Raw genomic sequence first — 144,179 nt, 5'->3', positions numbered from 1 at the left:
CTTCTAACACACCCAAGCCTCGTATCTTCTCAGCACAGAAATTAATAGTTGAAACAGTAATATACTTCCACTGAAATAATAGAAGGTCAAATCAGCCGTACACACAACAAAAGACACAGGACTACGTTGTAGAAGTTACTGTAATACACAGTTATTATTTAACTGTTATCAGCTCCCATGTTCTGCTCATCACGTCCCCTGTATATGGATTTACTGGTTTATTTTACGCAAGTTTGCATAATATTTTTCGTTTTAAATATTTTATTTCTATTAGTGACTTAATTCTAAGAATATGAAGGAGAACACAAATATATATACCCTGGCAATATTCTCCACACGCTAATAATATGCATTCAGGAAACTCACCGGGACAAGAATCTTTGCCGTCCAAAAATCAAGGGCATGCGCTTAGTGGGTGAACACCCTCGGTGCTATCCAACATCCAGATCCTCTCCCGTGATGACATTGGAACTGTAGTAGAGCTCAATTAATAAGCCATCAGGTACAGTATTTAGATTTGCAGAGCCTTCCAGCATCAATATGTGAAGTCTATGGTTGGTGATTTCAACAGTCATAATAACATGGGTACCAACAAAAGCGGGGAGGCCAGGGTAGAACGGGCTGATTCGTGCGATCTAATTCTACTGCATGATAACAAACTTCCAGCATCATTCAACACTGTGAGATGGAAGCATGGATGTAATCCAGGTATTAACTTACAGTATGTGAGACATATCTCAGTTACTAGTGGGGCAAGAAATCCCTCATCGTCCTGTTATATGCCAGATATATCCGACCGCGGACAGTTTATTTTCATACGTACATCTTCATTAGAGACTGTTATGCCTTTCAGCGTTCAGTCTGCAAGCCTCTCTGAATTTACTAAACGCCACCACAATTTTCTAATTGCAACTAGTTCTGTGGCATCGTCTCAGTTCTATACGTCGTATCTTTAAATCTTTAGAATTTGAGTTCCTTTTTGAAAAAGATGTCATTTTAAGAAGACTGATTAGGAGAAATGTACCATTTCACTGGACGAGAACACTCTGAATATAGAGCCTTTTCCTGAATCATGTGATGATTTTGTAAATATCGTGAAGCATTGTTCCCTGAGGCTGCACACTATATGCAGAAACTGTGAAAGTATTGAGAAAATATCGCGATCTGTTTGGCAACGCTACTTTAAGCTCAGATACCGTCCAAGCAGGAGAAAATTTCTTAAAAACTATATCTAATAGGAGGAGCGTTGGAAGAGACTGATCTAAGAAAGAGTAGCCAGAAAGCCTGGAGATTTCGTAAGCGTGTGAGTCGTGAACCGACAGCTAGAGAGGGTCATGCGAATGTAACAACTAAACTGATTTCCCGCCAGCTCGTGGAAAATGGTAAACCTTACCATCAGATTAAAAAAATTTACGGTCAGAAGTTAGGGTCTAGTCATCTTATGCGGCTCTTCTGCATGGCAGCCATTGACAGTTGTAAGAGCGGTAAGCCAGGATGGATAGACGATATCAGATAACAGCAGATTAACCACGAACCCACTACGCTGTCGTGTCAGGGGGTGAAGTGATACACCCACGTGCTGCATCCCAGGTGGCGGGTAGGCGTTCCACCCGGTTTGCTGACCGACTTGAACGAAATAGAATATCTCGCGGACCTATCACACAAACCGCTGTGGGTGGGGACGAGACCAAAGGATGCTGAATTTTGAACCAAATTTCCTGTGTTTATTAACATTATCCTTGTGATAAGTACCACAAACTGAGGAATACCATGGGTCTGTTCGAGGATCACTATGGTTTTACTGTACCCGAGTATAGTACCCGCCACTATGACGGAGGCTAATCCTTTGCCCAGATTCGGTTGGAAAAATCCCAAGGAGATAAAAAGAGGCTAACCACGCTCGGGTGTTTCAGCATCTGGTTGTGGACATCATGGGTCTGCGTTCCGAGGAACACTACGGGGTAGTGTGGGTCCCTGTGATTAGTACCACTATGTGAGGAATACCACGGGATAGTACGGGTCCTTGTGATTAGTACCTACTATGTTAGTAACACCACGGTTTTGCGTTGCCTATGAGTGGCGCCCTCTTGTGAGAAACACCATAGGTCTGCGTTACCTGTGCGTAGTACGGCAATGTGAGGAACATCGTGAGTCTATGTTACATGTGATTAGTACCGCTACATGAGAAATACCGTGGTTCTGCTTTACTAGCGATACGTACCTTTATGAGGGGCCGTTGACTCGGATTTTGGACCCCTTTGGACAAAAAGCATCATCGATTCGAGCATTTGCTTTGGAAGCAGCCCCTTGGTCAGTATATAGCTTCCAAGAAGGTGGATCATTGCGGATCGGATGCACTGATTGTTTCAAGTTTCATTATTCATCGTCGTGTTTTTGAATTCTAGTCGGAAGATTGATTTGTAAATGTTAATACTGTGAGCTGGATCTGCTGACAATTTTACATGGTCGGTGGATGAATTTTTGGACTTTAAAATTGTTATTACATTTCGTAACATTAGCGCCGATAAGGTAGATGCTATGCCGCTTTAAACAAAATCATCATCATCATCACGTCACGAAGGGATGGAGTAGACTTGGCTTTGTTACACACGTTGTAGTTCCGTCATGAGGAAGGTAATCACTATACAGCTCAAGAGATTTCTGGGTGTGGCTGTTGTATGTTGAGTGCAGTTTGAAATATCTGCACATGGTCGAGTTGTAAACAGTCCTTCCTCTGTTTTACATAACGGACAGGCGAGGTAGGCTGATCCTAGCTTGTAGGAACACGTCCGATCCACACGTCGGCCACAAGCGTTTCCCAATCCTCACTTTTATGGCAGTTTCAGTCTGCTACGTCTTCGGAGCTACACCAAAAGAGTGCTTTTATGTTTCCTTTCAGAGAAATTGTTTGCCACTTCGGGCTACTCTTCCATTTACTGTATACCACACCTTGAGTACACTACTGACCTTCATACAGGAGGGGTTCCTGAGAATACTGCGCTCAGTTTACGGCGAAACATAGGCAGCTACTAACGCAAATCGACCACGGCATACAGCGAAGACACCGGCCGTGAAAGATTAAACCGACAATGCCAAAGAGTTCAGGAAGCTCTCGAGAATCAGAAGCGGGCACTGGTAAAATGGCGACCCGCATCACCAAAGACATCTTAAAAATATCTTCCTTACAACACATTTATTCAGAACTCTACATTCTCTTGGTCTCTTGCCTGTAGCTCCACATCTCCTTTGCTAGTGTTCTCTGTCATTCGACCATCCAAAAGGTGCCTTAGATGGTGACATCCAAGTGCTGGCCCATTTCGACCAAGTCAGATGTTTCCATCATAAGGTTCTTGCTGACCTAATCTGAGGATAAGATCGAGGGCATGATAGCCTAGTATCGTTGTCGCTGATCTGGCTGTGGTTGGAGTTCCGGCCACAAAATGTGGGAGTTATGAAATGAAGAAGACATCCTTCTGGCTCGGATTCCACATTAAAATAGAAACCCTTGGTCATGATCAAGGTATCTACGTTCCTGAAAGACAGCATGTTTCCTTGCAGAAAAGACAAATTCATCTTGATGTTGCTTTATTCCCAGTTGTCCAGAGACTTTTTTTGCTACATAATAAATTGACCAAACTATATGATATTTGTCTGGATAGAAAAGACATACGAACCGTTGCCCACCTGTATTAAAATCAGTCCGCATCAGTTAAGGTTGATAACACCAACACCTGTGCTGTAGAGCAAGCGATGAGGCAAGACTCTGTCATAACTCCACTCCTCTTCAGTATCTTCTGGTGAAAGGGTGTTTTTATCAAGCACTGCAAGGAAAGCAGGCTATCATCATTGTTAATTAAATCGTAAGAAATAATCTGCAATGTGCAGATGATGCTTTTCTGTTTGCAATAAGTGCTGAAGATCCACAGATATTAGCAAACTGTGTGGTCAAACACAGTTTTGCGTTTAAACACGAAAAATACTAACTTAGTGACCGTAAGAAAACATCATTCAACCTATAAACTTGACAGTACCTGGCACATCACTGGAGCAAGTCCAGTGCTTTAAGTCTCTGTCTCCTGCATACTTGATCACAGTATGAGCAGTCCTGTTGAAACTAGGTCCCAAGGACTGCTTTCAAGAGAATGATTTAAATCCTCTGTCCCAGGGACTTCATTTTCACCATTCCTGTTTACTTCGCTGTTGTGTATGTCCTGTCTTACTTTATGTTGCTGAGGCCTGAACACCATCCTTCGAGATATAGGGCTACAGTACTCCCAGCTGGAAGTCACGCACAATATCAAAAAGTAGAGTACTTTGGTCATATCATTTGTAGTAAAGTGGTTTATAAAGAAAATAGTTTCAAACGAAATCCATCAAAAAAGCAGACGTATGCGTTTCACGTGGGGAAAAAGGGCATCATGAAAGTTGCAGTTGAAGTGAATGGGAAAAGTACTGGCACACAGTGATACGTCTAAGTATCTGAGATTACTCTTTGCACGTGTCACTGCGCCAACACCAAGGGAAATGTCCTCTCACAATGCTTTGACATTATCAGGTTGGGTTGCTCATCCAAGAACAGTGACAACTGCCACAGCTGTATGGTATAAATCTGTACATGCTAAGAAGTCCTACATTGCATTCATCGTGACGTGAAGTAGCCCCAAATGTGGAGAAGTATAGCTCGCCCTCTCCGTAGACATCACCTGCTCTAGTTGCAGACCCAAAGGAAACCATGTTTGAGCCAGGAACCGTAAATTCGCAGATCGCTTGGAACTTGAGAAACTTGAATAGAAGCTGCTCTGTGACTACGAAGAGTCCTGGACGACATGAAAGTCTTTAAACTGACTGCGAGTTGGGAGGTCCAATTACCACATAAAGAAGAACATCCACCTGATATTGCTGCCAGTACCGGGCGAGTTGGTCGTGCGGTGAGCTTGCCACGGGAGATAGTGGGTTCGAATACCACTGTCAGCATCCCTGAAGATGTTTCTCCGTGGTTTCCCATTTTCACACCTTAATTAAGGCCACGTCCCCTTCCTTACGACTCCTAGGCCTTTCCTATCCCATCGTCGCCATAAGACCTATCTGTGCTGGTGCGACGTAAAACCACTAGTAAAGAAAACTACTGCCAGTATCTGGAACTAGGCAACACCATTGTATTATGTATCATCGTTCTTGTTATTTTTACTGTATTGTGGGACTGGCTCAAATAAATAAGTGAGCTCCTTCAGTTCATCTTATAGATGGCATTTAAGGAAAGAGGAGTAGGGCAAAGAGGAGAAAATCTTGCACACGTAATATACGACTATTGAATGGACTAGGTTCCCCCACACTTTTCCGACTTCCTGAGAACAAGAGTCATCGTCCTGATGACAGCCGTAATGCGATAAGTATATTGTAGAAGAAGAAGAATTATTGCTAGTTTTATAACACGATTTTTTCTGTACAACCTAGAATGCGATAAGCCTGAATTATTCCGCCTCGTGTACAGTTTCAAAAGTAGATATGGGCAGACTGTTTCGAGACTTTCGATGTGGCACTGCGCACTGCAGGGGAACATGAAGCTAAGTCCAGTTCACTGAATAAAATGTTGGTCGTTCTGAAAACGATAACATACGGAGTTCATGAAATATTTAACTAGGAAATGTACAATAAACAGTACCGTACTGTGCCATTTCACTGTGTACAAAGGTTTATCCGGAGCAAAAATGGCGTCTATGCCATACGAACGCCAGACATGGATCGTCAACGTGTGCTTGAATGATAAGAAAATGATACCCCCGTCAGGTAAAAGAAGGGAAGAAATTACAGAAGGCGGTGAAAAAAGATGAAATCGATATATTGTTAAAATATATTTATTGAAAAAAATTCGTTGAGGAATACACAGAGCTTCTGGAGGAAGACTGGTTGAGAACAGGAAAATAGATGAGTTGGAGACAAATAATAACAAACATCTTCACAAGCAACAGAAGTCACCGGCGAAATAGAATTTGTAACATTTCTTAATATAAAGCTACACAAATTAATTGGCAGAGTACCGTAGTACTACATCACGGGAGACCAGCAAGAACTTGTATACGACGAAAGGAATTCAATATTAAGAAGTCGCAGAAGAATAATAATTGTTGCGCAAGAAATAGAAAGAATTATATTGCGGTTTAAATGAAGCTTCAGCAGACGTAGAGAATCTAAAATATCATAAGCCACATAAGAAGCTACAATCAGACTAATAAGTAGCCCAGCAGATTACGAAATTGACCATGTTGATCTATTTTTCCATGTTCACCACGCAAGAAACCGGCTACGTCATGTGCCAGACGTACAGAGGCAGAGGCTACCTAGATGATGATGTCACGATCGATAAGTCCAGCCCATGAGAGCCGAAGACGAGCGAAGACCATCCCAAACGTTCCCGACAGGCTAATTTGTTGCCGTGAACCCGGAGACCACATGTCCTAATCAATTGGACATGTGACAGCAGCAACGAGAGCGGGAGGAAAAGATAAGTTTTGTCAATTCTTTTAGTAAGTAGTTTAGACATTTGTTGTTTGGAAGGTGCCATTTATATTTGCATTCCTTACTCGAAACTGTCCTATAAGAGTGATGTTACGTGAATGGTTATCTGAATTCACAGTATCAGAGGTTAGTAGGTAGTCTTCTAACATGCAAGGCAAATCCATTCATATAGGAAGTGATTTTCCAGTGATAACTTATTTTCTTTTTGCGTTCGTAATGTTGCCCTTGGTGAAGGAAAGGAGGTTAGTTCATGTAAATGCGATATTAAGCCATATTGTGTTTGACACTAGGTCTATGATAATGCATGTACAATCAAGCTGAGGTAAGATATGATCATGGAAAGGTTATTATAACATCGTTGCAAGACATAACGAGATAATTTATGGAATTCGAAGAAAGTTTGAGAATAAAATAGGATATTTGATGGACGAATAACGGCGAAGATGGAATGTGCGTCATGTTAAGGTGAACTGTGATGTTGTTACAGCATTAAGATGAGACATGAGGCATGTTATATGAAATAAATGAATTGTATAGGAAGAATAGTAATATGGTAGGAGTAATGATGATGACGATGATTATTATTACATCGCGAATGATGAGATAGATAGTTTCTGGAAATGAAATGAGGTCAATTGACGCTATTCGAGATAAATAATAATAATAATAATAATAATAATAATAATAATAATAATAATAATAATAATAATAATAATAATAATAATAATAATAATTGGTTCTCAAACATATGTTAATCTTTCAGGAAGCTTTATACAATGTCAATTACAATCTAAATATCGTATCTAACTTAGCAACTACTTATATGATCATCTAAAATGATTCCTCACAAAGATGATATTAGGAATGCAACTTACGTCTGTAGAATTTCCTAGCCATAGGTACTTTTACTCTGGTAAAGTAAGCTCAGAAGTTTATTTACTTACATCATATGATATCAGTGGTAACATTCATATTTAAAGGTTGATGATAACAGTTAGTCTTCTCACAAACCCGATTGCCTAGTATTTAATTGAAATGGTTTAGATGCTTGTTAGATGTGAGTGATTGTTTGAAGATAGGGACACATATAACGTCTGACCTGGAACTTAAAGATATATATATATTTCTTTTGAAATTAGTACTTCTCTAATGAGCAGCTTAATAAATAATTATAATAATATTTTGGTTATTTATGTTAAATAGAAGAATTACGTAGAGAGTTATCTTTTCCTCAATGCCTACAAGATACTGTATCGAAAACTCGGGAAAGTTAGACAGGTGTAAAGCTTGGGGCACTTGGAAAGAATGTTTTCTCTGATAATTGATACCCCTGATAACTGAATGCGATAATTACCAGCAAAATGAGTTTACCATACCGCGAATTAAGTTGGGAAATGATTAATTAAATCGAGTGAAAGTTTGTAGGAACAGATTATGTAATATTGGAGGAATGTTGTAAACGTGATCATGTTTTTTTTTAAATGTAAATATCTTGCTTCAGACATTTTTAAACTACTTCCAATCAAAGGTGTAATGTTTGAGTTCTCTTTCTTGTTAATTACTTGGAGGCCTCCAAATTTAAAATACTTCGAAAACATTTGATGAGATGCGACATTGATGAATTATTGTTCATTACTTTAATGGTATTTCAACGCACTTAAAATTGTTTTTCAAGATTTCATTCATTCTTTTAAATAAATGGTATTGTTTAAAACTGCTAATTCTTTCAATGACTTACTATATTATGGACTTAGTTTGTAAGTAAACATAGATTAAGAATTGTGCTACTTTATTTGGATACGAACCGGTTTCGCGATTTGGAGACGTCCGTTTGCGTAGGTTTGTTCATCCGATAGTTTACCACGATGGTGTTTTCTCTAGTTTCGGGACTCATAGCCCAGAATTTTACGTTATATTTTGGAAATTGACATTGTCTTCAAGCTAGCCTGGATCTCACACGACCCTACCTGGACGCGGGATGGCGCAGTACCTAGTAGTCTAAGTAAGTGAACTACCTTGAATACTTATAAAATACGTGCAGTCACAACACTTCGTCGTCATCCTGATAAGGAGAGATGAAGAGGGTCAGTTTTGAGATCGCACCAACTGCGCGCGACGCATGTTACATAGTCGTGTATTCTCTGCACAATTTTCAGAGGCTGCTGATGCTTCTTGTTGATGAGTTAAAATAACACGGCACAGATCTGTTATATTCTACCGCTTTTCCCACACCAGTGGATGCGAGATGTGCCGCACTCCGTTTTACGATCTGATCCTCTTCCTGACCGCAAGCCTACGTGATGTGATGTAAACACTGTTGCGTGTTTGTTATGTTGCGTAAATATGAAGAGGAGAGTGTTGGTACAAACACAAATACTCAGTTCCCGAGCCAAAAGCAACGGAAATCGTGACCCTGCCGGGATTGGAACCCTGGACCCCCCGAACAGAAATCCTCAACGCTGACCATTCAGCCTTGGAGTCGGAAGGATCTGTTATATTTATTATGTTGCTCCTTATCATAGAAATAAGAAACACTTTTCAAGAACTTAAATCGTGCAATATTTCTACGTCTGTATGCGCACCACCCGGCCTTCTTCACGTTGTCGGCCATGTCAAACAAAACAAACTTTGACGTCTTTGACTTATCGTATGTTGGAAAGGATTGTCGATTTCTCTCAACGTATGAACCAAGACCAACTACAATATTATCAGACCTGAATGCATATATAGATATGTGAAAAAGTGGCTGTTACATTGGGCCACGTGTATTCAGCGTGTGGGGCCATATTTACATTCACTTCGGTTTACACCGCTCACGTGTGCGGTTCGTTGTGGTTATCAAGCTACTGGAATTCGCGACTTAATTTTCCACCGAATATATTTGTGTGTTAAATAGTGTTTCAGTGTCCTTTTTTTGGCTATATAGATATTTATAATATATTATGAAGATTTTAGTATTTAGACATCATTTCAATAAGTGGTGTGGAAGTAACAAAATTACAGATTTTACCTCCTTCATCTGTGAAGTTCAGAAGAAATTCGTCAACCCATTCACTGTAATAGTGAGGGAAGATTATGTGTTGTTTGAGAAGGTGGAGGATGAGTGATTTTTAACGTTCCATCAGTGAGTTTTAAAGTTTCAATTTCATTTGAAGTTGAAATGTTTTACAAAAATGTGTGTTTGCCTTCAGAGCATTTTAGTTTTATATTGGAATCTGATGCTTGTGAAGACCTGAAATATGACAGATGGACGAAGTTAGACACCTTGGTAAGTCATCTCATAAGTTATTCTGAAGATAATATTGGCTCACTGATAAAATTTCTCTTTTTGTGAACCTTCACTTGAGGTAGACTGTGAGTTCAATGCAGAGAGAACATTTAGAGCTCTTGTTGTTTTCATTTGTTTTACGTCGCACCGACACAGATAGGCCTTACGTCGACGATGGGACAGGAAAGGGTTAGGAGTGGGAAGGAAGCGGCCGTGCCCTTAGGTACAGCCCCAGCATGTGCTTGGTGTGAAAATGGGAAACCACGGAAAACCATCTTCAGGGCTGCCGACAGTGGGGTTCGAACCCACTATCTCCCGAATACTGAATACTGAGCGCACTTAAGCGACTGCAGGTTTCGAGCTCGGTATTTAGAGCTCATTGTAACTGATCAAATATGATACTCTCCAGAACTAGTGATATGGACAGTGACATATACAAAACGTTGATAAGACATTTGCTGTTTCAGGTGAAGTGGTCAGTGTTGATTTGGCACAGAGTCAATCTGTAAATTTACAACTGCTAGGGACATATTTTCAGACCTTAAATAGTTGTTTCAATCCAAGAAGGGATTGTTACTAAAATTGCTCCAAATTTATCTAGGAAGGTTCTATAACCATCAACAATAGGGACAGGATATATCATTAGCAGTAATGTCTATGATCATAAGAATATTGCTGGTTTTTAATTGTTTAAAAGTCATGGAGTGGATGTTTCTGATGGCCTAATCCAACTTCTAAAATTAATTCAAAAGTTATGGTCAGTCTGTAATATACAACATCCCATGAAAGGTACATATACCATAAACGAAGATGCTAGTCCAATTAATGGTCCTGATAGCATGAACCTTTCATCACTTACTTGTTTAAAACATATATAGGCTTAGGCACATGTCATAAACAGAAGAAAGATTGACAAGTGAATCATGCACTGCTTTGATGCACACACATACCACAGTGATAGAACTGTGTAAATACATGTTCAATGAGTACCACTGGCCTTATGTTCGTATTACAAAATTGCAGACAGACAGTTCAGAGGGAAAGTGTCTACAGCAGATTGAGTGGTTGCACTTATAATGCTTCTGTGGAACGAGTCCCTCAGTCTGAAAAAAGACCAAAATTTTAGGTTTATTGAAGATGAGGTCTGCAAAACTTGGTGAATTTTCTTTTAAAGACTTTGCTCATAATGTCTATATCAATAGCCACGATGCAATTATTGATAATTTAGATGTGTTAGAGCCTGCATTAGAAGAAGTAGTTCACATCACATTTCCCCTTGAAACACTGTGGATTGTGGTCTGCATTGCCAGCTACACCAGTTTGCAAGCGATGTCTCCGTAAAAATGTTGCAGGCTGAAAAGTAATTGCTTGTGGATAGTGACAGGGAAATGATGATGTATTTTAATCTAGTGAAGAGAGTTGGTTTGAAGTGTCCATCATTGATGGCCATGTCCTTGTGTTGTAACGTGTTCGGACTTTTCTAGGTGTTAATTAGTGACCATTACATTACATCTTTAATACCCCACCATAGTTACGAACCGCCGGTATCAGGAAATAAAGAAAATAGTACGTGACTAGACTATCTACACTCATGCTTATAAATTAAGGATAAGTGCATATTGTGGCACTACACAAAACTGGCGCTAATAGCATAGGCACATAGTGAACACAAACGAACCATATCTGTAAGTCCACAGTATTGGTGATAAGTTGAGAAAACCGTCCCAAAACACATGTGCTACAAAACGCCACTGTTTCCTGCGCATGTACCCCGACATCAGTATGGGATATGACCACCAGGCACACTTACACAGGCCACACAACGGGTTGGCATACTCTGGATCAGGTGGTCGAGCAGCTGCTGGGGTATAGCCTCCCAGTCTTGCACCATTGCCTGTCGGAGCTCCTGAAGTGTCTTGGGGGTTTGAAGACGTACAGCGATACGTCGACCAAGAGCAACCCAGACGTTCTTGATGGGGTTTAGGTATGGAGAACAGGCAGGCCACTCCATTCGCCGGATATGTTCTGTTTCACGGTACTTCTCCACAACGGCAGCTCGGTGGGGCCGTGCGTTATCATCCATCAGGAGGAAGGTGGGACCCACCGCACCCCTGAAAAGGCGGACATTCTGGTGCAAAATGGCGTCCCGATACACCTGACCTGTTACAGTTCCTCTGTCAAAGGCATGCAGGGGTGTATGTGCACCAATCATAATCCCACCCCACACCATCAAACCACTACCTCCATACAGGTACCTTTCAAGGACATTACGGGGTTGGTATATTGTTCCTGGTTCACGCCAGATCAGAACCCACCGAGAATCACTGTTCAGACTATACCTGGACTCGTCCGTGAACATAACCTGGGACCACTGTTCCAATGACCATATACTGTGTTCTTGACACCAGGTTTTACGGGCTCTTCTGTGAACAGGGATCAGTGGAATGCACCTTGCAGGTTTTCGGGCGAATAAACCATGTCTGTTCAGTCGTCTGTAGACTGCGGGTCTGGAGACAAGTGTTCCAGTGGCTGTGGCATGGTCCCGAGCAAGGCTACCTGCAGTACTCCGTGGCAGTCTGCGGGCACTGATGGTGAGATATCGGTCTTCTTCTGGTGTTGTACACTGCGGATGTCCCGTACTGTAGCGCCTGGACACGTTTCCTGTCTGCTGGAATCGTTGCCGTAATCTTGAGATCACACTTTGCGGAACACGGAGGGCCCGTGCTACGACCTGCTGTGTTTGACCAGCCTCCAGTCGCCCTATTATCCCACCCCTCATAACGTCATCAATATATGTTCGTTGAGCTATTTTCACCACACAGTCACCATTAACACGTCTGAAAACATCTGCACACTTACATGCTGCACCGTACTCTGACATGCACCTACACACCCCTGCATGTTTGGACTGTTGCCAGCGCCACCGTGCGACGCACGCAGGTCAAATGCACCACATGGTCATACCCCGAGGTGATTTAAAACCGCAAACCGCCCACCATAGCGATGTTTCACCATGTATCAGCATTATCATTAATTTCTTAGCATGAGTGTAGTTAACTACAACTAAATCTATAACTAATTTAATATAAATCTTCTATGTCTAAATTACAATCTATTAATATACTCTGCAGCATCCCACACATGCGCGGATCTCCAGCACCACATGTGAAATGCTATCTCAACTATAATCTACACTAACGTCCTAACTAGGTTTTCTACTGCCTAAAACTAAATTAAGAGAACTGGGCTGGTCGTGGTATCTCGCCTGGTAAGGAAAACTGCCCGTCCAGCCCGTGACACCAATCCCCGCCCCTCCACGTGGGTCAGATATCCTCCCCACCGACAACTAGCTGACAATGTGGTTTCCTCCCATTCTTTGCGTGGCAGATCACATGAGGCGGAAGCCAATCCGTCATGTGACCCATCACCTTCTTATCTAATGTCCAGCCTGTTGTATACGAGTCACCTTTTCACATTGCCAGCACTCATCCTTGCTTCTCCTGTTTCCCCACGTGCGGTCATTCTTAATCTTTTTAACCTTGGGGTGGGTCATACACTTGTTCTACATTATTTACATCTTGTCCTCTACAATCCACACACTAATCGTTCATTTTCTTAAACTATGCAATAAATTGAATATTTATGCTCCTTTTTACATTTACTGCCTCAGCCTCCCTTCTCCTTTCTACTTTTACAAAGTCTTTCACATCTCCCTGCTCAAAATATTACCGCTAGACTCTTAATCCGTTCCATTACCAATATTACAAATCTTTTCTTATAATATCTAACTTATATATAATATAACACTCATTCTAATTACTATCATCTTGCTCAGGGCGTATCACCATTCCTCTGGGCAAGATACTCTTCCTCCTTTACCAAAGTCTTACTCATTCTATCCTTCTAGTCGACTACTCTAGATACACATCCAACACTCCTCGTCCTCTCTCCACAGTTCACAACACCGACTTTACAAACATACCAATAGTTTCCTTACATCTCTACTAATTTACACCACCTGCATACAGTTCTTCCCCCTATTTACACCTTATACTACAATCCACTCACTAATTGCACATTTCCTTAAACGGCATCATAAACTAAATATTTATAAAACCTCTTTACAGTTACTCTCTCAGCCTTCGTTATCCTACCTAATTCCTATTTAAAACGAGGTTTTCCATCCTCACACCTATCTAGATGTTAGCTACTCGTCTCTTAACACATTCTTTTACTAATATACACAAATCTCTTTTTATTGTGTCTACATTACGTATAATATAACACATTCATCTAAATCATATTACCTCTTTCACTGAAGACTTCATTTCCATTCACAACACAGCCCTTATAAACATACCAACAGTTTTCTTACATCTCTACTAATTTACACCACCTGCATACAGTTCTTCCCCCTATTTACACCTTATACTACAATCCACTCACTAATTGCACATTTCCTTAAAGAGCACCATAAACTAAATGTTTATACAACCTCTTTACAGTTACTCTCTCAACTTACTTTAACCTATTTAATTTCTTATAACAAGGTTTTCCTTCCCCACCCCTATCTATATATTACCTACTCGTCCCCTAACTCAATCTTTTACAAATATACGCTGTGATAGTTTCGATAGGCGGGATGGATCGAATATATGAACTGAGTGGTATATCTTCGAGTTAGTACTCTTTGGATTCACAATGACTTCACCTGTGGATGTAATACACTTCGAATTAATTGTTTAAGCCATAACACTTTATCCGGGTGTCAGCTATTAGGAGTGAACCCGTCTAGGAAAGAAAAAAGAAAGAAGAAAGAAAGAAAAAAAGAAAGCAAGAAAGAAAGAAAGAGAGCGCGCCTCGCTAGCGTACGATAAGCTTGTAGAACACCGGTTGTAACCAAACATGTCAATGACTTGTGATACTATCAAATAGCGTGCTAGAAAGGCAATGTGTGTTCCAATAATAACAACTATAATAATGAAATTAATGACAACATTTCTGAACATTATCTTACGACTAAAACCAATGTGGGAAATTATTACAGTTGTTAATTTGACGACTTTTCCGGTCGGAGCGCACGTGCGCAGAGCTTCAAGGACTCCAGCTTGCCAGCTGAGAAGGGAGAAGTAGGTTACTATGTCAGTGTGTGAATCGCAGTAAGTGAGTCGTGTTCGACGCGCCATTTAAACAAGTACTTGGTTCGAGAGCGAACGGCTATACTTGAGGATTGATTTGAGGAAGTTGAACTGTGTTTTGAATATAGCCGGATATCCCACAAATATATCATATGGAATATTATGCTTGTCAACACACGTAACACAACAGACGTCAAATTAATTTGAGCTGTCTACAGTGTTAATTATTTGAACAATATTTCCAGGAATTGTTGTGTAAGAAATTTATTAATCTGTATTGTACCCGTTTCAGCCTGAAATTCAAGAAGAGGATAGTTATGAATAACATCATGGTGATGTCACATACCGCTATGTGTGTGGGTGCTGAAATGGAGGCCTAAAACTATGTGACCATAGCTGACAGCGATGGTTTAAGAGAAAGGCACCTATGATTGTATTATTGAGGACGACCAGCCGTTCAGCATCATGAAGACAGCGTAAAGCTAAGTCGACGCAATTGTATCATACAATCTGTTCAATAGTGGATAGTTATGTAGATGTAGTTGGTAAATGGTCTTGCAGTCTGTTTCAGTTGTGTAGTTGTAGTACTTTGCCATATTTTAGTGACAATAGATAATCCTCACATATTTATCTCCGTTAGGTAGGCGTAATGTGATATTGTATGGTGTACATGATTTATAAATTATGCTAGGTGTATCAAGCAGTAATAATTCTCACGGTTTCATCTTATAAATTTATTATAGCTACGTTTGGTGGAGAATGATGTTAGAACATTCGAGTACGTAGATTAGATTTTACTGGATGTACAGTCGTCGCACGGAAGCGATATATTCTCGTATATGGTATCCGTTGGAATATAACTGTGTGATATTTGAACTTAAGTCTTAAGAAAAATGATTCCTTCATTTTGAATCAGAACCCGTGTATGTAGGTACGGAACAGAGATAGTTAAATCAAGACTTGAGAACCGGTAGGTGGATTGAATCTTCGAGAATTACATACGCGTAGGACTTATTGCGTGATGTTATTGGAATGAATTTGTGATATCCTGGGGTGGACCACAAAGGTATCGTTGTATCATATTGGTCATTATTAGAGGTTTCATTATTATTAATGTAATAATTTTGTCTTCGAGATAAATTAAATTGTAATGAATAATTGATATAGTTCTTCGAGAATAGAGTCACGCCATGATTAGAGAAGATGGTTATTGAGGCAAGTGATAATGTGGTAGTGTAATATGGTGAATATTTGCGTGATTTAGGATGATGAACCTACGTATGTTTGGATTTGAATACGTCTTCGAGGAGTTATGCTTAATTAGTTTTATCCCGAGTTCTCTGTAATTTATAACTGTAATGTTCACGTTAACTCACGATGGTTCTGGAACAATATTCGTGACTTTGCCCGGATTCGAGATTTTCCCGAAGGTTCGGAGACTATCATCCAGGTCATCTGATTGAATACTAGAAACTTTAAGGTTCATTCAGCTATTCTAGAATTATTCGATGATATCCTGACTCTATGATCATCTTTTGAGTAGCCAAATGTGTAGATACTGTAAAATGTTCTGTAAATATTGATGTAATTTAGTATTATAATATGGTTATGGTATTTTTGAATTTACTTTTTTATATTTTGTCTCAGATTTTGTTATACGATGTGGACAGTGTTACTTTTTACGATATCCGTATCCCGGATTTGTGATAGTGCATTTCAGAAGTTAAATTTTGAGTTAGGCAGACCATTTCAAATGTATATTACGACATTTCCAGACTGAAATTATTTATTTAATTTCTCTAATCCAGTAAGCGACTGGTAATTGCACAGATGATTATTTCATTGGGTCGATTCAGTTTTAAAGAGAAATTATAGCATCAAAATATGTAATGTTAAAAGGTAAACTTAAGATAGATAATTGTAAACTTAATGTGATTATAGTACAAAATTTCTTTTTTCTTTTTAATATTTCAGAGTGGATAATCTGAATCCAGAGCTTTCAGTAAAGCAAAGGAAATCTGTTAACATGAACAAAATTATTGAAATTAATATGTAATTGTGATTTGTTATGGCAAGATAGGGCGATAAATTATATACCACCCCATTTGATTATTTCGTTTGTACATCAAGAGCTACATTTTTTAAATTTTGTTAGCGATCATTTCCACTATCACATTTCTGAAGGATGACAACTTGAGATTATTTTTTGTTAATAAACCATGCCATATATTAATTTTATTCCGTATTTTCTTTATTATATGCCACAATTTAAGATCATTTCCCTATGCATGCCACATCTTTGGGATATTTTATTTGTGTGTCCTATCTGCGAACTGAGCACCCCTGAGGTGTCTCAGTGTTCTCCGGCTGCTGACTAGTTATATTGGGTCATTAATGGCGCCCTACGTGGGGCTCGATGATAGCTTTCCCATGCACAGTATGTTAGATAAGCCTGATTTAGCCGGATTTTAGATGGTTTAATTTGATTTCGTTTAACTGTGGCATTATGTAGCATGCTCAGGCATGAATTTATATATATTTGTGACCGTGTCGTCCTGGGTAGGTAGGGCCCTAATGAATATCGCGTATTTTTGCAATTAGTTTAATATTTAACCGATTTTTGAGGCTTACAATAGTGAATGATCTGGTTTAGGTACATAATTAATGCTTTAATCTCAATAGTACAATCATAGGTGGTGGACTCGAAACCTTGACGTCTGTTAGCGTAAGTCAGTTGACAAGTGATAGGATTATCATGGATGTAGAAGTATGGCGAGCGATGTTAGAGGACATGCGGGAGGAGTCCAGGAGAGGACGAAGTGATTTTATTTTGGCATTGGAAGATAATAATAAAGCATTGCAAGAGCAGGCGAGGAACTTGGAGCAGTTAGGACAAAGGATTAATGAAGAAAGTAAGAAAACTGTGGAGCATTTAGAACAAAGAATCAATGAAGAAAGTAGGCAATTAGGAAAAACAATTGATGAAGAAAATAAGAGAACGTTAGAACAGATAAATGAAGAAAATAAGAGAATGTTAGAACAGATAAATGAAGAAAAGAAGAGAATGTTAGAACAGATAAATGAAGAAAGTAAGAGAACGTTAGAACAGATAAATGAAGAAAGTAAGAGAACGTTAGAACAGATAAATGAAGAAAGTAAGAGAACGTTAGAACAGATAAATGAAGAAAGTAAGAGAACGTTAGAACAGATAAATGAAGAAAATAAGAGAATGTTAGAACAGATAAATGAAGAAAGTAAGAGAACGTTAGAACAGATAAATGAAGAAAATAAGAGAATGTTAGAACAGATAAATGAAGAAAATAAGAGAATGTTAGAACAGATAAATGAAGAAAGTAAGAGAACGTTAGAACAGATAAATGAAGAAAGTAAGAGAACTTTGGAACAGATAAATGAAGAAAGTAAGAGAAATCGGGAGCAGTTAGAGCAAAGAATAACTATAGTAGAAACAATACTTCGGCAAGAATCCAAGAAGGGACGAGATGAATTAACAGCTAGAATTGCGGAAACGCAGTGTAGGATTGAAAATATCGCTTTGGAATATCGAGAGAACCAAAAGAAAACCCTAGAAAAGGTTGGAAACTTGACCACACAGTTGCAGGAAGAAAATAAGATACTTACACGAAAAGTAACAGCCTTGCTCAGAGAAGTGGCGATAGTTAAAACTACTATGGAATCTGTGAGGAATGAAATGGATTCTATGAAGAAGGACATGGCCGAGAAAATTCAGGAAGTTAAACAAGAGTTGGAAGTTGACCTTAAAGAAGTTCAAACACAAATAGAAGCGGACATTAGTGGCATAGAAAAGATGTGCATGGAAATCAAGCTGACATCGTGGAGTTAACTCAGTTAAAATAAGGGGAGAAAACGATAAAACCGATATTTTAGAAGATTATTAATTTAGGTGAAGACATTAAAATTAGTAATCAGAAAGTCGAAGAAAATGCAGACGTTATTAAGAAGCTAGAGAAGGAAGTTAGCATGATTAAACTTCAGGATCGCAGTACTCGAGCTGTGGTACAATCCCTACAGGATAGGCAGAATCACGTAGAAGATGTTATTCAGGAAGGAATGGTCGGTTCGGAGGTAATTGTTAATAAGTGTCAGCATGTGCAACCCAATTCAGGTAACACTACAGACGTTAAACATATCTGATACGTCAACACAGGCAAATCAGCAGGTTATAAGTATTATCCGAATGAGTGAGGATAAGCCCAGAAAATTTGATGGCCGCCAAGAAATTTCTCCTAAAATTTTTATTCATAACTTGGAGGAATATATTAAAGATAAAAATATTTCGCCCGAAAGACACATAAGAACGGTAGAAAAATTCGTAGAGGGTGATGTTCTTAACTGGTTTTATGCATTCCGTTATCTGTTTGAAGAATTTGATGGCTTCAAACGTTTATTTTTACAACGGTACTGGGGAGCTGAATTTCAGCAGAACTTACAGCTTGATCTATATTCGAGGAAGTATACAAGTTCTGGACCTACCAGATACGCTGACTATTTTTCCTTACAATTGCGACGCATGTAGGAATTAGATCAACCATTGGAAGAAACTGCGTTACTGCAAGCACTTGCTAAACAATTTCCCCCAGATGTTCAGCGTATTTTAATTGCTGCCAACGTTAATACCGCAGTTCAAGCAGAGGCTATTGTTAGGCAGCTGGATTATACGACTAATAGTCAAATGGTACCCAGACTACCCAGAAACAATAATCCACAAATGAATGTTACGAATGCCGCTGGTGAACAACGCGTTGACTCACAGGATACAAAGAAAGAAAGAGATTATCAACCCCAGGAAGTTCGTGATCGTCAGAGACAATTTCAAGATAGAAGAGATGATCGCAGAAGAAGATTTCGAGATGGGGGAAGAGAAGATGGTAGAACAATAGATACAGGAATAATAACAGAATACCTAGTCAACGATGGGAAAATCGGGGAACTAGACCTTACGATCGACCCAGATATTTTCGACAAGGATCGCGGAATTTTAGAGAAAAAATTGAAAACCGTCATCAAGAGAGTAGGAAATATTGGGACGAACTACGAAAGGAGAGGGAAGAAAAAGAGAAATGGAGGCAATCAATTACCAATAAAGATGTGAATCCTGATAGAGTCGAAGGCACAGAGGGATTTGAATATCAGAAGTATCGGAAAACTGTAATGGAAGGCAAACCGCCAGACACTTAAAATAGTGCTACCTCAGGAGAGGATAAAGGTGCAAAAAAGCGATTTGGTAACAGGGTTTGAGATTTCCGGACAAAATCCTAGGCTACCCGAGGGATGGACGATCGTTCAAATAAACTCCTGTACATCAAATCGGAAATCCTTACTAGGACTGTCAACCAGCTACCACACACAAATATACCAGACTGCCTATAATTGACACACGTGTTTTTGGATTTAAGGTGTATTCTCTCTTGGATACAGGAGCTTCTATAAGTGTTATTTCTAGACCATTTTTTGAAGAATTACAAAGGAGATGGGATATTCCTATTTTAGCTGTTTCGAATGTAGAAGTGAGAGGGGTTATCCCGGACAAGACCGTAACATATAAAGAACAGCTTTATCTCGATATTATGCTGGGTAATTCTACATTTTCACATGCATTTCTGGTGATGTCTAAAGTTAATTTCAATCTTATACTGGGAGCCGACTTCGTTAGTGAACACAACATCATCATTAACCTGCCTGAGAAGGAAATATATTTCCATACAATGTCAGATATGGAACGAAGACGGGAATCCCAATGCTGAATACTTGCAAGGCATAGAAAATATATTTACTTGTATGGAGACGACACCGTCTGAAGTCGAAGAAGAAAGTTTTGAGAAACTGGTGAGCGAGAAACTCAAGAGGCCAACTGTATGGATCAGGATCGGAGGAGATTGTTTTCTTTATTAATGGAATACAGAGATATTTTTGATGATAAACCTGGAATCATCCCTAAGTTTAAATACACGCTGTTGGTGAATGATTTGTCCACGTATCGTCTTAAACCCTATCCTATACCAGAGAAACACCATGAGGTCGCAGATATTATACGGGCCATGGAAGCACAGGGTATCATCGCCAAAACAACTACACCATTTCTAAATTCTATCACCGTCGTGCGTAAACCAAATGGGTCTCTTCGACTGTGTTTGGATGCCAGACAGTTGAATGCCACGCATATTCCAGAATATGACCAGATAGCACCAATTAAGGAGCTAATTAGGAAGTTTAGGGGAATGTCATATTTCTCCGGTATCGATTTTATTTCTTCCTATCTCCATATCTTATTGGATGAAAAATCGAGACTGTTCACGGGTTTCCTATTTGACCAACAAACCTATGTCTTCTTCAGACTTCCTTTCGGCGTTAAGACATCAGGATCTGCATTAATCAGGGCGTTAGACAGGAACCTTACAGAAGAGCTTAAGAGTAAGATTCTCAGGTATGTGGATGACGTCATACTGCATAGCCAAACTATTGAAGAACACTTGGACAGTCTGGTGAAACTGCTCAAGAACGTCAGAGGCACTGTATTTAAGATTAATCTGCAAAAATCCAAATTCTGCCAGTTGGAAATCTTATTCTTGGGACATATTTTGGATGGAAATGGAATTAGACCGAACCCTGTAAAGTTACAAGCTATTCAGAACTTCCCTAAGCCACGAAGAATCAAACATGTGAGACAATTTCTTGGTTTATGTCAGTTCTTCTCTGAACATTGCCCGGCTTATACCCAAACCTTAGCTCCTTTGCTGAACCTCTTGCGGAAGAACAATCGTTGTTGGAATGAAGAATGTACCGAAGCGTTCCAGAAAACCAAGCAGATGCTCAGTAAGGCTACCCCGACTTTAAGGAGAAATTCATTATTCAGGCTGATGCTTCTATCGTGGGGACAGGTGCTGTACTATATCAAGAAGATCCGAATGACAGTACAAAGAGAACCTACTTTGCCTTTTACAGTAGGAAATTGAGAGGTCATGAAACTCACAATAACACCACGGAGTTGGAATTGTTATCGATAGTTAACGCCCTGCAACATTGGCGGAAAATCATCTATGGCCACCCCATCGTTTTGAGAACAGACCATCAAGCCTTGACGTTCATGATGAGAACTTCGTTTACTAGTGAGAGGATAACGCGTTGGTCATTATTCATTCAACAGTTTGACATCGAAATTGAGTACTGCAGTTGTCGAGACACTATCATTGCAGATGTATTAAGTCGAAACCCGAATGAGGATACGGGTCAAATATGTCAATTAGAGTTAGTTGATGAAGACAAAAGAGGTTCTTCGTATGCTTAGATATTTACGTCAGTCTCAGCGACGAGATGAGTTTACCTAGAAATTGATTAATTATTTCAACCATAACATCACAGCTGGCGATCCAGATTCTATGGAAGTGCACAGGTCGGCCCATAATTATATGCTCAGAGACGATATTTTGCTTAAATTTGTGGACAAAGAACACTGTAAATTAAGGATAGTAGTTCCAACCAAGTTGCAGAAAGGGATCATTTGGTTAGCGCATAGAACTACAGGACATGCTGGTATTGACAAGGTTGTAGCCACGTTACAGGAAACATTTACGTGGGCAAAAAATGTGAGAATCCGTTAGGACAACTCCTAAGACATGTGACCTTTGTCAAAGAGTAAAAACAAATACCCACCTACTCAAGCAACAACTTATAACATTGTTGCCTAGTAAGCCTAAAGAACTATCCGCAATCGACCTATTCGGACCTTTGCCCAGGTCGGCTAAAAGCAAGAAACACGTTGTAGTAACGGTCGATGTATTTTCCAAATGTGTATCTTTGTGCTCTATGCAGAAGCCCAATGCCAAATCTGTGTTGAGACGTATTACCAGGACTGTAATACCTCAAATGGGCAAACATGAATTTGTTTTGTCAGATCATGGGTCACAGTTCACATCTGACGAATTTTGGAATTCTATGCAACAACTTGAGATTAAGCATGTGTTTAACTCAATTCGTTATCCATCTGGAAACACCGCAGAGCGAATTATGGCGGAGATAGCCAAGTTTTGCAGACTATATTGTAAAGGTCGCCATTGGGAATGGATAAAAGTCTTGCCCATCTTAATGGAATGTCACAATAATACAATTCATGATTCTACGGGCCAAATTCCGGCAATTACTCATCATGATCGCTACCCGGTTCGACCATGGAGTAATATACTTCCGTGTCCAAATGATGCCAGACCGTCACATTACAGATGTATCGAACTAACAGCAGACCACTTAAGGAATCCGGCTAACATTCGCCTTAAGAGGGTAGAAAAGAAGAGATTCCACCGACCACTAAGAGTATCTGAACTCGTGTTGGTCCGCAAACCAATTATGTCTAATCCTGCGGTGCGAATATATGGCAAGTTCGCTAAACTTTAATCAATAGAGCACTGTGCTGCTATCATGCGGGCAATTTCGTTAGCTGTCATCCGCCATCTTTAATCCAGAGAGAACAGTGCTGCCCTCTATGTGGTGGCGGCAAATTGAAAAATTCCACGTGCTCTTGTTTGAAAACATACTCACGTGCTTTTTTGACAGCTGTCATCCGCCATCTTTAATCCAGAGAGAACAGTGCAGCCCTCTATGTGGTGGCGGCAAATTGAAAAATTCCACGTGCTCTTGTTTGAAAACATACTCACGTGCTTTTTTGACAGCTGTCATCCGCCATCTTTAATCCAGAGAGAACAGTGCTGCACTCTATGTGGTGGCGGTAAATTCCATGTGCTTTACAAACCTATGTGCTTTTCTGACAGCTGTCATCCGCCATCTTTAATCTAGAGAGAACAGTGCTGCACTCTATGTGGTGGCGGCAAATTCCACGTGCTTTACAAACCTATGCGCTTTTCTGTCATCCACCATCTTTAATCTAGAGAGAACAGTGCTGCACTCTATGCGGTGGCGGCAAATTCTACGTGCTTTACAAACCTATGCGCTTTTCTGTCATCCACCATCTTTAATCTAGAGAGAACAGTGCTGCACTCTATGTGGTGGCGGCAAATTCTACGTGCTCTTATTTGGAAACAAATTCTACTCGCTCTTCAGCTGTCATCTACCATCTTTAATCAAGAGAGCACCGTGCTGCCCTCTTTGTGGTGGCGGATAATTTGAAAAAATTCTTTTCGACAAGCAGCCATCTTTAATCCAGAGAGAACAGTGCTGCCCTCTTTAGCTACTTACCTTTGAGGCGGTTAATTTGAAAAATTCTTTTCGACAAGCTGCCATCTTTAATCCAGAGAGAACAGTGCTGCCCTCTTTAGCTACTTACCTTTGAGGCGGTTAATTTGAAAAATTCTTTTCGACAAGCTGTCATCAACCATCATGCATTGCTAACCTTAGTGCTGCCCTCTTTAGCTACTTACCTTTGACAAGCTGTCACCCGCCATATTGCATCGCAAACCTCAGTGCTGCACTCTATGTGGTGGCGGATAACTTGAAAGAATCTTTTTGACAAGCAGCCATCTTTAATCAACAGAGCACCGTGCTGCCATCTTTAGCTACCACCATCTTACATCGCTTACCTCGCTGCTGCACTCTATGTGATGGCGGTTAATTCGAACAAGTTTAATCACGCATCGGGTAAGCTAGAGTAAGCACGTGCTGCAGTGATGACGTTATCATGCATGTTTAAACCCGTTCGTTGACTAAAAGCTTTAGTCTTCGGGAAACAGTGATAGAGTGTGGAGTGCAAACATGACGAAAACATTAATAGTTGATGTGCAAGGCTTTAAAGTAAACGGAAACAAGTTTGTGTTTAAAGGGGTGGCTGTGTTAGATTGCTGTGTGTTGTGGGCACCAAAACTTGTTAGTTTAGTATTTAGTCCACCGTTCCCTTACTGTTTGCAAACAGATGAAGATAAAAAGCAGACTCAGTGGATTGAAAACAATTTAGGTTTGAAGTGGGAAGAAAAAGGAATACCTTATCGTTTTCTACCTTTAATGATGAATGCACATTTGTCAAGAGCAGATCTTGTTCTTTTAAAGGGTTGTGAAAAGAAAGAATGGTTGCGTGATTTTCTACCATCATCATGTGAAGTTATCGACATGCATGAATTGGGGTGCCCATCATTTAAAACTCTTCCGAAAGAGCATAGTAGAGAAACAACTAAACAGTCTTTACAACATGTATGCATGCTCTTTGATTGATTGTGTCGCAGTGCATGTCGGGAAGTGAACAACATATGTAAAGTGCAGTGTCGAAATAACCTTAGTGTAAAAGAAACATTTGTAGAGTAAAGACATCATGTCATTTCTAACAGATACTAAGTGTAACGCAGTTGAAAAGGCGATCGTAAAGTTTTATGCATGCAAAAAGAAACTAAACACTTTTACTGAAGAAGAGTTAAATGCATTACTAAAGGCATTTTTGGTCAATGTAGCTGCGAATGCTGTAAAGAAGATTTGGGATAAGGTGCCTCGTGAGTGGACTCAAGATCCTGTTTTGTCAGAGCTTCAAACGTGTAGTTTACATCATGAACACGTGAGTTTAGCTAGAAGACCTTCTGTGAGACAGTGCCGTACATGTCAACTAATTAAACTGTATCACGGACCTAAAACTAACGAGTTGTCTTCGCTTATAAACACTTATCATGGCTGTGGAGAGAGTAAACAAGGAAAAGGTGAAGAAACGTGCTGGGAAAAAGATGAGGAAGCATGTTGGGCGTGGACTCATCAATAGAGTGATTGATCTCCTTTTCTTCGTGCTTCATCTCCCCTGCGGCCCTAGAACACGTTCGCCTGATACGTAGTTACATGCTGCCTGCATAGAGTGTAGCTGTTAAAATCTGCTTCGTAAAGTTATGCTGTGTGTGTGTGTGTATGTGTTATTACCTAGTGCTTTAGCTGCTCAGAAGAATATAGCAGCACTTGTCGTTGTTGGTGCAATAAAACGAAAAACTGAGTGACAAAGACCGTAACATGAACAAAGGATAAAAATGTATGTATATAGTCTAAAATAAATATGAATTGTCAAAACATATTACAGGTGTTGTTTAATCCTACAGCATGTCCTAGTGACTTAGAAGAAAGGAAACGTAGAGGATTAAAAGAAAACACACATAAGATTTAAAGTACATCCTCTTTATTAATCCATGAATTAAAGCTGTTATTAAAACCAAGCCATTTAACATACAGTTTATTACCACGACGTCGAATAACACGTTCAACTAAATAGTGATCAGGATATTTTGTTTTCTGCAGTTCTTCGATGTAGAATCCTCCTTCAATAGGCTGTCCTCTGAGATCGCGAAGTAAATACGTAACTGGATTAGTAAGCTTAACACTTCTGATTTGAAAAATTTCAGTGCTCCAGTTAGGTGTGTATCCTTTTGCAAAGATAGACTTGTGTTTGCTGATGCGAACGAAATCACCTTCTTTAAAGCGATAGCGACGTGGATCAGCTGTTTTGATTACAAGATGAATAGCATCTAGACGAGGTGTATTCTTTGTAACAAGACGTGGCTTTGTTCCGATAGTGCGATGAGGTGTATCGTTGTAGGTAGATAAAAGTCTAGGTAGCAGATCAATCCAACGATATGAACCTTGCGCTGTAAATTCTCGCCACATCATTGTTTTGAGTGTACGATTAAAGCGTTCTACAACACTTGCCTTGAGATTCCTGAACGTAGAGTAGTGTTGAATGCCAAGTAACTTGAGGTAAGAAGAAAAATCCTTGTTGTAAAACTCTTTACCTTGATCAGTTTGAAGAAGCCTTGGGCAGCGTTTCGATTCTTCAACAATATGTTTAAATGCTTCTTTAACTTGAGCTGCTGTTTTATAACGCACGGGTTGTGCAAAAGCAAACTTTGAGTACACATCGATAACAGTAAGTAGATACTTATAGCCCTTATTACTAGAAGCATATGGAATCATTTCTACTAAGTCTGCTTGCCAGAGATCATCTTTTCCTCGTGTAATAACGCGTCTGCGACAGTAGGTGCGACGTGCTGGTTTATGTAACTCATGTGCGATGTTTACCTTTACAGGTGAGATCTTCTCTTGACGAGCCATTATAAAATAATACCGGCATAACGTAGTTCTCTTTCTATTTCTAGAATTTCTGATCCGTGACCAGTGTGACCAGCCTCTTGCGATGCTCTTAAAAGTTGTAATCGTTCAACGAGTAAGTTTGGGTCATTCCAGTATCTTACATCCACATACGGCAACAAAGGCTTGTAGATAACGTCTAGACTACGTGCAGTCGGAAACAGCTTAGAAATAAACTCACGATACTTGTAACTCTTATTCGCATTTACAGCTTCTGTTCTCTTGTAATTACGTCGTGTTGCATCGGTAGCAAAAAGTATTGCTTTATACTTTTTAAGATCATCTTGTAAAATTATATCCTTGTCAGGTATTCGTGAGAAAAGAAGTTCTAAGAGTCCTTTCGTAGGTTTATAGGTAACACCTTTTACAATGAGTTTGTTGCTATTAATCTTAACATTTGAATTTCCTATCCGGAAACAGTCATCTTCGTAGCGAATACCATAGGTAGTGTCAGTTTGTCCTGTAAAAAGTTTTTCTATATAAGGTGCAAAGAGAGATCCATAGGTATCATGAATAAAAGTTCTAAACTGATTGCGATATTCTGGTGTAATCATAACCTCAGACAAAGATGGTAGATTTTGCGTCGATGTAGTAGGTGTTTCTGCAATAACATCTGTAGTTAAAAACTCAACACGCTTAGATGGTGATGCATCATTAAGTTCTTCTTCTTCTTCTTCTTCTTCCTTATCTTCCTCTTCTTGATCTACATCCTGCTTCTTCTCTTCCGTATCTTCTTCATGCTTTTCTTCTTCATGCTTCTCTTTATGATATGATGTTTGCATAGAAGCAAAACTTGAAGTAGACTGCGGTAATGAAGTAGAATTAAAAATTTCTTTGAGTGGTGTGCTTAGTTGTGTTTTTAAAAATAAATCCGTGTCTGCTTGAATACGTTTAAGCTCTTTAAATTTCCGTCGAATATTGTTTCGAGCTTGGATGATATGTTTTGTGATCTCCTTGCTAGATGTTAACATGATGGTGGTTTTTAATCAAGTAGTTACTGTAATTCTTTGTTAATGCATATAAAATGATCGAAACCCATGCGATATCGTCCATGCTGTACATCACTTTCTTTATCAATAACTAAAAACTGTAACGGTGTAATGACCAACATTTAGCACACATACGTTTAAAGTCATCGAATGTCATATCAGTGTTAACATGATCGTTATACACATGTCGCATGTTGCGCTCATCTTGCCGAAAAAGCACAATAACATTTGCGTTGTCGCGTATCAACTGCTTGGGCACACGAGAATAGGTTTGGCACAAATAGATGCAATCAACATATTTATGTCGACCCATACTAAAGAATGCACGAATAACGTTTTGCTGTTCTGTTGCGACATCATCAAAGATCATTAGAGAATTAGGAAGCACATCGTCTGGTGATGGTACTTGCTCATGTGAATTAAATTTAAAATATCTTATTCCATCTTTAACTAGATCGTGCATTACAGTTTGTAGAATAGTATATAGCGGCTGATAGAGTGACTTTGCGAAAACGTAAATATTCTCGAAGCGTATACCATTTACAGAAGTAATAAGTGTGAGTAAAAGATTTGTTTTACCGCATCCCGACGGACCTGATATAATACATCGCACAGTAAAAGGAAACAACGTTCCATGACGTTTTCTTGTAGTTGTACTAGAACTAGGTAAGAGATGTGGTACAATGTCGGTAACAGGTAGCGTGTCTTGCTGCTTTATAATCTTCATGATAACTGAATCATAAAGTACGTAATAGTAATATATATATTAAACGAAACAAGAGGCAACGGTTAGTTTATGATTTGCTCTTGACTAGTAAAGTCGTGTCCAGCATGGTGAAACAACGATATCCAAACGACATGAAGAAGAAGAAGAAAGTAAAAACTGTTGGATGGAAAGATGTTATAAAGGCTGCGCAAAAAGCTATTCGAGGGGAATACAATCCTCGTGTAGCTATTACTAAGGCGTTACGCGCAGCAAGAGCGAGAATTTCTCCAAAGTGCAGAGCAATATTTAGTAAACGTGCGCGAATTATTCCTGTACCAAAACGAGGAGGATTTCTTCCTGTGCTGTTTGCTGGCTTAGCAGCTTTAGGGTCATTGCTAGGTGGTGCTAGTGCTGTAGCGAGAACTGTCAAAGCTGTAGAAGAAGCGAAACAACAGTTGAAAGAGAGTGAACGTCATAACAAGACGATGGAGGCAATTGCGTTACGAGGCAAAGGTGTGAACATGAAGCTAGCGCCATACAAGAAAGGGCTTGGTATCTACATTTCTCCAAAAAACGTCTACTGAATGCACTGCCATATCGAGCTCTAACGCATGATGAAGTTTTTACGTTTGCTAAACAACTAGGAATTCATTATTTTCGAGGAGTGTATATGCGTGATCAACTACCAGCACGTCCACGTGAACGTGAAAGTGCCGTAATTAACTTGGACGACAGTCGTGGACCTGGAACTCATTACGTTGCTTATGTAAAACGTAAATCTAAAGTATGGTATTTTGATAGCTATGGAGATTTACCTCCTCCTTTTGAGCTCATACGTTATTTCGGAAGCAGTGCAGACATTGTTTACAATAAAAACCGTGTGCAAAACTTTAATACACGCATGTGCGGACGATTATGTCTTATGTTCTTATATCAAACCCAGACAGTAGAGAAAGTGTATTAGTGTCTACGTGATGACGAACAGTGAAAGAACGTTTGCTGTACGTGGAGAAGGACCTGAAACAACCATCTATTTTAATCCGCCAATCGAACTTGGTTATCAGCCGCATAGTCTTGGACTAGTATCGTTTGAAAGCTACAATAAAATCTATAATGTGCGTGATGGTTTAAACAAGTTCTATTACGATGAGTATGTGCTAACACTACCCTCAGGTAGTTATACAGTAGATGATATTCACGACTATATTGAAAGTACGTTAATTGATCAGTTTGGGGAAGATAGTTTTAGTAATCATAATTACAAGTTCTCAATCACTATAAGCAACATTACGCACAAATGTGTTATTGAATCATCATTTAAGATTGACTTCAAATCACAACCTGATTCGATTGGTCCACTGCTTGGATTTTCATCGAGGGGGCTCCTACCGAACGTACGTTACGAGTCTGATCAACCTATAAAACTCTTCGATGATTATAATGTGAACATTACTTGTAATATTATTACAGACTTGAATAGTAATCTACAACCTTCGCACGTCCTGCACGACTTTATTGTTACAGAGGAACGTGGATATACTATTTGTGAGAAACCAGCAGTAGTTCTTTATCATCCTGTGTCTGTAAAACACATTAGCAACATTACTCTTAGACTTGTAAATAAACATAATCAGCTTATTCATTTAGATCAGCACGCGTACGTAGCTTACAAACTACATCTTAAACCAGTATGAAAACCATCTATAAAACACGGTGTACATTCCGAAGGCATACTACATGTGTGCAGAGACTCATCGAGTTAACAGATACCCATAAGCAGATACTCCAAGATTTAGGATATACACTACTACAACAGAATGGAAGAAATGCTAGACATTACGAATACAGTAGAAAGTCGTGAAGGTGTAGTACGAAGTGAGCTTCATTCTTATCAACCTTTTACGTTTGGATTAAATAACAATGATGAAATTCATTTTATTATTAATCAACAAGATGTTTACACCTTACCACACGAAAGCTACCTCTATATTGAAGGACGATTAGAAAAGTCTGATGGAAGTGGACCAAGCACTTCACAACTAAACAACCATGCTCTAGCTTTTCTCTTTTCTGAAGCGCGATATGAAGTAAATAATGTTGAAATAGATCGAACGAAGAATGTTGGTATTACAAGCGCAATGAAACTCTACCCTTCTTTCTGTGATGAAGAAAGTAATCTTTTGCGGATGGCTGGATGGTGTCCAAAATCTACTAACAACTGGATGATTAATGAGGATGGAACTTTTACGGGTATGTTATCACTGAAACATATTTTTGGATTCGCAGAAGACTTTACACGTATTATAATCAACGTAAAACAAGAGCTTATTCTAATCCGTGATCGAAGTGATTACAATTCTCTTAAAGCAGTAGAAACACCTGTAGAATCGAAAATAACACTGCATCGTATACTGTGGCGGATCCCACATGTAACCTTATCTGATCGTGAAAAACTTCGATTGCTCAAGATTGTAGAAAATGATACACCATTACCTATACGTCTTAGAAGTTGGGAGCTGCATGAATATCCTGTGTTACCACCTACAAACAAGCATAGCTGGGCAGTTAAAACATCACGTTTTACTGAGAAGCCCTTGTACATTATTTTTGGATTTCAAACTAATCGTAAATTCAATCACGAAAAAGATAGCTCACTGTTTGATCACTGCAAATTAAGACACGTTAGACTATATCTCAATGGAATTACGTATCCCTACGAAAACATCGACATTAACTTTGAGAAAAATAAGTTTGGGATGCTCTATGACATGTTTTGTAAATTTCAATCATCGTATTATCAGAAAGAAGATCGTCCGCTATTTACACCTCAAGAATTTAAAAATAAAGCACCGATTGTAGTTATAGACTGCTCTTATCATGAAGAATCTATAAAAGAATCTCCAGTTGATATTCGTTTAGAATTTGAAACATCTGAAAACATTCCTGCTAACACAGCAGCCTATTATCTTATTATTCATATGAGTGATGTTACTTACCATCCGCTAACGAATATTGTTACGAGACTATAAATAAGAATAGATCTTTATCATTTTCATTAGTGTGTGCTTCGACATCGTACGCTATGGAACAAAACTGTAAATGTTCATGCTGTTTGCATGCTCATACGCAACATCTTATTTATGTTTCACGAGTGAGTGAGGCTATTAAGATGTTCTATAAACGTAGATCATCGATGCCGAAACATCTTATTCAATACTTACCACCAGGATTTTTATATACGTACGCTGCCTCTTACGTACATAATTTTTGGGACATCCTTCCTCTACACAGTAAGATGTCAATCGAAGTAGCTTTATGCAGAACTTGTGAGCGACATTACAAGCATCGAGGAGAAAATGGTGATGATGATTGGGATGGACCAAATCCGAGGATTGAACACTGTACACAGTGTATGAATGAACTTTCTCTAGTACTTCATGATGATGATGATGATTCCGAAAAGGAATAACAGCAAGGTAAGAAGTACATGATCTTCTCTGTAAAGCATAACATACTTAGTATAATATATTTCTAAATGCTTTGTTTAATTTGAATGTTGCAGGAGGCATTTCGGAAGCATACGTTGTTAAGAAGCACACCAACCTTGTCAGCAGCAAAAACGAACACTGTTGTAGTACATTTGTAAATAAATATTTGATCGCATTCAAAAAATGTTGTACTTATTGCATTGCTTTACACCGACTTACTCTTAAGAAAAACGATCAGGTCTAAACATGCACAATGACGTCATCACAACAGCACTTGCTTACTCTAGCTTTCCCGATGCATGTTTAAACTCGTTCGAATTTACCGCTACCACATTCCTTTACATCGACTTACTCTTAAGAAAACGGACAAGTCTAAACATGTATGATGATGTCATCACAACAGCACGTGCTTACTCTAGCTTACCCGATGCGTGATTAAACTTGTTCGAATTAACCGCCACCACATAGAGTGCAGCAGTGAGGTAAGCGATGTAAGATGGCGGTAGCTAAAGATGTCAGCACGGTGCTCTGTTGATTAAAGATGGCTGCTCGTCAAAAAGATTTTTTCAAGTTATCCGCCACCACATAGAGTGCAGCACTGAGGTTTGCGATGCAATATGGCGGGTGACAGCTTGTCAAAGGTAAGTAGCTAAAGAGGGCAGCACTAAGGTTAGCAATGCAAGATGGTGGATGACAGCTGTGACGTAAAATATTACCCGCAAGATAGCACCACGATGCCCTTTTCATTAAAGATGGCAGCTAGAATTTTTCAAATTAACCGCCTCAAAGGTAAGTAGCTAAAGAGGGCAGCACTGTTCTCTCTGGATTAAAGATGGCAGCTTGTCGAAAAGAATTTTTCAAATTAACCGCCTCAAAGGTAAGTAGCTAAAGAGGGCAGCACTGTTCTCTCTGGATTAAAGATGGCTGCTTGTCGAAAAGAATTTTTTCAAATTATCCGCCACCACAAAGAGGGCAGCACGGTGCTCTCTTGATTAAAGATGGTAGATGACAGCTGAAGAGCGAGTAGAATTTGTTTCCAAATAAGAGCACGTAGAATTTGCCGCCACCACATAGAGTGCAGCACTGTTCTCTCTAGATTAAAGATGGTGGATGACAGAAAAGCGCATAGGTTTGTAAAGCACGTAGAATTTGCCGCCACCGCATAGAGTGCAGCACTGTTCTCTCTAGATTAAAGATGGTGGATGACAGAAAAGCGCATAGGTTTGTAAAGCACGTGGAATTTGCCGCCACCACATAGAGTGCAGCACTGTTCTCTCTAGATTAAAGATGGCGGATGACAGCTGTCAGAAAAGCACATAGGTTTGTAAAGCACATGGAATTTACCGCCACCACATAGAGTGCAGCACTGTTCTCTCTGGATTAAAGATGGCGGATGACAGCTGTCAAAAAAGCACGTGAGTATGTTTTCAAACAAGAGCACGTGGAATTTTTCAATTTGCCGCCACCACATAGAGGGCAGCACTGTTCTCTCTGGATTAAAGATGGCAGATGACAGCTGTCAAAAAAGCACGTGAGTATGTTTTCAAACAAGAGCACGTGGAATTTTTCAATTTGCCGCCACCACATAGAGGGCAGCACTGTTCTCTCTGGATTAAAGATGGCGGATGACAGCTAACGAAATTGCCCGCATGATAGCAGCACAGTGCTCTATTGATTAAAGATGGCGGATGACAGCTGTCAAAAAAAAAGCACGTAGCTTTGTTTCCCAACAAGAGCACATAGAATTTTTCAAATTGCCGCCACCACATTTCAAAGGTATCTAGCTAAAGAGTACAGCACTGTGCTCTGTTGATTAAAGATGGTGGATGGTAGCTGTCAAAAAAGCACGTGAGTTTGTTTCCAAACAAGAGCACGTGGAATTTTTCAATTTGCCGCCACCACATAGAGGGCAGCACGGTGCTCTCTTGATTAAAGATGGCTGCTGTCACGTGGAATTGTCTGCTACCACAGGTATCTAGCTAAAGAGGGCAGCACTGAGGTTTGCGATGCAATATGGCTGCTGTCAAAAAGCATTTTTCAAATTATCCGCCACCACATTTCAAAGGTAAGTAGCTAAAGAGGGCAGCACTGTGCTCTATGGATTAAAGATGGCGGATGACGGCTGTCAAAAAACACGTGGCTTTGTTTACCTCGCGCTAGTTAGGTTAAGTTGGTAGCACTAAGGTTTAGACCCGTCAAGATGGCAGCACTGCCGATGACAGGTGACGAAAGAGGGCAGCACGGTGCTCAAAGATGGCGGATGGCAGCTGTCAAAAAGCACGTGGCTTTGTTTACCTCTCGCTAGTTAGGTTAAGTTGGTACCACCGAGGTTTATTCCCGTCAAGATGGCAGTACTGAGGTTAGCGATGCGTTGTTGTCTGTCAAAAAGCACTTGGCTTTGTTTACAAATCTGTCAAAAAGCACGTGGCTGTCAAAAAACACGTGGCTTTGTTTACCTCATGCTAGTTAGGTTAAGTTGGCACTACTGAGGTTTAGGCCCGTCATGATGGCAGTACTGAGGTTTGCGATGCGTTGTTGTCTGTCAAAAAGCACGTGGCTTTGTTTACAAATCCGTCAAAAAGCACGTGGTTGTCAAAAAGCACGTGGCTTTGTTTATCTCGAGCTAGTTAGGTTAAGTTGGCACTACTGAGGTTTAGGCCCGTCAAGATGGCAGTACTGAGGTTAGCGATGCGTTGTTGTCGATGACAGCTGTCAAAAAGCACGTGGCTTTGTTTACAAATTCAAATTTCGCGCTAGTTAGGTTAAGTTGGCAGTACTGTCGCGCTAGTTAGGTTAAGTTGGCAGTACTGGAAGAGGCCACTGGCTGAGGTGGAGGTGGCCACTGGGAGCCGGAGGTGGCGGTGGCGGCCGAACTGTCCAATTATACTACTAATGTAATAGGAACTCGTTAAATGTTTAAAGAGTTTTCTTTCGTATTATTTACCTATGAAAATATTTAATTAAGAATGTTTAGATGAATGTTGATAGTCATATAACAATGAGAATTCTAAACACCTTATCTTCTTCTTCTTCTTCTTCTTCTTCTTTTCTAGCCTATTTCAATCCACTGCTGGATATAGGCCTCTTCCATGTGCTTCCATCGTCTTCGGTCTTGAGCCACTTGGAACCAGCGTGTTCCAGCCAACAGCTCTACCCAGGGAGTGGCGCCCCTGCCTATGTGAGTCCCAGAGCACGCTGACCCGGTGTGTAGTATCTGGTAAGGGTCCCAGCTCAGGGTTACCAGTGAAGACCTCAACGACATCAACGGCGGAGAGGGTGACCTTCGGTACGGCGGAGATGTTGGAAGAGGCAGCCCTGTACATGGGGATTAATACGTGTACAACACACAAAGGGCACGACGGTTCCACATGTTAGTGGCGGTACCCCGACAGCGTCTGTTCCCCATGTTAGGGGCGGCTGAATCGCAACTCACCAACACGTCTGGCAAGCGTGGTGTTTTATTGCCGAACACCTTCCATAAACACCTTAATATTCATGAAAATGTATGGAACTGTATATCTTAGTGCGGTTCTCACTTCTCGCTTTACTGCACAATGTAAATTCGTTGTTTTCCTTGTCGCGTAATTTTTAAAGAATATGTTCCTCTCCCCTTCAGGAAATCATGGATACGCCTTTGATCACCACTCCCTAGTCCACCGCATTTACCTGAATATACCTCCCTATAACTGTCCTGAACACCCCCCCCCCACCCATAATTTTCACGTAGGTCTATAATTGGGGCCATCTGAGTGCAAATCCCTATCTCCTACCCACCCTTTTGGATCTCCAAATCTCACTTCCAATTCGCCTCATACCCATTCTATAGTCTCATTAATATCCCCAATCATATTCCATTCATTATACCTCCTACAGTTTATACCACTGATAACTATCTCCGCTTCCTTAAAATCCTTCTGTTCTGCAGTAACCAGATCCCACAAATCTCCTACTTGCCTTAAGTTGAAAATTAGCACTTTCTACTTATCCTCCTCCCACACTTCCACTTTCCTCAACATCTGCCATAATTCTTCACTCTATTTCCCTTTCCTCCACGATGACGACCAGAGCCTCAACCCCACTGTCTTTGGGACCCTCCTCTCCCGGTCACTTCTTCCTCCCTTCTCACTCCCATCTCCTTCTTCCCATTCACTACTCTACGTTTCCCTTTTCTCCTGCGCCGCCCAACCTCTGTAACACTACCCTGATCTTCATCTTCCCTCTGCTGATTTTCCTGCAGTGACTTAAACCAACATCTCTTGGGTCCACTCCCTAAAGATAACCCTTAGCCGTCTTTGTCCTTGACCTTAAGACATTTTCTCTCCTCTCTTTCCTTCCCTTTTGCCTACCTACCTGCTCTCTGAATATCGGAAGAGCCAATTCGGGAGTTTCCGTTACGGGAAACAGGAAGAAGGCACTTTATTGAGTAAATGATTCAGACTTGAACATAACCGACAATGTAACTTCTTCAGCTTAACCCGGCTATATCTGAGGTCACTAGAGCCACTAAGGCCGGGGGCAAAGGGCTGGATGCTGCGTGATACTTGAGATGAAAATCCCAATCCAGTATCGCCGAGGATCCGATCCTCAGCTTTTCCAGGAGGGAAGCCAGCAACTAGGCCACTGAGATAATGACACCCACACTACTACTACTACTACTACTACTACTACTACTACTACTACTACTACTACTACTACTACTACTACTACTACTACTACTGATAGAAAGATGAATTATAAGGAATGTACCGGTATTATGTCTGCTAAGAATTGCAGAGTTTTGGAAATTAAGAAGTAACAATGAAATTTACCAGAACATAGAAAACATATCAGAAACAATAAGAAAAAAAAAGACTGCGATTTCTTGGGCACATTTAAACGAATCTTCGAGTACCTTTGGGAAAAGCAATCAACCACCACCTGAATTCAAGAAGTCAAGAAAGGCCTGAAAAGGAAGAACATACGAAAAGAAGAATTATTGGAAAGATTTTTAGGAAGAAAGTCTTACAAATGGAAGGATTCCAAGGGAGGAAGGAAAAGAAAACAGGCACAAAGTGAACTGAAGATAGGGAAAAGAAGCACAGTGAAACAATGAAAGAATACTGGAAGAAAAGGAAAGAACAACTAAGGAGGAAGAATTGAAATTGTAACATGGTCCTTAGAAGGCCGGAATGCAATAATAATAATAATTATTATAATAATAATAATAATAATAATAATAATAATAATATTTTATTTCCGTTATACGAAGAATTGAACCGTAAAGTTACGTCACTTTTACCCTCCTTTCATGGCTGTGTCCACATACCTTACGAATTATGGACCTGTTATCGTATTCTTTTTCTCCCCTAAAATAATCGACACCCAATTTTTGTATTTCCGTCTGTTTATACCAGGAGAGATTCCTTCTCTCTTATAGATCCTCTTTGGCCAGACCACCGCCGTCTCAATCCTATATACTGCCTGCTCTATGCTATGCATTTCACGTGCTTCACAGCGTGAGCTCTGAGTGCCACGAACCTCCGCTAGGAGCGCCAGCTAACGCACCCAACTTATCTCCGTACCCACATCGATGTGTTCCAGTGCGTTTGCATCGAGCATTTATGTGTGTGTCTCTGGTTGTAAAATGATTAATTTTTGTGTTCCTCTCTGCATATCAAAGCAGGAAATCCAAATTCTTCAGGTGTGAGGATTCCTGTTATCCCACTAAGTAAAGAGCTTTGGGAAAATTGGCTTAACGCTATATTAAGGAAAGGGTCAACCAAGAGTAATGAAAGGATTCCACTCGATTATTCTCGTGTTTGAAGCCTGAATTTTAGAGATGGAGATAAAAGATAAAACTAAAAGAAAAATGTACTGAAGCCAGAGAGCGTGCCTAGTCGGTCTTCGAATTATCCCCATTACCTTCAAAACAGAAAAATAGCTCCACGAAAGACCAGACAGCGACAAGATATTTCTTCGGAAGAAATCTATGATGAAACAAGCTCTTCAACCTCATGAAATACATTGGATGACGAGTACGAAATTCATTTGAACGACGATGTATCAATCTAAGTCAATATTCCAATGAGTAAGGATGACAGCAGTCATCAGAAAATCAGACGTTAGAGGCCCCGATCAAGAATTCTGATATTGCGATAAGAGCTGATGACTAACCATAATGAAGTTAAAAGACTACAGAGACAATTCGAAGACAACCTAGAAACTGATCGTCTGAATAAAGTAAAGGAAGCAGCCAAACATAAAGGGAAAACGACCGTTTAAAGAAATCCATATTTTTCGCAAGACAAATTCTGGGCAGTCAGAACAAATCACGTAGTACTATGTGGCGTGGGGAATAGTATCCCCAAACGGTTACGAATATGGCAGGACTCCTGGTCTAGTGTCAGCTCCGTCACGAAGTACTCTGGAGGGCCGATGACCTCGATGTTAGGCCCTTTTAAACAACAAGCATCATCATCAAGTACTCTGGACAGGCAGCCTAAATGGAAAATGTTGATAGTGTTTTTCGGGATTTCCCAGTTAGTGAAGGAAAGACTTAGAGCTGAATGTAAAACTCTCAGACCAACAGAGAGGAGTGTAACAGTGATTGCCGATTAAATGGCTAATTAGGTACGGCTCCTCTACGACCGAACCAGTGGCAAGTTCGTTTGCGTGGTCAATGTTGAAGGTGTATACGGTATAGATATTGTACTCGTAAAATCTCCTGACCGAGCTCGATAGCTGCAGTCGCTTAAGCGCGGCCAGTATCCAGTATTCGGGAGATAGTAGGATGGTTTTCCGTGGTTTACAATTTTCACACCAGGCAAATGCAGGGGCTGTACCTTAATTAAGGCCACGGCCGCTTCCTTCCCACTCCTGGCCTTTCCTGTCCCATCGTCGCCATAACACCTATCTGTGTCGGTGCGACGTAAAGCAACTAGCAAAAAGAAAAATCTCCTGCTCTCGCGAATAAACGGTTGTGTTTCCTTGTAATCCGACTTTCAAATAAGTTCTCTAGTGCTATTGACTACTTCCTAGTTAAAGGCTTGGAAGTCTTCGATCTATCCCTTTTAGTTCAGAAATGATTACTGTAATCCCTTTCGGCAAAACAATCCAGATCGTGTGCGTTTCTATTCACTAGCAGATAAAATACTTACAATGGTTGAATGATGTTTTCATCGAGTACGTTAAAATAGTTCGGTTGGAATCAAAACGTGAAAAACGAAAGTGTCTGACTAATGAAACGGCAGATACTGTCTCGCTAACTGTGAAATCTATAGTGGAATGTGTAGTCTTATCTGTTACAAAATGGGTTATTTTATGTTCTCAGTAGATGATTTTAAGAGACGCAATAGTAGCTCTATTTAGTGCAGTGAGATTGGGTGGTGAAATTAATGACATGACGAACGCACGCACTGCATTATGTGCTATAAAACGTATCCTGAAAACTGGTCATGAACAAAGGGTCGGCGAAATAGTGATAGAATTTTTTTTTGCTTCCACTGCTGGTAAATAACAGTAAGAAAAGGACTGAAAAGGTGCTCCGTTACTCGTGTCGAGAAAATTCTGAAATTTGTATGTACCATGCAGCATGTAATGATCCTAATACATCTACTGTAACTGGTAAGATTTTTGTATTTTACGTTTCTATATCTTAAGCCAAGCTCAAACGTGAACTGTTAGAATCTGTATGTGTATTATCTTCGCAATTAGCAACATGTAAAGGATTATTTTTCATTTTATATTGGTGTTGCGGACCAACTCTCATTTAACCAACATGTGCTCTGGGTGCGGTAAGTGCTGCCATCTGCAATGTCGCTGTAAACGCAATTCTTGCGGCACAGAGCACGCAGTATATAGAGATTGAGACGGCGGTGGGCCAGACATAGCGGGATATTGCTCCCAGTGCTCTTTTGAATAAGTGTCATTCGGTGTTCGGCTGTTGTGCAGTGCACACGTCTTTCTCCGGTCACTGGTGCAGCGGCTTTTTCACGTCTGTAGATAAGTAGAGTGTTTTATGTTTGTGTTTGTATCCTAGTACTTTTTCTCTTGTGTTTGTTTCGGGGCTAGTATTGTGTCCTCACCTTTCGGAGTACTATGTCTATAGATAGTGGTGGTGGCCCTTTAGGAACACCACCCGATCTTGGTAATGATGCCATGCGTGAGAACTTACCTATGGACGCTAGTAATACTGATACCCAACGAGACAGTTCTCAAGATACAATACGTGACATGGATCAGCGCCAGCACGTTCCTGTATCTACATATTCTAACACTCATCTTGGCCCCTACATAGTATATGTAGAATCGACCGAATCTCAAAATAAAATAGTACATATTCACCCTATGACTCTGGGTCGGATTTTCTATGAGAGGCAAATTGGTGAAGTCAAGGCCATCCATAGGAAGGGCAGAAATAGGATTAAAATTGCTTTCATGTCTAGCAAGGCTGCAAATGCCTTTCTTTCTCATCCCATTCTGAAGGAAAAGAAATTGACAGCTTTTATTCCGTCCTCGAATATTCATCGAGTAGGCGTAGTACGGGGAGTAGATACTACTATTTCCGAATCCGACATTCTCACCTATTTAGAATCGCCCTATACTGTAGTAAAAGTACAACGTCTAAATAGACGATCATCCAAAGAGGGAAAAACTGAATACATTCCTACTGGTACTGTGAAGGTTGTATTTGAATGTCAACAACTTCCGAAAAGTTTGTCCATTTTTAAAGTCATTTTAGAGGTTCAGGCCTTTATATTCTCTCCTTTATTATGTAAACGATGTCAGCGGTATGGACATACCGCTACTAATTGCCGTTCCAGGGAGCCGAGATGTGGAAAATGTTCACTTAATCACTCTACCGAAGATTGCCCTCACCACCTAGTTAAATGCGCTAATTGTGCAGAAAATCATCCTGCGGGGTCTGAATGTTGTGAAATCCACAAACAACAGAAAGAAATCAAACGAATTATGAGTGTTGAAAACAAATCATATTTAGAAGTGAAAAACTATTTTGCCCCCTTACAGTCCATATCCAACCCCCTTCTGATGCCACAACATTTCCCTCCTTTACCCAATAGACCTTACCAATCGGAAGAAACTCTCCCTCGAAAGCGTTAATTTACTATGGTGGTTAGCAGGGGCGAATGCTGGTCATGAAAGTCAGGCTTGCTCATCCATTCGTGAAAGTTGGTGGGGTGGGACATGCATAGTTCTGAATGAATAAAATGTATAAACCCAATAATCGCTAAATCACATGAACATTTTAATAATTGGTTACATGAAAATGCATTCAAACTGGTTACGTCACACCTTCAAGAATGGCCAAAAGACTAACAATCAGACACATTTTATAATTATTAACAAATCATGACAAGCCAGTGATTATATAATTTAAACAAGTAAACGTCAAACTATGTACACAGAAAAATTGCAACTATTTATTAAATCTTCCTACTTGAAAACAAACTCTACTCTGCGGCTTCTCTTTACAAAACCATCAATAACTTCATCATAGAAAGAGGACTGTAATCTAATTTTTGCAAGCAATCCTTTTTCAATCTACAACGTAGCTAATGATGATAGTCTCTCCTGACCTTGAGTCGATCTGCAATATGTATTAATGCGTCTCAGTGTTGAAAAAGAACGTTCTGCAGAGGTTATAGTAGCAGGAATTGTTGCTATAAGTTTGATGAGCTTGAAAATTTCTGGCATACCCATGTACAATTTATTAGTATGCATAAACTGCATTAAGTCTGAAACACTTTTTCCTTTAAAATCAGAAGATGAATACATCACACTTAATTCGGTATTTAAGCGAACAATGTCGAAAAATGACCCATAGGTCTTTTCTAGGGTAGTAACATCACTGTCTGGAAACCTATTTCTGTGCTTCTCAAACAAATCACAATCCAACAGCGAAAAGAACACAAATTTCTTTATGCATTTAAAACTCTCTCCTATTTGGACAAGTACATTGTCAATAATTTCATTGAATAGACGTTTGTATTTTGATTTTTCTGGTTGATCACTAATTCTTTGATTTTTAGAGCACGGCCGTCCTCCATAAACATCAATTTCAGTATCATGTCCATACAAACTATCAAAGTCTTCATCTCTCATAGAGTGGATATTTAAAAAGAGCTCCTCAACCTTCTTGCCACAGTACTGAATATCCCGACTTTTTGTTTGTAAAATATTGAACACAGTATCGGAGAATGAAAAAATCTTGGAGAACACCGCCAGCAGAAATCCAGTGTTGAACTTAAGTAAGAAGAACAAAAATCCCTGTGCTTTCAACGTAGTTCCTTCATCCTAGTCGTCTGAAGTATCCTGTACATGTTGAAAGAATTTCACCAGCGTATCATAATATTCCTTCACAGTATTAATAAGACGTGAAGCAAAATTCCATCTCGTTGGTGCTACTGTTGGCAACTTCTTCTGAACAAAATATCGAAGAGCAGCTGTTCTCTTCGTAGACTTTGAAAAAAAAAGCAGCAAGTCCTGACATAGTTTGGAAGAAAATTGTACATTCTTTGATTTTTGAAGCAGACTGCTGTAGTGTTAAATTCAATAGGTGGCTATAACAATGCACAAATGTCGCATATGGATACTGGTCTTGAAGTAGTTTATTAAGCCCATTCACATGACCGGCTAAGACAGCAGCACCGTCATATGTTTGAGCCATAATCTTTTCCTCACAACTGAACTCTTTTAAAATAGCACGAACATGATTTAAGAGGGCTCCAGCAGTGCGATCTTTACTAACGTCAGCAAAACCAAGAAACCTCTCTTGAATGTCACCACTTTCATCTACAAAACGGAGTAAAGTAGAGAGTTGTGACTTATTAATAATATCGGACGTTTCGTCCAACATTATTGCCACAAAAGTTGCTTGTTTGAGCTCCTCCTTTATTCTTCTCACAATTTCTGAACTTATTTCTGCTATTAAATCATTTTGGATTGCAGACGACGTCCCTCTAAAAATGGTTGAGTCTTTCAGATGAGCTGCTAGAAGAGGATCATATTCACTTATAATTTTTAGAAGTTCGACGTAATTCCCTCTGTTTACGGAAGTTGCAGACACGTCATGTCCCCGAAATGGTAGTTCCTGTTTTGCTAAAAAACACACTGCATCGATCAGTCGTTTAAGTATGTCACGATTTTTCTTTACCTTTTCATTATGAAGTTGGTCACTGATGCGTTTCTGTTCATCCAGCTGGTGGTCGATCCTTGTACGCCCAAAGCTATTTAACTGCAAGAAACACTTCATATGGTTTGCAGATTTCTCATGTCTTGTAATGGACAGTGTCAGGGTGTTCAAATTGTCAAAGCCACTTTTACACCATACACCGTTATCAGCAAAAAATAGTAAACACGGCCAGCAAAACAGTCTATTCAGTTTCTTGGACCCTGTCAACCAGTGCGTATTATTATATTGAGATACAGAGAACGAACGTACATATTCTCTATTTTTCTCCCTGTGCCGTGTCTTTAAATCTGGCAGCGCCGGACAGGGCCTGCCATTCTTAATAATGTCTGTTTTCTCTTGGATAGTCCTCCGAGAAAATGGATTTGATACCAAGCTGTCAATAATGCACGGTTCGGAACCCATTGCAGTACGTCAAATCATTCAGAATAGATGATCAGGAACTTACAGTACACTACTCCCTGACACAACACACTAGCTCTGTAGCTCTCAGACCAGAGCTTCCAACTACATATTACAAACGTAACAGCTTGCAACCGGCCTTGGAGAGAAGAAATCTGCGCGCGCATACATTTCTCGCTGTGTCGACAGCACCGCTGAAGCTCTTAAGACACGAGCAAGCCTCGCTGGACTCGCCAAGATATATGCAACATGCGATTTGTATAATGCAGTTCTATTACAGATACGGTACATATTGTAATTTTTTTAACTCGCGTGCTTTAGAAAAATATTGCGCTTGCGCAGCAAGCGTAGCATGCTCGGAGAAATCGCCCCTGGTGGTTAGTAACCCTCCCCGCCCACCCGTTAAACCAGGTTATGACAGGGCATCATATCTGAATTTGATAAGTAATCCGAAGACGGTTCCAGAACATTCTGGCACTCCAGTAGTGCGTTTGATACCTGCTACTCCTACCGAGCCTGCATCTACATCACGGAAGTCAAGTCCCCAAGGGCAGCCTTCGGATTCCCAAGCACAACTATCAGCATCTCCCTCTGTCACGGCTTTACACTGTAATTCAAATGTTACTTCTACCGACAAATGTCGCAACCTCTCTAAGAAATTTGAAGAGTTAATAGAAACCATGGGTCACAATGTCCAAGTGAAGCATCTGTTAAAGTAATGATATTTTTCTTTTATTAGGACACTCCAGTCCTTCCAAGTAAAACATACGGCTATTGCAATAGAATTGTAGGAGCATTTTACACTCATCCGAGTCCGCCTACATCATGTCTGTACGCCTACACATCTCTATCGCCTTACTCATCTTGAAAGTACCTTATGTTCATGTGGCCGAGCAGTCAGTACTGTAACTCCCATCTTTTTTCACCGTCAGACATATGAACATCACCGTCGCGCATTCATAGGTAAGTTTTCCTGTGGGTTACCAACTGCCGTTAAACGTTTGGTGCTTAGTGTTCTAACCGACTTTTCCCGTTGTCGACTTAATCATCAATTTTTTAGATTCCGGTAACATCCATTTGTAACCCTTTCCTTTCCTCTGGGCAAGGACTTGCACATATTACCCTTATTTGTGGTCCGGTCCTGTTTGTTAGTAGTAAGACGTCTTGACAGACCACACAGACGTGAAGAATTAGAACCCTGTGCCCCAGTGTTTTTGTGTTATGCCCTGATAGTTTAGCCTACATATCATTGGTATTTTCCTAAGTTTCATTATTACCTGCTGTAATTAGCTTCATTACATATCTAACCCTACTCTCTTTTTTCTAATGTTGGCACCTCTCCCAGACATTAATTAATCCGCAAACCAGTGACTGGACGTAGCGTCTTACGACGATGTCCAACAACTAACCAAGAAGAAGAAGAATAATAAGTGTCGTCTACTCTGTAGTTGTCACTGGTAATACATCGTGGATTCGGTGTTCGGCTGTTGTGCGGTGCACACGTCTTGCTCCGGTCACTGGTGCAGCGGCTTTTTCCTGTCTGTAGATAAGTAGAGTGTTTTATGTTTGTGTTTGTATCCTAGTAATTTTCTTTTGTGCTTGTTCTGGTGCTAGTATAGGGTAATTCCTTTTGGACTATTATGTCTGTAGATAGTGGTGGTGGCCCTTTAGGCCGACCTCCTGATATTGGTAAAGGTGCCGTGCGTAAGGATTTACACATGGACGTTAGTAATACTGCTACCCAACGAGACAGTTCTCAAGATGCAATACGTGATTCGGATCAGCGCCCGCACGTTCCTGTATCTACCTATTCCACCACTCATCTTGGCCCTTACATAGTATTTGTCGAATCGATTGATTCTACAAATAAAATAGGACATATTCACCCTATGGCTCTGGGACGGATTTTCTACGAGAGGCAAATTGGTGACGTCAAGGCCATACATAGGAAGGGAAGAAATAGAATTCAAGTTACTTTCATGTCTAGTAAGGCTGCAAACGCCTTTCTTTCTCATCCCATTCTTACAGAAAAGAAATTGACAGCTTTTATTCCGTCTTCGAATATTCAGCGAGTAGGGGTCATACGGGGAGTAGACACTACTCTTTCCGAATCCGACATTCTCACCTATTTAGACTCCCCATATCCTGTAGTGAAAGTACAACGTCTAAATAGACGTTCATCTAAAGACGGAAAAACTGAATATATCCCTACAGGTACTGTGAAGGTTGTATTCGAGAGTCAACAACTTCCGAAAAGTGTGTCCATTTTTAAAGTCATGTTAGAGGTTCAGGCCTTTATATTCTCTCCTTTATTATGCAAACGATGTCAGCGGTATGGACACACCGCTACTAATTGTCGTTCCAGGGAGCCGAGATGTGGAAAGTGTTCCCTTACTCATTCTACTGAAGATTGCACTCACCAAGTCGTTAAATGTGCTAACTGTGGCGGAAATCATCCTGCGGGAGCAGAACATTGTGAAATCCATAAACAACAAAAAGAAATTAAACGCATTATGAGTGTTGAAAACAAATCATATTTTGAAGTGAAAAACTATTTTGCTCCATTACAGTCCCTATCTAACCCCCTTCTGATGCCCCAACATTTTCCTCCTTTACCCACTAGATCATCTCAATCGGACGAAACTCTCCCTCGAAAGCGTAAATTTACTATGGTGGTTAGTAACCCTTCACGCCCACCCGTTAAACCAGGTTATGACAGGGCATCATATCTTAATTTGATCAGTAATCCGAAGACGGTTCCAGAACATTCTGGAACTCCAGTCGTGCGTTTGATACCTGCTACTTCTAACGAGCCTGCATCTACATCACGGAAGCCCAGTCCTCGGATCCCCACGCGCCAATATCGGCATCTCCCTCTGTCATGGCTTTACATTGTAAATCAAACGTTAATTCTAATGAACGATGTCGAAACGCCTTTAACACATTTGCAGATATAATCGCAGAAATTGAAACAACCGGCATATGGAAACAAAAGTTACAAGAAGCATATGATGAGATGTTTCGATACGTGGGACCTTCCCCTACTGTCAATGTAAAACATGCGGATACTGCAATGGAATTGTCGGAGCATATTAAATAAGAAACATGAATTAGTGAGTTTGATAAATTCCTTTGATATTCTGGAATATTAAAAGCTCTCATTTGTACAATCCCGAACATACCAATAATTGGTACATTCAACATTTACGCAAATTAAGTTATGACTTGTTCCTCCGTAATGTTAAAGTATTATTCGCATGGATTCCGGGCCATTCTGGAATACACGGTAAAGTCTCAGCGGATATCCTAGCTAAAGAGGCCGCCCAGGGTACTGGATTGGATTACTATATCGCAGTTCCACACACAGACTTATGGGAACACTGTCGTCACTTCATCCACGATCAGTGATGTGCAGTATGGCGCCGAACTTCCCAGTTGAAAGGTAAGCACTTATTCACGCTTATGCCTGATATTCCTCATAAACCGTGGTTCGCCTTTGGTAACTACACTCGGCGTCATATTCCTACAATCATACGGCTCCGCTTAAATCATATGTGTACGCCTGCTCATCTCTATCGCCTTAATCTTATCGAAAGTAACTTATGTCCATGCGGTCGGGCAGTAGGTACTGTCAACCATATCTTTTTTCAGTGTCAGACATATGAACATCACCGTCGCGAATTCATAGCTAAGTTTCTTCATGCGGGTTACCAACTGCCATTAAATGTTTCTTGTTTAGTGTTTCACCCGACTTTTCGCGTTGTAGACTTAATACTTAATTTTTTAGTTACCTGTAACATCCAATTGTAACCTTTTCCTTTCCTATAGGAGTAGTATAATGCAGGGATTCGGCCGCCTCCTCCTCCTCCCGCCGCCTCCTCCGCCGCCTCCTCCGCCGCCTCCTCCACCGCCGCCGCCCGCGGGAAATTAGAATTTTGGCAGAAATTTGAATTTTGGCGGGAGATTTGAATTTGTAAACAAAGCCACGTGCTTTTGGACAGCTGTCATCGACAACAACGCATCGCTAACCTCACTGCTGCCATCTTGACGGGCCTAAACCTCACTAGTGCCAACTTAACCTAAATAGCATGAGGTAAACAAACCCACGTGTTTTTTGACAGCCACGTGCTTTTTGACAGACAACAACGCATCGCTAACCTCAGTACTGCCATCTTGACGGGCCTAAACCTCAGTAGTGCCAACTTAACCTCACTAGCGCGAGGTAAACAAAGCCACGTGCTTTTTGACAGCCACGTGCTTTTTGACAGATTTGTAAACAAAGCCACGTGCTTTTTGACAGCTCGCATCAACAACAACGCATCGCAAACCTCAGTACTGCCATCTTGACGGGCCTAACCTTAGTGGTACCAACTTAACCTCACTAGCATGAGGTAAACAAAGCCACGTGCTTTTTGACAGCCACGTGGTTTTCGACAGATTTGTAAACAAAGCCACGTGCTTTTTGACAGACAACAACGCATCGCTAACATCAGTACTGCCATCTTGACGGGCCTAAACCGCAGTAGTACCAACTTAACCTAACTAGCGCGAGATAAACAAAGCCACGTGCTTTTTGACAGCCACGTGCTTTTTTGACAGCTGTCATCCGCCATCTTTAAACTACAGAGCACCGTGCTGCCCTCTTTCGTCACCCGTCATCGGCAGTGCTGCCATCTTGACGGGCCTAAACCTTAGTGCTACCAACTTAACCTCACTAGCTCGAGATAAACAAATCCACGTGCTTTTTGACAGCCACGTGCTTTTTTGATAGCTGTCATCCGCCATCTTTAATCTATAGAGCACAGTGCTGCCCTCTTTAGCTACTTACCTTTGAAATGTGGTGGCGGATAATTTGAAAAATGCTTTTCGACAAGCAGCCATCTTTAATCCAGAGAGAACAGTGCTGCCCCGGTGGCGGCAAATTGAAAAATTCCACGTGCTCTTGTTTGAAAACAAACTCACGTGCTTTTTTGACAGCTGTCATCTGCCATCTTTAATCTATAGAGCACAGTGCTGCCCTCTTTAGTTTGAAATGTGGTGGTGGTAAATTCCACGTGCTCTTGTTTGGAAACAAAGCCATGTGCTGTTTTGACAGCTGTCATCCGCCATCTTTAATCAACAGAGCACTGTGCTACTATCATGCGGGCAATTTCATCACCTGTCATCCGCCATCTTTAATCCACAGAACACCGTGCTGCCCTCTTTATGGCTACTACCTTAAGCACGTAGTAGCGGGCAATTTGAAAAGTTCTGTTAGCTATCATCCACCATCTTTAATCAAGAGATCACCGTGCTGCCATCTTTAGCTAGATACCTTTGAAATGTGGTGGCGGCAAATTGAAAAATTCTACGTGCTCTTGTTTGGAAACAAACTCACGTGCTTTTTCGACAGCTACCATCCGCCATCTTTAATCAACAGAGCATAGTGCTGCCCTCTTTAGTTTTAAATGTGGTGGCGGCAAATTCCACGTGCTCTTGTTTGGAAACAAAGCCATGTGCTTTTTTGACAGCTGTCATCCGCCATCTTTAATCCAGAGAGCACCGTGCTGCACTCTTTATCGTAGTAGATGTAAATTCGTCACCTGTCATCCGCAGTGCTGCCATCTTTAGCTAGATACCTTTGAAATGTGGTGGTGGATAATTTTAAAAGAAAAATTCTACAGGAGCCCTCCCTCGACGCTAATTGCATAAGATGGCGGCTATACATGACTCCTTAAGGGTGCTTACGCAAGATGGCTGCTATACACAGGTTCTTATGAGACGCCCTTGGGATGCTTGCGCAAGATGGCAGTTATACATGGCTCCTTATGAGATGCCCTAGGGATGCTTGCGCAAGATAGCGGCTGCTCTTATGGGACGGCTTAAGGGTCCTTGCACAAGATGGCTTGAGACGCCCTAAGGATGCTTGCGCAAGATGGCGGACGCAAGATGGCGGCTATACACAACTCCTTATGAGACGCTTTAAGGGTGCTTGCGCAAGATGGTTGCTACTCTTATGAAGAATGCTAGCTTAGAGGCTAACGTGTCGTGCTAGTTCGATTCATTAAATTTAGGGCTTAAATGCGAAATGTTAAATATCTCGAAAACGGTGCATCGTAGAGCAAAACGGACAAAATTTTTCTGCCCAATACCTCGGTTCGCAGTACGAGGAACATGATAGCATAAGTCTAATGATGAGATCGACGGTTCGGTTCCTACTTAGGCCCTTTGGCATTCACTCTGTTTTAGCTTGTATTGAAGCAAGTCTTCGTAACATGATCAGGTCTAGCTATGGTAGAGAGTATAACGTGCCGTGCTAGTTCGATTCATTAAATTTAGGGCTTAAATGCAAAATGTTAAATATCTCGAAAACGGTGCATCGTAGAGCAAAACGGATAAAATTTTTCCACCTGATACCGAGGTTCGCAGTATGAGGAACAAGAAAACTATAGTCTAATGATGGGATCAACGGTTCGGTTCCTACTTAGGCCCTTTGGCATTTGCTCTGTTTTAGCTTGTATTGAAGCGAGTCTTCGTAACATGATCAGGTCTAGCTATGGTAGAGAGTATAACGTACCGTGCTGGCTCGACTTGAGCCCTTTGGCATTGGCAGCTATCTATTTCTACAAGATGGTGGCTGCTCTTATGAGAAACAAGATGCCTTGAGACGTCCTAGGGATGCTTACGCAAGATGGCAGACACAAAATGGTGACTATACATAGCTCCTTATGAGACAGCCTAGGGGTGCTCGCACAAGATGGCGGCTACTCTTATGAAGAAAGCTAGCTTAGAGGCTACTGCGCAAGATAACAGCTGCTGTTATGCATGCGGTGGAAGGTAATTTGAAATTCTATATGCTTAATCAACAGAGCACCCTGCTGCCCTCTTTAGCTGAAATGTGGTGGTGGATAATTTGAAAAATTCTTTTGACAGCTGTCATCTTTAAACAATGGCGACTATACATAGGCTGTTAAGGCCTTATCATTCTCCTCCTCCTCCTCCTCCTCCTCCTCCTCCTCCTCCTACTCTACCTCCTCCTCCGCCTCTTATGTCAAGGCATAGCTTTATATCGAACAAGTTTAAACCTGCATCGCGAAGGCAAGCGTGTGCAGCGATAACATTATTGTGCATGTTTAGACTTTCGAAACATAAGAAGAGTAGAATCAAACGCTGTACTCCATACGACATGTGATCAGAACATAGATTTATGCGTTTCAGAAAACAAAATAAGTGATCAAGACTAGATTCGAACACTGTACTCAATACATCATGTGTTTAGAATATGTCAGGGGATACCCTTGTTCTAAGAAGATCAGATTGAAACATAACAAGACTAGAATAGAACACTGTAATCGATGTTGTTAACTTCAACATTTGATCAGAACATTGATTGATGTGTTCAGAACACAAAATAAGTGATCATGACTAGAATCGAACACTGTACTCGATACAACATGTGATCAGAACATTGATCGATGTGTTCAGAACACAAAATAAGTGATCAAGACTAGAATCGAACACTGTACTCAATACAACATGTGTTTAGAACATGTTAGGGGGTACCCTTGTTCTAAGAAGATCAGAATGAAACATAACAATACTAGAATCGAACACTGTAATCGATGTTGTTAACCTCAACATATGATCAGAACATTGTTTGATGTGTTCAGAGCAAAAGTACAATTTTGATGATTTGCTTAGTGTAAAATCAAAAACTATGGAAACACACTGTGCACATATCGCGTAGCTAACTCGCTCAGTAAGCAATATTGCAAAACTACAACTTCAATGATTTGCATAGTGTAAAAAATCAAAAACACACTGTACCCATACTGCGCAGCTAACTCGCTCGGTAAACGATATAGCCGAAGTATAACTTCAAATTATTTTCCTTCCATCATTCGTCTTGTGTGAAAATCAGTCGAACAAGTTATCGCATAAACATGGCTGAAAAAAAAATCGTGATAGGGTATGGAACCCAGGGGTTACATCTTATCAGAAGGGCAAAAAGGATGAAAGGACTCTTCCTCCTCCTTACCGCACATTCCTTGTAGGGCTAATTGGCTGAAGGGCTAATAGGCAAAAGGGCTAATGGGCTAAAGGGCTAATGGGCAGAAGGGCTAATGGGCAAAAGGGCTAAAGGAGCAACAACCTCATCGATCGCTATCAGCAAGAACGCTTGTACTTTGTTAAGTGTAGAAAATTAATCTTTATTGGTAAATGGTTTTATGTTCAGAACAAGGAATGGAACCTAGGGGTTACGTCTTACCTAATAAAATCCCTGAGGTGCGATGAGTTACGTTTTTCGAACTAGTGTTTGGAACACTGAACTTTTTCAAGATGGCAAGAGTGAGGTTAGCAATGTTCTGTTGTTGGATTATAAATTCAGCGCTACAATATGCGTAAGGTGGCAGCCCTTGAGGTTTACCGCCGTAAAGATGGCAAGAGTGAGGTCAGCAATGTTCCGTTGTTGGATTTTAAATTCCCCGCTATAACATGCATAAGATGGCAGCCTTGAGGTTTACCGCCGTAAAGATGGCAGCAGTGAGGTTAGCGACGCTCTATTGTCCTCCAAAGTGAGGTTAGGGTCCGTCAAGAAGACAGCTGTCAAAAAAGCACGTGGCTATGTTTACCAAACAAGAGCACGTGGTCGTGACCTCACGGTCACGTAGTATGCTGCTTCAGCATGTAAAGTTCAATGTCTACACCTACGTAGTTAACACTCTGCTATGTTCACTTACACATAACTATTTTTTATGCTTTAAGTTCGTGCACATAGGTTATGTTAAGATAGCAGCACAAGTGCAAGCGATGGTCGCACGCTCGCGTAGAGGTTGTTTAGTACGATAGTTGATGTATGCATTATCAAAAGGTGATATGTACACGCTTGTAAACCTTGCTATTCTTACTGCTACTATGTTCGCAAGATTTTCAAACATCGCTATTCTTTATGCTTTAAGTTCGTTCGCTTAGGTCATGCTAAAGTAGCAGCGCAAACACATGTGAACGTAGTACATTCTAGCGGGATGTGTTAATATAGTTGATGCATGCAGAATCGAAAGGTGTTGTGTACACACTTTGAAACTTAACTGTTCTTCGTGCTTTAAATCCGTGCACATAGGTTATGCTAAGATAGCAGCAAACTCTAGCGGGAGAAGTTTTGTACTCTAGCTGATGCATGTATAATCGATAGGCAATGCGTACACGCTTTTAAAACATTGCTATTCTTACTGCTGCTGCTATGTTCACAAGATTTTTATACATCAGTATTCTTTATGCTTTAAGTTCATTCGTATAAGTTATACTAAGTTAGCAGCATACTTATAAGGTTGTTGCACGCTCTAGTGGAAAAAGTTTAGTAAGAAAGATGATGCATGCAAAATCGATAGGTGATGTGTACACGCTTTGAACCTGGGTATTCTTTGTGCTTTAAGTTCCTGCACATAGGTTATGTTAGGATTGCAGCACACACAAGCGATGATTGCACGCTGTTGTAGAAGAAGTTTAGTACGAGAGTCGATGCATACATCATCGATAGGTGATGTGTACACGCTTTGAAACATAGCTCTTCCTTGTGCTTTAAGTTCGTGCACATGGGTTAGGGATACACAAAAGCGATTGATACATGCTCTAGCCGAAGAAGCCTAGTACGATAGTCGACGCATGCATCATCGATACGTGATGTGTACACGCTATTCTTTATGCTTTAAATTCACGCACATAGGTAGCAGCACACAATTGCGATCGTTGTACACTCTAGCGGGAGAAGTTTATTACGATAGTCGATGTATGCAAAATGGATAGGTGATGTGTACGCGCTTTGGAATATAGCTATTCTTTGTGCTTTAGCTTTATTCACATACGTTAGCAATACACATATGCGATCGTTGTACACTGTGGCGGTAAAAAATAGTCGATGCATGCAAAATCAATAGGTGATATGTACACGCTGTTAAACATCGTTACTTGTTGTGCTTTAAGTTCGCCGGTATAGGTTATGCTCAGTTAGCAGTACAATCTAGCGGAAGAAGTTTAGTACCAGAGTCGATGCATGCAAAATCGATAGGTGATGTGTACACGCTTTGAACTCAAATATTCTTTGTAGTTTAAGTTCATGCGTATAGGTTATGCTGAGATAGCAGCACAATCTAGCGGAAAGAGTTTAGTACGAGAGTCGATGCATGCAAATTCGGTAGGTGACGTGTACACGCTTTGAAACATAGCTATTCATTGTACTTTAAAGTCATGCTAAGATAGCAGCATGATCTAGCGGAAGAAGTTTAGTACGAGGATCGATGTATGTAAAATCGATAGGTGATGTGTACGCGCTTTGAAACATGGCTATTCATACTGCTGCTCTGTTCCCAAGATTTTTAAACATGGCTAATCCTAATGCTGCTCTTAGCGACGTCGAGCTAAGGATTGATTACATGACCGTGACGTCACGACCACGTGCTCTTGTTTGGTAAACATAGCCACGTGCTTTTTTGACAGCTGTCTTCTTGACGAACCCTAACCTCACTTTGGAGGACAATAGAGCGTCGCTAACCTCACTGCTGCCATCTTTACGGCGGTAAACCTCAAGGCTGCCACCTTTTGCATGTTATAGCGGGGAATTTAAAATCCAACAACGGAACATTGTTAACCTCACTCTTGCCATCTTTACGGCGGTAAACCTCAAGGCTGCCACCTTATGCATGTTGTAGCGCGGAATTTAAAATCCAACAACAGAACATTGCTAAACTCTCTGCTATCATGTTGAAAAGTTCAGTGTTCCAAACACTAGTTCGAAAAACGTAACTCATCGCACCTCGGGGATTTTATTACGTAAGACGTAACCCCTAGGTTCCATTCCTTGTTCTGAACATAAAACCATTTACCAATAAAGATTAATTTTCTACAAAGTACAAGCGTTCTTGCTGATAGCGATCGACGAGGTTGTTGCACCTTTAGCCCTTTAGCCCTTTAGCCCATTAGCCCTTTAGCCCATTAGCCCTTTAGCCCATTAGCCCTTTAGCCAAGGAATGTGCGGTAAGGAGGAGGAAGAGTCCTTTCATCCTTTTTGCCCTTCTGATTAGATGTAACCCCTGGGTTCCATACCCTATCACGATTTTTTTTCAGCCATGTTTATGCGATAACTTGTTCGACTGATTTTCACACAAGACGAATGATGGAAGGAAAATAATTTGAAGTTATACTTCGGCTATATCGTTTACCGAGCGAGTTAGCTGCGCAGTATAGGTACAGTGTGTTTTTGATTTTTTACACTATGCAAATCATTGAAGTTGTAGTTTTGCAATATTGCTTACTGAGCGAGTTAGCTACGCGATATGTGCACAGTGTGTTTCCATAGTTTTTGATTTTACACTAAGCAAATCATCAAAATTGTACTTTTGCTCTGAACACATCAAACAATGTTCTGATCATATGTTGAGGTTAACAACATCGATTACAGTGTTCGATTCTAGTATTGCTATGTTTCATTCTGATCTTCTTAGAACAAGGGTACCCCCTAACATGTTCTAAACACATGTTGTATTGAGTACAGTGTTCGATTCTAGTCTTGATCACTTATTTCGTGTTCTGAACACATCGATCAATGTTCTGATCACATGTTGTATCGAGTACAGTGTTCGATTCTAGTCATGATCACTTATTTTGTGTTCTGAACACATCAATCAATGTTCTGATCACATGTTGAAGTTAACAACATCGATTACAGTGTTCTGTTCTAGTCTTGTTATGTTTCAATCTGATCTTCTTAGAACAAGCGTAACCCCTGACATATTCTAAACACATGATGTATTGAGTACATTGTTCGATTCTAGTCTTGATCACTTATTTTGTTTTCTGAACGCATCAATCAATGTTCTGATCACATGTCGTATCGAGTACAGCGTTTGATTCTACTCTTCTTATGTTTCGAAAGTCTAAACATGCACAATAATGTTATCGCTGCACGCGCTTGCCTTCGCGATGCAGGTTTAAACTTGTTCGATATAAAGCTATGCCTTGACATAAGAGGCGGAGGAGGAGGTAGAGAAGGAGGTGGAGGAGGGGGAGGAGGAGGAGGAGAATGATAAGGCCTTAACAGCCTATGTATATTCGCCATTGTTTTTAAAGATGATAGCTGTCAAAAGAATTTTTCAAATTATCCACCACCACATTTCAGCTAAAGAGGGCGGCAGGGTGCTCTGTTGATTAAGCACATAGAATTTCAAATTGCCCTCCACCACATGCATAACAGCAGCTGTTATCTTGCGTAGTAGCCTCTAAGCTAGCTTTCTTCATAAGAGTAGCCGCCATCTTGTGCGAGCACCCCTAGGTCGTCTCATAAGGAGCTATGTATAGTCACCATTTTGTGTCTGCCATCTTGCGTAAGCATCCCTAGGACGTCTCAAGGCATCTTGTTTCTCATAAGAGCAGCCACCATCTTGAAGAAATAGATAGCTGCGAATGCCAAAGGGCTTAAGTAGGAATCGAACCGTTGATCTCATCATTAGACTATGTTTTTTCTTGTTCCTGATACTACGAACCTACGTATTAGGCGGAAAAATTTTGTCCGTTTTGCTCTACGATACATCGTTTTCGAGATATTTAACATTTTGCATTTAAGCCTCTAAATTTAATGAATCGAACCTGCACGGTACGTTATACTCTCTACTATAGCTAGACCTGATCATGTTACGAAGACTCGCTTCAATACAAGCTAAAACAGAGCAAATGCCAAAGGGCCTAAGTAGGAACCGAACCGTTGATCCCATCATTAGACTATGATTTTCTTGTTCCTCATACTGCGAACCTGGGTATTAGGCAGAAAAATTTTGTCCGTTTTGCTCTACGGTGCACCGTTTTCGATATATTTAACATTTTGCATTTAAGCCCTAAATTTAATGAATCGAACTATCACGACACGTTAGCCTCTAAGCTAAGAGTAGCAACCATCTTGCGCAAGCACCCTTAAAGCGTCTCATAAGGAGTTATGTATAGCCGCCATCTTGTGTCCGCCATCTTGCGCAAGCATCCTTAGGGAGTCTCTAGCCAAGGACCCTTAAGCCGTCCCATAAGAGCAGCCGCTATCTTGCGCAAGCATCCCTAGGGTATCTCATAAGGAGCCATGTATAACTGCCATCTTGCGCAAGCATCCCAAGGGCGTCTCATAAGAACCTGTGTATAGCAGCCATCTTGCGTAAGCACCCTTAAGGAGTCATGTATAGCCGCCATCTTACGCAATTAGCGTCGAGAGAGGGCTGCTGTAGAATTTTTCTTTTTAAATTATCCGCCACCACTTTTCAAAGGTATCTAGCTAAAGATGGCAGCACTGCGGATGACAGGTGACGAATTTACATCTACTACGATAAAGAGGGCAGCACGGTGCTCTCTGTATTAAAGATGGCGGATGACAGCTGTCAAAAAAGCACATGGCTATGTTTACCAAACAAGAGCACGTGGAATTTGCCGCCATCACATTTCAAACTAAAGAGGGCAGCACTATGCTCTGTTGATTAAAGATGGCGGATGGTAGCTGTCGAAAAATCACGTGAGTTTGTTTCCAAACAAGAGCACGTGGAATTTTTCAATTTGCCGCCACCACATTTCAAAGGTATCTAGCTAAAGATGGCAGCACGGTGCTCTCTTGATTAAAGATGGCGGATGATAGCTAACAGTACTTTTCAAATTGCCCGCTACTACGTGCTTAAGGTAGTAGCCATAAAGAGGGCAGCACGGTGTTCTGTGGATTAAAGATGGCGGATAACAGGTGATGAAATTGCCCGCATGATAGTAGCACAGTGCTCTGTTGATTAAAGATGGCGGATGACAGCTGTCAAAAAAGCACATGGCTTTGTTTCCAAACAAGAGCACGTGGAATTTACCACCACCACATTTCAAACTAAAGAGGGCAGCACTGTGCTCAAAGATGGCAGATGACAGCTGTCAAAAAAGCACGTGAGTTTGTTTTCAAACAAGAGCACGTGGAATTTTTCAATTTGCCGCCACCACATAGAGGGCAGCACTGTTCTCTCCGGATTAAAGATGGCTGCTTGTCGAAAAGCATTTTTCAAATTATCCGCCACCACATTTCAAAGGTAAGTAGCTAAAGAGGGCAGCACTGTGCTCAAAGATGGCGGATGACAGCTATCAAAAAAGCACGTGGCTGTCAAAAAGCACGTGGATTTGTTTATCTCGAGCTAGTGAGGTTAAGTTGGTAGCACTAAGGTTTAGGTCTGTCAAGATGGCAGCACTGCCGATGATAGGTGATGAAAGAGGGCAGCACGGTGCTCTGTAGTTTAAAGATGGCGGATGACAGCTGTCAAAAAAGCACGTGGCTGTCAAAAGCACGTGGCTTTGTTTATCTCGAGCTAGTTAGGTTAAGTTGGTACCACCGAGGTTTATTCCCGACAAGATGGCAGTACTGAGGTTAGCGATGCGTTGTTGTCTGTCAAAAAGCACGTGGCTTTGTTTACAAATCTGTCAAAAAGCACGTGGCTGTCAAAAAGCACGTGGATTTGTTTATCTCGCACTAGTTAGGTTAAGTTGGCACTACTGAGGTTTAGGCCCGTCAAGATGGCAGTACTGAGGTTAGCGATGCGTTGTTGTCTGTCAAAAAGCACGTGGCTGTCAAAAAACACGTGGCTTTGTTTACCTCATGCTAGTTAGGTTAAGTTGGCACTAGTGAGGTTTAGGCCCGTCAAGATGGCAGCAGTGAGGTTAGCGTTGCGTTGTTGTCGATGACAGCTGTCAAAAAGCACGTGGCTTTGTTTACAAATTCAAATCTCGCGCCAAAATTCAAATTTCCCGCGGGCGGCGGCGGCGGAGGCGGAGGCGGCGACGGAGGAGGAGGCGGAGGAGGCGGCGGGAGGAGGAGGAGGCGGCCGAATCCCTGCATTATACTACTTATAGGTACGAACTTTCGCATCCCAACCCTTATTTGTGGTCCGGTCTCGTTTGTTTGTAGTAAGACGTCGTGGCAGACCACACAGACGTGAAGCAGTAGAACCCTGTGTCCCAGTGTTTTTGTGTTATCCTAGATAGTTTAACCTCCATATTATTGGTATTTTCCTCAGTTTCATTATTACCGGCTGTCATTAGCTTCATTACATAGCTAACCCTACTATCTTGTAGTGTACTCATTTCTTCTAATGTTGGTACCTCTCCTAGACATTAATTATCCCGCAAACCAGTGACTGGACGTAGCGTCTTACGACGATGTCCAACAACTAACCAAGAAGAAGTAATATATCGTTTCCGAAATTCAGCCCGTTCTACTGACTGATACAAGTCGAATTTGTTCTCAAGGAGTTTGTTTAAAGTGATTAAACTACATTAAAATATCAGGTTTTGTTTCGAAGTGTCGGGTATGTTGTAATATAAGACGCTTGTTAGCCAGATATACAGCTTATTTCGTTAATTGTGTTACAGATTCTCTTTACTGAGTAAAATTGTGATTTCTATCATTTCACACTGAGTCCACAACCTGTGACATATTGTCGGTAATGTTCAAGTTTCAATAATTTACTTTTGCCAAACTTACAGATCTCAATTGAGAACCGTAAGAAGTTAATACCGGTACTAATCTTTCTGAGTTTCAGCATTGGATATATTTTTAATATTTAATATGTTCAAATTTTCTTACATTTTACTTTTAATTAAAAATGCAAAATGAACACGCAAATAACTAGCTTTCTTGAAAACTCATAGCCTTTGCGTTGCAAGTGCCAGCAAGTCGTGTGTTGAAACAATATATTGTATAGTGAAATTTAGTGAAATGAGGATTTTTCCTGAACAGCTACGCAGGTGAAGAAATGCGGATGATAGTTTCAGAAAGAAACTACTCGCAGTAATGCATAATTTTAATTATTGTGTTGATGTGTTATTTACCTCTGTGTGCGATTTAAAAGTGACACTGCGAATGTTCTTTACACTGTCGGCTGCGAAAGATGGTAGTAGGGTTCGAAATCTTGAGAGTTGCTCCGTTCACCATATCTGTAAGGTTATCGTTTGTACAATTCTTGGTACCTATATCAGTGTTGTATTAGAGAGATTCTTCTGTACACATCATTACCCCACAACAGCTCTATCCGGTATTTGCTTCTGATGTTTTAGTTAATAGTAGGCTGCCTCGCTTCCATAAGATATTTACTGATTTATTGGTGCGTAAAAGATCTTCTTCAGGGATGAGTGGTGGTAAGTTTGCATGGTTGTAAATCCCAGGATTGGCAGCCCTGAAAATCGTTTCCACGGTTTCCAAATTTTCTCATTAATTAATCTTAATTAATGCATCTAATTTCCTAATCTTAAGCCCTTTTCCTTAAATTTTTTAGTGCAACATTAAACTATTAGAAGGAATGGAAGGAAAGTCTTCTGGAATAAATTCTGGCTCTGGAAACTGTAAAAGGTTGTTAATTTCATGTAAAACCAGTAATATATCTTTGTTGACATCCAGTTTCTACTTTGAACCAGTTTGTTCTTCCTATCGTAGTCTTCGTACTACTTACCCATGGCTTTATGGCTTTTATAATTGGTTCTTCTCCTCTCCCTGCCTTCTTTATAACAGTGCCCACAAGACAACTGGCCGTGGTACACTGTTATATGCCTTCTCATTATCTATAAGTATCATCACTAAATTCTGCCCAAACTCCTATCTTTTCTCCATTATGTTCTTTGAATCGACAGACTGAAAACTTGAAAAATTATGTTACACTGAGTGTGGAGCAGGCACCATACAGATGTGAAACATGGATTATAACTGGTGCAGAGGGAAACAGAGTTGAAGCATTTTAAATGCCGTGTTATCAGAAGTTGTTGAAGATCAGGTGAATATAACATGTCTCAAATAAAGATATAATGAATCAGCTTGATGAGAGGAGAATGGTTTGTCAGAATTTGATCCTAAGAAGGAAAATTTTGATAGAACAAATCTCAAGACACTGGAGTGCAGTGCAAAGGAAGAAATGGTGGAAATATTCCAAGATACGGACCTGGGTGATCAGAGTGATTTGCAAATGGAGTAATCACTGTATTTACAGGAAGAGTGGTGGGTTTCAATCGTGATCAACTTACGTTGGATTATTAAAAAGTCAAGTCATCTTGCTGTGGCTTCAGTTTCATATAAAACTCTATGTTATATAGCTGTGAATATGACATTAGGAGTCATGTATAAATAGGGTTCCTTTGACTATGATCTCAATTTCAAAAGATATGTTAAATTAGATTTCCTATGGAAGTGATCACTTCATTAGAAGTCATGTAAAACTGGAGGCCCTTAGCTATTATTTTAGTATGTCATAGAAAACATGAGGTCCTATAAGTAAGATCACGATATCAACAGTCATGCAAAATTTTGTGTCTTTCCAGTATTATCATGTCAGATTGGTGATACAAAGCTAGAACAGGTTGATAATTTTAAATATTTAGGTTGTGTGTTCTCCCAGGATGGTTATATAATAAGTGGGATTGAATCAAGGTGTCTTAAAGCTAATGCAGAGTGCTCGCAGTTGTAATCGACAGGATTCTGTAAGAAGGAAGTCAGTTCTCAGACGAAACTATCTTTACATCAGTCTGTTTTCAGACCAACTTTGCTTTACGGGAATGAAAGCTGGGTGGACTCAGGATATCTTATACATAAGTTAGAATTAACAGATATGAAAGTAGCAAGAATGATTGCTGGTACAAACAGGTGGAAACAATGGCAGGAGGGTACTCGGAATGAGGAGATAAAGACTAACATATGAATAGTAACACAGTAAGGTTTCCACCTATTCAGTACTAATATGTATTTACAATGTTATTAATTACATGGAACTAGTTTCGACCCACCTAGGGGTCATCATCAGCCATATTAAAGCATACATAAGTATTTTGTGAATCCTAAAACATGTTATTTTTAACTGTAATAATCGTATGGATTTTATAATTTATAAAGTGAAGTTTGGTAATGAGATGAGAAATGTTAGTATGGTACAGGTGAGTAGTAAATAATAATATATATACAAACAAGTTTGGAAACAAAGTACTAGTGGGGTGCTTAGAGTTGTAAAAATATAACCTCGTGGATGTCAGTAGTCTTCGTACTAAAGAAACAATGTAAAATAACACATATAAACATATATACAAGTATGTACAAAGTCTGGAGAGTAAAGAGTGATACTCTTTTAATGTCGAGTTGGCTTGACACTGATCACTTAAGCGAAGAAATTAGGTATTTGGTGTATTAAAGCTGTGTTGGTCAGTTGCGTTGTTGTTGTTGGACGTGAAGTTGTTTTTGAATTTCTTCGTAATCATGAATGAGCAATCAATTAATGCCTCCACCACCCTCTTAAAACTCAACACTATTGATTCTCATATCAAATTCACACTAGAATCCGAATCAAATCAAAAAATCAACTTCCTAGATTTAACTATCACTAGAAACTCAGATTCTTTCAGTTATAAAATATTCAGAAAACCTACTCAAACAGCCTCCACCATTTGCCAAGATTCAGTGCACCCCCATTCCCACAAACGAGCCACATACAACAACCTAGTTCACCGAGCCTTCAGCATACCTATGTCCAAGAACGATCTAAAGAACGAACTTAACACAATTCGCGGAATTGCAAAATACAACGGCTTAAGCAATCATTTTATAGAAAGTACAATCAATAAACACAAACATCGCCCTAAAACTATCCTCAAAAAAGAAGTGACTAAACCTCTAACATTTTCCACCTTCACGTTCAACAATGATATCTACAAGTTAACCAATATCTTCAAGAAACAAGGCGTTAAAATAGCCTTCAAAACCAACAATAAGAACACAAACGTCTTACACAATACTTCACACATCAACAAGACCAGCAGTTTTTTAAAATCAGGAGTTTACAGGATCAAATGCAACACCTGTGAAAAATCCTATATCGGACAAACCGGTAGAAACTTAAATACCAGATACCACTAACACACTAATGCAATAAAATACAACAGGTTTTCAGCCATCGGCCAACACATGCATGATTATAACCATAATTTCACCAATATCGAACAGGACATGGACATCCTCGAATTAGCAAACAAGGGCCCTGTACTCAACATAATGGAAAATTACTACATACACCTAGACCAATACTTCAACGCCAGTCACAATCTCAATGAAATCTCAGAGAAACCCAACATACTCTTCGATCTATTCATCACTTTCCTCAGAAACAATAATGCAGCCAACCAAAACTCAATCCTAAGTCTAATCAAAGGTACTTTTCCGAGACAACTACCCTTTCTCCCGCACCCTTCAGCCCCGCCTTAAAAAGCTCCCCACCCGCACCTCACCCCAAGCCACCCCCACTCTTCCTAACCCGCACACGCCTGCCCTCCTCTCTGCCCACACTTCTCTCCCCGCCACCAATTGCACACCATCAGCTATACTACACACACCGCAGCGCGAGGTAAGCATCCTTTCACTTTATGTTAACCTTTTCCTATCTCCATTTTTTGTTTTTACCAACTTTCTCCATTTAAACAGGTCCAATTTGGTTTCCGCTAAGAACTGAGAATCAATATATCCACGCGCAGTTTCCACCTTCTCTCAACCAGAAATTCAAAAACAACTTCACGTCCAACAATCAACAACGCAACTGACCAACACAGCTTTAATACACCAAATACCTAATTTCTCCGCTTAAGTGATCAGTGTCAAGCCAACTCGACATTAAAAGAGTATCACTCTTTACTCTCCAGACTTTGTACATACTTGTATATATGTTTATATGTGTTATTTTACATTGTTTCTTTAGTACGAAGGCTACTGACATCCACGAGGTTATATTTTTACAACTCTAAGCACCCCACTAGTACTTTGTTTCCAAACTTGTTTGTATATATATTATTACTTACTGCTCACCTGTACTATACTAACATTTCTCATCTCATTACCAAACTTCACTTTATGAATTATAAAATCCATACGATTATTACAGTTAAAAATAACATGTTTTAGGATTCGACAAAATACTTATGTATGCTTTAATATGGCTGATGATGACCCCTAAGCGGGTCGAAACTAGTTCCATGTAATTTATAACATTGTAAATACATATTAGTACTGAATAGGTGGAAACCTTACTGTGTTACTATTCATATGTTATTCTCAGTTCAGTACGGACCAACAACATGAAATTCATAACCCTTGAAGATAAAGACTAATTAAGGAATGAACTTGATGGATGAAGCTGTACGTATAAACCAGCTTCGGTGGTGGGTCATGTGAAGTGAACGGAGGCGGAAAGGTTACCTAGGAGAATAATAGACTGTTATGGAGGGTAAGAGAAGTAGAGGTAGGCAAAGATGACGATGGTTAGACTCGGTTTCTAACGATTTAAAGGTAAGAGGTATAGAACTAAATGAGGCCAAGGCACTAGTTGCAAATCGAGGATTGTGGTGACATTTAGTAAATTCACAGAGGCTTGCAGACTGAACGCTGAAATGCATAACAGTCTATCATGATAATGTATTATGACCTTCCAATGACGTGCAATTACATGTCGGGGAGTCATTGGAGGTCATAAGCATGATAAATGCATGTGGACGGCATGGTGGTAAAATAACTGTTGATGTGCGGCGAATTTATATATTCGTAAGATATGAGCCGACACAACTCGCGAATTGATAGTAGATCTTATGGATGAGAATCGATAGATCAAGCTCGGAACCCCGTGGTACACATCGGACCGCGTGTAAAACCGTGTAGTCACAAGAGGGTATCAATAAATACTTGCAGTAACAGTTGAGAAGAAAATCGGCCAGACATCACATCTAGTATAACAGACATTAAGGAGGCCATGAACTGAGCCGGAATTATGCATTTAATTATCTAACAGGCGTGTGGCGTGACGTATTTCAAGTGGAAAGAACAAACAATAGTAGCGTGTGTTCCTTTGTGGATCTCTGTGATAACGTTCCTCAATGTCAAAACCAGATGTAAAGAAATCAGGATCGTAGTTATGTAGCTTATGGAAAGCAGCCTCGTTTTTTATTGAAATAATGAAGTTGGAATTTGTTTTAAATGTCGATTGTTGAAGAGTACAAAAAGGATCGTGAAGCAATAGAGAGCTCAGCCCGTATATCCGAATTAAAGCTCATAAAATTGAAGAAGTTGAGGCCTAAATACGTTAACAAACTAAGTATAGCATGGAGCGATATAAAATTTACACAGGCCAGTAATAATCTATAACAGTGGATTTAAAAAATATGTACGAATTCGATCTAACCATTCTGTTCAAGTTTCAGGTTGAACTCAAGATGTTGCCTATATTTGTGAATAAGGAAGTTCATATAGAAGAGATGTCCGAGTAAACTGGTAGGATCCTGGTGGATCCGCACTCTGCCGAGATGAATGAGATGGCTGAAGAAATAACCTGACGACCAATACCCATGGAAAAACGAAGAAGTCAGATGAGTAGTCGAACCTTGCCCTTCTTGTTTACTTGTAGATGCTTATAGTAGAAGTAGATTTTTTTTAATGTCACACAGGTGATATAAAATGAAATGACTTGAATGTTCTAACGTGCTAACGGTGTTGGTAACGTCATGTAATGCTGCTGCGTATATTAGAATATCGTTTTCCGTTGGTGAATACTAGGGTTAGGCGATCTTTCCTGCGTTGTTTTCGGTGTTTGTGGAACAGTTATAAGGCGTGTGTGATCTTGAATGCCACAGGTAAGTTTTGATGTGCTGATGTGTGAAATATTTGAAGTGGTGATCTTATGGTAATGTATAATTCCGCGGAGTTTTGTGATATGTTTAGTGGATCGACTCAGTGATGGTCGTATGAATAATAGTGAAGCTCTTCAAAGATATTTAGCTCATTTATGTAGGGGATGATGATTTCTCATTATGTGGTGGACATTGTGTAGCGTAAAATATGTAGGGTCATCTAAAGGTATAGTTAACGGTATAAGCAGAGAAAGATTTATTGAGTGGTGAATTGCGGTAGTAATTTAATTCTTTGAGATGGCCAATGGTTAGGATAATAGTATTGAGAGGTATTTCCGCCGCGTATATTTGAGTTTATTAGATGAGCGTGTTTCGTAGCGTTGTTTTGAATGCTTTTCGAAGAGTTTGGTTAGGCATGCGAGCTGACATGAGTTTAATTTGGTATCACATGGGTAGCGGAATGTATTTACGAATATACGAGTAGGATCTTCGACAAGCTACTCGAACGACTATTTGATTGTGAGATTATTGTCACCTGTACTGTAGATCCACTTGTGGTATTGCTAGATGTAGTAAGTTAGCGCTGTAGGTGTATTTTCAGCAGGATGGAATGGAGCCGATGCAACGCAGATCGTCTGGCACTTGATAGTTTGCTTATTTATGTCAGTAGATAGTACCTTTTCAGGTGCAGCCACATCACGCCGTTGGTTGGACGGAGACATGCAGTTAATTGATTATGGAGCACTGATATTATTATGTATTTGATGGATTTTCGGTTTTTATCATGCGCTGTTAGAAAATTCAAGTTATTACTCAGTTAGTTAGGTAATTATAATGAAGTAATAAGAGAAGTAGAGCAGGGAGGACAGGTTCGTCTAGTAATACGTCAGAAATGAACAAACAAGATGATCGATTTGAGACTGAAATTGCTGATTTTCCATTATATCAATTTATATTTATTTAAATGAAACAGTGTTGCGTAATGATGTGATTTTAACTTAATGACTGACAATTATTTTTCAAGATGGACTTGATTCTTTAATACGGTGCGGTTGTGATGCACAAAGTTAATATATTTTTTACGTTGCATATTCAGTTGTTCAGTTGTAGCCAGTTAATTTCATTTTATTAAAATTATTATACTTCCAATTTCTCATTGCAAATATTCATTTATGCCTAGTTTTAGTGAGCTTATTATCTTGAATCTGATGTTAGATTATTATTGGACTAGGTATTGATAGGATGTGACCGCTTCCTTTCCGAAGGGCCATGCCCTGAGTGGAAGATCATGTAAACCCCTGAATACTAGTCGAGCGAAATTATAAAATTTATTATCATCTCCGAGTTAGGCGTCCCATGAACGGTCACAGTATGTATGTATCATCATAATATTGACGGTCATGTAAAATTATGACCTTGCTGCTTAGTCTGTTGACAAATAACCCAAGTAGCAATGACAGCAAAAATATATTTTTCTGGCCTGTGTTTCAGTGTAAGGTCATTAGAAGTAATCAACAACCCCAGTACCTTATAACTACTTAAGTTGCAGTGTGAAATGGACCTGGAAGTGAACATCAAGGAGGAACCAGTCTGGCTTGAAGGAACAACAAATTCATCACTTGTAAGTCTCATTCCAGGTAACTTTATAGAGATGAGAATTTAACCCTTAGTAGCTGAATGAGTTTTGCAGGGTATAAAATACTATGTGCTTCCCCAATATTAACACTAGCAGTCACCATTTGCTGCATGGGCATCGAGGCGTGGTATGTCTCTGTTTTGTGACTTTGTCTGTGAATGGTACACCACAGCGTGCTACACAAAGCTGCCAACTCTTTGGAACTACAAACAACGGTATTGATGTACATCTAAGGATCCATCTAGTGACAAAAGCGTTGTTCATGGGACAAGTAAAGGGTTTCTGGAGGCATAAGCCCTGAAATATGGCCACCGAATGGACAATTGGCCTCTAGCATTTACTAGGGAGACGGCAGTGCATTCTATGTTTGATAGTGGCAGAAAGCTGAATTAATGTTGTGGGCATGATAGTAAGGGAACCTTGCTTAAGTATAGATAGTGAAGAAGATGTGACAGGCAGTAATTCAAGATCAAGGCATCGGGGCATTTTGTGTGCTAAGTACTCATCGAATGACTGTCTATGGTTTATTGATTACCTCTGTTGGTTATTGAAATCAATTTATGGAGAGTATGTAGGTATGTTTTTTTTATTCTGCATGGTTTGATAATGATTTTCCTATCATATGTAAGCCAATTGCAGTGCTAGTAGCTGCTGAACTCAAGGTTAATTGTAGGCGCTAGATTGAATTGAGTTATGGCTGGTTGGTCCCTGGCTCTTATAGTGAACATATTTTTCCTCCAAAAGAAAAACTAGGTGAGTTTAACTTCCTTACAGTGTTACTAATGTTAGGTGTGCACGTAGCAAAATTCTGCCTTGGCAGTTTACTGTCAGTATAGCACGTCTAAAGCAAACACTCGTATGAAGGGGGGAGAAGCAGTGAAAGATTTTTGAGAAGAAGCAAGATATTTTCATCATCTCTCCTTGCTCTGTCTGTTGCTACTGTAAACACAGTCCATTGCAATCTTCTGAATGTGTGGCTGATAGCTTAGAGGGTGACGTGATAACATGCTAATTTCATGTAGGAGAGTGATCTTCACATTAGTTCTAGAGGTATTTGAAGAAGCTGAATTATCCAAACATATATCTGTATTTATACTGGCATGAAAGTGAATTACTGAACATCAATCTGGCACTTCAGAATCATCAAAAACCTTGCTAACAATAAATGTGTGCTTGTTGAGTTCTGAGTTACAGGCAATACAAAAAAGAATGGTGTCTGAACATATCAAAGATGCAAGCACACTGCTATTCAAGATTTCTACCTTTGATATTTCTTATTATGTTCTGTGTCAACCTTGAACCTGACCTATGAACACACTCCTGATCAAGAACTATAGGTTTGATATTTCTGTGTCAAACTTATATGGATATCTAAATTATGTCATAGAAATGTACACCAATATCGTAAACTGTTAGCGAGTGTGTTTAGGTTGGGGTTGCATTATTCTGTAAGTTTTACTGTGAGAATCCAAATTACTTTGGTTAGGGGTCGCAATTCTTCTACTTTCCCCCTTTGGTTGTAAAAGAAGATGGTTGACCTGTTACACCATTTTTTTTAAACAGTAATATCCTCCAACACTACTGCATCACCATTAGCTCCACATGTTAAAAATTATTACTCCTTTGTTAATTGTTAATTTTTGGTCAATGTATTTTGAGACTGAATACACCAGTCTGCTAAACAGAGTGACAGTACAGGTGTGATTACTCTGTGTTACCCTCACATCCACAATCTGCTGGAAGATATGTGTGATGTGTGTTAAAAGAAGAGAAAATTTGCCTATAGGATAGGAGATAATAGATCAAATTCTGCAACGTAAATTCTCTCAAAAAATGTATTTTGCTCAGATGTTGTATTCATTTAGAAAGGCTCATTTTATTCCTCAAATACAGGTCAATATCTATATTGCATAGAGATCCATGTCTAAAGGCTCTAGAATGCATGATTTCTGAGAACATTCTTTTAATATGCCCCTCCTTAGTGGGCCCCAGGACTTCAAGGTTTATGGCACATTAATAATTAACTTTTCTCTGCTCTTTGTCATTCTTTCTCTCTACATTGTCGAACACACTACAATTCCAATATAAATTGTAACACTATTTCAGGACTCTGGTCATTGAGAGGCAAATGGAAAGTTTTGGTTATAGTGGGCTCTGCGATATTGAGGACATAAGGCACATTAAAACTGAACTTTTCTTTCCTCTTTGACATTCTTTCCCCCCTCCATCTTGTAACATAAAAACTTTCCAGTCTGTCAAACACACAACAATTTTAACATAAATTATAACACTATAAGCATAGCTGTAAAAATTACACACTATTATACAAAGAATGGCATGTGTCAATCTACAGGAAGATCATCAGATGCTATCAAATCACTTAAAACATGAATATATATGCACAGTTTTGTTTACATTGTGTAAACTCATCAATGATAGAGAGTTTAGTGGTAATATGAACCAGTATTGACTAAGAATACTCTTACAAGTATTAACATAACAGAAAAACTTCTGTGCTTATCTAGCCTGCTGATGCTAAGTCCCTTGTCACCAAATCCTATTTCAGGACTGTGGTTGTGTAGAGGCAAATGGAATGTTTTGGGTACAGTGAGCTCTGGGTTTATTGAGGACGTAAGGCACATTAAAACTGAACTTTTCTTTCCTCTTTGACATTCTTTCCCCCTGCATCTTTTAACATAAATCTTTCCAGCCTGCCAAACACACAACAATTTTAACGTAAATTATAGCACTATAATAATATACCTGTAACCAAGTACACACTATTATACAAAGAATGACATCTATCATTCTACAGGAACATCCTCATATTCTAACAAATCACTTAAAACATGCGTATGTATGTACAGTATAGTTTATGTTGCATAAATTTGTCAATGATAGAGGGGTTAGTGATAGTATGAACCAGTATTGACATAGAATACTTTTACAAGTATTAATATAACTAGAAAACTTCTGTGCTTATATAGACTACCAATACTAAGTCCATTGTCACCAAATACTCTGTCAGGACTGTGACCCTGTAGAGGCAAATGCAAAGTTTTGGGTATGGCATACTGCTCGTGGAGAGGGGAGGGGAAGCTTGGGAGGGGCGTGTGAAGTTGGGAGGGTAAAATAGGTCAGAGGAAGTGGAGTGATGTGGAACATTCTATTAACACTGGAGAGTGGAGAGAATATTAATAACCTCCTTCATGATGTAATCTACTTTTATATAATATGGATGAATGTGAATTAATTGATTTTAGTCAAATAAAGTATGGAATTTAAATGGAGAATATTTATTGGATATTATTATGGTAATTGCTAATTTAATGAGCGAGTTTTGTCCAGATATTATGTGGGTTGACCAAAGAGTGCAGAATTTTTAGGTGTGTACGCTCATTTAAGTTTGTTACATTAGTTTTTTTGCGTTGTAAATGTTGATGTCTTCCTGTAGATTTACAGATTTACCTTTTTTCGATGTGTAAAATTTTTAGAACTGTGTTGATGTCTGTGAAATGGTGTGAACTTAGGTATATGTGCTCCCCGAAGGCTGAATGCCGATTATATCTGATTGTGTTTTTGTGTTCATTGTAGCTTGTGTGGAAGTTACTTTTCGCTTGACCTATCTATATATGAGGCATTACTGTTAGGTTCTGGGTACTTGAGTCCTGATTTTGAGAAAGGGTCTTTTTTGTTTAGGTTGCACTTGCTGATGTGTCTCTGTAGTGTGTTGTTCATTCTAAAGGGTACTTTTAATCGTAGTTTCTTGAAAATATTAACTACTTTGTGTGTGTGGTTCTCAAGTATGTTAACAAGAACACATTAAAAGTACCTGATGTTTTCAAGAAACAAGTAGCGTTTAGAACAAACAGTACAGTGCAGAGACGAGTGCAACCTAAACATATAATGCCCTTTCTCAAAGTCAGGAATCTCTGAACTCAAGTGCCAAGATCTTAACTGCAATGCCACATATGTATGTAAATAACCCATAATATCCACACAAGATATAAAGAACTCAAAAATCATGGTCAGGTATAATTGGCATTCAGCCTTAGGGGAGCACATGCACGACAGTTCAAATCATTTCACAGACATCAACACAGATCTAAAAATTTTACACAAAAGTATAAAAGTAAATCTTTGAATATAAAGCAGGCAATGGAAACCTACATCACAAAACATGCTAATGTAACCAGCCTAAATAACTATACACACTTAAAGAATTCCCCATTCTCTGTTCTACTCACATAATATCTGGACAACACTTACTCATTAAATTAGCATTTATAATAATAATATCCAATAGGTATTCTCTACTTCAATTCCATACTTTATTTACCTAAAATAATTAACTTGCAATGATCCATATTACATAAAATTACTTCATAACATGAGGTGGGTTAATAACCTTCTCCCCCCTCTCCATAACACTCCATTCGCTCTATGCTATTTCCCCCTCTCCTCTCCATGGTACCCTGTACTGCCCCCCTTTTTACCTGGCTAACCCAGCCACTGAGCGAGAGATCCCAAGGGGGGAATGTTCGTTCAAAGTCTGACCGAATTTTAGAGGCAATGAAGGGATTGACGACCAAGCAAAAAGTAGATAATTTAAAACCACATTTCTGACATTTATTCAATATAAGCATTTGCAGAAAAACACAAATATATTCTTGCTGTGCAAAAATTTCAATTGTTACTTCATGTTGTCGAATTTCCTCCAGTAGTGAGTGTACAAAATTAAATTAATATTCATCGATGTAGACGAAAGTTGGGCTCTGAAAAATTACAAACTCAAATTAGGCCTTCAATGGCTTCAAAATTGAAATAAAAAATGTGACAGCCTCTCCTAATACACAGTAACATTTGCAAATACTGGCATATAGCCTTCTCTCATTATCACAATAGCAAAAATTAACTCAAAAATCCCACTTGTCTGATTGAAGTCAATTAATAATTTTTTACATTATTCCTAGGTAGGTAATGATACTTTATGCAATTCATGAAAATCCTCCTATCAATCATGAGTCTTATTTCAATGGCACAATTAATTAATTAACATTGGTGTTGATTGCCATCGAATTATTTAATTATATTTTCCATTCAATAATAACACTATCGTGTTCACATAAGCTAATGTATTCCACCTATTGAATTCTTAATTCAGTCATGACTCATCTGGTAGTCTAATTAATTTATTATTATCTCCTTGTTTTACGTGTTAGATATGCAGTCTAGTACAAATTAATTTTTATCTGCTTGGTATTTGAAATGTTTCCCTTTGCCGTTTTTTTAACTATATGATCTCTCCTCTGAATCAAATTTAAAAGAAAAGAAATCTAAATCTAGTCTTTACAATGTAATAATCTCAATAATATTTCCCTAAGCTCTTCCACTGAACCAACACTTTGACAAAAAAAAAAAAAAATTGCATTTGCCTCTACATGATCACAGTCCTGAAAGAGTCTTTGGTGTCAACAAACTTGGCATCGGCAGTCTAGATAATACAGATTTTTTTGTTATATTAATATTTGTAAAAATATTATTTGTTAATACTGGTTCATATTATCACTAACTTCTCTATCATTGGTATGTGCAAATTAAACAATGCTGCACATATATATGCATGTTTTAAGTGATTTGATAGAATCTGAGGATGTTCCTGTAGAACGATACATGTCATTCTATGTATAACAGTTTGAATTTTTAACAGGTATATTTATAGTGTTAAAAATTATGTTAAAAAGTTTGTGTGTTTGGCAGACCTCAAAGTTTTTATGTTACTTTTAACTAAGTCTACAATCGAAAGTATGGCTTCATTCTTAACAAACTCTCCTTTTGTGCATCGTTTTTTCTCCCTTTCTTTAGTTTGGCTACTTTTCGCTTTCTTCTATATTGAGGTAGGTATATTCTAGAGTTTTATACTCTGATTAATTTTTATTGGGATATTAACTTCTATTGGTATATAAGCTTTTGATCACAGTCCCTCTCAAACCCCTTTAGTGCCAACGGGCTTTTATGAGTCCAGGTGAGAAATTGTAAGGTCTTGTAGTAGATCACGAAAGAGCTTCTGGAACTGCAGATGTACATTCCAACAAGGATCGTTCAGCACTGATGGTGATCTCATCCCCAAAGTTCTTTACAGCACACCACATAACATCCTTGTAGAAAAAAATGTTTCATTTGTAGTTGCTGTGTGTTCGATGTACATCACACCCTTCCCTCGTATATGACTGATAAGCTTGCTTCTTTCATGTTTGTTTTTTATTTTTATACTTGGAAGCATTGAAATATGATGTTTGAAACAGAAATGTCACAATGCAGTATGTAGCCCCTGTGAGCTCTAAAAAAGCAGAGTAGAGATTGTGATTAAAATATTTCAAGAGATTTTAATCTGTCTTTAAACAACTTTATTCTTATTTCTCATTATGTGACAAAATATTTAGAACTGTCTTAACAATTGGAAGTGTTCAAACAACCTCTATGATTCGTTTGATAGAATTGGACATATGAAAACAGTCAGCAAGATTTAATTTGTATGTCTATGGCAGCTTCCTTCCAAAATTCTGTCTGAGGTGGTGCCAATTCCATCTCTGGTTTGATATCTTCTGATATAGTTAGAAAATGTTTCTCACTTTATATTTGGTTCTCAGTCTCATCCTTTCTCTGACATTAGGTGTGAGCGAGGGTAGTAACGCCATTCTCTTTACAACCTTTGGTTTTAACAATCCTCTGCTGGTAGGAATGTTCCTTATACAATAGTGAAATTTTGAAACTAACTGCAATACTGGGAAGTAACATATTATCATGCTCTTTTGTTGGTGACAATATTTGTAGATGTGTGTTATGTGCATTCATAATATATCTTTTTTTTCCACAGGAAGATATTGAACACTCATCAGAAGTGATACCCCTGAAGGAAGAAGTTAAATCAGAGTTAACAGAGCCAGAACCAACACATGAAGACTCGCTTCAGGTAATGTACATAATTTGATAAGCCGTCATCATGTAATGAGAATAGTTATAACATGCCTCGACAGTTGTCAATTGTTGACCCTTCATTTTAATGCATACATTATAATTTATAGTCCTACGGAAAATGCAGTTTTCTCTGAGATACACTGTTTTCTTACCTAATTTGCACTTATCCTTCAAGTTGTTCTGCAATCTTGGGCTATGCATTGTGTAGCAGTTAAGAATGCTCCAAAGACCTCTTCTGTATATCATTTGGGGGCTGGTATCACTGCTACTAATACTTTTGACTTCGTAAATATTTTCGAACACAGAATTACTATAAGATATATTCTCTTGTTACTGTTCCTGGGTATTTTACTTGTTGCTTCCAAATGAAACGCAATCTTATTGATTATATTAATTATTGTTCTTTAGATACTACAATTGTTTTTGTATACAAGTTGCAGATATTATGCTTGCTTACTGTGAGTGTTCACTTATATACTACACACATTGTAGCATCTTGTGCCAAGTGAAAAACATTCTTGTTCTTCCTAATGTGGTTTGTTGTGTTACTAGTCTGTTGTGACTTATAATATTACTTAAACTTGCAATGCATTAACAGGCCCTTCAAAAGCGATCTTGCTTTCTGTTCCATATTTTGTAAGGGACAGTGTTTGTGAATAGGCCTTGTATGTTCACTGTTACTCACCTGAACTTTTGTCACATGGATTAATCCGTCACTACCAGAATACACATTTGATCATTACCATCGTCCACTGCATAGCATGTGTGTCGTCTTCCTTCAGTCTGACTATGTGGCTATTTCATTGCCCATTTATTGAGATATTCAGTTGATGATCTCTTTCAGAAATTCTGGGTTAGCTGCTGAATATATAGTCATCTGGGTACTGGGAAAGGAAATACAGTCGTGATCAGGGAGTGTAGTAATTGGCTCTCCTATAAGTAAATAGTTTATATTTATGTAAGTAGTGTCAAAATGGTCCTTATTTAACTTTAGTGAGAGACGTGATTATGTGTTGAAAGACTGGTCAATTCTCTGTTGGTGAAGCAATAAGAATCCATCACTCTTCTGAGGAGATATATCACACTCCTGACTGCTGCATCCTAGATTCCACCCTGGTGTGATGTTGCAGGAGGGTTGAAATGCCCCATCAGTCTCATGTCTACAGTTTCATTGAAGAGTTTGTTTTTCTTCGGGTTGTTTTGCAAAAGGCCTTGATTTCTTTCGCTGCTCCAAAGAAGTTCATGCCATTATCATTGTAAATTTTCAGCAGTTGACCTGTATGAGAACTAAATCAACAAGGAGAGGCAAGAAATGTAGTTGTGTTGAGGTCAGATATCACGTCCATGTAGGGAGACTTGGTAGGTAGGCAGTCTGGTCTTGTTCGATCTGACACTAATTTTTATGAGAATTGAGCCAGCAGAGTTTATTCTAGTTTTATGGAATGGGTACAATAGGGACACTTGCACCCTTGTTGAATTTCGCACTGCATTCATGTTACAACACTTAAGATGTGCATGAATGTTTTCTTTTTCACCATCCCTCTTGATGATGGGATCCAAAACTTGTCTCTCAGAGTTGTGATGAAGAGTTGAGTGCCAGGATGAAGCAGTCGAAGGTGTTCCGCCATCATAATTAGATTTATGAGATGGTGATGATATGGATACAGAATGATCTAATGTTTCCACTCTACTAGAATTAGGATATTGTGCAGTCGTCCATCAACATGAAGATTGCCTTCTTGATCTATGAATGGGTTTATGGTCTTAATATGAGTTATAGTTTCCTATAGAATATTAACACAACTTTAGAGTGCAGGGTTCAACTCCAGTATGTCCATTGGATTTGAATTTCACTCCGTGGATTCTTTACACTAATTTGAGATAAATCATAAACAATATGCAGTTACTCTCTGTACCTTGTTTAACATGTAGAGTGCCAGACTGAAATTCATGGGATTTCCATCTAGTGCCATGGGCTGATTACATTGAGTTACTCCCTGTTGCATGTATGAAGAATGAGATTTCCACCTAATTAATACTTCATTACAAAATGTTTAAAGTTATCTACATTGAAACAGGACCGGTTTCGACCTGTAAAAAGGTCATCATCAGCTGTTGGTGAATCTGCTTAATAGCGATTGTACATAAAACATTACTAAAACTAATTTAACAAGAATGCCGTTTTATGTACAATCGCTATTAAGCAGGTTCACCAACAGCTGATGATGACCTTTTTACAGGTCGAAACCGGTACTGTTTCAATGTAGATAACTTTAAACATTTTGTAATAAAAGATTGATTAGGTTGAAATTTCATTGTTCATACTTGCATTCTTAATTCATCAATACGGACAATGAAGCTGATAGATTATAGTTACTCCCTGTTGCCAAAATTTTCGTAGGCTTAACCAAGCAAGTGATCACTGAAATGAGGATATATTTATGATATATTCAGTTAACTTCTTATGTACATTAGGCCTTGTATTGCAAACCCGTATGGCATCATATGTGTCATTTTGAATTATATACATACACGCTTCCCCATATGGAGTAGCACTTTAGTTAATGTCCCAACATTCAACCATACTTACCTTTTCCTTTGCAGTGATGCGTTACTTATTGTTGATTACGAGAGACATGTTAGCTTATATATATTTATTGAACGAATCAACGACTTCCCGCAATTACGGGTTGCCACAATGGACAAAGTAAAGCATATCAGGATAGAGAAAGTTTTTATCATATAGAAATATAGTGATAATAAGGATTTCTTAGATTATGGAGGTCCGAACAGGTGAGATTTCAGGATTTGTACTGATCCACGTATGGTGGTGGTAACTATTCTTTCAATGCTGTTGATGGGCAGGTCGAACTTTTTCCAGAATTCTACGAACAAGGCAGGTATTGTGCCACGAGCGCCAATCATTAGGCCGATAATCTCTACTTCATTCAGCTGGTATTTATTTTTGTAGAACGGAATGCTGGGCGCGTAGATGTTCTGTTTTTCAAGATGAACTTCACTAGACTGGCCGACATGGTGCTCGAATCGGATAGTCGGATCGATAATGAAGCCTTTCGTGTCGTTATCTTTAAAGGCAATTATGTCAATTCGTCTTGTGCTCCCTGTCGTAGACAAACCGTGGACTTCTTCATATACACGGAAGTTTTTGCTACGGAGTTCTTCTGCAATCAGTGATCTTATCTTGTGGTGACGTGAGTTTCTCAGTACTTCGCCGTAGGGGCAAGAACCCAGGACGTGAGCCAGTGTTTCTTTCTCTCTGACGCATCTGCGACAGAGGTTTCCGTCCTGAGTTCTGCCCGGGATAGTTCGTACTGCAGAAACATTCGATGTCATCTTGATTGCCTCTCGCCATTCGCTACAAGAAAGTCCCTGGTGATGCCTAATCCAATTATTGGCCGGTGTGTACTCTTTATACAACTCTACACCGATCCCCTTCTGAGGCAAAGAGCACCAAGTTGCCATTTCACGACTTCTTAGTTCTTGGCGGATTTTTCTTGGATTTGGAAGGTCACTGCCTTTATTGGAGAATCGGTTAATATCTGTGATGTTGAGGGCCTGTAGACAATGCGTCGTTTCGGATGTCAGATCACGCATCTTTAAAACGTAGCTATTGCTGGCTCGGCGAAGAGCGTTGCATGCGCTTATTTGTTACAGGTGTACTTCCCAGGTTGCTTTGAAAAGTCCGAGGCCTTTGAATCTTAAATCAGAATACAGAGAACTATCGGGTGTATCCGTGGGTAACTGCAAAATTTCCTTTAGGGAGCTCTTTACCATTTTGTCGGCGGTTTTCAGGAAGCTAAGCGGTACTTGTCTAATTTCAGCGGTCTGAAAAGCATACACGAGAGTGGGACTGACTGCTTTGTTCAAAACAGTGAACTTTTGATCTGCCTTTAACAAAGGTGAGGCTGTAAGAGCATCTAACTTCTTGTGCAAGGTTTTTAAAGAAGTGTTTGCATCAAAGGTGAGTGTTTCGTTAAAAGTGACACCAAGATATCGAATTTCTTCTCTTTCTTTAACAGTACTGACCTTAAAATTGTCATGAATATCGAGCACTCCGTCCACGAGTTTCCCCTTTTCAATACATATGCCCACACATTTGTTGGCATTTATCTGTAGACCTATTTCCTGGAACAACGTGATAGCGATGCGTGTCAACTCAAGAGCCGCTTCCTTATTTTTGCCAACAATAACTGTGTCATCGGCGAAACCTATAATACTAAGAGGGGGCAATTCTGCAGAAACTGATTTGCCATATGCTTGTAGTTAAAAGAAATAAGTTTCATAATGATAGATCCGTATTGAACTGTGATTACAATAGAGTAAAATAATATATTATTATTGGTCCACCTTTTCAATACAAAATGAAAATTACATAGGGACTAGTTTCGACCTAGTAATAGGTCATCATCAGCCTGAAGTAAGTCAAAGATTGAAGAAAACATAAACAATGTAAACACAAGTACAGTCTCTTTAAAGGTACATACCAAGTGGGAAGTTGAGTAGAGATATATTAAAAATAATAACTCATCCAAATTGACGAAGCACTGAGCGGAATTTATGTAAAGTTCGGTGCGCCGTATATTATAAAAGACCACTGTGCACTAAATGATGCAATAAAGAAGAATAGTAGGTTGAATGCTGGCTTCTTCTTAGCTGTTGTATAATCGAAGAAATTTACGTCGTGTTTTATAAGGTATTGATAGACGTCAAAATACATGGATGTTGGAAGGCTCTTCAGTTTTTTTTTGAACATGGCAATAGTTGCGTGTGGAGGCTTAGGAAACCAGAGAAGCGTTATATTATGTTAAAAAATAGAGATCCTTAAAAAAGTCCCGTGCGTTGTATAAATTGTGGAAATGGAAATCGAAAAAACTTGGTTCTTAAGCGATAATGTTGTTCATTCAGAGATCGATTGAAAATAAAGAATCGTAACATAGTCTTCTCAAGATGTTCATAAACCAGAATTAATAGACGATGCGAAGTATGATGCTAGGAGAAAGCTCTTCTGCTTCTGGAATCTTGAAGGACGATGGATGTTTCACGAGGTGGAGCAACATATATGGAGTTAAATAAAGGTGGAAATAAATTCGCAGGTCAATGCAGACCATAAATTTGATTCTGAATAAAAGACAGTAAGATTTATTTTTTGAAATATGTCAAAAGGAAAACTCAAGCGTGATGTGATGAGCTGAAGAGAGAAACGGAGGTAGGAAAGGATCAAAGGAAATTTTGAGGAGGTGAGGGAAGAAAAATGAAGGCAGGAGAAGAATATATATATATATTTTTTTATTTTTTATTTTTTATTATTTTTTATATTTTATTTTTTAGCTGAAGAGTGAAACGGAGGTAGGTAAGGATCAACGGATTTTTTTTTATATATCTGAAGAGAGAAACGAAGGTAGGTAAGGATCAAAGGATTTTTTTTTATTTAGCTGAAGAGAGAAACGAAGGTAGGTAAGGATCAAAGGATTTTTTTTTGAGGTGAAGGAAGGAAAATAAAGGTCTGAGAATTTTTTTTTGAGGTGAAGGAAGGAAAATAAAGGTCTGAGAATTTTTTTTTTTAAGGTGGGGCTGAGGGATGTGGGAATATGGAAGAATGATTAAGAAAAGTGCTAAAAATAGAATGAACAATCGGACCTTTAATATTAGATTTTGATTGTCTGAAAAGTTGAATTAGCAGGTCAAAAAGAATGTTTGATTTTTCGGAAATGTCATTGAGATTGAAATTGGGATTGAAATATTGGTCTAAATTTATAAAGCAATTCTCTGTTATGTTAAGGAGGGGTCCTTTATTCATAATTTTGAGAATTGTCATATCTTGTTTAATGTCGGTAAATTTATGATTACAATCATTCATGTGCTGACCAACTGCAGAAAATTTATTGTGTTTTTGGGCATTGACATGTTCAAGGTATCGTATTTTAAAGTTTCTTCCTGTTTGTCCGATATAAGAAGAATTGCAGCTGTTGCATTTGAACCTATATACACCAGATTTTGAAAAAGGGTCAGTTCTATTAATAGATGATGAGTTGTGTAAGACATTAGCGTTATTATTGTTGGTTTTGAAGGAGATTTTAACATCATGTTTTTTAAAAACGTTAGTGACCTTGTAAATATCTTTATTGAATGTGAAGGTAGAAAATGAAGAAATTTTTGGTTTTTCTTTTTTCAGAGTGGTTAAAGGACGATGTTTGTATTTATTGATAATACTTTCAATGAAAGAACTATTGTAACCATTGAGTTTTGCGATCATACGGATATTGTTCAATTCTTTTTTAAGATCACATTCTGACATTGGGACCGTATAGGCTCGATGAACCATACTATTATAAGCAGCTCTTTTATGGATTTGTGGATGATAGGAAACTTGATGAATAGTGGAAGATGTTTGGGTAGGCTTTCTGAAGATGTTGAATTTTAAGGAATATAGATGCCTAATGATGGTTAAGTCTAAAAAATTTATTCTTTGTTCAGATTCAGATTCGAGCGTAAATTTTATGTGTGGGTCGATATTATTAAGGCTGATAAGAGTAGAAGCTGCGTCTGTTGTGCTTTCATCTAGAATAACCAAAGTATCATCAACATATCTAGCCCAAAAAAGAATATTAATGAAGTTATTATTATTATCAATTTTAGTATGTTCTAAAAATCTAAGTAGATTTCAGCTAGGATGCCCGAAGCCGGCGATCCCATGGCCAAACCTTCCTGCTGGTAGATAATACCATCGAAAGTGAAATAGTTATTGTTTAAAACCAATTTCAGGATAGACATAAAGTCTTGTATTTCTAAAGCACTTAGGTGACTGTATTTGCCTAAATTGTTTTCAATTATAGGGTATAATTTAGAGGTTTGAATACTAGGATACATATTAACAACGTCAAAAGAGTGAAGGGAATGGTTAGGTTGGATATGAAAGTTATTAAGATTCTCGATCAATTCTGTAGTATTTTTAATAGATTTGTTAGACAAAAAATGATAATATCTTCTTAGAAACTTTTGAATGAATTGAGAAGCATTATAAAGAGGACTTGGTCTGTAATTGATGATCGGGCGGATAGGGATGCCGGGTTTGTGTATCTTAGGAAGGGCTTTAGCGGTTGGAAGACTTGGATTCATGCTAATAAATTTAGTTTTTTCTTGTTCAGTTAAAAGGAATGAAGTATTTTTAAGAGTTTGTTTAAGAAGGCGTTGGATTTTTTGAGTAGGGTCTTTTTTAACAACAGTGAACGAACTATCAGAAAAGAATTGTTTAGTCTTATGAATATAATTGTTTCTTTCCATTATAACAGTGGTATTGCCTTTATCGGCCTTAGTGACAATAAGATTATTATCAGAAATCTTCTTTTTGAGAGCGCGTAATCACTTCTGATCAATGAATGATTCTTTAATGTCGCTAGGGATGTTGGAGTTCGTACTTGAGTTAAGAATGTCGTTAATTTTACGTTTAACTTCGAACCTAACTTCATCCTGTTTTTCGAGAGGTAATTTACTGATGGCTAGTTCAGATTCTAAGATCATAGTAGTAGAGCTGTCAAGTTTATTAAGATTAGGCCAATTATGATTAGGACCTTTGGCTAAAATTGAATTATCGTCATCATTCAGAGGAACATTGGATAAATTAATAATTGGTGGATGAAATTGAATCGTTGTGCTAGAGGAATTTCTATTATTAGTAGCAAGGGTGTTATTAGATTTAGAACCTTTTAGTATACTAAGTTTCTTATCTAAGGTTTTCTGTTTCTTAGCTAATATGTTGAAAAGTCTATTATCAATTAGAGATTGAAATAAATTCCATTGAACACTTGAAAGTGAATTTGCAGCTACGAGGTGAGTTTCATATAATCTATGATTTAAGAAAGATTTTTTCTTGTATAGGAATTTAATTTCTTCTTTTAGCCAAATTTTGTTCGTTTTAATTTGGGTCTTAGCAATGTGAGGCGAAGGTCGAAATCTTTTTAAGTTGCCTTTGAGAAAATTAGGTGTCAAATTATACGTAATACATTGTTTAAGAAACTCGATATCCTTGCCTAATTTGGCTATTTTAACTTTTAAACCTAAGTATAAATAGGCTTTACGTTTTGCCTGGTTGGCTAAGTAATTAAAAGAAATAAGTTTCATAATGATAGATCCGTATTGAACTGTGATTACAATAGAGTAAAATAATATATTATTATTGGTCCACCTTTTCAATACAAAATGAAAATTACATAGGGACTAGTTTCGACCTAGTAATAGGTCATCATCAGCCTGAAGTAAGTCAAAGATCGAAGAAAACATAAACAATGTAAACACAAGTACAGTCTCTTTAAAGGTACATACCAAGTGGGAAGTTGAGTAGAGATATATTAAAAATAATAACTCATCCAAATTGACGTCGTCCTTTAACCACTCTGAAAAAAGAAAAACCAAAAATTTCTTCATTTTCTACCTTCACGTTCAATAAAGATATTTACAAGGTTACTAACGTTTTTAAAAAACATGATGTTAAAATCTCCTTCAAAACCAACAATAATAACGCTAATGTCTTACACAACTCATCATCTATTAATAGAACTGACCCTTTTTCAAAATCTGGTGTATATAGGTTCAAATGCAACAGCTGCAATTCTTCTTATATCGGACAAACAGGAAGAAACTTTAAAATACGATACCTTGAACATGTCAATGCCCAAAAACACAATAAATTTTCTGCAGTTGGTCAGCACATGAATGATTGTAATCATAAATTTACTGACATTAAACAAGATATGACAATTCTCAAAATTATGAATAAAGGACCCCTCCTTAACATAACAGAGAATTGCTTTATAAATTTAGACCAATATTTCAATCCCAATTTCAATCTCAATGACATTTCCGAAAAATCAAACATTCTTTTTGACCTGCTAATTCAACTTTTCAGACAATCAAAATCTAATATTAAAGGTCCGATTGTTCATTCTATTTTTAGCACTTTTCTTAATCATTCTTCCATATTCCCACATCCCTCAGCCCCACCTTAAAAAAAAAATTCTCAGACCTTTATTTTCCTTCCTTCACCTCAAAAAAAAATTCTCAGACCTTTATTTTCCTTCCTTCACCTCAAAAAAAAATCCTTTGATCCTTACCTACCTTCGTTTCTCTCTTCAGCTAAATAAAAAAATCCTTTGATCCTTACCTACCTTCGTTTCTCTCTTCAGATAAAAAAAAATTCCGTTGATCCTTTCCTACCTCCGTTTCTCTCTTCAGCTCATCACATCATGCTTGAGTTTTCCTTTTGACATATTTAAAAAAAAATCTTACTGTCTTTTATTCAGAATCAAATTTATGGTCCGCATTGAACTGCGAATTTATTTCCACCTTTATTTAACTCCATATATGTTGCTCCACCTCGTGAAACATCCATCGTCCTTCAAGATTGCAGAAGCAGAAGAGCTTTCTCCTAGCATCATACTTCGCATCGTCTATTAATTCTGGTTTATGAACATCTTGAGAAGACTATGTTACGATTCTTTATTTTCAATCGATCTCTGAATGAACAACATTATCGCTTAAGAACCAAGTTTTTTCGATTTCCATTTCCACAATTTATACAACGCACGGGACTTTTTTAAGGATCTCTATTTTTTAACATAATATAACGCTTCTCTGGTTTCCTAAGCCTCCACACGCAACTATTGCCATGTTCAAAAAAAAAAAAAACTGAAGAGCCTTCCAACATCCATGTATTTTGACGTCTATCAATACCTTATAAAACACGACGTAAATTTCTTCGATTATACAACAGCTAAGAAGCCAGCATTCAACCTACTATTCTTCTTTATTGCATCATTTAGTGCACAGTGGTCTTTTATAATATACGGCGCACCGAACTTTACATAAATTCCGCTCAGTGCTTCGTCAATTTGGATGAGTTATTATTTTTAATATATCTCTACTCAACTTCCCACTTGGTATGTACCTTTAAAGAGACTGTACTTGTGTTTACATTGTTTATGTTTTCTTCGATCTTTGACTTACTTCAGGCTGATGATGACCTATTACTAGGTCGAAACTAGTCCCTATGTAATTTTCATTTTGTATTGAAAAGGTGGACCAATAATAATATATTATTTTACTCTATTATATGCTTGTAGTAGGTTTTCTTCTGTTATTTCATCAAAAATGAAATCTGTGGCCAAGTTATACAATGCTGGCGATAATGGTGATCCCTGCATAAGTCCTCTCAACAAGCGAATTGGCTTCGTTTTACCCTTAGTGGTTTCGATCTGTGTTGTATTGTCAGTCTGTAGATTGATGATTAGTTCCTTCAGTTTAGATGGAAGTGGCTCGCCAGCTAGTGTTAGATTTAGGTGCTCATGTCCGATGTTGTCAAAGGCTTTTGATATGTCTAGAAAGATCACGGTAACATCTTGCTTATCTGTCTTTGCTGTCTTGAGGAGTCCTCTGAGAATGGAAGTATTTATAAGGCATCCTGGCTGGTCGTTAAAGCCTCTTTGGTGTTCGCTGAAAGTTACAAAGGAGCGCAAATGCTGATCTAATACCCTTTCAATAACACGTCTAATTACCGAACAGATCGTTACCGGTCTCCAGTTTGACAGACATTCGACATCGCCTTTCTTATGTATCAACACGGTTCTAGCACTCTTTAGACACTGGGGTATTTTGCCTGTTGAAAGCATTCTAGTCGCAATGATTGCTATGATTTCGCATACCGTGTCGTCCCTGATGACACGTACTAAGACACGGTCAGGACCAGGAGCGGTATCTACTGCAATTCGACGTGTTGCGGCGGAGATTTCTGCTTTTGTGATTCTGGGGCTGTACGTTTCATCTAGCTCTACACGGTCTACGTCGCTGATTTTGGAGCAGTAATCATGCCTTATATTGGAATTTTCAATGGAAAATAAATCGGAGTAAGTGGCAGATATTTTGGAAATATCGACGTTGCAAGATTCAGATTTTGGATTAAGTACCCTCCGCACGGTTTTCCTTCGCTGATTGTAGAACTGAAACTGAGTGAGCTGATAGTCATATTTACGTTTTCTTTCTTGGCGTTCTCTCTTGGTCGCACGTTGTGGATTCGAGGACTTGCTATATGTTTTACCTTGATGACCGAGACGTTGTTTTCTCCTGGCTTCGTAATATTTCGTAGCGGGGTGTTTTGGACCAGGTAAGAGATGGATAGAGTTACTCAGAAATTCCGACAACTCCCACACGAGTGTGTCGAACTCAGAATCGTTTTCACTGGAGAACTGAATGAATTTGTTCTTCCATTCCTTTAATTCTGACTGGAAAGTAGTCTCCTCTTGAACAGGATATTGCTGCTCAATGGGAATAATATCATCTTCTGACTGAGATACGCGTTGACTGAAGTTGGTTAACAAGATAGTTCGATGTATTTGTGGATGAGAGTGACTAATGTGAATGTTTACACCTCTCGCTCCTTGAAAATATCCACCACAGTGAGGGCATTGGGTTCTTCGTGTATCGGAATTATCTTCCGGTCTGTTCACAGTATCCTCGTTTTGTTCATCTTGTACATCTTCACTTTCTGTCTCGGAGTCCGAATATTTATATTGTGGTCTAAAATTTCTTCCTAACGAAGACAATATTCCCGTGGAGCCCTTAGAAGTAGTAGGTCGTTCCATTAGGGCGTAGTACTGATTCTCATTCTGGCGTAACCTATCTTTATGCTTCTTTCCCATGTGGACAAGCAAGCCTTTATGAGAAAAGGTTTTATCGCAGATAAGGCATTTATTTCTTGTTTCTAAATCGATCTCCATTCTGAATGAGGACGGTGGTTAAGCGAAGTGCCAAAGTTTAATGGTATAACAATTCATGGCAGAGTACCATAGCGACCAGGTAACATCTTAACTAAAATCTAGCGCTTAGTGATCGCGGTGGAAGTATTATCAATTAACGGAGAGGTCAGACTGGACTCTTGCAAAGAGAGTTAACTAAGGACCATATTATCGCGGCCCCCTTCACCAGCCTCTATTGGCAGTTATTTGAGTTAAACGTACTATAATGCGTGCGCTATTTTCAACGGATGGTTTGCTTGATAACATGCAATCTATGATTGACATAACACGATCGATTAAAATGTCTACTATCGTTGGTACCAAAATCTATTAAAACCAAGTATAATAACTCACAAAAAGAGTCACGATTCCGCCGGATAACGTCAGTGCACTAATAAAACCCGCGAATGAACAGCACAAATTAGCGATGACGCCTTAAAAACCGACCAGACACATATTTCTTACAGCGCAATGACAGGGCACTTCATCCGCACAGCCATCTTGTCATTCATCTCAAGAAAACATTAAAGGCTCTGAGTTTGAACTTGGTAAAGATACAAATGAGTAGCACCATATGCCATCCAAGGAGAAACACGCTGACTTAGTGTCCAGACGACTACAAATGAACATAATCGTCAATAATTCAGCTCATTTGCATGGTCCTAGATGGCTGAATCAAGATTCCTTGAGTGAGTCAAAATGAAAATATGGAGGCGTACAGAGGTACGATCCCCGATTCTAGATTAGGATATGTTTGTGAATGATGATCACCTGATTTAAGGTTAGGAAATTTTTGTATAAAATTTTGTTATGTAAAGTAGTGAAGATTATTTGAATTTGGTAAGTTAGAATGTAAGAGCATAATATAAGAGTAATTTTATTTAGGGAATATTGAATATGTATATAATTACGTTTGTATAACTTTTAATTTGGGTAAGAAAACCAAGCAGTCATGATTGTGTAACATAGGAAACCAGTGACAATGTCAATGAGGATGGTTGAAGTTGGTCAAGTTGACCGAGTGTTGCAACAGGTGGCTTGGAAACCCAGTGTCCAGTGGGGAAGTGTATGCTGAAGATAGTAATTCATCAGAGTGGATGGACTAGCAAGATTGCTGTTTGCTGTATACTAATTGCAAAATCACTATAACTATATACTTCGTCTACATCATTATTTTCCGACTTGTTCAATATATCGTCCAGTCTATCTGCACTAAGACTTCTACTGCTCGATTTTCTCATTGTGACTTAAAGAAAAGGGAAACTCACAGTGCTGCACACTTACATAAACAATCCGTGCGTGAGATAAACAATGACTTTGTTGCCCTACGAAGCACTCTTGATGTACCTGTATGGGGTTGCACCAAAACAGTAATTGACAAATGAAAGGTGGACTATGCACATACATAAATAGATGGCCAACAGATTGCAGGAAGATACTTTATAGAACTTTGAAGCACACAGTTACTGCACACCCAAATGGGTTCGCACAGTTCTCGATTTCAAATGAACATGCGACCCCATAGAGGGATGTGAAGTTCAAAACTTGACCAGTCTCACATACCCAAATGGTTTTGCTTGGGACTCATTGTGTTAATCTTGAAACTTTTCCTGTGAATAGATATTCATGCATGGCTGTAAAAAGCATTAGTGACATTTTTTGAGCTGTGAGATTAATTTGAACATCATATTTTCATTTTGACTCACTCAAGGAATCTTGATTCAGCCATCTAGGACCATGCAAATGAGCTGAATTATTGACGATTATGTTCATTTGTAGTCGTCTGGACACTAAGTCAGCGTGTTTCTCCTTGGATGGCATATGGTGCTACTCATTTGTATCTTTACCAAGTTCAAACTCAGAGCCTTTAATGTTTTCTTGAGTAGTCTTGTCAAGAGAAAAGTTCTGCAAAACTCAAACGTTGAAGGGAGAGTTTTTTGGCTGTGCTACCTTGCATTTGACAGAGAGCAACATTTGTGTCACTCAAATTTCATTTCTAAATGATCTGACATACACACGTGAATGCTATTAGTTGAGCCGGCAATGAGATGATAATGTAGAAGAGATGTTCTTGAATAGACGACTCTACATGGGGATGTAGTTGAGACTTATGCTATTGTCTGTCTTGACCGAAGCATTGAAATTAACAAGGAGATGTGCTGGAATTCTATTCAACTACACTGGGCAGGTAGAGTTCCACATCCGTAAGTTGAAACCTCTACTCATGAGAAGGTTTAGTAGTTCGTCACAAATCTTGATTGCTTCCTGTAATTCACTCATGCCAGAAATAAAGTCATCTACAGGGAAGTCTTGATTTAAGATGTTTCTTGCATGAGGGGAGTTTGTACCGTACTTGAATTTCTTTGTGCATGTTGTGCAAAGGAATGCTATTCTGTAGGTTACCATTGTGAGTCCGTACGTTTTAATTGGCTGTTGTGGCCTATCTTGCCAGAGTATACATAATGAATTGTAAATGTTAGATTTGATGTTCACCTCATGATACGTCATCCTATGTCTGCTGTAAATGCTATTTTTTCAGCCCACGATCAGATTATTATATAGAAAAGATGTTTTGAATTGATGGCCCTACATGGTGGATGTAGTTGAAACTTATGCCATTGTCAGTCTAACCTAGTCAGCGTTCATTGACAGACATGCTGAGTGAGGTGCCAGTTGGGCCGGTGTGGAGTGTGACTGGTGAGTGGAAAAGTAAGACGGGAGGGAAGAGGAAGATGATTGGTGTGGATCAATATCGTGCAGCTATTGGAAGATGGCAGGGGAGATGGAAAAAGGAAACAGTTTGAAATAAAGGAGGTAAAGTGGAAACAAGAATGATGGGCGAGATGATACTGGTGGCAGCGGTGATTATGGTACTGTTAGCCATAGGAGGTGTGGAGGTGAACCCCGGCCCGACTTCGAGTGGCAACATGAACTGGCAAGACGTGGAGGTCATAAGAAGAGTGGTGAAAGAAGTGGTGGAAGAAGTATGCCCGTTTGAGCAGATTAAAAATATGATGAAAGAACTAATGAAGGAATTTGAACATATGAGGTGTTGGATACAGGGAAAAACAGACGGGACAATGAACAAAGTGGAAAACAGCGAGAGAGAAATGATATCACTAAAGGCAAAAATAAAGGAGATGGAGGAAGAGGTGGTGAAGCTGAAAGCAGAAATTGAAGACAGCAACCGAGAACACAGGAAGAAATGCTTATTTATATATGGAGTGCCGGAAGACAAAGTGCTGACAACCTACAAAGTTGTGGAAGTTATTCAGAAAATGATGAAAATTAACTTTACTGAAGTTGATATTGATGATGTTGAAAGGATAGGTAAAAAACGGGGTGATAGGCCGATAAAACTGAAGTTGTTTTCCACCCTGATGGCAGAAGTAGTGATAAGAGGCGCAGATAATATACGTAGCACAAAAATTTGGATTAAAAGGGACATGGGAAGGGAAGGGGTAAAGAATATAAACACCCTGAAAAAACATTTAGTTAGAGCTAAAATACAAGGGTTAAGAGCCTACATTAAGGGGCAACAGCTAGTAGTATCCAATGGACTATGGACCAGAGTGTGGACAGCGAAGAAATTACAGGAAATGGAAGAGAATAGGAAGAACGAAGGGGTAGTGGGGAAGAGAGTGGAAGAAAGGCAAGTCAGAGACAGTAAAGTGGGTGAAGACAGACCTGGAGATAATGAAAGAACCAAAGATAATAAGACACTGGACCAAAGCTCGCAGCAAGAAGAAATTAACTTGATAGAAGCTATTTACAAATCAATCGAAGAAGGAGCCTGAGAGGTAACAGCTGAGAAGAGGAGGGAAATAAGGAAGGAAACCAGCGAGACCAGGGCATTATTTAAGGAGCAGAGGACAAAGGCCTGTGGGAGAGAAGAAAGGAAGATTCAGGAAGTGATTATGGGGGTGGAAACACAAGATGTGACAAGAGCACACAAAGCAAGTGAAATTACAGCTGGGAGACAGGAAAAAGAAGCAAGGGGTACCCTGGCAAAAGGGAGAAGTTTGAGCCTAAGGGAGATATGAGGTCAGAAGAACAAATTGGACGAAGGCATAGTGACAAGAAGCATAAAAGGCAATTCGCAGTAGAAAGTAAATTGGTGTGCACATGAGAATTGCGGAGTTTGTGTGTTATTCGTAACTATGACAAGAGTGATTAAACAGTTAAATTCGTAGGCGGTAAAGTCTGCAGTGAATGAGGAAGAGAGTGATTGTAAATTGGATAGGTGTTAAGAATAAAGCTAATATGTGGAGATGGTTGGTATATGAGCTGAGGGTCCAACTTAATGGTGAGCGAATATGGTTTCAGTTAAGGTAGTAATTTGTCTGGATTCTAAAGATAATAAATATAGTGAGACAATAGAGTTCAAATAGTGGTCAACAGTAACGAAATGTAAGGTGAAAAATTGCACACCGGCACTACAGTGGAGGAAATACGAAGCCAGGTTTGCAACTTAAGTAGAGAACCAAAGAGGTCAGTGTTCAAGAAAGAATATGCTGAGTGCGAACCCGGCTGGAAGTGATATAGTCTTTGTTTAAAGTGCAGATGCAAATCTGACGCAACATCGTACCCTACATAGCAATATGTTACCAGTTTAGCTTCTCATTGCCATACTGCCGTACTGTCTTATACTAGGGACAACAGACCATTCTGCCTCGTTGCCATTTGATTATTATTATTATTTATATCAATATGGCTTTTTTCCCTTGATTTGGTTTCAGATATGTTTATTTTTACAGGAATTATTATATGTGAATGTTAGATTGAGGTGCCTAGGTTGGGCATTATTATTTTTCTCCTTAGTAGATCAGTAAGGCTTCAATGCTGTAGATCGGAGGAAAATAAAGTCATTTACTTACTTTACTTACTTACTTACTTACTTATGCCATTGTCAGTTTTGACCAAAGCTTTGAAATTAACAAGTGTTTTTTGTTGAACTTCACTGATATATGGCAGGATGATGTGGAATTTAATAGTGATCTTCTTCCTGCAAGGATTTCAGCTTCTCATTGCCATACTGCCGTACTGTCTTATACTAGGGACAACAGACCATTCTGCCTCGTTGCCATTTGATTATTATTATTTATATCAATATGGCTTTTTTCCCTTGATTTGGTTTCAGATATGTTTATTTTTACAGGAATTATTATATGTGAATGTTAGATTGAGGTGCCTAGGTTGGGCATTATTATTTTTCTCCTTAGTAGATCAGTAAGGCTTCAATGCTGTAGATCGGAGGAAAATAAAGTCATTTACTTACTTTACTTACTTACTTACTTACTTACTTACTTATGCCATTGTCAGTTTTGACCAAAGCTTTGAAATTAACAAGTGTTTTTTGTTGAACTTCACTGATATATGGCAGGATGATGTGGAATTTAATAGTGATCTTCTTCCTGCAAGGGTTTCAGATTCATTTCCTTTCATGTGGTCTAGTGATTTGAGTTCACACATGAATTCAATGTATTCCTGGCAGAACTTCTTATTTCGTTTCAGTTTTTTTTCTAAGGACAGGAAATGCTGATTTGCCATTGGATTAGATCTACGAAGTTTTAAAGTATTTGTAAATAGGGAGTTCGACAGTATATCTGCCTGATGTGTCTGTCATCATGTGTTGCTGGCAGTCTGCTTCACACTTTTTTCCGTTGGTGTTGTCTTATATTATCCAAAAGAGTTGAATTTTGATTTGTAGGTTACGTAGGAATAGAGATTGTTGTGGCGCAGTTTTTATCTTCCTCTGTTGATTGTAGATAACTACAACTGATTACTTTTTAACAATGTGAACTCACTCCGCCATGAGTTTAAATGCAACTTGCTCTAAGATTATCTGATCTTTGCCTTAACAACAGATGTTACAAATGACCCACTGACCGAATTAAATTAGGCTCTTGCGACAATCTGAAGTTTTAACTCCAGTTATACCGAAATATACAGGTATAATATGCTGTAGATGAAAGATTTCTTACTACAGTATATACATACTGAACCCTTTGGTCCCCTCTGAAGGATACCTACCTTCCTTACCTATGAACAAAATTTAATGAGATCTGTCCCTTGGGTCATTTCGGGTTCTTCGCCACTTGCTGAGATAAAGGTAGGGTTCAGTAATTCTAATCTGTCTACTCAAATGAAAGGTCTATTTAAAAATATTCCTATTTATTTTGGAAACATTTACTGAAGAAACTAATAATTTGAAATCCGTGTATAATTCGAACTCTATCTTGTCCACTTAACACCACAATCATTTTTCACAGAAGGGCCAAACTGCCTGATGGGCATCCTTACTAGAAACCATTGTCTCAATTATTAAATAAAGGAAGGAAAGTCTGGAAATCCTTAAACTTGGCTTCTATGTGAGACTACATGTACCATCATAATGATTCTTGATGGTCCGGCCCTCGTAACACGAACTCTGGTCTCTGGGTATAATTAAGGCAGTCCAGTCGGTGTGTGCCACACAGTGGTTGTACGGCATGGACCCTTAATTGAATCGATGTGACCTGCGACTATGTCATGGACCGACATCTAAACTTCTAAGTTACTTTAGAGTCATTGTGGATGATGACCGCAAGGAAAATGATACTACAGTGGCATATGGCCCTAATCTAAGTCACTGAGGTTGATGATCCCATGACCATCCAAGTTTCTAAGCTGAAGGTTAAACACAATTGAATTACGTTGGTTGATGACCAAAGTTTCCACTTTACCAACCCCAGCACATTTACTACTCAAGTAATTAAAGTCGAATAATGAAGCAACAACAACGCTTACAATACTTTGTGACAGTGAAATCCATTACCTACTGAAATGTCCCCTTAATCATTACGTTAACATTTAAATATTCCCAGAAAAATAAATTAAGACGTGATATCACTTTGAAACCCCCATTAATAACTTTTTACAACAGTACACGGCACTCGCAATACTTAAAAAATTTATCCAAGCAGAAAAAAATACAGATGACCTTTTTGTCATATTCTGACATTCATAAAGCAACATATGGGTGACCATCTGCGTCATGAATACCCATTTCAAATTCATATAAGTTTGACATCATAAAACAAGCTATAGTAGGTGGTAAGATGGCATGTCACCTACCTTAGGTTACATCAGTTTCCATTTTTGGGTTCACCTGTGAACCTGTGTCATTTATTTAGCCATTTTTACATTTCTGGCTGTACATAACATTTTTCTTCTGGTTTCCTGGAAATAAAGCATTAAAAAAATGCCCTTCAATTGTCGTTTTTGTTGATCGAACTCGACTGATTGTATTTATTACCTGCACACGAATTACTTTCTTTACCACACACAAATTTGTAAATACTTCTTTGGTATCTTGACCATCCTTTTTATACAATTACTTCTGCTCAAAAAAACTATCTCCACATGAAGTCAAGACCCCAGCCACATCGGCTAAAATCTGTTGATTGGAATTAGTCTACGTTTTGTCGATCGATTTACAGAACAGTTCAACCCTCTGTCTCCAGCCTCAGTGATACAAATGCAGGTGGTTCAACATGGTGTCCCTTCTTATTTATAGACAGTACCCCCTCTCTCCGGGCATTTTCCCTTTGCCACAAGAAAATTTGCATAACTTTTTTGACTTAAATGAACTGTATGGAAAATTCTAAATTCCCATGGAGGGAATTAGATATTTTTCACCAATAGAGCAGGTCAAAAATTTCAAAAACATATCAGATGTAAAGCTTTTCAGGCGTTTGCTCTATTAACCAGCCTTTCGTCTTGGGTCTGACACTAGGCTCATCAGAGTGGGATGTGTCAGACCCTACCCACTGATGCTGGGGTGTATGCAGGTGAACTTATCATAAGCCCTTATAAGAGGCACAGTCTGATAACTGCCTACGGGAGATAAATCTCCACAATGGAATTATTGCCCGCCAAGCAATTCCGAATGGAAAATTCTAAATTCCCATGGAGGGGATTCGATATTTTTCACCAATAGAGCATGTCAAAAATATCAAAAACATATCAGATGTAAGGCTTACATCTGATATGTTTTTGACATTAAATGAATTGTATTTAAAAGAGTTTTTGATGTAACCACATACTTGCTACGTTGCTAGCGGTAGTGTTCCTGAATCTTTAAAATTTATTCTTATTGAATTAACTGGTTAAATGACCTCATTTGATAGGCACTATTTTTTGTCGACTTAGCGTGGGTAAACTATACACGCGCGTCCATCTGAAATAATCCACAGAGATGGCTTAGGAGTCTCAAATCCATCTTACTAAAGACCAAGTGTCTTATAGATAAATACAGGACCCTCATTATACTGCGTTAGCTACTAATTCCTTCATATAAGTATATTTATTTAACATAAACTTTCTTCTGTATCCCTCCACACTCGACTCGTTCGGATGACGCCATGTATCATAGCGTGGGAAGGATGGTAGCCACCTCCTTGACACGTGTCACTTCTGTGACATCAAGTAATGTTCAAGCTCTTCATCACAATTGACATGGGGCCTCTTGTAGTAACTTTCATATTTCAAATTCCTAGGGCACAAATGTCATGGGATCAGTACATACGTACATACATACATACATACATTACCATTATAGACTGTTATGCCTTTCAGCGTTCAGTCTGCAAGCCTCTGTGAATTTACTAACGTTGCCAAAATTCTCTATTTGCACCTAGTGCTGTAGCCTCAATTTGATCTATACCCCTTATCTTTAAATAATAGGAAACCAAGAAGAACCATATCATCTTGGTCTACCTCTACTTCTCTTACCCTCCATAGCAGAGTCCGTTATCCTCCTACAGAACTTATCCTCCTCCATTCGCCTTATATGACCCCACATCCGAAGCCGGTTTATGCATACAGCTTCATCCATCAAGTTCATTCCAAACTTAGCCTTTATCTTCTCATTCCGAGTATCATCCTGACATTGTTCCCACCTGTTTGTACCAGCAATAATTCTCGCTACTTTCATGTCTGTTACTTCTAACTTATGAATAAGATATCCTGAGTCCACCCAGCTTTCGCTCCCATAAAGCAAAGTTGGTCTGAAAACAGACTGATGTAAAGATAGTTTTGTCTGGGAGTTGACTTCCTTCTAACAGAATACTGTTGATCGCAACTGCGAGCTCACTTCATTAGTTTTAGTACACCTTGATTCCATCTCAGTATATTACCATCCTGGGAGAACATACAACCTAAATACTTGAAATTATAGACATGTTCTAGCTTTGTATCACCAATCAGACATACAATTCTGTTGAATTTCTTACCTACTGACATTAATTTAGTCTTTGAAAGGCTAATTTTCATACCATTCTCATTGCACCTCTTTTCAAGTTCCAAGATATTACACTGCAGGCTTTTGGCTCAATCTGCCATTACAACCAAGTAGTCAGCATAGGCCAGACTACTTACTACAATTCCACCTAACTGAATCTCTCCCTGCCATTTTATACCCTTCAGCAGATGATCCATGTAAACTACGAACAGCAAAGGTGAAAGATTGCAGCCTTGTCTAACCCCTCTAAGTACCCTGAACCAAGAACTCATTCTACCATAAATTCTCCCTGAAGCCCAATTGTCAACGTAGATTTGAAAAATCTACCTTGAATTCCATAGTCCCCCAGTATGGTGAACGTCTTTTCCCCAGGTACCATGTCATATACTTTCTCTAGATCTATGAAGCATAAACACAAATGCCTTTTCCTCTCGTAGCATTTTTCAGTTATCTGGCGCATACTGAAAATCTGATCCTGACAGTCTCTCTGTGGTTTGAAGCCACACTGGTTTTCATCCAACTTCCTCTGAACGACTGATTGCACCCTACCTTCCAAGATGCCAGTGAATACTTTGCCTGGTATACTAAGCAGTGAGGTGCCTCGATAGTTGTTGCAATTTTTCCTGTTCCCTTGCTTATAGATAGGTGCAATAGGGAACATGCATGATCCGGGGTTTTAATTAAAAATATGCTAATCTGATTCAAAATTTCATGCAGAATTCAAAAATGTGGTCAGAATGTACAAATAATAACTCAAAACGTGATAAAAATCTACGAAAATGTCACATCACGCAAGTACGCGATCTCATTGGTCTGACGTCATCGTACAGGTTGACTGAATTAGCAGACGAAATAACACATAGTGTGCTGTGAGAAGCAGGATACACTTCGCGTATTTCTACTTTATGTTAGTGTCTAGTATGGTTAAATTCGAGGTCTATACATTGGATAATAATCTGAGTGGTATATTTTAGACTTAAAATGAATCCTGCGCAGACAGTGAAGTAGAAAACTTATAACTGGTGTAGAGTTCCGATGTGCAATAGCACATCGCATACCATACCAAACAAATTGTTTATAAATGTTCCAAAGAAGCTAAAACTAGGGAGAAATGGATTTTGGCGAGCCGGAGAAATGCTGGTGATATATCGGAAAAGTCTACAGTTTATTTTTTTGAAGATTTTAACGTAAGATGAATTTGTTTGAATTTTCAAATCACTTTTCCATGTCAGCTGTTCTAGTGGTAAAACTTTAAATTTTAATGTATGATGCTTTATTTAAATGCTTCAATTACATCTTGGAATATGAAAGTAATAAACAGTGCATTAAATAATGTTGATTATTAAAGTATTCTCCAAACCTAACCTATGTTTTGGGTGATACATGTCAAGATAATAAATCAAAGGGGTTATGAACCATTTTGACAGCTCTGATTCTACCAATATATCTTGGCATGGGACAGTTATGTATGTCTTTATTGAAGAGCTTCATTGGTAAAGAAATTTAGGCTATATCTAAATACTCTATAATGTAACAAAGAATAGGCGTGTACATCATGAAAGGAAACAACGTGAATTTAACAAATGTATAACTCTACACAAAACCAGTGCTTGTCTGCTGGGGTCTTATAAGATAACAATGCTCAATTATAATAATTATCATAATATTAATGAAATAAATAACATAATTGCACACAGGTGAAAATAGTGATGTAGGTGTTTAAAATATTATCCAGCTTAGCCTAAGTTTTAGGTTATACAAGCCAAGTCAATAAACCGAAGGGTAAAAATACCGCGCGAGTTGGCCGTGCGGTTAGGAGCGCGCAGCTGTGAGCTCGCATCCGGGAGATAGTGGGTTTTGAACCCCACAGCCGGCAGCCCTGAAGATGGTTTTCCGTGGTTTCCCATTTTCACACCAGGCAAATGCTGAGGCTGTACCTAAGGCCACGGCCGCTTTGTTCCCATTCCTAGGCCTTTCCTGTCCCATCGTCGCCATAAGACCTATATGTGACGGTGTGACGTAAAGCAAAAAAAAAAAAAAAAAAAAAAAAAAAAAAAAAAAAAAAAAAAAAAACACGTAGTAAAAGTCACAGCACCCAAAGACATTCCTGTATTGAGCGACTCTTGAGGACACTTTTCTTTCCTGATATGCTCAGCTTGTTAAAAGGCAAATGTAATTAATGTTATTGGCTTCACGTCCCGCTAACTACTTCTACGATTTTCGGAGAAGCCGATGTGCAGGAATTTAGTCCCGCAGGAGTTCTTTTACGTGCCAGTAAATCTACCGACATGAGGCTGACGTATTTGAGCACCTTCAACTACCACCGGACTGAACCAGGATCGAACCTGCCAAGTTGGGGTCAGAAGGCCAGCACCTCAACAGTCTGAACCACTCAGCCCGACTTGTGAAAACTAGATGAAGTCATATTTATCTTTATCGTGTTTAACTTTTTCCCTCCACAAAGATATTTAATTCTCTATCATGGGCCCTGGAAGTGGGTAGGCCAGTTGTCCCAACCATAAATATATATTTTTTTGGGAATGATAGATTATAGCCCTATAGTACTATGATCTTTCTTTCTTTCCTTCTTTATTAACCAGTTTATCCTTCAGGGTTGGTTTTCTCTCGGACTCAGCGAGGGATTTCACCTCTACCACTTCAGGGGCAGTGTCCTGGAACGTGAGACTTTGAGTATGGTGATGAAACTGGTGAGGAGGGCCATTACCTCGCCCAGGCGGCCTCACCTGTTATGCTCAACAGGGGCCTTGTTGGAGGATGGGAGGATCGGAAGGGATAGACAAGGAAGAGGGAAGGAAATGGCCGTGGCCTTAGGTGTCTGGAGGAGAAGTAGGAAAATACGAAAAACCACTCGAGGATGGCTGAGATGGGATTCGAAACCCTTCTACTCAGTTGACCTCCCGAGGCTGAGTAGATCCCGTTCCAGTCCTCGTACTATTTGTTTTCAACTTCATGGCAGAGCCGGGAATCGAAACCGGGCCTCCGGGAGTGGCACACATTAACCACTACACCACAGAAGCGGACTAGTACTATAATGCTACCTATATGTTTATGTTAGTGCTTACTTTACTAATGCTGAAAGCCCGAAAATGTAATGTTATTCTTTAATAGGGGAATCAGTCTAGAAGGAAATGTTGAAAGTGATGTGATATCTATCCAGGTTCGTTGTTATCCTAATACTATGGGTTACAGTACATTGCGCGTATATAAAAGACGCCACTTACAAACTTGCTTGTTATCCGCGAATTTCTGCGGCCACAAAAGTCACATTTTTCAAGAATGATGACATCTACACATGGTAGATTGTCTGACTGTGCTGTTTTGAACCTTTCTTCTGTCATTTCGAAGTTATTCGCGATCATGAATAATAAACAATCGGCTTTTAGCAACGGCTGATGCACAACGGCTGGTAGAGCTCCATGCGGTACTGGATTGTGACGTCACAGCGCGCCGCTTACGTCAGAGGCCGTTTCACTCGCCTTGCGGAAAGGCACTATTAAATATTTTTTTAATGGTAGAAAACAAGGCAACATACCACAATGTAATACGTTTACGTACTATTTCATTGCTGTACTTTTCAAAAAATATATTTTTGAAAATGATGCATGTTCCCAATTATAGTATATACTACTGTATAAATGATACAGAAGTTTGAAAATGTAATATTTTGTTATATTGATGTGTTGTTAAATTAGTAGATTTGATTTGTAGAAATTCTATTTCTGGTGTGAATATCTCATTTTCAGTATAAATTGTTGTGTAGAACTTTAAAGCGAGACTACCTGTAGATTTGTACAATGCTTACGCTGTGTCATTATACACTATTAACAGTTAACTTTCCTGAGCCACCCTGCTCTCTTTTAGCTGTTAATTCAAAACTATAATTGGTTTTGCAGCAAAATAATGATGATCAATTAATTTAAGATTTGTTAATTGATCATTCACCAAAGTGTCACTGAATGTGTTTGATCCAACCCAATCTCTTCCCTTTGGAGATAAATTGAGCCATGAGCGTTTCCCTATGCCCAGGTATCTTTGATACGTGATTCCCTTTACAGCATATACCCTGCAATTTACTATTGTTTTCTTACACTTCTCTGAGTATTAGCTTCAAAATATTCAATGGGGTGATGGTTTAACTTCAAACAAGTGTACACTTCATATCTTAATACGGATAGATCTGTGTTGATATTGGGCAGTCAAAATTCATAGAAAATTTGGGATAAATCTATTTCTTGATTGTTGTCTCCTTTTCTCTGTCCCCCAGTTTGAGAATTTGTTTGTTGTATTGTGTGGTACTGAACGTTCACATTGACAACAAATGTTAGTTGAAGTGAATTGTTTTTGAGTGTTTTACACCAACTGAAGTTGTGTTAGGATCAACTTTTTTTTTGCTATTTCTTTTAAGTCGCACCAACACAGATAGGTCTTACGGCGACGATGGGATTGGATAGGCCTAGGAATGGGAAGGAAGCGGCCATGGCCTTAATTAATGTACAGCTCCAGCATTTGCCTGGTGTGAAAATGGGAAACCACGGAAAACCATCTTCAGGGCTGCCGACAGTGGGGTTCGAACCCACTATCTCCCGATTACTGGATACTGGCCGCACTTAAGCATCTGCAGCTGTCGAGCTCGGTGTTAGGATCAACTTGCGTTAGCTTGATCACCTCAGTAGTGTGCATTCCTGGGGTACTTCGGACAGTGCTACAAGAATATAAGCATAAACTTGGAAGCATGGTCTATCGTAATTGCAATGCCGATATCTTTGATAAATCTCTTAAAGGGATTCTGGGTGAAAGTCATACGGAGAATCTGCGAAGAAGTAAGCGCTAACTCAATCCTAGATCCAAAGAGTGTAGTTAGGCAGCCCATCTTGACTTCAAGGGGGGAAAGCATGCTCTGCATGGAATTTTGAAAGCTTTGTATTGGAGGTTCTATTTTACCCTGTACTTTTCCAAAGTTGCCCCATGTATCGTAAAATTTTGGAGATGAATAAGAAGACTTATATCCGAAGGTGCATGTAAACCTGGGTAACTGTGAACACTCAATTTTTAAAATAATAACTTACTTTTTAACATATTGTTTGAAATTGCATATAAAGATACTCTCACAATAAGTACTGGATGAGGGGAGGATTCAAGCAATTGCTACTTGTGGTAGTGAACAACTGTCTGTGTAGCTATCGGCCAGCATTTTGGAGATGGTGGGTTCGAACCCACTGTCGACAGCTCTGAAGGGCAGGTGTTCCGGGGTTTCACATTTTTAACAGCAAGCAAATGGTGCTGCTGTACCTTAATTAAGATCACACTTGCTTCCTTCTCACTCGTAGCCATTTTCTAGCTCTTCGTCGCCATATGACCTGTCTGTGTTGGTGTGATGTAAAACAAATAATAAAAAACAGTTTTTTTGTTGAAAGAGAAATGGCAGAAGTAATAAAAAGCCAATATGCCGTAGGTTATGCTGAATTAACTTTCATTAGTAAGGCTTAAATTGTCCAGCCCCGCGGTGTAGGGGACAACGCGTCCGCCTGTCATCCGGTGCCCCCTGGTTCGATTCTCGGCCGGGTCAGGGGTTTTTAATTGTAATGATGAATTTCCAGCCACCAGGAAAATTTAAGTGTTCAAAGTTGGTTTCTGCAAGTAGCCGTCAAAAGGGGCTTGATGTACACCCATTCAACCACGCTCTGCTACCACTTGTTCCGGGGATAATGTGGTGGACTGAAGTGAAGGAAGGGGCGGGCATGAATGGGTCCAAAATAGGACAATCAGAAGATTAATTTTAAACTTTAAAATTATTGATATGTTTTTTTCCCCAGCTATCTTTTGGTTTCTTTAAAAAAAAGTAAACTTTACAATTCAGGTGCAGAAGTTCATAAGATTGGGTAACAATTTTAGAAAATCAAATAACAAGTAATGAACAACTTTGAGATTGAAGCTCCCTAATTATACATTCTTCAAGAGCGCTGCAGCTCCTTCTAAGAACAGTCAAGGAGACGAACCTCCCAATTTCTTTTACATCACCAGGAGACACTCTTCCAAGAGCACATCTAGGAGACCACTCTCCAAACGGCCTTCCAAAGGCACCACACCTCTACATGAAGAGAAAGAGCATCTATCATCTTTAAAATGAACAGGTAGGAATCTATTTCCAAGCCTATCAAAGGCACGACCTACATTTTACAATTCAAGCAGCATGCACTGTCTTATGTGCTCGCAGACTACCTCTTTACATAAAAAAAATGACACAGGGGTATCGAGTGTCCATTCTACTAGAGCTCTGCGAAAAACAACAGGTTAAGTTACTGGCCCAAAAATCAAAATGGAGAGGAGGCGTGCATTTGCGCTCCTTGAAAATCGAAATATTTTAAAACCCTATTTTGGCTTATGGCCCGAAGTTACAGAGGCTAAGCCTATACTACTGAGGTGACCAGATGGAGAGAATATTTAAATTACAAGGATTACAATCTGAAAAATGCTACAAAATCATAGTCACCTCCAAATCAATCTGATAGGGAACACGAGAGCGTAGGTCACTCTCTATTCCCTGATTACGTTTAAGTACTTTTGACTTGTTTGAAATTTGCATTTGAACTTGGAATTTACATTTCGTAAAAATAAAGTAACACAGTTAAAATCGCAAACCTTCCTCTCGAGCTAGCTTTCAAAGACTATCATTTAATAAAATCTGGACCACCAGTATCTCGAGCTGATGGACTACTCGGTTATGGATGAGGCTCCCGTCCCCTTCATAAACACACACACTGGACTGGAGCGATGAATAAGACCACCTGGTTGAAAGCTTTTATACCCAAGGGGAAAGATCCAGAAAAATCTGGGTTAAGGAAAAACACACCCCCAATTACCATAGCGCAATTAAATAGGTACAAGATAAGGGTGATTGACTGAAAAGTACATATAAAAATTTTTCCATTGGCCAGCTTCGATGTTGGCGGAAAGATATAGAAGTGTTGCAAACTTTAACACACCAAGAACAAAGAATAAACAGTTCAGTTTAAACATTAAAATAACAAATTACTTTGCAATCATAATAGTACCTCTTCACAACAGAGGGCATAACTTAAGTTTTTTGTAGAGACATCTGTAGAGGAAAGTTCAAACTTCTTGTAGTAGTTGTTGCATCTTTAGGATGGCAGATAGGGTTCTTCCAGGCGCTTGATTCAAATTAAGTGGGCGGGTGCACTTCCTGGTACTATAATATTGAAAAGATGGAGCGTTATGACATTAGTTTAATTATTATTATTGTGACTCCAAAAATAACGTAAATAGGATCAAGATTAAGAACATGAATAAACCTACAAGTTTCCTCATAAACAAGACAGAAAAGAAGAAATGTGCGACTTACTTATATCAGTAGGCAGACATATAATCTGGTAAACACTTCTCGAGATACAATATTAACGTGTCATTTAGGACTAATAACAATAATGATAAAATCCTGTTCTATTCTAACAGCATAAATACAAGCAGTACTTATAGTAAATCGGGAGTGTATAGGTTGACATGCCAACAGTGCGAGAAAATTTATGTGAAGCTGTTGGGTAGAAGTGTAGCAGTATGCTACAGAGAGCATGTCAGTGCAAGAAAATTTGCTAGATACTCTGCCATGTTTAAGCATATGCATCATTACAATCACCGGTTCATGAATATCGAAGGTGATATGGTTCTGCTACACCCTTTAAGTAAGGGTAAGCAGATGAATGTTCCTGAGAAGTTGGAAATTTATAAATTGCAGAAGCTTGACAGGGAAAGTAGTCAAATGAACACATGTCAGGTGATAATCAGTTGTTTAAACTTGCAATCCAATATTCTAGAGATATGAACAGAGGGAAAGGCCAGTAAGAAGAGGGACAGTTAAGAAAAGCACATGTGGGTGGTAAAGGTCAGCTCCCCTCCTATGTTGCAGACTCCTCCCTCTCCAACCCTCCAGATGTTCAACCCACCACCTAGACAGTCCGCCAATCGAGCTCATAGTGCCCACCCACTTGCAAGGCCTTTGCATCTAAAGTAAGTCTCTTTTAATTTCAACGTTGGTTTCTCATTTCGTCATGTTGCCTTTAGAACCATTATATTTACTTTTTCTTTTTCTTACAGACAAATGAAAAAGTGTAATTTAACCTGTCAGGCTTGATCTACAAATAATAGAATTATTTTCTATTGAGATATCGTATTGGATAAGCAGACAGTGTCACATGTAGGGACCCATGAAGGGCGGTGGGGCTAAGAAAGACCATACATAATGCCACACCACAACAGTCAGGCAGCTCACTGCATACAAATGTTTTATAGAATTTGGACATAGCATAAAAGATTTTCATGTTTGAACTTTTATTGAATGTTGTAACTAATTTTCATTTTATCTGCATTCTGTTAGGACATAAAATAATGTTAAATAAGGTCTATATATACTAGTTGCGACTGTAGACACCGTATTACAATTCATTTGTTAGACTTCTAACCTTACAATTGAAGGGAAAAACCTCAGCCTTTGTGGATGAGGTTAACTTCTGAAAGTAACCAGGGGAACCTGACCCCTACAGAGTGCATCCCTAGGTGGTGGATAAGGGGCCCCTACAGTGTACAGGGCTGGTTGAAATACCTAATATAACTGAAGAAAGTAGAAGAAAATATGCGGAGGCAAAGAACTTGGCTAAGAAAGAAGTGAAGGAAGAAGAGAGGAAAAGCTGGGCTCATTCACACAGAAATTGAGAGATGATATGCACGGCAACAAGGAATTATTTTATGGTACCTTAAGAAACAAGAAGAGAGATCAAGTAAACACGAGATTTGAGAATGATGAAGGCGACATATTATTAACAAAGTCAGAAGAAAATAGAGGAAGAGTATTTCCAGAAGTTGCTGAACATGAGAACTAATGACAGTCATTCAGTGGACCACCACGAACGGCAATTAGCTGATCAAGAAATGGATAAAGAAATTATTATGAATGAAATTGAAATGGCAGTAAGAAAGATGAAGCATGGAAAACTGCAGGTAGGGATGAAATTTCAGTGGAGATGATAAAGGCAGCTGGAGCTGTAGGCCTGCAGTGCACATATCGAATTCTCAGTATTATCTGGGAGAATGGGGTCCCTGAGGTTAGGGTAAAAGGAATAAGCGTCCCAGTTTTCAAGAAAGGTGATAAGAAAGTATTGAAGAACTACAGGGGAATTACTCTGATATCCCATGTTGCTAAGATAATCGAGAGGATACTGGAAAGCAGGATAAGGTTGAGGGTTAAATATCAGCTACAGGAAAAACAGTTTGGTTTCAGAAGTGGAATGTCAACAATGGAGCCATTTTCATTATGAGACAACTAATGGAAAAGCAATGGGAGTATGGGATTAATATGGTGATGACATTCATTGATATTGCAAAGACGGGGCGAGTTGACCGTGCGGTTAGGAGCGCGCAGCTCTGAGCTTGCATCCGGGAGATAGTGGGTTCGAACCCCACTATCGGCAGCCCTGAAGATGGTTTTCCGTGGTTTCCCATTTTCTCACCAGGCAAATGCTGGGACTGTACCTTAATTAAGGCAATGGCCACTTCCTTCCCACTCCTAGCCTTTCCCGATCCAATCGTTGCCATAAGACCTATCCATATTGGTGCTACGTAATGCAACTAGCAAAAAATATATGTATAGAAAAGGCTTATGATAGTGACCCCAGGACTAGTTTGGGACAGTCTGGTGCCAAAAAGGAATTGAACAGGCATTAATAAAAATGATCATGGCAATGTACAAGGAATGTTGTAGTTGCGTGCAAACACAAGTTGGTTCAAAATCACCAGTGGGCTGAGACAGGGAAGTGTTCTATCGCCAATCCTGTTTACAGTAGTAATGGATGACATCATGAGAACAGCAAAAGCAGCATATGTAGGGAGAGAAATGAACATGTTGTTATTTGCAGATGATATTGTGATTTGGGGAGATGAGGACATGAATGTTCAAGAACAGTTGGATGTGGTGAATGGGAAGATCGAAGAATGTTGATTGAAAATAAGTGTAGAAAAGAGTAAAACTCTTGTTATGACTAGAGGGGAGAAATATGGAAGTAGGCAGATTGGACTTGCAGAGAAGTCCCTGGAAGTAGTGGAGACATTCATATACTTGGGGGCAGAATGCTCGACTGGATGCTGTAATTAATAAGAGGATTCAAGCTGGAAGCTGTTTCTATCATAGTGTAAGAAACATGTGCCAGGGGAAGCAAAGGAAACTGTGTTCAAGATGTATTACGTACCCATAACAACGTACGGAGCAGAAACTTGGACAGTGACAAAGAAGGGTGAGAGTCGAATACAGGCAGCCGAAATGGTCTTGAGGAGTATGATACAGAAGAGTAGAAGAGGCACAATAAGGAATGAGAAAATCCGGGAAGATATTAGAGTGGGAAAAATGAATGATAGAATAGAGAAGAGCCGATTAAAATGGTTTCGGCACATTAAGCGACTGAGCGGTGAAGGAATGCTAAAAACGGTGATGGAAATGCAAATACAAGGAAGGAGAGGCCGCGGACGATTGAGATGGAAGGACACAATCCAACGCAGTATTAGAGAAAGAAGCCTGGACTGGGGCACACTGTTGGAGGAGTGACGAAAGGACCGAAGAAGGTGGAGAGGAACCATATTTGCCCCTACTCGGCTACAGGTCGATAATGGGAAATGATGATGATGGTGAAGATCTTGAAATACATGTGCTTTTATCCATAAGCTGAAGAGAATTTTCAATGTACTTGTGTGTATATATCTATTTCAAGGTTTAGATATATAACATTTTAAAATTTTATTGACAAGGCAGCCGAAATGAAGTTCTTGAATATGATACTAAAGAGTAGAAGAGACCAAATAAGGAATGGGAAAATCCGGGAAGAAATTGGAGTAACTGTAGTAATTAAGTCAATACAGACCGTTGGTGGCCATTATGGTCAAGCTAATAGATTCACACACTTACTGCGCACCCAAATGGGTTCGCACAGTTCTCGATTTCGAACGAACTCACGACCCATATGGAGACGTGAAGTTCGGAGACTTGACTAGTCTCACGCACCCAAATGGGTTCGCACAGTTCTCGATTTCGAATGAACTCACGACCCCATATGGAGACGTGAAGTTCAGAGACTTGACTAGTCTCGCGCACCCAAATGGGGTCGCTTGGCACTCAAAGTGTTAATCTTGAAACTTTTGTTATGAATACAACTTCATGAATGGCTGAAAGGAGCATTAGTGGCATTTTTTGATCTGAGAGATTACTTTGAACATCACGTTTTCATTTTGGCCTAATAAAGGGATCTAAGAGCATGCTACAATACTGCATTGTTGATGATTATGTTCATTTATAGTCGTCTGAACACTAAGTTTGCGGGTTTCTCCTTGGACGGCACATGGTGCTACTCATTTGTATCTTTACCAAGTTCAAACTCAGAGCCTTTAATGTTTTCTTGAGCAGTCTTATCAAGAGAGAGGCTTCGTAAATCTCAGACGTTGAAGGGAGAGATTTTCAGCTATGCTACCCTGCATTTTACACAGAGCATCATTTTTGCCACTCGAATTTCATTCGTAAATGATCTGACATACACACGTTATTGCTATTTGTTTAGCCCGCAAGCAGATGATTACAGTAAAACCTCGTTAATTCGAAGTGGTTGGGACACAAATATCTGACTTCGAATTACGTGATTTCGAATTAATCGTCAACTCGTAATTCAGAAATGCCAACCCTGCATGCAATTAACCTTGATTCACAGTTTAAACCTTTTAGATGCCATCGATAAGAAGCTATTTCCAAAATGTGTTCAAGGTGCATTTGCAGTATTCAAATAATGCACTTCGATAACTCACTGACAAACATAAACTCCTGCAATGAAAGAAAAAACCTTGATCCAAAGACGAAGAGAAATCTATGTTGGTTTCCCTGTGCAAGTTCTTTATTCACTGGATTAGTGTACTGATGCATTTTAGATGCCCTTTACTTGCACAGAAAATAAATAATCCCCTTCAAAATATCGTGGCTTATCAAACTTTCCTATGACGTGGAGAGAAGTCTCTTGCTTCCGTTTACATTACAACACAGTACAGTGACTATCCTTGTACAATTTCCCAGTATGGTACTTGTCTCATAATTCAGAAATGCCAATCCGTGCCCGTCACAAAGTATTCTATGACCCATTTATGCATGAGTTTAAAGGTGAATTTAAACCTTTCAAATGTCATAGAAAATCTATTTCCGAAATGTATCCAACAAGGTGCATTTACATTATTCAAATAATGCACTTGGATAAATCACTGGCAAACAAAACCTCACACAAAGACAGACAAAGCACTTTCCTGGATGACTGTACTTTTTCCATTTTTAGATGCTTTGTACTTGCACGGAAAGGGCCCAACGCCTTCAAAACTTCTTGCCTTACCGAAGTTTTCCATGAAGTATCTCGCTTCCGTGTGCATTGCAACAGAGTACAGCGACCCCCAACCTTGTACAATTTCTCAGCTGGCACTTCTCTCCTTTAAAACGGTAAGTCGGTTTGGGCTCTGGATAAAAAATGCAGTTTAATCGGCATTGACAATTTTGTTCGGTGCGTACGAATTGATTATATGAACCACGCTTTTTCGCCAACTCTGGGCATCGCCAGTGTTCGCGAATTCTGCTTCTCCGCACACTGCCTGCTACGTGATGATGTGGCATTCTTTAAAGCGCTGAATACAAAAGAATTATGATTTCAGTAGATCTTAGCAAATATGAAGCACACTGCAGACGCACCGAAGTGAATGAAAGTGCGGAAAGGTACCCCTGCACATTCCGGAAGACGCATTCTATCATGACGCGGATAAATTTTGAACTTAAATTACTCTGTAAAATACTAATTTTTTTAATGTAAGGGCTGTTTTGATTTAAAAGTCTGAATTTTGGTAATGGGAGCGACACTGTGCGAGTTATGCGTATTTCGAATTAAACAATTCAAATAACAGTCAAAATTGAGTTGTGCAGTTATTATAATGACAGGCCCTTTTCCTGCCGGTGCCAGCTTCCTGCCCCTCACACAGAGTCGATGATTTTCCATTAAAGTAGCAGGCCATTATATCTAATGCTAGTCACACTTTAGATGGGTACATTTGTTTACAATGGCCTGTCTGTCTAGGTGGTGGGTTGAACATCTGGAGGGTTGGAGAGGGAGGAGTCTGCAACATAGGAGGGGAGCTGACCTTTACCGCCCACATGTGCTTTTCTTAACTGTCCCTCTTCTTACTGGCCTTTCCCTCTGTTCATATCTCTAGAATATTGGATTGCAAGTTTAAACAACTGATTATCACCTGACATGTGTTCATTTGACTACTTTCCCTGTCAAGCTTCTGCAATTTATAAATTTCCAACTTCTCAGGCCTACAGCTAAACACAATCGAGTAGGGGAGTTTTGAACAAAATTACGCGCTCCCTTGCCTTCTGCAAGTCAACTCGAGAAGTGAATTATTCATTACAATATTAGTCCCTCCTTACTAATGCCAGTTACGCAGGAATTGGAGAAGGACCCCATTCCTACTGCCAGTCAAAGTTGGTGTGGGGAGTACTGATTACAATAGCAGACACACCCTTTCTCGATCGCTACAAATCGACATCAGTCAATATATATATACTGTAGATCGACATACGAAAGTATATGCATGTTTTCAATATTGCAGACCTTCGTTTTCGGATTAACTGCTGCTAAACGATACGTTATATCGACAAAGGATTGTACCATAACCGCAGTATTTAGCGGCCTCAATGGCTGGTCCTATGATATTTTCTCGCATCTCATCTATTCATGGGTCAGATTGAGTTACAAACGTTGGATAGGGTGAAATTTTGGTAAGATTATCTTAAATTGTATCACTTCTTGCATAATTATGTGACATAGCATTTGGCTCGCATATGGGTACTGGGTGGGCCAATGTTTGTGTAGAGTTTGATGATTCTATCTTTCCTGTAAGTGATTGAAAGTATGAATTATGCAGGTAAAAGTCCAAATTTACTTAAAATCGAGAAATAGAAACGAATCTAACGTACAAGGGATACAAATACGACAAAAAGTCATAAGACCAAGGTTGAAGATCACTCCAAATTGAAAGGAGATGGTGCCATCCGTTATGTGATAGGACTTCCCGTTTATCCCACGAAATACCTTGAAACGAACGTCTGCATAATCATTAAAATTGCCTCCATATTTCGGTATTATCGGGGATAAAAAGTGAAAAATTTAAATATCTTGGAAGTTTCCCCTCCATTACAGGCTAAAACATATAATTTTGCCAAATTTCAATTTTCTTGCTGGTCTGGCAGATTATGCCGTAATCTGGATTTTGGGTGTGGGGGGGGGGGGGGGTAGAAATTAGGACATTCAGGAAACTACACCAAAAGTATGCAGGTTGTCATTACTACCCCTCAAACGGGTAGCTGTACGAAAATGTCACCAAAATAGTCAATGTACAGAAACACAGAATCGTTAGGATTTTATTTACGAAAGAAATCTGCTGCACGTGCAACACCTGTTGTGCTATGTCCGCTGGACTTAACGTGCAACACCTGTTGTGCTATGTCCACTGGACTTAACGTGCAACACCTGTTGTGCTATGTCCACTGGACTTAACGTGCAACACCTGTTGTGCTATGTCCGCTGGACTTAACGTGCAACACCTGTTGTGCTATGTCCGCTGGACTTAACGTGCAACACCTGTTGTGCTATGTCCGCTGGACTTAACGTGCAACACCTGTTGTGCTATGTCCACTGGACTTAACGTGCAAAAGCGACCGATCATGGTATCTCACTTATTAATCCTCCTGTCGAAAAAATGCACATGATAAAAATGTTTATGAAATGGATATCCATTAATTTCGGGGGTGCATATTCTGAGGGAGTTCAAAATTATGGTTTTGGTTTCGGATAAACCCCCAGTAAATTTAGGTATTCATAAATAATATTACCCTAAAACCTACTCAAGGACAGGTGGATTCTAAATATCAAGTTTGGTAGAAATATATTCAGTAGTTCTGTAGTTATAAGAACTCATACAATCGAACAGACTAACAAACAGACACCGAAGCTAAGAAATATGCAGATGGTCATTATTACACCTGATACGGATAATTGTGTGGAAATTCCGCCAAAATAGGCAATGTACAGACACACGGTCGTTACGATGATATTTATATAGATGACAGACAAGCATGGGCATATTTGTAATTGCAAACCTTCATTTCGAGATTTACTGCTGCTAAACGGTAAATCATATCAACAAACGGTTTGCACCCTCAGACGTCCCTTTTATCGCTCTACATGTTTGGTCTTAAAACATTTTCTCGTATTTTCTATATTTATGGGTTCGATTGAGTTACGATATTTGAATGGGTTAAAATTTGGGTACATTTTTAACATTTTACATTATTGTTCACATACTCATGTGGAAGCTAGAATCCTGAAATTTGGTTCGCATATAGCCATTGGTCGTGTCAATGTGCGTGCTTAATTCGATGACTCTGTCCTTCCTATAAGTGTGTCAAACTATGTAACATACGTGTAAAAAGCACAAAATTTACGTACAATCGAGATAATACACTCATATGTACTCTATAAGGGAGAGAGAGAGAGAGTGAGGGAGGGAGAGAGACGACAAAATGTCACAGGACCAAAGTTGTAGATCACGCCAAATTGAACGGAGGTTGTGCCATCCCTTTTGTGATAGGAATTACCGTTTAGCCGCGAGATACCTCGAAACGAAGGTCTGCACCGTCATTAAATTGACTCCATATATCGATATTCTTCGGCAGAAAAAGTGAAAAATTTAAAGATCTTGGAAGTTTTCCGTAGGTCACCGGCTAAAACGTACAATTTTGCTTTAATTTCAATTTTCCAGCTGGTGTAGCAGATTGTGAGCCAATCTTGATTTTGGACCAGGGATATAAAATTTAGGACTTAAGGAAACTATAGTTAAAAATTATGCAGATGATCATTATTACCCCTTAAACGGAAAGCTGTACGAAAATTTCGCCAAAATTGTCAGTGCATAGGCACACGGTCGTTACGATTTTATTTATATAGATAGATAAGGAATCTGCTCCATGTACAACAACGTTCGGGCTATGTCCGCCGGACTTAGCCCGAGAAATCGACCTTTCATGATATCTCCCTTATTAATCCTCCTGTCGAAAAAATGCACAAGAGAAAATACATTTTTGGAAATATATTTCCATCAAGTTTGGTCGATTTCCAGTTAGGTTGGTCTTGTACTGCATATATTTTGGGAGAATAAAACCACCATTTCGGTTCCCTAAAATCCCTAGTCTATTCCGTAAATTTGAAATGGTATTGACCTTAAAAACCACCCTTGGACATGTGGATGCTAAATATAAAGTTTGGTTCAAATATCTTCAGTAGTTTTCAAGTTGTAAGAAATACACTTTACACGCACCCGCTCTTGCGTTAAGTCCGGTGGTACTTGTACCTAAAAGCGGTCCGTTAATGATATCTCCCTTATTAATCGTTGTATCGAAATGACGCATATGAGGAAAAAGTTTAGAAATGAAATTCCATTAAGGCAGGTAGATTTCCATTAAGTTTGGTTGTGTATAATTTGAGGGAGTGCAGAATAACGTTCCGGTTTCGTATAAACCCCCAGTCAGTTCAGGGATTTAGAAACAATATTTGTCCTAAAACCTACCCAAGGTCAGGTGGATTCTAAATATGAAGTTTGGTGGAAATATATCGAGTAGTTTTCAAATTATAGAATGACAGACAAGCAGAAAAACAAACAAACAGACAGCAAAGCTAAAAAATATGCAGATGGTTATTATTACACCTGAAACGAATAACTGTACGGAAATTTCGCCAAAATAGTCAATGTACAGACACACGGTCGTTAAGATTTTATTTGTATACAGGAACTCTCCGTGTGTCATTTCTCTCAAGAACTTATGGAATTCAAAATTTCTTTACATTCCTGAACTTGAACTGTGTAATAGTCCTATCTTGAACTTGTTTGCGTTTATACTTTATAGTCAGGTCAGTTTTTACGGTATGCCAAGATTTTGTAATTGAAAATGCTGATTTTTAATTCTTTCTCCTATTCTTTTTTTCTACGATATCTTACCTAATATATGTTATTTATCATTGTTCAGTTGGTTCGAAAATGTCTGTTCCCTTTCATGACTCCAGTTGTAAATATTAGTGTCACTCTCACTGATCTTCGTTAAATTTTATTTGTGATTTGTTGTGATATATATTTTGATATTTTTTGTGCTGTACTCTTTGTAACTTGTTGTGTCTTGTGTTTCAATACATCCGAAGTAGCCAATTCTTGTTCACCCACTAGTGTCCTTGTATCTTGCTGACTGCCTGTGCATTATTTATTTCTTCTCCCTGTGTACCATCCATGGTATACCCCTTGTTGGCCATCACTTGCATATGTCTCTTTGACGATCACCTTTTATCTTTCGTAACTAATTATACTAACCTATCCATCACAGATTCATCTCAATTTTGTGTTTTGGAGAACTGATTAGTTTTCTAGAGTTTTCTGAACCATTATTTAATGCTGCATGAAAAGTTGAGTTTCTGGGAATAGGTCTGGTTGAGAAGTGTGGAACTTGGGATCAGCAAGTTTCTAGGAATGTTCCAGTAGGAAAAGTGATGATAAGTTATTTTAGAAAGAACAATGCAGTGATAGTTGAAACTGTGGTTCTTTCTCAGAAGCTCGCTAGCCACGGTGAAGTCGGTGAAGAAATTTTCTGTACTGACGTTTCTCCCTGTTCCCTCAATACCCTTGACAAGTCTCAATAGCACATTTGTTCCCAGGTTCACTTCTCTCTGTCTGTTTACTGGTTTACCATTGTAAACTTCAGCGTCGCACGCATAAGCCGTATCCAAATCCCAGAGGAGCCATAGTTTTGTTCCATATTTTCCTCTTGGTAGGTCGATAAATACTGTCTAAAGGAGCATTTTCCCCTAAAGCGAACTTTCTGTTCATCCACAGTAGTATTTTCGTTTGGAACAAACACTTAGGTAATTGTGAAACGAACATGTCAAGGACATCCCTTGTTGCTGCTAACTTGTTATCACTTCTTAGGGCTGGTCTGTTTTCCATATTACCGAACATCAAAACTGGGGTATTTGGATCTGTTGAATAGATATTGTAGCTCGAAGGATAGAACGACCATCTGCTTCATTCCGTAATTCTCAAACAGAAACTGCTGTTGTTACTAAATTGTGTAAATCGTACATACCGTACCTGAAAATGCTTCAAGCTCTATCGGAGAAATGGACTTGTAGGTTTTCTCCTTATGTACAAAAACCGTCTCCGTTACACGATTTGTTTCCAATAAAGTGGTTTCCAGCATTTTATCAGTGACGAATAACTTCCTTGTCAACATCTGGAAATCACCTGTCCTCTGAGGAGCATCTCGTGTGTCCATGTGCAATTCTCATTAGGTTACCAATCTGGAATACACATAATTGATATTTACATTTCGCTGAAGTATTTTAAATATAACCTTCTGACATCTTGAAGAGCTTATGGGCCTATTGATATAGGTTGTACCTGATGTAAGTGAAGCAATAACATAGTTCATATTGCAGTACAACCCCGATCTTGCGTGACCCCGATTTAGCATATACCCGCATATATGGAAGAAATTTCCAGTCCCGAAAATTATTCGATAGGAGAAATGCACTTGTATATTCCATTTCACATAATTCAAAATAGGGCAAAATTCGCATTTAACGCTAAGGAAATATTAAAATTCTCAAATATTAATTTCTATTAATTTTGGTTACGTGGCATTATGAACCTGTGCATAAGACGTCATATGCTAGCTAAAGACCATTCAAAGCAGAAGAGGAATTTAAAGCTAGAAATGCTGCTACGATTGGTAAAATTGCTGGGGATATACTAAAGTCAATTTGTTGAGGTATAGAATCAAATCTCTAGTGCTTAATTGATTAGTGTATGTATATGTATGTATTGATTAGTGTAGTATATGTATGGAGCAGCTATACCAAATGAATGAAGAATTGGTGTAGTAGCACCCTGTATATAAAGAAATGTGATAAGCATAATGCCATTAATTACACACTAGTCTCTTTGCTGGTGTTACATGCAAGCACTTGGAATGGATTACCTTTGATTATATTACACACATTTACAAAATCACTAACTGGTTCGAGAGTAGGTAGTCAGGTTTAGGAAACGTTATTCCACTGAAGATCATCTTGTAGATTCCAGCAAGATATAGCAGATATTTTAGATTCAGGAGGTCAAATGTGTCACGATGGATATATCTAATGCTTTTGATACGACAGATCTTGGGAGACTACTCACAAAAATTAAGTGCAATTGGGCTAGGTAAAATAGTAACTAAATGGGTGGCTATATTTCTAAAAAATAGAATTTAGAGCAGTAGAGTATGTGAAGCTTTATTTGATCCTGTAAAAACTATTGGATTGGTCCCACAGGGCAGTAGAATGGGACATTTATTTTTCTATATATATATCAGAGGATTGTGAGCGACTGCGGAAAGACCTTGAAAATATTGTGAGATGGACATCGGGTAATGGTATGATGGTAAACGGGGTGAAAAGTCAGGTTGTGTGTTTCACAAATAGAAAGAGTCCACTCTGTTTTATTATTCTGTTGAAGGGGTCAAATTTCCTCGTGAGGATCTCTGTAAGTACCTAGGCATTCATAATAAGGATAGATATTCATTGTGGTAATCAGATAAACAGGATTGAAAATAAAATTTACGTATCTCATAATATGATTATGAGGTTATTTACGGGTTGTAAAGGAGGGGCATATAAATCTCCAGCAGGGCCTCAATTAGAGAATGGGACCATCGCCAGGATTACTTGATTAGAGAACGGTAAATAATCTACAGAAACAGCTCCATTTCTTGTGGGTAATTTCTGACATAAGAGTTGTGTTACAGAGATGTTGCAAAGTTTGGGCCGGTAAGACTTGGAGAAAGGAGACAAGCTGTTCGACTAAGCAGTATATTCTGACATGTCATCCGAGGGATGGCTTGGAATGACATTAGTTGATGAATAATTTTAAGTCATCTTCTTTATATGTAGAAAATATCAACGTGAAGACATGTTGGAATTCAAGGGGACAGATTTCGGCTAATGTTCACTTATAGGAATAGGCTTTAGTGATCGAAATAATTTACCAAGGGAGTTGTTTCATTAATTTCCACAATCTTTTTCTACATGAACATCTGGTAAACAATCTACCACCTGGGTGACAGCCCTAAATGATGATCAGTGGGGGTTGATGCGTTTTATGGTTGACTGATTGAGACAATGAGTGATTTTTTGGTCTTAATGTGATGTACAGAGAAGGATGATGGATATTTCTGTAGTTATGTTTTAAGTATTGTCCAATTGTTGGTAAAAAGGTAGGAATAATGTGGGATTACTTGATAACACAGTGAGGTGTTTTGGGAATGAAAGTATATAGTGCCCCTATTTCCCGGGCAGGCTCAGCCGATGAACGAGTGTCCCAGAGGTGGACCGTTCGTTAACTGGTGTCGCTGATTTTTAGTGGCAGTTAATAGGACAAGGACTGACGAAAATCGAAAACAAACAATTTAAGAACAAGGTTTGGCGTTTATTGCTAATAGTACTCTTTTTAAAAAATTAAACACTATTTTACAAGAAAATCTTGAGGTCGTTATGCATTTTCTTCTTATAAATCAGTTTTATACAATTCTGACTCTCTGGTCCTTCCACATCGAAGCCTGAATTACACTGAAATGTAAATAAAAATAAAAACTAGCCTTATCTGGCTTGAGGAAAACAAAATTGTTGAGGGTGAACCTCATCTTAACTTCTTTGAACCATAAACTTAACAGAAACTGGCTTATTATTATTATTATTATTATTATTATTATTATTATTATTATTATTATTATTATTATTATTGTACCGGGCGGTACACCTCCACACCGCTAATTCAAAATGTGCGCCAGTTGAAACTCCTCTGTTGGAGGAAGTCTGAACGTTATCTACGCTACTAATTCTCTACTTTCTCTGAAGATGTCACCACATGGAAAACTTTGAGTTTTTGAACTGTGTCATTTTTGATGTGTTTTTGTTTCGCTTGAAGTAAGAAGTGTGAACTTTCTCTTCTAGAGGACACTACTGAAGATCAACAATAGTGCAACCTAGTGCGGAGTCAAAGAACTATTTTGTTGGAGAAATTTTTATTTCAAATGTTTGTTCTTTGCTAAATTTCTTTCTGTTATTGTTTAAGTTGGCTGTATACCCCTCTTTTTCCCCTTGTTTTAGATTTATCCAATCCCGAATTTCTTTGAGTTATTTCCGACCAATCCGATGTATCTTCCCCCAACTTGGATACCGTATGTTTCTGTACCCTAGCCAATAAAGAATTTGCGGGAGGGTGTTTTCATTCCCCTAACGCCTCGAACCTTCTGCGAGAGGATATAAACTGCTGATTTTTGGGTTTCCGGGCCACTTCTGTTCCATCTTTCCGTGTGTAAAGTACATAGCAGGGGGCGGGAAGCGCCTCTTTCTTCTCCAGCTGTTCAACACCAGGTAATGGCCTCTTAATAACTTCTTTTCTTGCTAGGTTGGCAGTTTAACTCTCGGAGCGGGTTCGAAGCGTTTCCACCATGTAACCTTTTCCTAAAATGTAACCAATCTTTTCATCTATTCTCTTTTAAGCTGCATATTGGGATAGAGAGTGCTAACCCTCTCGAGCTCCCACTCATATTGTTTGGAGGTGAACTTATTTTCTCAACCTATTCTTCGTTAATGTAAAATCAATTGCACTTTTCTAAAGTCACCTCTGTAGTATGGGATTAGCCCTTGCATTAGTGGCCTAGAGCCAGATTAGGTTTTAAAAACAAGTGTATTAGGAGTGCAAGATCGCCTCCTCTCAAATTGTTATTTTAGAGGTCATGTAATTGCCCCTTTTCATTTAATAGACCTCAGTAGGTTGGGTATTTTACCCCTGTGTCTATGTCTAGTGAGGACAACTTGAAGGTGGAGTTTGGTGTGGCCTGGGCGAGGCTTAAATTTGAGAGCGAGTGGCTCTTTTGAAAATTGAGTGTTGTATGCCTCGAGGAGGCTTTTCAGTGTAATTTGGAGCAAGGGCTCCTAGGCATGAATGGGGTTTTCTGCCCCTCTGTTGAAACTGGTGTTTGGGGTAAAACTGAGCTGATTGCCCAAGCAGTGTAAAGTCAGGGCGCGAAGCCCAAATCCTGTAAATATTGTAACTACCCTTTTGATTTGCTACTTTGTACCTGCCATGCTTGTTATTTCTTTGTTTTTGAAAAGAAAATATAGCCTTGTTAAATTCTACATTAACTTTGATTCCGTAGTTTGAGACCCGTTCACGCCCGCACCTTCTTTCACCTCTACCTACCACTAAAACACGGTAACAATTATTATTATTATTATTATTATTATTATTATTATTATTATTATTATTATTATTATTATTATTATTATTATTATTATTATTATATGGCATTTACAAGCATAATGTGTAAAAATTTACAATGAACATATAAATTAAAATATAGAAGTAATTAAACTAGAATGTCCAGCTTCGACAACCAGTCCAATGCACTGGGTGTCAACTCATGCAGAGCCTGTAAGCCGTCCTTAAATGCTGACAGTGGACAGCTCTCAACGACATGAAGCAATGTCTGCTACTCAGCACCACACTCACACGCAGCACATTCACAATATCCCCACCTTTTCATCATATATCGGCACCTGCCGTGGCCTGTTCTGAAACGGTTGAGTTTTGACCTCTCATGTCGCGACAGCATGTTTTGAACTTAGAAAAACTTTATCTTAATAAAAAAAATAATAGCGTCGTGAATATCTCACAAATAATACTGAGAATTTTTATATCATCATTTCATCTTAATTGTGGATAAATTCTACTGATATTGAAATAATTTCTGTCCCAAAACTCGAATAAAAACTCGAGAATTATTTTAATTAATGTAACTTTAGGCAATTATATCAATTTAAGACTTCACAAGCATTATTATGACCTTAAAGAAGTATTTATTTTCCTGAAAATCCTTCTAAATGTGATTGAAATTAACTAATTACATTTATAAATTAACGTTACACAACGCTTTTGAAAGTTTTAAAATATGTAAAATTTTATAAAATTTGTTCGTGCGAGGTTGAAATAATACGGGTCTATTAATTTTTTAAATGCACGGAAATGTAGAACATTACTTAAATACACTATGAAATTCACTAGACATAATTATTTCAACAAGATAAATGAGCACAAGCAACGCCGAAGTAACCTGAGCCCACCGTGGTGAACGCGCGGTCAGGTCAAAACCACATTTCAATAAATCACGAGAGAAATATTCCTAACTACTTCATTCACTCCACATTCACACATATGAAAAACAAATTTTACTTATATTATTTACAAACGAATTCTGGAGTTAAATTTTAGGTTCTGATTATTATCATAATCCTATCAAAGTAATGGTCAGATGACAGTACCAGGTAAATATTTACGTCCGACAATCAGAGGCACGTGATTGAATATTGGTAATCACTTTTAAAGAGAAAATAGCAGGATTAATACAACGTCGATCAAAGAGATATTCAGCAATTTGATAGTCAGAAGAAATGGACAACAATTATCACGCACATTATTAAGCTTAAACATCAATGTCACCGGACACGTGGTCAGTTAGTCACGATAAATTATTATTATTATCCCTAAATCTCATATAAATATCACTTAACACGTGCTCAAAATTCGCAGAACGCATCGTAACGCAAGGTACATGCTTCTCCAAATAATCCTCAAATTAATCCCTCAGGATCGCCGTATTCCAAGCCCATAATTCATCAACAGAGCACAAATATCTCACAAGAACTGCAAATATTTATCACTCATGACCATTAATCTTTAGTTTTACCCGGCCTTAAAATGTATTATTAATTTAGTCGTGATTGTTAGTTCTACATAAATCTGAATTTTAGCACTGAATTCGATGACACTTTCCTGCACAAATCCACACTGAAATTTATTTATAAGACACAACGAAAAATTCTGTCACGCGAGTTCATAAATCTGGAATTGTTTTAATAAATTATATTTTATCCGAGAGGTCCATTACTTTTAAATATTATGTTTAAGCATTTGCAGGGGATTAGAAATAATCTCGGAAGACATTCTATAGCAAACTACACTAATAGAATCCAAATAACATTCACACTCAGTATACCAACACTACCATTACACCAGAAGAATGAAGTATGAAAATATTTCAAAATTGCACTGATCTAATAGAAACACTAATGCAGATGAAGAAGCACATACTACTTCTACATGGATGGACAGTAACAATGTTACAAAAGTGTACTTAAATTTGCGATGAGACTCGATCTCTTCCCAGCTGGTTGAATCTGCTCACATGTCGCAGGTCGTCCTGGTCGTTTTCTCCCTCACGTTAGAATGTTCCTACATTTAGTGCGGCATGATGACAGCAAAATCCGTTTCCATATCTGAATATTAACTCCTCTTGAAGATAGGCGAGGCATCCTGGTGTAGCTGGTTATTGTGAATTGTAAAGGTCCTCTTCTTTCTTGAAGTTCAGATGGTGGCTGAAACTGACACAAACAGCTTTAGAAGATTTTTCAAGTATGACCACGTCGAATAAATACTTGATGAACACACTTAACTGCCGAGCTCACGAATATCTGCGGCAATACGTAATCAGAGTTAAAGAGAGTTCCCCGAGCTTATATTCCCTCAGCTGTGGAGGTTTGGCTCTATCCTGACGCATAATTGGTTGTCTTGGCGTTCCGTGATAGGCTGTAATTCTTCTAGAAATTACTGGGCTCCGAGCGAGTTCCGACATGCGCCCGTACATGCGGAAGAAACCTTGAAAAATTCGGTCCCGTGACTACCATGTGTTTATCGATCGCCAGGCTGGAATAATCAATAGTCTGCACAATCCCCAAAACCGGTCAAACCATTATTTGACTGAGAACACAGCTATTCATTAATACAACATCACACTGCACTCCCAATTAGAGGATTCGATCCCGGGATCCTGGAAAATGGGATTCCGACCGCTTTTCAATCCCTGAGTTTTCGGCATTATGTTTTCCGGATCCCGGGATTTTGAGGATTGACATCATTTTTAAAAATGGACTGCGTGAAGCGAAACTCGCAGAGCGTTATTTATGCGTCTTCTCGGCGTTTAAATACCTGTTCTCGTTTAGCGCAGGACTCTATTCATCCCCTATGTGCGTGAAAGTCTGATCACAATGCGTGCATTAGTACATTTCTTCTCTCTTGTGAGTGAGATGAGTGAATACCTTGATCCTGAAACTTGAATCAGGTTTACATCTTGAAGAAAGAGAATACTGTCCGGATTTGACGAATCACCAGAACATCAAGGATGTAATAAAAAAGTTCGCAAAATGTTCTTATTTTCAAAAGAGCGTCCTTGAAGAATGATACCATTCTTTAAACATTGTGAAGATGGAGCATGGCAAGGGGGTAAGTTTACTCCTTCATTGCAAAACCAGATGGAACAGCCTCTACACTATAATCTAGCGTTTTACCTTTTTGAAATTTAGCGTCAAAAAGTTGCTTATTGAGATGAATAATCCAGTGCAGTTGGAAGAGTCAGATTTCGAACTCATCGATGAAATAATTAAAGTCTTGTCTCCAGTCAAACTGATAAATATCACCTAGACAATATTTCCGTCCATGGACTCATGATCGGAGCTCGAGGCACAATCCCTAAATTTCTTGTACAGCTATGGGATTCTCTCGGTCTCAGCCGGACACGACTCCACGACATCGCTATCGCCGCAATACGAGGTTCAGTGACCATACTCCGCAATCATCTATATAACATCTGACGAACCGTATTGCAAATCTATTCCTGAGCCTTTTGGGGAATCTTCTACCTGGCACACTAGCAAAGTCAACAGTAACTTAGAAGACAAAATACTGTGTAGTCGACATACTTTGTCCTTTTTTTAAAAAACATTCTGTCGCACTGATGCGAATCTATGCACAGCTGATGCTGCCCTTAATTTTCTTTTAAGCAGTTAAATAATAATAGCTCCGCGTTGCATTCTAAATACAAAATACATTTGCAACAGCGCATAAAAGATTGCCGAAGAAATTAGTTGAGTGGCGTATTATGCTACCTACAAAATCCTCATAGTGACAATGTGGCGTTGGCATTCGATGAGGAAATAAAGTATAATTTTTCAAGTCCGAGCAAAATCCTGATAAGAAAGCAGATTGTTTCTTTAATTGATATATTAAATGGTAAAAGATGACAGGGAGGAAGAACAAAATATGCATGTCGAGCCTACAATTACAGAAAAAAATGATTTAACGCTCAAAGAATAGCTTCACCTGGAAATAGAAAACAGCATGAAAATTATGTCTCCTGAAGCATTAAATGAAAACGATTTTTCCAGAATTATTAAGAAGGAAATGAAACTAAACGAGTCTTCGAATTCTACAGGGAACTTAGAGCAGGCTTATAAGTATTTTTTAACCATTCCTCCAACTTCCATCGAACCTGAACGCGCTTTCTCAGCAGCTGCATATATGTGCAACAAGTTGAGAAGCAGACTCGGTGATGAGACACTGGACGCGTTGTTATTCCTCAGATCATATTTTCGCTATTAAAATTAGAATATTCCTACTTAAATAGTTTTCTTTATATTCACGATAAATGTGAAATGTGACTGATTAATATTATTTTTGAATAATTTTTGCTAAGAAACTTTCTACCTACTTATTGTTTTGTTACATAAAAGTCGTCTATGGAATCTATGTTCAGAGGGACTGTTTGTTAATTTCCATAGTTTATTTGCATAGTTTTTTACACGAGGTTTTTTGAAATTTACGTAAGTTTAAAGATATATTTCTGATGCTTGAAAAAGAATAATTTTATCATAAAGACTGATTGATTTTAAATCAGGTTAGTCTGTCTCTAAGTCTGATTAGAAAGTGATTAAATTAGTTAGGTGTATACCGTAAAATATGTTGATTTTGTCTAAATTTCGATTTGCTGATTAAACAGCTGATATCTGTAAGATTTTCTTATTTTTTATTTGTAACCTTCAATCCTGAGATAAGCCCGGGATCTCGGACTGACCATGTCTAATCCCGAAATCCCGCGAGTAGAAATAAGGGCCGGGATCAAATTCCCTACTCCCAATAAAAGAATGTTATTAGCCATTGGGAACACACGATAAAATGCTTATTATGAGCTAAACTTGAAGGGGACAATAGGAACCGTGAAAGGAACAAAGAGGCGACAAGTCAAGTCATGTATAGAATGATGGGAACAGGGGAATGTGAATAGAAGAGGATAAAGGAAATAGGTAGTCAGCGTGGAAATAGGGATCAGCAGATAGAGAAAGAGAAGCAAGGAATGGCATTGGGTAACGATTTGGAGATAGTATTTGTCCTTTCATTTTCCTCCTTTTCTATCACTACCTTTTCTATTGCCATCCTAATGTATGTACCTTTTCATGTTCTTATCTCTCTTATCACTCTCTGAAATACGGTGGCAAAAGCGGCTCTGGTTAAGACGCAGCAGGTCGCTATGCTTCTTAGGTTCCAAAAAGGTTATAAAAAATAAATTCAATTTAAACGCAATGCAAAAATTGACATGCAATGTAAATGTTAATTATGTAGCACGTGTGCGGTATTATTTAATGTCATACCACATGCTGTATATGAGTTGAATATGTTTGTAAGTACAGAAGAGGTTATGAGTAGAATTTTGTAAATAATTTAAATTTGTTAAGAATGGGTTGTGTGATTAAATTGTTAGTGTAAATTGTATAACACTGTATTTTAGGAAAATGTCTCCTTCGCTGGTCAATTTAAAATTTGGTGCTTGATAATAATGTATTTTTGTGTATCATTTGCCACAGAGGTAGACACCTCTTTTGTAAATGAAGTGATTTTGATTTGATTGTTACTTTGCATTGTTAAACGTTTGCATTTAAAAATTGGGAGATTAATTATACTCTTATTGTGCCAGTATGAAATTAATTTTCTCAGCGGTTTTCTTGTTTAGGCCTATATACTCATATTTTTATTCCTTTACTTCTCTGTTCAACTTTTCTTATTTCCTGCTTATAGCTTTCTGAAGACATTAAGAAGGAAATATTCGTAGAACAACATACTGATGATCAGCTGCTGGCGTACATCAAAGAAAAAACAAAGTACGTATACCACAAAGCCTGCAAAATATGGAATATTTTGTACCTTTATACAGTTGTGTTCAGGAGTGCCTTTTTATATCTGAAAGTGACCTTTCTTTCTTTACAAGGTTACATTTAAACACTAATATCTTAAAATTCCATTGGTTAAAATTACCTCAAGTGTTCAGGATCATTAAGATCAAATTTATTGTTCCTTCATGTAGTTTTATTGAATATATATCTACAAAAAATCTTTGGTAGAACTAGATATTTCTGAAGTGTATTTGTTTACAATAATTTAAGCAACAGTGAAAGATGCATTCTTTCTTTCATTGTCACTGCATCATTTGTTCATCACATTTTTGTCATCTGAAATGCCGTCTGCAACTATTGCCTCCAGATATTCTCAGTAATTTTGTACTTTTGTACCAACAGTGACGCACAGATAAAGGCATGTTTGTAGATTATAAAGTAAATCTACAAATTTTAATTATTTTTTATGTACATTGTCAACAACGTGATAATTTCAAACCAATATAATATAGCTTCATCAATCAATATACTGATGGCTTAGTTTAATAGTTTTATAACTCATATAATGTTTTTTAATTATTAATTTGGTTAGATTTCTTTTTATGATCTTTCCAATTCTATTTTTTGTTAAAGTCAAATTATCCCTTTGTGAATGCCAACGCAGAGAATGAGTCATAGAAATGAAACATTCAGTTCATTAGTGCTACATCCTTGATATCATAGTTTTTGAATAAAGCTTCCACATTGTTGTAAGCTTATAAAGTTTTCATGGTATTGAATTTATGCTTATTCCAGTGTTGTGGTCACACTTGCTGATTGTCGCCATTTCCCACTTGTTATTTTAGTGCTCAGTGTCAGTTAAGTGCTTGTACTTTGTTGCTTGCAAACACATTTACACAATTATAAACTAATCAAATGGCAGCTACAAAATAAGTTTAAAATTCGTGGAAGTTACTTAAAAATTTTAAACATTTTCAATTAATTGAAGATATTATCTCATAGGAGTAGGTAAATAATGATGTAATGATAGAATATTGTTTTAAAATTATTATTTTTATCAGTGACGTAACAGAGTAATACAATTGTGTATCTGTTTTTCAAACTTTTAAAGCAGTAGTGTTTTTGAATTAATTGCTAATTAATGTATTGCTGTCACACCTTTATTGGTTACTGTATGTAACAATCTTTGATAGTCCCTGGGAAATGATTGTATAAGCCCGGGTTTGTGCTCCTAGCGTGTCCTTGTATCGGCAGGTTTTGCAATGGCTAGTCATAGCCTAAGTTTTGACTTCAAACCAGATTATTGATTGAAACTACGAATTCTGAATGGTTTATTTGATTTTTGGGGGGTTAGTGTGTTCTCATCTGTTATGTGATGCATTGACTTGTTCCTACTCTACATTCACAACTAGTGGCAAGAAATATTCATTTCAGTCCTCAGAACTGCCCACTACCAGCTTATACTCTCTCATTAGTCAGAGTAGAATCATGCACATAACAGAAGAACTCCCAAATATGTCAAATCCTCAAGGTTCAAATTCTTTTTTTTTTTTTTTTGTAACTCTTGTTTAACAGGACAAAATAGGCTGCAATAGAGATCAGTCTTGTAAAATGACCACCAATAAAAGTATTGCTTTGAATACTTTTCAAACACAAAAGAATATTACTAATTTTGGTTGGAATTTAATTTAGCTTTGTTCTCCCTAAATGTATCTTGTGCAGAGGCGCACTTGAACCAGCAAAGCTGTATGTAGGATGCTAAATGGTTTATCTTGTCACCTATTCAATACATATAAATTTTACATTTAGGAATTTGTTCTTAATTCCGCTTGAGACATGTTTCGCCCTTCATTGAGGGCATCATCAGTCAAAAATTATCACCTCAAGGTAAAAATCAGGTACCTGATTAGTATTTAATATGCACAAATTAGTATACATTACAATGGCAAAAATTAAGTATGAGAAACTCTTGTACAATGGTGATGGTTAAACAATATAATTCAAAGAATAAGAAGTCGGCACCAATGCTTAAAAATACTGGGTAATTATAGCAGAGTTCCGCTGTGGTGCTCTGAAGAATAATTGATGCACTCTTAAGAAATTATAAATTTTAAAATTATTTACAGTATAACAGTCGGAGGGAAGGGTATAGTGCTCGGCGTCAATGTTTTAAAAAAAATTACTGCCAATGGTTGGTAACTATACAGTAAGTATACATTATCAAAATAAACAGTTGAGAAATTTACAGTTTATATACATATTTACAAGAGAGCAGCTTGGTGAGCAAGGATATAAAAAAGTAAATTACCAACTGCGTCCCGTTGCTTTAATCGTTGGAAGAGATTGTAGCATTGTCATATCAGAATATGCCGAGTGGTTTATCTTAGTTAATAATCACAGGGGGTAGGGAAAATATTCCATAGCCAATGAGGTTCTATATGCATCAAACAGAAGGTTGTCTGGTTGAAACACCGGGTTCGGTACGGTGAAATTGTCAGCGTGGACGGAGACTCAATGGGAGTCATTGAGTAAACAGTGCATTTGAATGGCAACAATGACGGCAGTTATTTGTAGGTAAACGTATTGCTGGGAATGTGTTGCAGGTTGAATCCTTCGCTTTTTCTTCGTAGATTTCTTGTAGCTTGGAATGATGTGTGAAAACATCGGTGTGAGATGCCGGTGAGACGTAAATTGATATTGTTTCGTGAATGAAGTATGAAGGACCTCGGGACGAAGTTAAAGTTTTTGTTGCTGGTCTAGTGAAAAAGAATGGAGTTGTTTATGCTGTGAACTGCAGTGGAGAGAGTAGAAAATATACGGTTACTATAGACTCAGAGCGATGCAGCTGGGACGAGGCATCACTTCATCTGATGTGCGAAGAGGAGCCGTAGTGGCACGCCATATTTGTGCCGATGTGCGCTGGAATTCTAGCGTGTTGTTGGCAGTTGTGTTGTATGAAGTGGAAGTTATCTGTAATCGAGATGTTAATAGTATTAGTTGGTGTGTAAGAAAAGATCATGGTAAGTAACGAAGAGTAAATGTTATATTAGATACCTATAGTGTCGTTGAGAGGCAATTTGTTGACGGTTGTTGGTTGACTATGAAGGAGGCACAGTCGGTAATACGCACATGTGGTTGGCAATGGCGGCGGGAGGGGGTGGGGAGCATTGGGAGGGAGGAGCATGGGCGGAGATCATGCGCAGTGGTGAGCTGTGGGAATGGAGGAAGGTAGAGTGGAGGGGTGAGCTTGTTGTGTGTTGGGAGTGCTGGTTGATAAAGTGTTGGTTTGTAAAACGAGAGGGGGGGGGGAATGTACGGACTCGAAAATTTACGTGGATGGTATTGATGTCTTTTTATTAATGCGGTTGAATGTTATTCGTTTGTGTTGGGTGTTGTAGTGTTTCTGTTGGTCGAGTGGCTTTTATTTGTCGTGTTGTATCGATGGGGTGGTAGTGGAGGGGGAAGTGCTTAGGTGGGAGGAGGTATCGGCTTGCTGTCATTGCGTGTGAGGGGATTTGTGGGAATGGGGGAGGAGGGGTGGAAGGGTGTAACTGTCGACGTGTTGGGTGAGTTAGTTAAAGTGGTATTAAAATTTTTAGACAAGTTGTTGCCTTGAAAATACATTTTGTTGTAGTAAGGTGGGAATTTGTTCATAAAGGTTTTTTTAATATCTATTATCTCGTTGAGGTTTTTGTCTTTATTGAAGTATTGGTCTAGAAAGATGTATGGGTTCTCAAACTCAGTCATTAGTTTACCTTTCTCAACTCTTTTTAGGAATTTTAGGTTTGTTCTATTGTGGTGAAGTGGTGGCCAGTGTCCCCCATGTGGGTGCTCATTGCAGAAAATTTATTATGTTTTTGGGCATTGTAGTGTTCTAAATAACGGGTTTGGAAGCTTTGGCCAGTTTGTCCGATGTACGGGGCATTGCATTGTGAACAGGTGATTCTGTAAATACCTGAGCCCATGTAGTGATTTTTCCTTGGGTTGACAGAGTTCTGGTTGCAAAATATGTTCTGGTTCGTGTTCTGCGTTTTGAAAGCAATGTTGACTTCGTGCTTTTTTAGGGGGTTGGCTATCTGGTGGATGACTGGATTAGTGTATGTGAAAATTGCGTTTCTGGGTTTATTGGGTTTTATTGGGGAAAGTTGTGTTGTTAATTTTAGTTTTACTTTGTTGATGATGTTGTTGATCATGTTGGTGTTGAAGCAGTTGAACTTGGCAATTTCTTTTATGTAATCAAGTTCTTTTTTAGATTGGTCGGTGCAAGGGGAATTTTTAAAGCTCTATATATTAAACTGTAGTACGAGGCTTGTTTATGAGAGTTGGGGTGTAAGGAATTGTTTATTGTTAGCGGAGTGAAGGAGAGTTTTCTGTGTATCCGAAATTCAAAAATATTGTGCATTCATTTGATGTTGATGTCTAAGAAAATGATAGAGCCGTTGTTCTCATGCTCCTTTGTGAATTTTATATTGTTGTCTAAAGTGTTTAGGAATGTGAGGATGTTGTCGCTGCTATTGCACTGTTTATCGATGATGACTAATGTGTCGTCGACATAGCGGAGCCAAAGATGAATACCGTTGATGGAATTTATTATTTTACTGTGTTCTAAGTTGTCCATGTAGATGTTCGCTAGAATTCCAGAAATAGGGTCTCCCATAGCTAAGCCCTTTTGGTGGTATATCTTGTTGTTGAACGTGAAGTAATTATTATTTAATACAGAGGTTAGTACTTCAATAAACTCTTCAATTTCTATTTTGCTTAGTCCACCTTGTGTTTGGAGAGGTTGTTTCTTATGAAGCTGATGGTTTCGAGAACTGGGATGTTCGGATATATGTTAGCGCTTTCAAAGGAACATAGAATGTGGTTTGGTAGCAGTGTAAATTTATTTAAGTTTTGACATAGGTCAACTGAGTTCTTAATGGGGTTTTTGTTGTTGAATTTGTAATTATTTTTGAGGTGTAGTGTAGAAAGCTTGAAGTTTTGTATGTTGGACTGCCTCTACTGTTGATAATTGGTCGGATGGGGATGTTTTTTTGTGGGTTTTGGGTAAGGACTTGGCTGTGGATAAGGTTGCATTCATATTGACTAGTTTAAGGATTTCTAGGTCATTTAGGAGGAAAGTTGAATTTTTGAGAAGGGTTTGCAAATTGCGTTGTACTTTTGGTATAGGATCCTTGTTGATGATGGTGTAGGTTGTGTCAGAAAAGAATTCTTCAATTTTATTGACGTAGTCCTGTTTGTTCATAAGTACAGTTGTGTTACCTTTGTCGGCTTTTGTTACTATGACTTTATGGGTGTTTATTTTTTTCTTTAAGGCATGGATTGTTTTGAAAGGGTAGTGTTTTTGCTGGTTTTTTACTCATTAACTAGGGAGGGCATTTTCTTTTTTATTTCGTGTCTGACGTCATTTTGTTTTTCTGTGGTGATCTGTTTACTAATGTTGGATTCTATTTCTGCAATAGTGGTGGTTAAGTCATCTATCGTATTGGGGTCAGGCCAATTGTGTTTTATTCCTCTGTTTAGGAGGTTCATTTCATTGTCAGAGAAGGTGGTATCAGACAAGTTGATGGTGGCATGGCTGTTGTTTGAAGTAATGGATGTAGTGTTATTGTTCTTATTGTGGTTTGATGTGCTTGGTTTAGTTGCCTTCAGATGGGCTAGTTTGAGGTTTAATGTTTCTTGTTTCTTTTCTAGTACATTAGTTAATTTATTGTCAGTATGTCTTAGGAAAGATTGCCATTCAAGCGGGGATAAGTATTGTGCAAGTGTTAAATGTGTTCGATACGGCTGTAAATTTAAGAAAGATTTTTCCTGTATAGTTGTTTAATCTCGTCTTTCAACCAGATGTTGTTAACTTTGTTTTGGGTGATTGTTGAATTTTGAGACGGAATGTTTTTCCTTTGTAGTGATTTCAAGAATTTAGGTTCTAAATTTAGCTTAACACATTCTTTAAGGAAATTAATATCTTTGGAAATTTTGCCGATTTTTACCTTGAGGTTTAGGTATTTGTTGGTTTTTACTGTAGCCTGGTTGGCTTTGACTTTGCAGGTGATAAAAATCATTGTTGCCCGTATTGAGGATACTGAATATAGGATGCTAAATGGTTTATTTTGTCACCTATTCAATACATATAAATTTTACATTTACGAATTTGTTCTTAATTCCGCTTGAGACATGTTTCGCCCTTCATTGAGGGCATCATCAGTCAAAAATTATCACCTCAACGTAAAAATAAGGTACCTGATTAGTATTTAACATGCACAAATTAGTATGCATTACAATGGCAAAATTAAATACGAGAAACTCTTGTACAGTTGTGATGGTTAAACAATATAAGTTCAAAGAATAAGAAGTCGGCACCAATGCTTAAAATTACTGGGTAATTATAGCTGAGTTCCGCAGTGGTGCTCTGAAGTATAATTGATGCACTCTTGGGAAATTTATACTGCTACCAAACCACATTCTATGTTCCTTTGACATCACTAACATGTATCCGAACATCCCAGTTCTCGACACCATCAGCATCATAAGAAACAACCTCTCCAGACACAGTGGACTAAGTAAAGTAGAAATTGAAGAGTTTATTAGAGTACTAACCTCTGTATTAAATAATAATTACTTCACGTTCAACAACAAGATATACCACCTAAAGGGCTCAGCTATGGGAGACCCTATTTCTGGAATTCTAGCGAACATCTACATGGACAACTTAGAACACAGTAAAATAATAAATTCCATCAATGGTATTCATCTTTGGCTCCGCTATGTCGACGACACATTAGTCATCATCGATAAACAGTGCAAGAGCAGCGACAACATCCTCACATTCTTAAACACTTTAGACAACAATATAAAATTCACAAAGGAGGGTGAGAACAACGGCTCTATCAATTTCTTAGACATCAGCATCACACGAATGGACAATGCTTTTGAATTTCGGATACACAGAAAACCCTCCTTCACTCCGCTAACAGTGAACAATTCTTTACACCCCAAGTCTCATAAACAAGCCTCGTACTACAGTTTAATATATAGAGCTTTAAAAATTCCCCTTGCACCTACCAATCAAAAGAAGAACTTGATTACATGAAAGAAATTGCCAAGTTCAACGGCTTCAACACCAACATGATCAACAACATCATCAACAAAGTAAAACTAAAATTAACAACACAACTTTCCCCAATAAAACCCAATAAACCCAGAAACGCAATTTTCACATACACTAATCCAGTCATCCACCAGATAGCCAACCCCCTAAAAAAGCACGAAGTCAACATTGCTTTCAAAACGCAGAACACGAACCAGAACATATTTTGCAACCAGAACTCTGTCAACCCAAGGAGAAATCACTACACGGGCTCAGGTATTTACAGACTCACCTGTTCACAATGCAATGCCTCGTACATCGGACAAACTGGCCGAAGCTTCCAAACCTGTTACTTAGAACACTACACTACCCAAAAACATAATAAATTTTCTGCAATGAGCACCTACATGGGGGACACTGGTCACCACTTCACCACAATAGACAAAGACCTAAAAATCCTAAAAAGAGTTGAGGAAGGTAAACTAATGACTGAGTTTGAGAACCTATACATCATTGTAGATCAACACTTCAATAAAGACAAAACCTCAACGAGATAATAGATCTAAAAACCCCTTTATGAACAAATTCCCACCTTACTACAACAAAATGTATTTTCAAGGCAACAACTTGTCTAAAATCTTTAATACCACATTAACTAACTCACCCAGCACGTCGACAGTTACACCCCTCCATCCCAGCTCCCCCATTCCCACAAATCCCCCCACACGCAATGACAGCAAGCCCATACCTCCTCCCACCTAAGCACTTCCCCCTCCACTACCACCCCATCGATACAACACGACAAATAAAAGCCACTCGACCAGCATAAACACTACAACACCCAACACAAACGAATAACATTCAACCGCATTAATAAAAAGACATCAATACCATCCACGTAAATTTTCGAGTCCGTACATTCCCCCCCCCCCCTCTTTTTACAAACCAACACTTTATCAACCAGCACTCCCAACACACAACAAGCTCACCCCTCCACTCTACCTTCCTCCATTCCCACAGCTCACCACTGCGCATGATCTCCGCCCATGCTCCTCCCTCCCAATGCTCCCCACCCCCTCCCGCCGCCATTGCCAACCACATGTGCGTATTACCGACTGTGCCTCCTTCATAGTCAACCAACAACCGTCAACAAATTGCCTCTCAACGACACTATAGGTATCTAATATAACATTTACTCTTCGTTATTTACCATGATCTTTCCTTACACACCAACTAATACTATTAACATCTCGATTACAGATAACTTCCACTTCATACAACACAACTGCCAACAACACGCTAGAATTCCAGCGCACATCGGCACAAATATGGCGTGCCACTACGGCTCCTCTTCGCACATCAAATGAAGTGATGCCTCGTCCCAGCTGCATCGCTCTGAGTCTATAGTAACCGTATATTTTCTACTCTCTCCACTGCAGTTCACAGCATAAACAACTCCATTCTTTTTCACTAGACCAGCAACAAAAACTTTAACTTCGTCCCGAGGTCCTTCATACTTCATTCACGAAACAATATCAATTTACGTCTCACCGGCATCTCACACCGATGTTTTCACACATCATTCCAAGCTACAAGAAATCTACGAAGAAAAAGCGAAGGATTCAACCTGCAACACATTCCCAGCAATACGTTTACCTACAAATAACTGCCGTCATTGTTGCCATTCAAATTCACTGTTTACTCAATGACTCCCATTGAGTCTCCGTCCACGCTGACAATTTCACCGTACCGAACCCGGTGTTTCAACCAGACAACCTTCTGTTTGATGCATATATAACCTCATTGGCTATGAAATGCTTTCCCTACCCCCTGTGAATATTAAGTAAGATAAACCACTTTTCATATTCTGATATGACAATGCTACAATCACTTCCAACGATTAAAGCAACGGGACGCAGTTGGTAATTTACTTTCTTATATCCTTGCTCACCAAGCTGCTCTCTTGTAAATATGTATATAAACTATAAATTTCTCATCTGTTCATTTAGATAATGCATATTTACTGTATAGTTACCAACCATTGGCTGTAATTTTTGTTTAAAACTTTGACGCCGAGCACTATACCCTTCCCCCCGACTGTTATACTGTAAATAATTTTAAAATTTATAATTTCCTAAGAGTGCATCAATTATTCTTCAGAGCACCTCTGCGGAACTCTGCTATAATTACCCAGTAATTTTAAGCATTGGTGCCGACTTCTTATTCTTTGAACTTATATTGTTTAACCATCACAATTTTACAAGAGTTTCTCGTACTAATTTTGCCGTTGTAATGTATACTAATTTGTGCATGTTGAATACTAATCAGGTACCTGATTTTTACCTTTTTACCTTTCTGACTGATGATGCCCTCAATGAAGGGCGAAACATGTCTCAAGCGGAATTAAGAACAAATTGCTAAATATAAAATTTATATATATTGAATAGGTGACAAAATAAGCCATTTAGCATCCTACGTTCAGTATCTTCAGTACGGACAACAATGATTTTTATCATTTGCAAAGCCTTTTGTATGTATTTTTTTCTTGATGTAGAAGGCAGAGTTCAGTCCATTGTGTATGTAGCTTTTGTCCCCTTCAAAATTGGCAAAATCATTTATTGGAAAGCATTTATTTCTACTGTGTGTTAAAATATTATTTTATGAACAAGGAAGGGAGTTTTATCACGTCGAGTTGACTGAGCGAGATATGCCAGGTGGCTGGGAATTCCACTCAAGGCCAGGCGAGGGGAGAACGCAGAGACAGCTAGCCAAATAACCTTGGAATCAGCCGTGAATGACACGTGACCAGGCTGAATGTGTGTCAAGTGCTCGATCGATAATTGTGAAGGTGCATGACGTCTGACTATGGCAGCCAATCAAGCGATTAATTTGGTGCTAAGTTAATGAATTAACCAATCGCTTATGAGGAAAAGACGCACCCCTGTCTTAAGACAGTGAATAATGGATTTTCCTAGGGAAAATTTTCACAGAAATTTCTACCTCTGAACACGTCTTGTGGAGGATTACTCTAGCTTCAACAACGGACGGAAGAAGACGTATTTCGCTTACTGAGAGGAGTTACTCTAGCTTCGACTACGGGCAGAAGAAGACGCACTTCGCTTGCCAGGGAACTTCGTCATTCAGAGCCTACAACTGGTTACAACTGCAGTTCAGATGTTTGCGGATTCCACCTATAATTCAGCAGACTCTAAAGTTAAGTTTTCCTTGTCATCTTATCAGACATCGGTGTGAGTTTTGGACCTTGTCTTAGACGTGATTTTTAGTTTCAGCTCCACAAGATTTCCAATGAAGAGGTCACCGGTTCGAGTTCGAGTCAGGATGTCAGTCTTCTTTCTTCGTGAACGGTGTGATTTCCAGCGCGCCAGCATGTCTCCAATGCACGAGTAAAATGTAAGGCAGTCCAGACGGGCGTGACGAGGATCGATGGTGCGTGAGGTGATAATGCACTAGGTCATCAGCCCGAGTTCTACAACCGACAGTCACCACCAAGTAATATTTAAACTTTGTTATTCTTTCTTTCCTTTTGTAAAGTAATTGTAATGACATAGCCTCTACTTATTTGTTTAGACATTTCCCATTAGTTAGAATTTTTCCATCTCTTCTTTCTTGGTGATGGTAGATTGAGAATGAGTGAGTATTTGAACCTATTAGTTTGTTTGAGTGGATGTCTTCGAGAAGTGTTTCAACTGTCCCGAGTTCATTGTGGCAGGAGAAATAAGTGTAAATTGACCCCAACGTTAAACTTGGACTATTTGAATATTTTTTGACTTTTAATGAGATCAAATGGGACAGAAATTCCGTGGGTTCTATCATGTCAGAGTTCATTCTTCAATTATGCGACATATGGTTGAGTTTTGTGTGCAATAGAGTCATCTGAAATATTGTTGTGTAGTAGCTTCCGCACGTATGATCTTGCGCGGCCAGTAATAATAATAATAATAATATTAAAAATAATTTAACTAAATTACCACGTAAAAGAACACCTAAGGTCATGAGCATAATATTAGTTATTATTGAAAATGGTTGATGTGGGCTCATTATTGTAATTTAGGCCTGGGAAATGGCAGTATCTGACCGATACAATTTGTTATATATTTGCTGTGCTGTGATGATTAGTTGATTGATTGATGGATATTATTGAATCCAGCAGTCGAGCTGTGCATCCATTAATGAGTCAATGATGGAATAAATATGTTACTTGATGTAATGTCTTCGTTATGAGTGCAGATTAATCGAGAATCACAATTATAGTGGAGAAGTAAAAATAAATGTCGTAGCTCATGAACCGCGTGCGCGGAATGTTTGTTCTGGCCTATGTTCAAGCGGTTTATCGATGATTTTTTGGATGATTTTGTGTTCGTAAAATTTCTCTAAACGTTGTCGTATAACTGTGTTCTATAATTAAGTGATAATCCTTGCTCTGTCACATTTCCCAGTTGATGAGAGGAGGTCACCACGATAGTGTCATCGTGAGAATAATTTTCCTAACTTTGTCTAATCATAAAAATTAATAATCAAGGGCTAGCGTTCGTGTAAATATGTATATAATATTTCCGTGTATCCTTGTGTGAGTGTAGTATGTATGATTTGACTGTGTTTTGCTTAATGTAAGTTTATAATCCATATTTGTGATGATGCTCTTCATTGTTTTGTGGAATTTCGGCCTAATTTACGCCAACTTTAGTGGTTCACCATTTGAATGAATTCAAACCTTTAGTAAATTTTATTCGTTTTTAAGGAGGAATAGGATCTTATTTAACGAATACACATGAATAAGTATAGGCCATGTCAGTGGATTGAACTCACAAAGTCGAAAATTGTAAGAATAATTTAATCAATTGTTTCGAGTAACAGATAAATGTAAATTGACATGAGGTCAAGTTCCGAGCTATTATGTGAGAAGCAACTGCTAAATAATTATAAAGTTGAGTTTATCAATTAATTTAAAGGTCAAGGAAGACGACTTAACTATAATTTTATAAGAGAAAATTTTTTATTTAATTTTCAAAGAGAAATGAAAATGATCATTTTCAAATTTGTTTAAAATCAAACCCATGAAGGAAGGAAGTTTATTTTCAAATTATTAAATTATAAATGAGAGAGATCATCTCAAATTAATTATTATTAATTATTTAATTAATTTTTCACTAAAAATATGAATATTATATTTGCAGATACAGGCATTTCCTGTTTCGTTTACCGATGAAGTATCTGTGTGACTATGACATAAAAGAAGACAATCATATAAACAAAATACCTAGATTTTGTTAATTATTGTATAATTTATGAAGAGCAGTAGTTGTAATAAATGTGTAAAACCTATTTAGCTTTCTCTCATTTGCCACTAGTTCATTATCTATCCCTGCACTTTAAAATTTTCGCACAGCCGATAAGCGAACGATCTACACCCTGGAGATCTTCGCTCACCGGCCGAGCTGAGCCCGGCATGACGGGTGCACTTTGTCCGTTGTATATCATAGGTTTTAGATGCTTCGGAAGGATTCAGTTGACCGGATTTTACTGTATCTACTGCTTTGCACATATTTTTTATATCTCACCTCTTTCGCTGTGTTATCCTGACTCTCAGTTTAGCAGTCTACAGATATCTTGCAGCAACTTAAATGACTTCTTTCGAAATGTCTAAGAGATATACTGTGTCAGTTTGGTACTGAATTACATAAAAGGAGGTTTTAAGGTAAATAAAATTTCCTAATTGCGTACTTGTGGAAAGACACATATTCCTGAGCTTAAAAATTATTGATGAGGTTACCTTACATTTGTGGAGGGAGACACAGTGCTGAGATAAGAAATTAGTTGTGAGGTTAACTTCCATTAGTGTAGAGACACATTGCCCTGAGCTAATTAGTTAGTGCTGAGGGTACCTTCCATTTGCAGACAGACACATTGTCCTGAGTTAAATAATTAGTGAAGAGGTTAACTTCCGTTTATGTACAGACACATGGTTCTGAACTAACCACTAAGTCCTGCGTTTTCCTTCACTTGTAGAGTGTTGAGTGCCACGTGGCCCAGAGCTGACTACTTTGTGCCACTCCTCCTTGGTCTTCATTTTTTGGGTTGATTGGGGTGAAAATAAATTGATTGATCTGAACGTCTGCTATCTATGATGGATGTAAGCCGAAATATGAATTGTGAAATTCCAGTCAGCCTAGAATACACTGAGTTGTGAGTACCCACAGAATTTCTTTGGATATTCCAACCGTCACTCCCGATTAACACAGTTAATCCGGAAAATTTTCTTTTGTTATCTAATTTTCTATATAAGATATTTAATGCAGTCATTTAAACACGAAGTCATGAAGCGTTCTGCCATTCAAACATTATTTTTGTGAAAATAAATCATTTATAGATACTGGACATAGGCTTTAGGGAAGAGAATTTGAACATATTGAGTTGAATGCTAGGATGTGTAAAATATCCACTTTATCCCATTTTCTACAGTAGAATATTCAACAATCTCCTTCTTTTTATTCTGATTCTTTTGTGTTCGTCCTGTCTGGTGGCAGTGTCCGGGGTTGTGTTACGTTGTCTCCAGTGCGATTGGTCTCTGGCCATGTCTACGTAGTCTCACAGCTTTCGTTTTGCACTGTATCTGTCCTTTGCTGTATTGTTCGTCCCTTGCTCCTCTTTCCACTGACTTCCTGTGCATACTTTGACTTTCACAATATATCATCCTCTGCATGCAAGACTTGCCCAAACCAGCACACATGGCTTTCCATATTTTTTTCTGTATCGTTGCACCGCCTAAACTTTTCCGAATAATATCGTTTGAAATGTGATCCAGTGTAGTTATGCCAGCCTTCCACCTAAACATCTTAGTATTCATGACGCCTAGTTGGCGTTTTACCTCCGCTGTAGCCGGCCAACATTCGTTGCGGTAGAAAGCGCCAAAACGGATAATAGTTCGGTATCTTAGATTTTAGATAGTCCTTCATCCGTCGGTCGCAAGGGCGCTCCTTGTCATTCTCCACTTCAGCCAGGTTTTGTATATTCTTAAGATGACTTCTTCAGTAAGTCGGCCATCATCAGAGATTCGGGGACCAAGATACCTAAATTTCTCTACTCATGCTATATTGTCACTGTCAACATGCATGGTTCCAACTTCTCAACGATGTAATATCATGCATTCTGTCTTCTTTTCGTTGAAGCCCGGGGAATATTGCGCTAGTCGATTGTTTCAATTTTCTGTTTGGAGCTGCAGATAATCAGAGGTTGTGCAGTTGTTTGCAGCTAAAATGACATCGTCCATTTTTATTGACTTCTGCTGGTCTGATGTAATGGTGTCCATCACAAGAATAAACAGCAAGGCAGGGCCTTGGTGGACTCCTACAGTTATGTGCAAGTCGTCGGGCACTCCTGCCGCAGCTTGAACATGACTCCTTGGTTCTACGTAGAGCAATTTTACTCTCTCTGCAAGTTGCTCTGGAATGCCATGTTCTTGTAGCTGACCAGATAAGGTCATTAGGTACCCGATGCAAGACTTTTTCAAGGTCCAGAAAGTTAAGATTAAGCCACTTATTCTTTTCACAGTGTTTCTCAACTAACAGCCGTGCACCGAGGATTGCTCCTGTTGCGCCACAATTTTCCACAAATCCAGCTTGGTTTGTTGTATGTTTGGCTAAATCGCTGATCATATGGTCGAGGATTTGTTCGAAAACTATCATTGCATAGCTCAGAATTCTAATCGGGCGGTAATTATAAAAATCGGCAAGAGTAGTATAATTGGATGGTTCTGGCGCCACCGCCACCGCGGGCTCCCAGAGGCCACCTCCACCGCCACCGCACTGGGGGGCCTCCCAGGGGCCTCCTCCACCGCCACTGCAGCCAGAGGCCTCCCAGAGGTCTCCTCCACCACCCGCGGGAAATTTGAATTGGTAAACAAATCCACGTGTTTTTTGACAGCCACGTGCTTTTTGACAGACAACAACGCATCGCTAACCTCAGTACTGCCATCTTGACGGGCCTAAACCTCAGTAGTACCAACTTAACCTAACTAGCGCGAGATAAACAAATCCCCGTGTTTTTTGACAGCCACGTCCTTTTTTGACAGCTGTCATCCGCCATCTTTAATCTATAGAGCACAGTGCTGCCCTCTTTAGCTACTTACCTATGAAATGTGGTGGCGGATAATTTGAAAAATGCTTCTTGACAGCAGCCATCTTTGAGCACCGTGCTGCCCTCTTTAGCTAGATACCTTTGAAATGTGGTGGCAGGCAATTCCACATGACAGCAGCCATCTTTAATCAAGAGAGCACCGTGCTGCCCTCTATGTGGTGGTGGCAATTTGAAAAATTCTACATGCTCTTGTTTGGAAACAAACTCACGCGCTTTTTTGACAGCCGTCATCCGCCATCTTTAATCAACAGAGCACAGTGCTGCCCTCTTTAGCTAGATACCTTTGAAATGTGGTGGCGGCAAATTCCACGTGCTCTTGTTTGGAAACAAAGCCATGTGCTTTTTTGACAGCTGTCATCCGCCATCTTTAATCAACAGAGCACCGTGCTGCTATCATGCAGGCAATTTTGTCAGCTGTCATCCGCCATCTTTAATCCACAGAACACCGTGCTGCCTTCTTTATGGCTACTACCTTAAGCACGTAGTAGCGGGCAATTTGAAAAGTTCTGATAGATATCATCCGCCATCTTTAATCAAGAGAGCACCGTGCTGCAATCTTTAGCTAGATACATTTGAAATGTGGTGGCGGCTAATTCCACGTGCTCTTGTTTGGAAACAAAGCCATGTGCTTTTTTGACAGGTGTCATCTGCCATCTTTAATCAACAGAGCACCGTGCTGCTATCATGCGGGCAATTTCGTCAGCTGTCATACGCCATCTTTAATCTACAGATCACCGTGCTGCCCTATGTAGTAGCGGGCAATTTGAAAAGTTATGTTAGCTGTCATCTGCCATCTTTAATCAAGAGAGCACCGTGCTGCCATCTTTAGCTAGATACCTTTGAAATGTGGTGGTGGTTAATTTAAAAAGAAAAATTCTACAGCAGCCATCTCTCGACGCTAATTGCATAAGATGGTGGCTATACATAACTCCTTAAGGGTGCCTACGCAAGATGGCTGCTATACATAGGTTCTTATGAGACGCACTTGGGATGCTTGCGCAAGATGGCAGTTATACATGACTCCTTATGAGATGCGCTAGGGATGCTTGCTCAAGATAGCGGCTGCTCTTATAGGACGAATTAAGAGTCCTTGCACAAGATGGCTTGAGACGCCCTAAGGATGCTTGCGCAAGATGGCGGACACAAGATGGCGGCTACACACAACTCCTTATGAGACGCTTTAAGGGTGCTTGCGCAAGATGGCTGCCACTCTTATGAAGAAAGCTAGCTTAGAGGCTAACGTGTCGTGCTAGTTCGATTCATTAAATTTAGGACTTAAATGCAAAATGTTAAATATCTCGAAAACGGTGCACCGTAGCGCAAAACGGACAAAATTTTTCCGCCTAATACATAGGTTCGCAGTATGAGGAACAAGAAAACTATAGTCTAATGATGGGATCAACGGTTCGGTTCCTACTTAGGCCCTTTGGCATTTGCTCTGTTTTAGCTTGTATTGAAGCGAGTCTTCATAACATGATCAGGTCTAGCTATGGTAGAGAGTATAACGTACCGTGCTGGTTCGATTAATTAAATTTGGAGGCTTAAATGCAAAATGTTTTATATCTCGAAAACGGTGCATCGTAGAGCAAAACGGACAAAAGTTTTCCGCCTAATACGTAGGTTTGTAGTATCAGGAACAAGAAAAAACATAGTCTAATGATGAGATCAACGGTTCGATTCCTACTTAAGCCCTTCGGCATTGGAAGCTATCTATTTCTACAATATGGTGGCTGCTCTTATGAGACACAAGATGGCTTGAGACGTCCTAGGGATGCTTACGCAAGATGGCGGACACAAAATGGTGACTATACATAGCTCCTTATGAGACAGCCTAGGGGTGCTCGCACAAGATGGCGGCTACTCTTAAGAAGAAAGCTAGCTTAGAGGCTACTGCGCAAGATAACAGGTGCTGTTAAGCATGCGGTGGAGGGGAATTTGAAATTCTATGTGTTTAATCAACAGAGCACCCTGCTACCCTCTTTACCTGAAATGTGGTGGCGGATAATTTGAAAAATTCTTTTGACATCTGTCATCTTTAAACAATGGCGACTATACATAGGCTGTTAAGGCCTTATCATTCTCCTCTACCTCCTCCTCCTCCGCCTCTTATGTCAAGGCATAGCATTGTATCGAACAAGTTTAAACCTGCATCGCGAAGGCAAGCGTGTGCAGCGATAACATTATTGTGCATGTTTAGACTTTCGAAACATAAGAAGAGTAGAATCAAACGCTGTACTCGATATAACATGTGATCGGAACATTGATTGATGTGTTCAGAAAACAAAATAAGTGATCAAGACTAGAATCGAACACTGTACTCAATACATCATGTGTGTTTAGAATATGTCAGGGGATACCCTTGTTCTAAGAAGATCAGATTTAAACATAACATGACTAGAATAGAACACTTTAATCGATGTTGTTAACTTCAACATGTGATCAGAACATTGATTGATGTGTTCAGAACACAAAATAAGTGATCATGACTAGAATCGAACACTGTACTCGATACAACATGTGATCAGAACACAAAATAAGTGATCAAGACTAGAATCGAACACTGTACTCAATACAACATGTGTTTAGAACATGTTAGGTGGTGCCGTTGTTCTAAGAAGATCAGAATGAGACATAACAAGACTAGAATCGTACACTGTAATCGATGTTGTTAACTTCAGCATATGATCAGAACATTGTTTGATGTGATCAGAGCAAAAGTGCAATTTTGATGATTTGCTTAGTGTAAGATCAAAAACTATGGAAACACACTGTGTACATATCGCGTAGCTAACTCGCTCAGTAAGCAATATTGCAAAACTGCAACATCAATGATTTGCCTAGTGTAAAAATCAAAAACACACTGTACCCACACTGCGCAGCTAACTCGCTCGGTAAACGATATAGCAAAAGTACAACTTCAAATTATTTACCTTCCATCATTCGTCTTGTGTGAAAATCAGTCGAAAAAGTTATCCCATAAACATGTAACATGAAATATCAGTCAATCAGCCGGCATGGGTTACAAGCATGTAGCTTGTGCAGGCGAGGGCTACTATGCAAAATGCTAAGCCGAAAAAAAATCGTGATAGGGTATGGAACCCAGGGGTTACATCTTATCAGAAGAGCAAAAAGGATGAAAGGACTCTTCCTCCTCCTTACCGCACATTCCTTGAAGGGCTAATTGGCTAAAGGGCTAATGGGCAAAAGGGCTAATGGGCTAAAGGGCTAAAGGGCTAATGGAGCAAAAACCTCATCGATCGCTATCAGCAAGAACGCTTGTACTTTGTTAAGTGTAGAAAATTAATCTTTATTGGTAAATGGTTTTATGTTCAGAACAAGGAATGGAACCTAGGGGTTACGTCTTACCTAATTAAATCCCCGAGGTGCGATGAGTTACGTTTTTTTCGAACTAGTGTTTGGAACACTGAACTTTTCAAGATGATAGCAGAGAGGTTAGCAATGTACTGTTGTTGGATTTTAAATTCTACGCTATAACATGCATAAGGTGGCAGCCTTGAGGTTTACCGCCGTAAAGATGGCAAGAGTGAGGTTAGCAATGTTCTGTTGTTGGATTTTAAATTCCGCGCTATAACATGCATAAGGTGGCAGCCTTGAGGTTTACCGCCGTAAAGATGGCAGCAGTGAGGTTAGCGACGCTCTATTGTCCTCCAAATTGAGGTTAGGGTTCGTCAAGGAGACAGCTGTCAAAAAGCACGTGGCTATGTTTACCAAACAAGAGAACGTGGCTGTGACGTCACGGTCACGTAATCAATCCTTAGCTCTACGTCGTTAAGAGCAGCATTAGGATTAGCTATGTTTATAAAACTTGGGAACAGAGCAGCAGTATGAATAGCCATGTTTTAAAGCGTGTACACATCACCTATCGATGATGTATGCATCGACTATCGTACTAAACATCTTCTACAGCAGCGTGCAATCATCGCTTGTGTGTGCTGTAGTCTTAACATAACCTATGTGCAAGAACTTAAAGCACAAAGAATAGCCAAGTTCAAAGCGTGTACACATCACCTATCGATTTTGCATGCATCGACTTTCGTATTAAACTTCTTCCACTAGAGCGTGCGACAACCTTATAACTATGCTGCTAACTTAGTATAACTTATACGCATGAACTTAAAGCATAAAGAATAGCGATGTATAAAAATCTTGTGAACATGGCAGCAGCAGTAAGAATGGCTATGTTTTAAAAGCGTGTACGCATTGCCTATCGATTATACATGCATCAACTAGAGTACAAAACTTCTCCCGCTAAAGTGTGCTGCTATCTTAGCATAACCTATGTGCACGAACATAAAGCACGAAGAATAGTTAAGTTTCAAAGCGTGTACACATCATCTATCGATTTTGCATGCATCAGCTATTATACCAAACACATTCCGCTAGAATGTACAATGTTCACATGTGTTTGCGCTGCTACTTTAGCATGACCTATGCGTACGAACTTAAAGCACAAAGAATAGCGATGTTTAATAATCTTGCGAACATAGTAGCAGTAGGAATAGCAAGGTTTAAAAGCGTGTACATATCACCTTTTTATATTGCATACATCAACTATCGTACTAAACAACTTCTGCGCGAGCGTGCGACCATCGCCTGTACGTGTGCTGCTATCTTAACATAACCTATGTGCACGAACTTAAAACATAAAGAATATGTATGTGTAAAAATCGTGTGAACATAGCAGAGTGTTAACTACGTAGGTGTAGACATTGAACTTTGCATGCTGAAGCAGCATACTGCGTGACCGTGACGTCACAGCCACGTGCTCTTGTTTGGTAAACATAGCCACGTACTTTTTTGACAGCTGTCTCCTTGACGAACCCTAGCCTCATTTTGGAGGACAATAGAGCGTCGCTAACCTCACTGCTGCCATCTTTACGGCGGTAAACCTCAAGGCTGCCACCTTATGCATGTTATAGCGCGAAATTTAAAATCCAACAACAGAACATTGCTAACCTCACTCTTGCCATCTTTACGGCGGTAAACCTCAAGGCTGCCACCTTATGCATGTTATAGCGTAGAATTTAAAATCCAACAACAGTACATTGCTAACCTCTCTGCTATCATCTTGAAAAGTTCAGTGTTCCAAACACTAGTTCGAAAAAACGTAACTCATCGCACCTCGGGGATTTTATTAGGTAAGACGTAACCCCTAGGTTCCATTCCTTGTTCTGAACATAAAACCATTTACCAATAAAGATTAATTTTCTACACTTAACAAAGTACAAGCGTTCTTGCTGATAGCGATCGATGAGGTTGTTGCTCCTTTAGCCCTTTAGCCCATTATCCCATTAGCCCTTTTGCCCATTAGCCCTTTAGCCAATTAGCCCTACAAGGAATGTGCGGTAGGGAGGAGGAAGAGTCCTTTCATCCTTTTTGCCCTTCTGATAAGATGTAACCCCTGGGTTCCATACCCTATCACGATTTTCTTTTCGGCTTAGCGTTTTGCATAGTAGCCCTCGCCTGC

General features: G+C 39.0%; 1 protein-coding gene across 1 annotated transcript; it reads left to right on the top strand.

Moving 5' to 3' along the window:
* Window positions 1–59,038: 59,038 nt before the first annotated feature.
* Window positions 59,039–123,556, top strand: LOC137502976 (uncharacterized). Its single transcript, XM_068230258.1, has 4 exons — window positions 59,039–59,120; window positions 66,943–67,072; window positions 73,965–74,060; window positions 123,356–123,556. Exons 2-4 carry the CDS (start codon window positions 67,007–67,009, stop codon window positions 123,554–123,556), a joined length of 363 nt encoding a protein of 120 aa, XP_068086359.1. The 5' UTR covers window positions 59,039–59,120; window positions 66,943–67,006.
* Window positions 123,557–144,179: the final 20,623 nt, after the last annotated feature.

The sequence above is a fragment of the Anabrus simplex genome, chromosome 14 (assembly GCF_040414725.1).
Source record: "Anabrus simplex isolate iqAnaSimp1 chromosome 14, ASM4041472v1, whole genome shotgun sequence".
In the NCBI taxonomy this organism is placed as follows: Eukaryota; Metazoa; Arthropoda; class Insecta; order Orthoptera; family Tettigoniidae; genus Anabrus; species Anabrus simplex.
The sequence above is the reverse complement of the archived record's forward strand: the minus strand, read 5'-3'. Positions and strand labels throughout refer to the sequence as shown.

Excerpts from the sequence above, each read along its gene's own strand:
- LOC137502976 (XM_068230258.1), top strand. The coding sequence starts at position 67,007 with ATGGACCTGGAAGTGAACATCAAGGAGGAACCAGTCTGGCTTGAAGGA. Across the intron at positions 67,073-73,964 it reads GAACAACAAATTCATCACTT|GAAGATATTGAACACTCATC; the intron begins GTAAGTCTCATT and ends TTTTTTCCACAG. Across the intron at positions 74,061-123,355 it reads CACATGAAGACTCGCTTCAG|CTTTCTGAAGACATTAAGAA; the intron begins GTAATGTACATA and ends TCCTGCTTATAG.